At 45.7% G+C, this 128,981-nt stretch overlaps 5 protein-coding genes across 6 annotated transcripts; 2 read left to right on the plus strand and 3 right to left on the minus strand.

Moving 5' to 3' along the window:
- Window positions 1-9,122: 9,122 nt before the first annotated feature.
- On the minus strand, window positions 9,123-31,803 carry MRPL37 (mitochondrial ribosomal protein L37). Its single transcript, XM_029618491.1, has 7 exons — window positions 31,329-31,803; window positions 28,821-29,004; window positions 24,329-24,444; window positions 21,104-21,289; window positions 20,401-20,555; window positions 17,147-17,350; window positions 9,123-10,434 (listed from the first exon to the last, which is right to left on the minus strand). Exons 1-7 carry the CDS (start codon window positions 31,645-31,647, stop codon window positions 10,357-10,359), a joined length of 1,242 nt encoding a protein of 413 aa, XP_029474351.1. The 5' UTR covers window positions 31,648-31,803; the 3' UTR covers window positions 9,123-10,356.
- LOC115100186 (NADH-cytochrome b5 reductase-like) lies at window positions 31,802-49,935 on the plus strand. The gene is made up of 6 exons (XM_029618495.1): window positions 31,802-32,383; window positions 40,528-40,679; window positions 42,061-42,148; window positions 44,036-44,140; window positions 47,389-47,592; window positions 49,202-49,935. Exons 2-6 carry the CDS (start codon window positions 40,585-40,587, stop codon window positions 49,313-49,315), a joined length of 606 nt encoding a protein of 201 aa, XP_029474355.1. The 5' UTR covers window positions 31,802-32,383; window positions 40,528-40,584; the 3' UTR covers window positions 49,316-49,935.
- Window positions 49,936-49,959: 24 nt separating this feature from the next.
- LOC115100185 (tctex1 domain-containing protein 1-like) lies at window positions 49,960-70,412 on the minus strand. Of its 2 annotated transcripts, none has more exons than XM_029618494.1 (5): window positions 70,294-70,412; window positions 68,671-68,849; window positions 66,761-66,928; window positions 62,567-62,641; window positions 49,960-52,096 (listed from the first exon to the last, which is right to left on the minus strand). In XM_029618494.1, the coding sequence occupies exons 2-5, from the start codon at window positions 68,794-68,796 to the stop codon at window positions 51,749-51,751; spliced, it is 717 nt and encodes a 238-aa protein (XP_029474354.1). In that variant the 5' UTR covers window positions 68,797-68,849; window positions 70,294-70,412; the 3' UTR covers window positions 49,960-51,748. The 2 variants fall into 2 exon arrangements, with proteins under 2 accessions (XP_029474354.1, XP_029474352.1); XM_029618492.1 differs by having other exon boundaries at window positions 70,082-70,408.
- Window positions 70,413-89,826: 19,414 nt separating this feature from the next.
- Window positions 89,827-105,793, plus strand: CDCP2 (CUB domain containing protein 2). Its single transcript, XM_029617659.1, has 6 exons — window positions 89,827-89,926; window positions 90,536-90,883; window positions 100,188-100,529; window positions 101,227-101,580; window positions 102,582-102,760; window positions 103,761-105,793. The coding sequence occupies exons 1-6, from the start codon at window positions 89,827-89,829 to the stop codon at window positions 104,079-104,081; spliced, it is 1,644 nt and encodes a 547-aa protein (XP_029473519.1). The 3' UTR covers window positions 104,082-105,793.
- A 7,326-nt stretch (window positions 105,794-113,119) lies between these two features.
- On the minus strand, window positions 113,120-122,767 carry LOC115100332 (cytokine receptor-like factor 1). The gene is made up of 6 exons (XM_029618752.1): window positions 122,400-122,767; window positions 121,751-121,852; window positions 120,808-120,925; window positions 119,941-120,113; window positions 116,033-116,181; window positions 113,120-114,466 (listed from the first exon to the last, which is right to left on the minus strand). Exons 2-6 carry the CDS (start codon window positions 121,827-121,829, stop codon window positions 114,311-114,313), a joined length of 675 nt encoding a protein of 224 aa, XP_029474612.1. The 5' UTR covers window positions 121,830-121,852; window positions 122,400-122,767; the 3' UTR covers window positions 113,120-114,310.
- Window positions 122,768-128,981: the final 6,214 nt, after the last annotated feature.

A 128,981-nucleotide genomic window follows, 5' to 3' on the forward strand; every position in this document is an offset into this window, starting at 1 on the left:
AGGCTAGGGAACTAATTAAAAGAGAGGACAAAATGTTGGACCTACATGGTCTGTTTTTCCAGTGGAGAGGGGTAAATAGTGGAGTGCCTCAGGGATCTGTACTGGGACTGGAGCTTATAAATAACCTGGAAAAGAAAGCAATGAGTGAGGTGATCAGATGTAAAGATGCCGCAGAATTATTCACAATAGTTAAAACACAAGCAGGCTTTGAGGAGCTGCAGAAGGACCTTGCCAGACTTGAGAACTGGGTAGTTAAATGGCAAGTGAAATTTAATGTGGACAAATGTGAAGTGATGCAGATAGAGAAAAATAACCTTAATAATACAGAACTTAACATTGTGTACATATAAAGTCATCCCCCAGGAAAAGAATCTTGGTGTCACTGGGGATGACAGCAGTCAAAGAAAATAGGATGTTAAAAATTTTGGGGAAAAGAATGAAGAAAAAAAGATTTATAATGCCTCCATATATATAGATCTATGTGCTGACACATCTTGAGTATTGTGTTCAGGACTGGTCGCCCCATCTCAAAAATGATATAAAAGAACTAGAACAGTACAGAGAAGGGCAACAACAGTGGTAAAGGAGCTGGAGTAGCTCCTTTATAAAGGCAGGCTAAACAAGGTAGGGCTTGTCAGCTCGGAAATGAGATGACAGGGGATGTGAAAGAGATTAGAAAAGCATGAGTGAGGTGGAACACACATGGCCACATTTTTGTGCGGCCGGACCCTGCACGCGCCAGGCGCATTTTCAAAAGGGCCCGGCCCCATGCGGCCATTAGCCGCTGTCCTGGGAGAAGTGCCTGCCGGCAGCCGGCTGGTGCACGCAAACTACTTCTGCTCCAGGGGAGCAGCAAGTAGGAAAACAAAAAAAACGTAAGTTGCTGGGATGGGTTTAGGGGGTGGGAGTTTAGGTAGGGAATTTACCTCTCAGTTCGTTCCTTAATTGGAGTGGACGGGGCGGGAACTGGGGAAGGCCCATTTGCAGCACCATGTGTAATTTACTAAATCCCCCCTCCCCCCGCACATGCTGCCCTCTGCTTTTATAACATGCCCATGCCTGCGCATGCCGGAAATCTACCCCATCGAGAAGTTATTCCCTCTTTAAAATAGTTTCGGGGAGTTGTGCTGCTCATTGTTTGGACACTTACAAACTGGAGAAAGCTTCTTTTTCACTCAATGCACAATTAAGCTGTGGCATTTGTTGCTAGAAGATGTGGTCAAGGTCTCCAACCCAGCTGAGTTTAAGAAAGGGTTTGGACACATTCCTGGAAGAAAAGACCATGAGCCAGGATGGCTCCCTGGCAGTGGGCAATACGAAGAAGTTGGGCTCTGCTGCCTTCTTCCTGCAGAGCCAGTATGGCCACTATCAGACACAGGGTTGGGCTTGATAGACTCTTGGTCTGTTCTAGTATGGAACCCCTCATTCTACCCATCAAAATGAAACTTTATTTACCATAGGCTTAGCAGAGGTAATGCCTTTGCTCCATGGATAAGAGGATGAATCTGTTACAGATGTGGGCAATATGATCTGATGACACTAAAAGCAGAGCTAGAAAGGCCTAGCCAGCTCTTCTGTTCATGCAGGCCAGTGTGCACTCTGTGGCCTGCATGATTATGAGGCTCCTCATTCAGTCTCTTTCTGCAGCATGAGAATGGCCTATTCATTGGTGCCGATGCTTTTGAAACCTTCAGCATCAAAGTTTTCTGATGTCAAAGCCTTCCGCATTGCAAAGCCTTGATTTCCACTCAATGAGAAAATGATCCATTGACCTTTAAACTAGCCATCTCCTTTTTGGAGGAGAGTCATGAGGCAAAGCAAGGACCCTTCCAAATCCAGCTCCTATTTTCAAACTGCCCTTGCTGTAGAAGAGGGAGAGCTCTCAGAACTGAGAAACAAACTCCAGCCTAGAAACTTTGACATTTATTTAGTGCTGTGTCTTTAAGCAGAGGAAGGGAACGTGATGATGCTATGAGAATGTTGGGGAGGAAGGAACGGGAGGATGGCAGAGGGAAGAGGGGGGCGAGGCAATGGTGTGATCTGCGATGTAAAAGGCTGGGAACTGCTGCTTTAGATGAGGGTTTAATCAAGAGGAAGTCAGCCACAATCCAGAGCTCTAGAGCCATTCAGTTCTGCCCTTCAAATCCTGACCCAACTGCTGTTTATAATAAAGTACCCCAAAGCCCGTTTGACTCCTTATTTAGTTACTTCCTTTAATACATCACAATTCCCATGTGGCTTATATGATCAATGTAATTTAACACATCCCATTCACCAATCTGCAGTTGGAGCTCGATTTGATACACAGCAGGCTGAACAATTGTTTTCCCATCAACACAATAACAGCCTCATGTCTTTATGGAGGGAAATACTCCACAGCCACGTCACAATTCTCCGGATGCTGGGCTCCATGCCATCTTCCAGGTATCTTGTCTCTTCTGCCAGGTTTCATGTGATAGTCCCAATAACCCTTAAAATCCCAATGCAATACTATGCAATTTGTGGTTTTAAAACCTATAACAAAAGATATAACAAGTTAAAAAAAAAAAAGGCATCTTGAGTTCCCTGGTTTAACATCAGCAAAAAAACAGGAACTGGGCAATTAAATTCAAAGGTGGTGCAAGGTTCAAACAAACCAACTTCAGCTTGAATTTCCAGGCATGGGGCCAGATCTGAATTGGAGTGAGCAGGTAAGATTTTTCTGTGTCGTCTTCAGCCTTGGTTCAAGCAACTGCAGGAGTTATTTAAACAGATCAATGAACTCTTTGCCCAACCTTTTGTCAAGCATTCTGACGAGGAGGTTTTCAAACTTGTACCATAAAAAGGTTCATAAGTTACTGGCTTATGTGATGGTAGCATCTTTGGCTCAAGGGGAAATTGCAGGTGATTTGGGTCAAACGTCTGGAAGTAGCATCTGTAGTGCAGCAACAGCCATCAGCATTTTGTCCTTTTTGGGTTCTTTCTAGTTTGAGCCCTGGCTTTATAGAAGTAAGTGCAACGTTGGTAGATGCTTCACTGGTAGCAGGGCCTGCTCCTTTAAAGCAGACTGGTTTATGGTCCCTACTTAAGAAAAGATGGCTCTGTGCTGCTGCATGATATTGCCCATATATGACTGATTATTCTACTATCTACAGCCCATCCCAACTACAAGCATCCTTGTTAAACATATTGACCAGTGCACAGCAAGTAACTCATATCTTAACTATAGTGCTTAAGGCAGTGCAACACGAATGGGGTTTTTCACTGCTCTCAAGCTTCTTTTAGTTAACACTCCATGTTCTTCAGCTTTCAGCAGCCCCTCTGGCTCTTGGCACATCTCATCATCTCCCTACCTCTTTATTCTCACTTGTCCTCTCTCTTCCCTGTCTGCTCCTTTCCTCTGAGAATGGAAATAAGAGAAGCCATTGCTGTGGCTATGAGGATACTTAAAACACTTTTAGGTGTATTGTGCGAGGAGGCATTCTTGCTTTAAGTGGCTCCTGTCTCATAAAAGCACTGTTGACCTTCAGAGGAAGTCATTTCCTATTGCTAGTGAACTAGGAGCTTTCAGCTTGACCGTAATGCCTGTCACTCAGCTACAGCCCTGAAGATGTGTGATAGTTCTCTGTCCTACTTATTTTTAAGATGCATGGGAATGTGCCCTTATAAATCTCAGGCACTAATGCAATCGCACGTTACCTCACCCATTGCTTGGGCTATATCAGTGTGGCAGAGGCACGGAATGAACCAATTAGAAGCCACAGGAATTGTCATGCTGAGATGATGTTCTAAATAGGGCAGTTTCCCCATGCACTGCAGACCTCTGACCCATAGCCAGGCCATTTGGCACCTCTGGCCACATAAAACAGTGCTCCCTGCCCCTGCCACTACAACTGAGGAGCCTCTGCTAAATGTAGGGGGCTTTCATTTTTATTGTGACTCAGCCATTTCCTCCTGCTCCTTTGGGCTTCCACTTCAGGCAGAACCAAAACAGAGATCTTTTTCCCCATATTTTATATCCTCTCCCAACCTATTTACTCTAATCACTGCAGTGTCAGTCCTGGGTTGGGTGTCATGATCCAGGGATCCCTTCAGAGCCCTGCAGTCATGAGCCCCCAATCCAATCCAGGTATCAGCCTCCTCCCAGTCATGCCTTCCCCCTACACAATTAAAAATTATGCATTCTTAATACCAGATATGACATAAAAAAAAGGACATTATGAGGTAAAAATACCACTTACAACAACATCTATATTATATTTGTACACAGAAAACTTTGCAAAAAAATGTAAAATAAAAAAGGCATTTGGAACCCATATGGTATTAGGCCTATGGTAACTCGTGTTATGTGTAGGCTTGGCCGTCCGAAAGCCATGAATAAATATAGTAAACCTCCCATACCAAAACAGTACTACACGCCAGCACTCAAACAGTAACAATCCTACCTATGAAAAGGCAACACTGTAAATATTACACCAGTCTCTAAAACACCAATACACCTGCTATTAGTAAAACAGAACAAGCTAAGCTCCTACAGACCCTACACAAAATTACATGCCAGCAGAACCCCTCACCTTGTTCATACATGCAGAACACTGACAGATCCTCACCAAATAATGAACAAAGATCATAAAGTGTAAGTATAAACATTCAGATAAAAACTGAACTGGAAACCACAACAAGCCAGACTCTGTATGCAGAGCAACAATGGAAAATTAGAAACATCATGCAAAATCAAGAAATATAAATTATAATATTAACACAATGCTAATAAAAATTATAAATATTTAAACAATCCTGACAAACAGAACATCCAATAATTAAAAATTCATATAACATTTTCAAAATGCCAATAAAATATTTCAAAACAGATGATACATTAAATAACCCCCAATAATTAAAACTATAAGGATAAATTCCTTGCTTTCCATACCTGGGATTTTTTTTATTTCCAGATGCCCTGAGATTATTATGGATTAGCGGGTGGGGTGGGAAGTATGTGCACACACACGGGGGGGGGGGGGGGGGGGTTGTTCACACAAACTTTCTCCATACTGTCACATGATCAATCACAGACACACACACCATACTCTCACTCATGCTCAATCATCTATACACACACACACACACACTCTCTCACATGCTCAATTATATACACACAAGCCTGCTTGTTCGTCTTATGCTCAACTATATACATACACACATTCTCATTGTTTCACAGGCTGAACTACACCCACACACAAGCTGATACACTTTCTCTCTCTCCTGCTCAACTATACACAAACATGCTCATTCACTCTCTCACATGATCACTCATACACACAGGCTCATATGCTCTTGCTCTCTCTCTCTCTCTCTCAGGTGCTTAATGACACACACTCATATGTTCTCTCACATACTCAAACACATGCCTGTGCTCATACACTCACATGCTGCTCAGCTGCTCACTTTCAGATGCTCAATCACTCATTTTCTCACATGGCTCAATCAGACACAAACACACAATCTTTGTCTTCCCCCTCTGGAAGCACAAGGGGCATGAGCAGCCTCCTCCTTCAACCCCCAGGGACCATCAGATTCTTTAGCTTTCTTCTAGCCTTCATTGGTGCAGTTTTTATCCTGCTTTTGACTGGGGGGAGGGCTGGAGTATGCAAAGGGACCTGTTTTCAGCCCTAAGTCAGGACTGCTACAGCTCAGCTTTTGCTAGTGCTGATCTTGCCTGAAGTGATGTCATCACTACCACAAGGAAATTGCCGTTAGCAAATTGGCTTCTTGTATTTTATTTTATTTTTTTTGCTGTTAGGAGCTATTGCACCCAAGGTTCTAAAACATTAACTTTTTGCAATTTATTTTTCACATGGCTGTGGGGGGAGAAAGAGTCAGTGAGTTGTAGACCATGTTGTGCCTGGCTGTGGGATGCAGGCCAGATGCTTGATCAGAAGAGAATTTTTCCCTGCTACAGAGAAAAAGAATCCTATGGAAAGCTTGATTAGGACTAGGTTAGGGAATCCAGTGTTAGAAATTTCCTCCACAAACAAGAGTCAGTGTAGGCAAAACCTTTTTATTGGACTCATTCAATACAGCTGGGATGGCCTTTGGCGAGTTCTGCTCCCTTCAGTAGGTCAGCGACGAAGGTGCAGTTACACCGGATTTAAGCAGAAAGTGATTTAACCAGAAAAGAGTTATCTACACCTGAAGTGGTCATTAGAGCTAGGCCAGGAAATTGCAGATTACATTATAAAACACCGCTCAGTGATCGAAGCAATACAGTAAAACTGTACAGCTCAAAGAGGCAGCTATCGGAGCACTTATTAGAAAGCCATTGTCTTTATTATTTAGTTCTTTAATATGGGGAAGGACATTGAACATGAAAAGTTCACATTTATACTGTGCACGCTGGAGTACTCATGAGCCGCTGCAGCGACTGAAGAGAGATGCCACACTAGGAAAACAAGACAAACACTAAGGTCAAGAATAAACCTACACAGACATTACAGAAAAGCACACCGTACCACCTTAAATGGAATAAGTACCCCAATCACTCCAAGATGGTCCCACGAGTTCTGACTGCTAGCTCTGCCTTCCTTCTTTCTGGTTCTTCGTGATTAAAAAGTGAAAGGGTAGACCCAGACCACAGCCTGAGAGGCCAGCACTTTCTTCCCGTGCGGTCTGTGGCCATCCACGCAGCCCGGAGGAGGGTCAGCAAGAGGCTGGGGGAGGGGAGTTGGAGCTCTTGTCGTCCTCCTGTAACCCCCCACCAGTTTTGGATCCTGGCTCTGCTTACCCAGGAGCCAGTGGACAATGGTCACCAGAATAGCTGCGAAAGCCCAGGCTGAGGCAGGGGAAAGCATTTCCGCTCCAGTGCTCCCTGTAAGTGGGGGAAGAGGCACAAACTGCCCCTGATCTTTCCAGCAAAACATTTGGAGCATGTGCAGGTCCCTTTGACTTCCCCTGAGCCCCTGCGGAGAGGGCAGGTTTTCATCTTGAAAGACCTCCCGAGTTGACCCTAGAGACTATATGAAAAGTAAGCCCGAGCTTGGAAAAGCCCTTAAGGCTCACGGTTGATAAGATTGGTATTAGACAAAGTGACTACTGGAAAATTTCAAAACAGAGATGGCAGAAAGGGTAGGCAATGTCTTTCTTCTCTATATGTGATAACTGTTATCATCCTCTTACTATTTCATTATTGTACTTTCCTTGTTAAATGATTGTAAACCATTGTGAAGGTTCCCACTGTAACGACGGTATAGAAAAACAAATAAACCATAAACCATATGCACTTAGGGGCGGATTTTAAATGGAGCGCGAATAGGCCTACTTTTGTTTGCGCTCCAGGCGCAAACAAAAGTACGCTGGATTTTAGTAGATACACGCGGAGCCGCGCATATCTGCTAAAAACCTGGATCGGCGCGCGCAAGGCTATGAATTTTGTATAGCCGGCGCGCGCCGAGCCGCGCAGCCTACCCCCGTTCCCTCCGAGGCCGCTCCGAAATCGGAGCGGCCTTGGAGGGAATCCTCTAACGCCCTCCCCTCACCTTCCCCTCCCTTCCTCTACCTAACCCACCCGCCCAGCCCTGTCTACACCTCCCCCTTACCTTTGTCGGGGGATTTACGCCTCCCTCTGGGAGGCGTAAATCCCCGCGCGCGAGCGGGCCTCCTGCGCGCCGGGCCGCAACCTGGGGGCGGGTACGGAGGGCGCGGCCACGCCCCCGGACCGCCCCGGGCCGTAGCCACGCCCCCGAACCCACCCCCAAAACGCTGCCGACACGCCCCCGAAACGCCGCGACGACCGGGCCCCGCCCCCCTCGGAGAGCCCCGGGACTTACGCGAGTCCCGGGGCTCTGCACGCGCCGGTAGGCCTATGTAAAATAGGCTTCCCGGCGCGCAGGGCCCTGCTCGCCTAAATCCGCCCGGTTTTGGGCGGATTTAGGCGAGCAGGGCTCTTAAAATCCGCCCCTTAGTGCCTAAACTGGAGCATTCAGAACCTTTGATTCATACATTTTCCTAGAGTACTAAAGAGTCTCTGCTTTGGAGATGTTTAAAAGACATTTGCTGGAAATTCTCAAAGTGCCACTGCAATCTAATCCCACCTCTGGTCGAGGGTGTAGTACTTTCCCCATTTAAGACAAAAAGCTGAAGATAATAGTCTGGATGTGACAGCAATATTGGAAGCTTCCACTGAATCTAGGGCCAGGCTTTTGCTTGTGACCTTTCACCACAGATCCTCGCAGACTGGTTGCTGAAATTATTATTTATTTTTGTTTAGACCAGGAAGGCAATTCTTGTTGATGAGTCCCAGAGTAATTCATTTGAAATGTCCTTGTAAATGTTAAGCTGTACAACAGGGGCCAGTTATGGCTTTGCTATCTTGACTTCACCAAGAAGTCCATACTCTTTTTTTCCCTCTCATTCCTTGGATATTTTTACTTCTGTTTACTTTTTAGCATTACTTGTTGGATAGTGGACTTGACACTAGAGTTACTGTTAATATCTTCTTAATAATCTGTGCAAGAACCTTGGATGTTAGATATGGATTTTTTCTATTTATCTTCTAATTCTTATTTTGCTTCTCATTTTCTTGCAAGTGTTATTACAAAAGTTTATAAATCATTTAAAGAATGTAATTGATTTTCTCACCTCTCATCAGAGATAAGGCCCTTGGGCCTGTAAGGTTTTACTCTCTGTTACCGGTCCAGCCCCTCACTGAGCTGTAACTAAATGTAACCTGAAACCTCCTGGCAAATGCAGACAACCTCAAGCCAGGAGTCAAAGATGTGCGCTGGATTTCAGCAAACAGGTTTTATAATGTGCTTGCTAAGAAAATATTAACTCCTGCTCCAGTATGCAAATGCACTGAGAGATAAAAATCAAGCAACCCTAAATATATGCACAAAAGAAAAAGGAATGAATGCTTGTAAACCATGATTCAGGAGCACAACCATGGCCTTTATGAACATAAACGTCATCTGCACAAAATATGAGTAAGAGGCACAAGTTAAGCTCCTAAACGTATGCAGAAAACTCGATAAAACCTGCTTTAAGTGCATAAATCCCAAGCACAGGCCCCCCCCCCCCCCAGCACAAATTCCAGGTTCCGCTCCACAGGCTCACACTAGGCCCAGAAACTTTACTCCACTTCTGACCAGGAATTAACTTAAAATTTATTTTATTTTGCCAGATCCACTTCCAGCACTCTCCCAAGGATCGGGACGGGTTACAAGTTAAAACAGCCATAAAATTGGAACAAATAATTGACTGACAGCACAATCATAGAAAACTAATCTGCAATAGGAAAGCCAAATAACTTGAAAGACAAATATTGGGGGTACAACTAGTCCTAAGTGAAAGCTTCACAAAAGAAAAGCGTCTTCAACTCTTTTTTTTTTTTTTTTTTTAAACTGTTTCAAATCGGAGGTCTTCTGGCAGAGGATTCCACAGGGATGAGCCTGCCTCAGAGCAGGCCTGATCCCTTATCTCACTTTCATTGCCAGCATTATGGCTACGCGCCTCTCTGCAGTGGGGAGCGCTAGCCACTGCCTCGAGGCGTGCTAAGCTGTGCAAGCACGACCCCTGGGTCCTTCGGAGGTTCGGTGCAGAAGCAGGTGCTGACACGTGCACACAGCCCAGTGGACATTATTACAGCAGGGTCTCGGTACGGTCTTCAAGGACCTGATGGAGGCAGCAGAGCTCTTGAGTCACAGCTGCACCGAGTTCAATAAAAAAAGGAAGGTCTTTTCCACCACTTGCTCGCTAACTCCTTTCTACAGATGCGAGTGGATGACTGATGGCCACAATGCTTAGTTCATGGGAACTTAAAACGAGCATCTCTCGCCATCACACATTTGCATTGTCACTCCTCTCCAGCCCTGCTTTTGACAGACAAGGTACTCCTGCTGTAGTGTTGGTGGTTTCCTAAAACAAATGGGGGTAGATTCCCATGTCCCCATTAGTCAGGTGAGTGGTGTGGCAAACTGTCAGCATTCAGGCCCCTCAGCGCGCTTAGGATTCCCTTAACAGCAGTTTAACCCTTTCCGGCCTTTAGAAAGTCTTCTGCACAGTTCATACTAGGGCTGCTGCTTTAAACCCGGCTGTACTCCCAGCCTACAAAAATGCAGGCACCAAAAAGCCCCTCCGTGCATGAATGGCGCGGAGTCCGTGCCCTGGAAAAGCTGCCACTGCTCTGACGTGCCCCCTGGGAGCAGTGCCGCGAGTTTCTATGGTTTTTATTTTCAAAAATGGAGCAGTAGCATCTTTACAAAATTTTTTTTTTTTTTTTAAGTCAGGCTGCACCAACTCCCCCCTGTTCCCCCCCCTCCCCCTCCCATTTAGGGGTTAGATAATAAGGGAGAAGCATCACTTTCATAAAACGGACAGAGGTCACACAGCTCCATGCAAGTACAAAGCCAGAAACTTCCTGAAGGTCTCGGGCCGATACCCGGACAATCCGGCAGGGACCTGTGGAGGAAGCAGAGATTTCATTTCACACAAGGACTGGCTGGGCTAACATTCAACAGACAGTCAAACTTCTCAGTGACAGCTTTAACCCATTAACTGCCAGCAGATCTCGTGGCATGATTTTCTTCAGCTCCTGCTGGCTACCAGTGCCCACATCTACCACTGCTACGGTGTGATGCCATTAGGCAACCCGAGAATAATCGGAGAAAACCTATAAGCATGTATTCTTCCTACACAAATAACATTTTCTAACACTTTTTTTTTTTACACATATTCTAGGAAAAGTAAATGTATTCTCATGTCATTTTAATAAATTTTAGCAGCGGTCCTTCAAGTAAACATAGGAGTAGTGACTATGTTACAGTGTTAAAAGGTTTGTAATTCTGCAAACATCATGTGACCAAACTATAAATTATAGAAGGGAAGAGTATAAAAAAGTTTAAAGTCATTTTTACACTTCTGCAGTTTGATAATATCTGCAATCTGAAGCAAAAGTAGCTAAGACATTGCTGTAATGTCCCATTCACACAAAGATAAAATGGATGCTCCGTAAATTGCTAATCAGACAATGGATGCAACCTATACAGACTTACACTAGACACTGTGCTGAATGAGAAATTACTACTTACCTGATAATTTCCTTTTCTTTAGGACAGTCCGATGAATCCCAGTAATACGGATTCATACAGGAGGACCATACTATAAACCTTCGGTAGCTAGATTCATCTGACTGTCCTAAAGAAAAGGAAATTATCAGGTAAGTAGTAAATTTCTCCTTTCCTAATGTGTAGACAGATGGACTCAGGACCAGTGGGATATACCAAAGCTACTCCAGAATAGGGCAACAGGCTGCCTGCGGTCAGTCAAAACCTCACGTGCGAAGGCTGCGTCCTCCCGGGCCTGCACATCCAGACAATAAAACCTGGAAAAGGTGTGTAAGGAGGACCATGTCACCGCTTGGCAAATGTCAAGGGGAGACAGCAACCTGACTTCTGCCCATGACACTACCTGAGCCTTAGTGGAATGAGCCCTGTCCTAAATAGGCATGTTGCTGTGGCTAACAGGTTATTGTAGCCCGCGAGGTCAGTTCTCCTTGTTTAGTACCACCATGAGGAACAAATAGGCGATCTGTTTTCTGCAAAGTCTTAGTAACCTCCAGATACCGGATGATATGTCTCTTGACATATCCAAGGGTCACGACAGAATGTACTCTTCTACATCTCTCTCTCTGTCCAGAGATGGCAGAAAGATGGACTGATTCAAGTGAAATTCAGTGACCACCTTCGGTAAAAAGGAACAGTACACAGCTGTATCGCCCCTGGAGTCACCCGGAGGAAAGGATACCGGAAAGACAAGACCTGCAGCCTAGAAACTCTCCGTGCAGAACAAATTGCCATAAGAAACACCATTTTAAAGGTCAGTAACCACAAGGACAGGTTATGCAGTGGTCTAAATGAGGACCCGCTAAAAAATCAAAGACCAAATTTAGACTCCATAAGGGTCCTGGAAACCGCAAGGGAGGATGAAGATGTTTCACTCCTTTCAGGAAATGGGCCACATCAGGATGAGCCAACAAGGAACCTTTAGGGGCCAAACCTTTATTCAAGCCATCCTGCAAAAATTCCAAAATGAGTGGAATCTTGGCCGAATGAGGAAGAGAACCTCAAACCTCACACCAGGCCTCAAACACTCACAAAACTTGCACATAGGCTAAGGAAGTGGAGAACTTTCTAGCCCTAAGAAAAGTGGAAATCACTGCAGAGTATCCATGTTTCAGCAATCGAGTCCTCTCAACGGGCTATACCGTAAGACAAAACAGAGTCGGATCTTCATGATCCCTGTTGTGCTGGAAGTCAAAGGGGAGAGTCCCCTAGGAGCTGCCATAAATCCATATACCATGGCCTCCTGGGCCAATCCAGAGCACCATCCCTCTATGATGCTCAGTCCATCAGATCTGCCCAACATGGGCCATGGGGGAAAGGCATACAGCAACTTGCCTTCTGGCCACTCCTGCACTAGGGCATCAATCCCCAATGACTTCGAATCTCTCCTGTGACTGAAGAATCTGGGAACTTTTGCATTGTGAGAAGTCACCAGGAGGTCTAGGAATCTGGGCCCCCAGCAATCCAGAATCAGCTGAAATGCCTCATCTGACAAGGCCCATTCTCCTGGGTCCGGATTCTGCCTGCTCAGAAAATCTGCTCATACATTGTCTTTTCCTACTATGTATGAGGCTGAGATCATCTGAGATGCCCTTCTGCCCATTCCATAAGCTGATCTATTTCCTGCGACACTTGCTGGCTCTTGGTTCCTTCCTACTGATTAATGTAAGCCACAGTGGTTGCATTGTCCGACATTATCCAGACTGATTAACCCTGCAGCCTGTTGCTGAACTGTACACATGCCAACCGCACCGCCCTGGCTTCCAGACAATTGATGCTCCAAAGAGACTCGCTGTATTCTAGTGAGCTCCCCAACCAAGGAGGCTCGCATCTGTTGTCAGTACTAGCCAGTTCGGTGACACTAGGGAAACTCCCTTCCTTAGATGATCCACCTGCAGCCGCCACTGCAGTTGGAAGAAGACTTCCAATCGGCAGGAAGAGCCAAATCAAATAGCCCTGAGACTGCGAGTTCCACCGAGACAACAGAGCGCGCTGAAGAGGACACATATGCACCCTCGCCCATGGGACCACTTCCAGGGTCGCCGCCATTAAGCCAAGTACTTGCAGGCAGGATCATATGGTCGGGTGCAGAGTATTTAACAACAGACGGAGCTGTGTCATCAACTTCTGAATGCGCACTTCCAGCAGGAAATCTTTGCCCTGCCTCATGTCAAACCAAACCCAGAGGTATTCCAATGACCGAGCAGGCTGAAGACTGCTCTTTGTCAGCTTTACCACCCAACCAAGTTTCTGCAACAGGAAGATCGCCTTGTGGGTTACTCTGCGGCCCTCTTCCAGTGACTTGGCTTGAATCAGCCAGTCATCCAGATACGGGTGTACGAGGATCCCATCTTTTCTCAATTCTGCCGCCAGAACCACCATTACCTTGGAAAAGGTCCTTGGGGTGGTAGCCAGACCAAAGGGCAGGGCCCAAAACTGATGATGGCATCCCAGAACTGCGAACCGCAGAAAGCGTTGATGCTCTATTCAGATGGGAAAATGAAAGGATGTCTCAGACAAATCCAAGGAGGTCAGAAACTCCCCAACTGCACAGCCATTATTATCGAGCACAATGTTTCCATGTGGAAAAGCTTCACCCTCGGATGACAGTTGACACCTTTGAGATCCAAGATGGGACGAAAAGAGCCCTCCTCCTTGGGCACAATGAAATAAATGGAATGGCAACCCATATTTTCCTGAGATTTGGGCACTGGAACCACAGCCTTCAGTCTGAGGAGCTTTGCCAATGTAGTTTCTACTTACTGCTTCCTCTGTGCCAAGTGGCAGGGAGGCATCATGAACACGTCCTGAGGAACACTGCAAAACTTCAGCTTGTATCCTTCTCATATCATCTCCAGGACCCACTGATCTTATGTGGTCTTGACCCACTGCTGATAAAAGAGATAGGCATCCCCTATTTCCTGTTCCCGGGGGGTGGGTTGGAGGTTCCACTACCCCTTTTTGGCTCTGTGATGAAAGGACTGAGACTTGACCAAAAGGTCAAGTTCTCTAAAGGGTCGTTCCTCTACAGGGACGAAACACCTGGATCCTCTAGTACGAGCTCTTATGTTAGAGCGGAGCGTCTGCTTCTTATCCTCTGGCAAACAAGGAACCGGGGATTCGCCCCACTTACTGGCTAATTTTTCCAACTCGCTCCCAAATAAAAGCGAGCCTTTAAAGGGTAATTTGGTAAGGTCAGCCTTGGAGGTCGCATCAGCCAGTCAATTTCTCAGCCATAATCAATGCCTGGCAACTACAATGGAAGCCACTCCTCTGGCTAAAGAGGGAACTAAATCACAGCCCACATCTGCCAAGAAAGCAGCAGTTGACTCCAAAACTGCCCTGGAGTTCACCCCAGAGTCATTGACCTCCTGGGAGAGAAGTAAACAAGATCAAGCCACTAGGGAACAAGAAGTTATCGGCAAGGTCATTGCCATTGCATCGAATGCTTGCTTAAGGATAGTCTCAATCCTATCATGAGCATCCTTCAAGGCTGCTCCTCCCACAGGAATAGTGGTCCACTTGGAGACTGCACACACAAGTGCATCTAACTTTGGAAAACAAATGCTCTCTTGCCACTGGATCCAAAGGGTACAGGCCTTCCAAAACCCAACCCCCTTTGAAATTAGCCTCCGGGGCACCCCACAAGATCAATTAATTCTTGAATGACGTCCTTCACTGGGCAAAAACAGTAGGGCCTTACACAAGGAAACCAAAATGGGATTTTTCTGTGGCTCAGTCACAGCATCTGCTCCAGGAATTCCGAGCATTTTCAAGGTCTGAGAAATCAGAGCTGGCAGTTCATCTTTATGAAAGAGCCGTAGCATAGTTCTATATGGTTCTAATCCTGGAGGAATTTCACCATCCTCAAGGCGTCTGAATCGGGATCATCATTCGTGCCATCCGGACCTCCATCGAGAAGTACTCTGGCGCTTAACAGTAAGTCCCGGCAAGGTTCCTACTGATGACTCTCCTCTGGGAGTATCGGATAGGGCTGAAGATTGTGCCTGGAGAAAGGATTGCAATCCCTGGAAAAACTCTACCCACAAAAAGGTAGAAGCATCTAATCCAGGAGGTACTTGAGGCGTCCACACTGAGCTACCATCCCCTGCTGAGGAACCAGTTAGGGGAGTTCCAGAATCAGGCACCCCACCTGAGCCATCTGTACCCAGGCCTATATCTGGCTGGGCTTAGTGAAATCAGAAGAAAGCAATTCTCCCTGAGCCTCCAAACACCACTGGCACAAGTTAGCGGGCACTCCGACTGAGATGCCTGAATATGACAGGCAGTGCAAAGAGAAAGGCGCTTAGGTTTCCTAGGCATAGGCACCATTATGGCAGACAGTGCACTTCAGCGGCGGCCGGAGGCATGTGTCTAGTTGTTTTTTTGTATGTCCAAAAACACTAAGTGTCCAACCTAGATGTCCCAATGCCTAGGCATCGCAAAAACCAATTTAAGCACACAATAAAACTTGGGTGCACAGGTAAGCCTGCAGCCACTTAAGGCTCTGCTTAACATAGACGCACAGAATACAAGGCCCAACTAAGCATCCAAAAACTGGATGCACAACCTGGATGCACAGTTAGACGCACGCGCTGAACAGACAATCCTGCAGAGGGCAGCCTAAGAAAAGTGCACGAAATGGTGTTGCGGCCTACCATGCGGCGTGCAGCGAAAAAGCCTCAGAGCGGGGGCCTACAGAGGCTGCTCAACCTGCCAGGCTGCCTATGTCCCTCGACCTCCCACAGAGCGGGACGTACAGAGACAGTCTCCAGCTGCGAGGGGAGAGGGCATATGCAGTCACTGCTGTGTTCGGCTTGCCACACTCGCTGCCTTTCAGAAGCTTAAGCAGCTAAGTCCATGCCAGCTGAAAAACCAGCTACTGGACCAAAGCACTCATCTGAGAGACCACAGATATCACCTCAGGAATTCTCCACTGGGGGAGGGACCTTTTGGTATCACTGCAGAAGAGCGAGGCAATGTAATATCCTTAATTCTCCTTTTACAAAATGAAGCAATCCCAATTAGGGAGATGCACGTCCACAATCTGCTGAAGACAGAGAATACTGGCAGGCTGATGTCAGTTTGCTCTGTCTCCATCTGCTGGTAGAGGTGCATAACCCACTTGGTTCTGGATTCATCTGACTGGACACTGAGAAAGTACAGTGTGGGGCGGATTTTCAGAGCCCTGCTCGCGTAAATCCGCCCAAAACCGGGCGGATTTACGCGAGCAGGGCCCTGCGCGCCGGGAAGCCTATTTTACATAGGCCTCCCGGCGCGCGCAGAGCCCCGGGACTCGCGTACGTCCCGGGGTTCTCGGAGGGGGGCGTGTCGGGGGGCGGGGCCGGAGCGCGCCGCGTTGCGGGGGCGTGTCGGCAGCGTTTTGGGGGCGGGTACGGGGCGTGGCTACGCCCCGGGGGCGTGGCCGCGCCCTCCGTACCCGCCCCCAGGTCGCGGCCCGGCGCGCAGCAGGCCCGCTGGCGCGCGGGGATTTACGTCTCCCTCCGGGAGGCGTAAATCCCCCGACAAAGGTAAGGGGGGGGGTGTAGACAGGGCCGGGTGGGTGGGTTAGGTAGGGGAAGGGAGGGTAAGGTGAGGGGAGGGCAAAGGAAAGTTCCCTCCGAGGCCGCTCCGATTTCGGAGCGGCCTGGGAGGGAACGGGGGGAGGCAGCGCGGCTCGGCGCGCGCAGGCTATACAAAATCGATAGCCTTGCGCGCGCCGATCCAGGATTTTAGTGGATACGCGCGGCTCCGCGCGTATCTACTAAAATCCAGCGTACTTTTGCTTGAGTCTGATGCGCAAGCAAAAGTAGGCTGATCGCGCTTCTTTTAAAATCTACCCCTTAATGTTTATGAAATCTGCCAAACTAAAAGTGCTGGAGACACTGACGTCCTCACCACCACCAATTGTACAAGTCTCCCCAGGGATGGCCTGTCAACCAAAACTCTCAAGTCATTTATGCAGGCCACCAAACAGCTACAAACTCAGCAATGTATGGCTTGTGAGAATAAATGAACCTTCTCCTTCCCATGCAACCATCAGCACTTACCACAACTTCTCTTTTCCTGATTTTTGGGATACACTGGGCATTCTCGTACAGCAGCTGGTCAGAATCCATCCAGATTAAGTTTTTGACTCCATCACTAGAGTCCAAGTCCGTTGTGTTTAACTGAAACACCAGGAACTGGAAGAGCATGCCATCAGTGCCCACGCTCTGCACCACCACTGGATGCTCCAAAATCTTGCTGTCATCCTACCAAAAAATGACAAAAAATAGTGTGTTTACACAGATAAGAACATAAGAAATTGCCATGCTGGGTCAGACCAAGAGTCTATCAAGCCCACCATCCTGTTTCCAACAGAGGCCAAACCAGGCCACAAGAACCTGGCAATTACCCAAACACTAAGAAGATCCCATGCCACTGATGCAATTAATAGCAGTGGCTATTCCCTAAGTAAACTTGATTAATAGCAGATAATGGACTTCTCCTCCAAGAACTTATCCAAACCTTTTTTGAACCCAGCTACACTAACTGCACTAACCACATCCTCTGGCAACAAATTCCAGAGCTTTATTGTGCGTTGAGTGAAAAAGAATTTTCTCCGATTAGTCTTAAATGTGCTACTTGCTAACTTCATGGAGTGCCCCCTAGTCCAATCAAGACCATTCCAACCAGACGGGCTTACCTTCATCACCTACAGTATATGTTCCTCAAAGAGGAGCTCTGTCACCCTGCACTTACTTCAAATGGAGGGACCTTCATTTTCACTTATTTTATTTTATTCCCCCTGGGAGTTTATTAGAATGAAAAAAATGGGAGAAAAATCAGGGTGGAAAAAAGGAGTCTTTTCTCCATGGATTTTCTCCCATTTTTGTTTGTTATAATAAACGCTAATAAATTCCCAGGGAAAATAAAATAAAGGAAAATGAAGATCCTTGGGAATACTCGACCCCAATATTTTAGAAGATTTTTCCTCTTGGTGCACTGAAGGAACAGTTAGTCCTGTTGCTTCAATTTACATCTCTTTGCTGTGGCATTATGGAGGAAAGAGCAGTACAAAAGCTTACAAAGCAATTACAATCCCTGTAAATGGTGTGAATAACAAATTCTTACATGTGTTCAAAGTGACGGAAGTGTTTTGTGCCTCTGCTTTGCTTTGTTCCTCGGTGCTGCAGCAGTAAGGCCATGCAAACTGAAGCTACACGACTGGCCCAGCCTGCTAATGGGCTGAAGCTCAGTCTGGTACTCTAGGTGACGGCAAAAACAATTCCATTTCTACCAAGCCAGTCAGCAGAGCAGAGTGCACCGATCTGCCCTGTTACTTACAAGCAAAGAAAGTTTGAAATACAGCAAAAAGTGCTTTACCAGTAACAAGTATTCTCCAAAGACAGCCGACAGGTGAGTGATGTTACTCACCTAGGAGAGCTGCATCTCCCGCCAGGATTCTGAGAATCAGAATGTTGCAGGATGGTTTGAGATTAATAACTATAAATCACTGGCACTTTACATGAAATCTCTTAATGGGGATAACAGTAATGTAGGCTAAAACCATAAACACCCAACATCCATCTTGCACTCCCCAGAATCTCTTACTACAGCCATAAAACTGCCACTTAGCTCACACCAAGACTGATGAACTTCCTTAAGCCTGTCATTACCCTGACCAGTGATAATCACTAAAAGCATTTACACAATAGAAAAAGCACCCTTTAAATCATTAATAGATAGCCAGCAAAAGGAGATCAGAACACTCAAAAATTAGCTCTTGTACACTAATGAATATATGGTGCCAGCGGTCTCATGTCTACAGCTAGCAAAACAAGGCCATCTGAAATGGCTTCTACTTTCAAAATCCCAATCACAAATGCATTTGTAAGTACCGTTACTGGGGCATGTGCAAGGAGCCCAATTTTGGGAAGAGATCTACCCAGCTTCACTTATGCAGCACGGTTTGCTGGGACAAACAGTGGTCTGAGATTTCCAAGACTACAGCTAACCAGAAGAAACCCTATGATTTAATCTGGATTCACTAGCACAGCACAATAAATCTTACAGATAGGAGATACAGCCCATGTGTTTATTAGGAGGCACCAAGAAGAAAAACTTCAGCCCAATCAATTCAAAAGATGGCTAGCTAGTCTGAATGGTACCTGTGGACTTACAATGCTAAAGGCTAGTGCAACATCCCTGCATTAGAGGAGCAAACATGTTACCTTTGTGTCATGCACCCAATTGAGCCCATCAGGAAGCCTCAGAGGGGAGAAGGGAGGGAATGCAAATTTGGTGCATGCCAAGCCCTGCAGCTTGTTAAAAAAAAAATAAAAAAAAAAATAAAAAAAAAAAAATATATATATATATATATATATATATATATATATATATATATATATATATATATTTAGTGCATTTCTTCCTGGAGGTATAGGGTGCTATGGTTTACTGCTGTACACTTGGTAGCAGCACTGCAGCTTTGAAAACATCCTGCAGTAGTTGGGTTAGAAAGAGATTTGTAGCTTTACTGCACTTGTTTCTATTGTATACTGTATTAAAAAAAAAAAAGTCTTCCTGGGTGCTTATTCTACCCAGAACATAACAGCCATGTTGGGTCAGACCAAGGTCCATTGAGTCCAGAATCCTGGCTCTGACAATGCCCATTCAGGATATTGAAAACAGAACATTAAAATATGGCTAAATCATAAAGCAATAAACCCAAGAGGTTCCACCAAGCAGTAATCCAGCTTGCTTTCCGCGGTCCACACGAGTGTGTATCTGAAAAATCCCCCGTCCTGCCCTCCCCCAGCAAAGCAAAAGGTTATTAGAGAAGGAGGAGGGACATGTATGTCAATCTCATAAGCCTCCTTTCTCCTCGGAAAGTAGGCTAAAAAAAGGATTCTTGAGGACCTGCAACCTCAACCTAAAGTCTATGGTGCAGGGACAAGAATTACAGCTGCAGGGTTTGGCTTCCAGAACCATGGGACGGTTTCTTTCCTCAAGGATGCTGAATGCCAGTGGAAGTCAAGGCAGGCACCATCTCAACACGCAGTAATCTGAATTCCTATTCTATGTGCATAAGCAGAACTCCGCACAGGCTTTTCAAGCATCAATTAGCAGATAGGGCTGGGTACCACTACTAGATCGCCAGGAGCGGTAATAAACAAATCTGAACTATTTCCAATAACCTAGAAAAATCCCACTTTAAAAAAAAAAAAAAAAAAATGTTCTCCATATTTCAATTTACATATACCAGTCCCTTCAGAAAGTAACCCGTCAGCCCCTAGCGAATGAGAAACCTCGTACTTACTCCGTACACAGCCTTGGCCTTAACCAGAGCATTCGCAAAAGCAAACATAATCATCTTGGCCTGCAGGTGCTCAGATTTCCACTTCTTAAATTTTTTGGAGAAATTGGAGAAGTAAACCGTGTGCGGATGAGGGTAAGGGTAGTTGTTCTGAAAACCTGCACATTATAGACAACAATCGCGTACCGTCAGTTAATAAAAGCAGGGGAAAAAAACCAAAAACTATTTTTCATTTTCATGGGTTAGAACATTGTTCCACATCTGTTATCTCACAAGTCTTACTGTTCTGTTAAATCATTATGCAGCCTAAACCCCAAACTATGTACAGAGCTAGAGCCCGTTAAAGCAGAGTTCAAGCTTTCCACTTTCAGTTTTTTTTATACGATTTCCCAAGAATGAATGTATTAGAGATTTTTTTCAAATCAGGCAATCTGGAGGGAGAAATAAAAGTAGTTTTCCCAAACAGTTAATGTAAAATACATCACGCTATCGCCAGATACAAACAAATTATTCGGCCAGGTCCACCATGTGTTGCTAATTTTAATGGTCCGCTATAAACGTCACCTGCTGTACAATGCACTGGCAGATAAAGTAAAAAGCACTTACAGACTGGAAATGAATAAACTCGAGTGCCTGTAGGCATCCCCATTTAAAAAGGCAATCGATGTCTCTCTTTATTTTTAGCATGGTGCCAGAGGAGCTCTACCTGTACTATTCTTCTCTGCATAAATATGGGCTTCTTGAAGATCGATGGTGGGAGAGATGGGATAGAAGGTCTCTAGGACGTGATTTTCAGTGGCCAGTATTTCATCCCTGGAGGCCAGTGGTGCCAGCGGTCTGGTGGAACTCAGCAGTAAACCATTTGTGCCGCGAACTTGGAGGAGGTTTGATTCTGTAAAAGAAAAGGAGCAGGTAGATTCATTAGGAATAATCTAGTAAAGAGCCCATCCTGGGTAAATTCTACATGAAATTTAAGTAGGACACGCACTCCTGCCTGTGGGAGAGGACAAGTTTTTGCTTAGGGGCTGAGTTGAAAATATAGTGCAAGAGGCACAAAATCACACAGTTTTAAGTGTTGGGTACCCTTTATTTTAAAACATTTCTTAATACCTACTGTGCCTGAATGTAACTCACCTTGCGCTACCATGAGCTAAATATAAAAAATAAATTAAAAATTTAACAAATCTTCTTTTCAGTCCCAAAAAGCTGTCCAAGGAGGAATACAATTGCAAACATAAAAACATCTGTCCTAAACAAGCAATCATAATAAAACAAAGCACATTTAAAAACAAAACAAAACAAAAACAATAAAACAAGCACATTCAAAAACATAACATCACTTAACCACTCAGAAAACTGTAGGCAGGAAGCTATCTTATCAAGCCTTACCTACATCCACCTCTGACATAAAGGGAAGAGCCAAGTCTCGTAGGCAATTTATTTCACAGAGTGGGGGCTACTATTAAGAAAGCTCTAAATCTCAACCTGGATTTCCTCAAAGCTAGTAATCATAGGAATCACCTGCAGAACTTGTAACTAGATCGTAAATCCCTATAGTGTATACCAAGTGAACTTGTCTCTCAAATAGCCCAGGCCATTACCTCATAGCACCAGAAATACCAGGGATACAATTCTGAACAGGATCCGTGCTCTGACGAGGAGCCAAGGAAGCAAGAAGCTCCTCTAGGTTCTTTCTGTACTGTTTAGCTGCAGCCTTCACAGTAGCCAACTCTAAGAATGGCAGTACGGTTACATCAAGCTCCCCAGAATTTAAACCTGCTTCTGACAGATTATAAAGAGCAGAGACAGGAACAGGGATGAGAAGCTAAAGAAAAGCCATGGAGGGGAGCCTGAGCCCTAGCCAGGCCTTTTGGCACCTATGGCCAACTAAAACAGCGCTCCCTCACTCTGAACACCACATACAACACCAAGAGCTGGGAGCTTTGATTTTTATTTTGACCCAGCAGTTTCCTCCTGCTCCTCTGGGCTTCCACTTCAGAGGTCCTGGCGCCATGAGCCTTCGTTCACCAATACTTATTTACTCCAATCATTGCAGTGTCAGTCCTGAGGTAGGCACCAGAGCCCTGCAGTCAATGGCCCCTAATCCAACCACCAGGTATCAGCCCCCTCCCAGTCATGCCTTCCTCCCACACACAATCAAAAATTATGCATTCATATTACTAGATTTTACATGAAAAAGGACATTAAGGTAAACATACCACTTACAACAACATCTATATTATATTTGCAAGCAGAAAACCCTGCACAAAATGTAAAACAAAAAAGGCATTTAGAACCCATATGGCATTAGGCCTATGGTATCGCATGTTATGTGTAGGTAGGCCCTCAGAAAGCCATTGAATAAATATAGTAAACCTCCCATACCAAAACAGTACTACACGCCACCACTCAAACAGTAACAATCCTACCTATGAAAAGGCAACACTGTAAATATTACACCAGTCTCTAAAACACCAATACACCTGCTATTAGTAAAACAGAACAAGCCAAGCTCCTATAGACCCTACACAAAACTATATGCCAGCAGAACACCTCACCTTGTTCACACATGCAAAACACTGACAGATCCTCACCAAATAATGAACAAAGAGATCATAAAGTATAAGTATAAACATTCAGATAAAAACTGAACTGGAAACCACAACAAGCCAGACTCTGTATGCAGAGCAACAATGGAAAAACAGAAACATCATGTCTCATAAAACATCAAACAAAATCAAGAAATATAAGTTATAATATTAACAAAATGCTAATAAAAATTATAAATATTTAAACAATCCTGACAAACAGAACATCCAATAATTAAAAGTTCATATACAATTTTCAAATTGCCAATAAAATATTTCAAAACAGCTGATACATAAAATAACCCCTAATAATTAAAACTATAAGGATAAAAAAAATCAATGCCTCGCTTTCCATACCTGGGAACTTTTGATTTCCAGATGCCCTGAGATTATCATGGATTAGCAGGTAGGGTGGGGAGAGAGGCTTTCTCCATGCTCTCTCTATGATCAACGATACACATACACACTCACTCATGCGCTCTCTCTCCCATGCTTAACCATATACACACACATACATTCTTGTCTGCTCTCTTGTGCTCAGCTATATACATACACACATTCTCATTCACTCTGCACAAACACACATATGCGCGCTCTCTCATGCTCGGACACGTCCTCTCTCATGCTGAGCCCTACATACACATGCTCGTTCACTCTCTCACATGCGCAATCACACACAGGCTCATATGCTCTCTCTCACATACCCAAACACACACACACACACACCATTGCTCCTATATTCTCACATGCTCAATCATACACTCCTGCTCAATTAGATACAACACACACACACACACGATTTTTGTTTTCCGCCTCTGGAAGCACAAAGGGGAACAGCAGCCTCCTTCTTCAGCTTCATTTTGTCTGGAGTATGCAGAAGGAGCCGTGGGCCATGCTGCTTTTCATTACTGGGGGGAGTGGGTGCGAGGAGCCCAATGCGTCTCTCTCTCTCCCGATGGCCACACTGCTTCTCACTGCTGAAGAGGTGTGAGGGAGGCAGCAGCCCCAGGCCTCCTCATTACCAGACCTGCTTGGGGGGGGGGGGGGGGGGGAGGGAGGCGGCAGCCGATGCAGCTCGTAGGCTCGTGGGCCGGGCTGCTCCTGAGTGCCAGGGCGATGAGACTGAGGAGGCGGCTGATACTTTTCACAGCTCCGCAGGCTGGGCTGTTCCTCCCTGCCAGGGTAGGGGGCATGGAAAATGAATCTGCTTCTTGCGGCCCCGTGCTCCTCAATGCCAGGATGGGGAGTGGGAGGAGTTTGATACCTGTAACATAACATAACAGATACTCAAGCTTTCTGACCAGTGCTTTTGTGCAACATTTCTGCCGGACTAGATTACCAACCTCTATGCCATGTAGCTGCCGGCTGGTAGTTCTCTGCCAGCATCCTCTCGGACAGTGAGGGGTGGCTGCTAGTCAGGGTCCTGCACAGATGTAACAAGTCCTGCAAAAGGGTTGGGCTTCAAAGAGAAAAAAAAAAAAGGCACAAATTATTTGACTAGGTTTAAAGTTCTCTATTTTTACATTTAAGAACGCATTTAGCACAAATAGAATCCACAACAAAGACTCATCCCAATATCACCAGCCTGCCCAAACTCGGCCTTTGACCATGAGTTTGCCCACTGCTGGGCTGTTTCTACCTAACTGATTCTTAATATCTCTCTTGTACATCATGCTTAATTTACTTCTGAACTATATACATTGGTCTCTTAAGTTTACATACCCCTGGTAAAATTTGTAAGATGTGTAGCATTTTAAGAATAAACATAACAAAAAGACCCGTGATTTCTCGATACTGTGTCACCTATACACCTATATGGTTTGGATTTAGCATTTTAAGAAAACATGAGTAATCAGAAAAAATACATGTTATTTTTAATGTGTTTCAAATAAAACTATTATGCGTCACAGAATAGCACAATCATTAAACAAACCATAGCAATAAAGGAAATAAAATGGTCCTGGTCAAAAGTTTGCACACCCTTAGTTCTTAATATCGTGTATTGCCCTCTTTTGTATCAATGACAGCTTGCAGTCTTGTGATGGTTGTGAACGAGGCCCTTTATTTTCTCATGTGGTAAAGCCGCCCATTCCTCTCGGCTAAAAACCTCCAGATCCAGTAAATTCTTTGATGGTCCTAGCATGAACTGCATGTTTGAGTTCTCCCCACTGTGGCTCAATGATGGGCAGGAGGCTGTGATGGCCACTCCAGAGCCTTCACTTTCTTCTGCTGCAGCCGCTGAAGGGTCGGACTTGTTCTTATGTTTCATATCATTGTCATGTTGGAAAGTCCAAGTGTGCCTCATGCACAGCTTCCTGAATGATGAATGCAAATTCTCCTCCAATATTTTCTGATAAGATGCTGCATTCATTCCGCCATCAATTCTGATTAAATTCCCTCTGCCACTGAGGCTCCCCCCCTCCCCCCCCCAAATCAGCAGAGATCCAACTCCATGCATCACGGTAGGGATGGTGCGCCTCTCTTCATAGCATTTATGGTTGTGACCAAAAAGTTCAATTTTGCTCTCATCATTCCAAATGATTGTGTTACAGAAGTTTTTGGTCTGGACTGATCCGGGTACGTACAGGGAAATTATTTTGTTACAGAAGTTTTGAGGCTTCTCTGGGTGCAGTCTGGCGTATTGTAAGCGGGCTGTTTTCTGGCATTGGTGCAGTAATGGCTTTTTTTTCTGGCAACTCTACCATGCAGCCCATTTTTGTTCAAGTATCTCCTTATTGTGCATGCTGAAATGCTCATATCACTTTGTTTCAGAGACGCCTGTATTTCAGTAGAAGTGGCTTGGGGGTATTTCTTTGCATTCTGACAAATTTTCCTGGCAGTTGTGTCTGAAATCTTTCTTGGTCTACCTTGGTATTAACAGAACCCATAATTTTCCACTTCTTGATCAGAGTTGAACAGTACTGATTGACATTTCCAACTCTTTGGATATTTTTTATATCCTTTTCCTGATTTATAAAGTTGAACTACTTTTGTTCACAGATCCTTTGACAGTTCTTTTGCTTTCCCCATGCTTCAGTAACCAAAGTCAGTGCAGTCCTGGATGAAATGCACAAGGGTTTTTAAAAAGCTAAGAAACTATTTATACACAGACACTAATTACAATGAAACAAGGCACGGGTGTAAATACCTACCCTTCATCTCAACTTGTATGTGTCATCATGAGTGTACATTATCAGCCCAAACATTCAAGGGTATGTAAACTTTTGAACAGGATCATTTTATATATTTCCCTTATTGCTATGGTTTAAGGATAAACTATTTTATGCATCATAAAATAGCACTAATTTGAAACAAAAATAGACTTGTTTTGTCTGATCACTCATATTTTCTTAAAATGCTAACAAAAAAAAAAGGTGGGAGGAACCCAAAATGAAAGATTATTATATGGTCTGCAAAAGATACATTTTAAATTAAGGAAATGTCAGCAAGCCTGACGATGCGTCCTAAGCAAGGACCATCCACATAGTTCGATCAGCCATCTTGATGCAATGTCAAAATATATATTTTTAAATTATTTTTCTGTAACAAATAAAAATCCAACAGTCTCAAATGCTAGTCACAGAACCCAACACTGTCAGTGTTTTGCTGTACCCATCTTCTTCAGGGGAGCAATTACAGTCGGTCCGATACAAACATCGCTTGGCTCGCAGATAAGTACTTTTTCAATTCATTTCAGAACATGTTATTAACTTGGTTTATGGTTAAATTACAGACCACAGTCTTATAAATTGCCAATTGCTCCCCTGAAAGTGGACTACAGCAAGACCAGATTTTGCAAAACTGCCTATCCAAATTTACTGTCCGTCTTTGAGAGGTTATGAAGTCAGTAGTAAGATGTAAAGGTATGAACGGAAGACAAAGTTGCAGCTTTGCAGATGGATATCTTCAACAGGTACTTCTTGAAGACATGCAACAGAAGCAGCAATGGCTCTCACTTGATGAGCCTTCACCAAGCCTGTGATTTGAGGTCCTATTAAGGTAGAGCAGTGCTGAATGCACTCAGCCAGCCAGTTAGACAAGGTATGTTTGGCAACTACTACTTTTAGTCTGTTGGGATTGTGTGAGACGAATAGTTGGGAAGTCTTATGAAGTGGCGGAGTTCATTTCTTGTAATACGCCAAGGCCATTTTTCAGTCCAGAGCATGTAGGGCTTTTTTTTGCCATCATACACATGGGGCCTAGGAAATAAGTAGGAAATATAATAGATTAATTGAAATGAAAGATGAGGATTTTTGGGAGTATGGCGAGCCACCCTGTTGTGGAAGAATTGAACATATGGAGTTGGAGTTTGCTGGCTGTCCTAGCTGAAGTCACTGTGACGAGGACCACCACCTTTCCATGTCAAATACTTTACAGAACCTGACTCCAATGGCTCAAAAGGTGGCTTCATTAGTTGGGAAAGGGCTACATTCATGTCCCATGGAACAAGTGGCGTTTGTTCCAGGGGTTTGCCATGTCAAACGCCTTTCATGAAGCAAGATATCAGCAGACGGATAGAGATTGGTTTGCTATCTTCTTGAGTATGGTAAACCGCTATGGCGCTGAGGTGCACTCTTACAGAAGAGGTGGTGAGGCCCAAGTCAGAAAGATGGAGCAAGTGTTTCAGCAGATGCTTAGATTCACATGAAAACAGGTCCAAAGCATTTTGAGGACCCCCTTTGGAGTACCTATGCCATCTGAAGGCATCATTTCTTCTAGTGGAAGGTTTTCCAGATGAGGCCAGCATGTCTACAGACTCTATAGGTAAGTGGAGATCTTCAATCCCTGAGCACAACGTCTAAGCTGAGAGGCTGGGATAGTATGATGTCCACATGTATGGAAGGACTGCTGGAAAGCTGTACAAGATATGCATACCAGATTTGTTTGGGCCACACCGGAGCTATGAGGATCGGATAAGCAAGGTCCTGAAGAACCTTCTGCACTATTCTGGTAATAAGCAATAAACGGTGGAAAAGCATACACGAGGCTTTATACCCAATTGAGGAGCAGAGCATCTTGACCAAGCCTATGATTGCTTGGTAGAGCTGAGAAGAATTGTTTCGCATTCTGCAGTGATGCAAACAGGTTCACAGACGGTAGACCCCCATAAGCTGAAGAGTTTGTCACCTACTGATTGCTGTAGAGACCATTCGTGTGGTTGAAACTCTCTGCTGAGATGATTTGCCAGCATCCTGGAGATGTCAAGCAGATAGGTGGCCTACAGAACAGCTTGATTTCTTTCCATCCAATTCTTGATTTTTAAGGCTTCCTGGCAGAGAGACCATGATCCCGTTCCTCCTGCAGTTCTTCAATGTGAAGCATCCTGGACCTCTGTGAGTGCAGGGATATCCATCTGCAGGCACTGCAGTTTTTCTAGTTGTGTCCAGACTGAGGCATCAGTAACAATTCATGGCCATCAAATATAACATTTGAAATTGATCATAGTAGTTATTTCTTCTTCTGGACAGACATGGTAGAAGAGAAGGCGATGGTTTGTTGTTATGAAGTTTTTTTATAGCACCAAAAAGTGCTGTTGTGGGGCTGCAGAGGCAGCGAGGCAACTTTATAAGAAGAAACTGAAGATAAAATATCAAATTGAAAAAGGTTTTAAGAATTTTTACAGAAAAATATAGGAGAGCTACAATTCACATCTGTGCTCGGACAAAAAATGACTGAAGAGACTCACAAGGCAACTCCTGAACATGCTCAGTAGAGCTCAAAGCTCTACTAGCTTGGAAAGATGAGTCTGTTCAGTGCCTTCAGATGACGTCACCCACATGTAATGGTTAATTCAGCCTGCTTATAGACTGAAAACAGTAGGACCCTCAGACTTACCAAAATGTCTCTCTGGTTGGTTCTATTTCTGTGGTGCTCCAGAAGCGTGCATGGCAAATAATATTCTGTACTCTCTCATCCTGATTTTCTATTTGGTGGGCTGGATCTTCAGTCACACTAAGGATTTTCGGAGGCAGACCCTCTATTAACTTTGACTTGCTCAGCCAGAGTGCTTGCTTTACTCCTTCAAAGCAAAGTAAGTCATTAAAATTATTTAAAGAAAACTTACCAACTTCAACACATACATTAAATTTCTGCGCTGTAAATGCCCTGGCGATATGCACATGCTGTATAGGTGTAAAATCTGAGATTGCTACAGATAAATGACAAAAATGCAATGGTCAATCAAAATTTGCTTTAAATTACACAATGGTAGGTAAACTATGGATGAGCTACACTATAAACTTTATTAACAATATTGTGCCAATCAGAAGACATTTGATAAAGCTTCACACGAGACACTCCTAAGAGAATTAATGTGTCCTGGAATGGGAAACAATATTCATATCTTTTTGTGCTTACAAGATAATTACTCACATGCTTCCTATTTGCTATCAAAAATAAACCCACTGTAGGTTTAGTGTCTTGGTTTAGCAGGAGCAGCAGGAGTGCTGGGGTCTGTGGAGGCTTGTTGTGTCATGAAGACAGGAGAGCAATGGGCATTTTATCTCTGGATAGCCTTTTTGTGTCTGAGAGGTTACTAAAGAGATTAACATTGTGACCCTGTGATGCAGGACGGGCACCCGAACCTTTTCTCCATCACTACTCCATCCCAGTGTCAATTTTCTCACAACTACATGGCTGTGTGAAATGAGGTTTCAAAGCTATTGCTTATAAGGAACTATGCTTCTCTTGCAGCAAGTTTGGATAGTGGACAATATATGAAACATGGGAATAATGGCATATTGCAGGTTATGGGGACTGAGGACTTGTGTTTTTGTTAACAATCAATAGCAAACAAGTTAATTCTTTTATGCATCCCACCATGAACTTTAGAATTTGCAGGTAAGAGATTTTTAAATAAAAGGGCAGAGTGATACACTTGAATGGGAACACATTTCAAAGGCTGCTGTGAACTACCTACAGGTGCCCTTCACCCAGAAAGCCTTATGATCTTTCCTTGCTGTTGCCCTCAAGATTGTTAGAAAATGAAAGCAGACAAAAACCTATGTTAGCATTTTCATATTTTTCTAGTAAAAGTCTCTTAAAAATAGCTAAAGAAATAAATCTGGCTTTCAGCAGTAAACAGAGTACCCATAAATAACAGGAAGGCTAACTATGCAGATATCGGGGAAAACAGGACATCAGTAACCTGACCTCATCTATTGTTGCTGATGTGCTCAGCACTGACAGTGGGGCATCATCAAATGACAAGAACATAAGGTAGTAAGCCCAGAGAAGAAACCAGGACACAGATCAGAATAATTAACATAAAAAGACCAACTTCAGATAGACTGATTGTAATCAGAGAAAGAACAGATTAGTGGAGGAGCAGCGGGCTGAGAGAGAGAGAGACTAGCCATAGTGTCCTCTCCCTAGATAGGTATTTGTATCCCTATAGTAGGCCCACCTAGTAACTGGAGGTGAGGTTTAGGTATTAGTGTAGGGGGTTAGGGTCCACTTTGACATTCAATGTGAGATGTACGAACAGAACAGTGGTCTCTTGCGAAGATTTGATGGCCTTCGGAGTGAGAAAACTCACTCCAAGATGAGATTTGGGCAATGTTCTCTCCACCTAGCTTGATGTTACCCATGTAGAGAGTCCTGGGGGTTTTTCACATGCGATAAGCCCTTAATGCATGCGAAAACGCCTTAGCGCATTTTAATAAACGACCCCCTTATATTGTAAACCCTCTGGGGTTAATGTTCCAGATTTCCAAAAATATTTAAGACTCACACTGAAAACTGTGAGGGGGAAGTATCTTTGTATATTTTCTTAATGCAAAACCTAATCTTGTATGCTTTCAATGCTTATTCTTAGAATTATAAGTAAAACTTCTATACTTACAAATAAGTGTGTTGTGACTTCTATGACATAACAACCACCATTCAGCCCACCCATTACAGCCTAGGCAAGTCACTTCACACTTATTTAATTTATATTCTGCTTTTCATCACTTCAAAGCTGATTACATTCGGGTACTACAGCCTTAAATTGTGAGTCCTCCAGAACAGGAAAAGACCTACAGTACCTGAATGTAACTCACCTTGGACTACAATGAAAAGGAATGAGCTAAATATAATTAGAATAAATAGCTAATGCCTTGATTCATATGCGATTTGCACAGAGGAGCACTAATCTGTGGGCACGTTTTATGCATTAAAAAAAAAACTGCTCCACGGGGCGTAAAGTTTTATGCAGAAAAAATGTGCGCTGCCTAGTGCCCTTTATTATATCGGGGCCTTAAATTAGCCAAACAACAACTTGAAATAGCGACCACACGGGTGTCAGGGCGAAGGAGCGCAGCACATTGCCATCTTTCTCCGGTCGGACGTGCGCGGCCCTACCTTCCAGCAGCCTGGTCCCCTGGTGGAATATGTAGCAGGGTTTCTCCTTGAGCAGTGATGAGATGTCCATGGGGACGCCGTGGAAGGGGTCCCGCCACTCCCTCACCCAATGCTGGAACTTGGGTTTCGCCAGGCCGGGGACATAATGCATCCGGTCAGCATAGGTGATGGGCTCCAGCCCAGGGATGTCGTACTCCTTCCGCTGCGGCGGCGGCGGGTAAAAGCGGCCTGAAAGGGCCCCCGATACCGATAGAAGACGATGGCAGCCGGTGCCGCCCATCAGGGCACAGCGGCACCGCCAGAGCCCGGCTCCAGCCATTCACGGAGTTGCGACGGGGATAGCAGAACGCGCCCGGGTCAAGAGCCTCAGCACCACCGCACGCGCGCAGCCATACTGGAACCGCAAAGGCCTATGGGTGATCTCCATGGACACGGCCCATGCTCCGTCCCTCTGCTTCCCCAACCAATCCAGACCAAGGGACCGTCTACCAAGAGCTGCGCCTCCTCGGCCGTCTGACTGCTCTTCTTCTATGCTCGTCCTTCAGAAGCCTGAAAGAGAAGATATAGAGGCGCCCCGGCTGTTGGGTGGCCGGGTGAGAGGGGGCAGCGGTCTCCGCTCCAGGGGATATTGGCGCGTGGCTACCCTGGACCGTCCGCTCGCTGTGCACAGAGTTCTGGGGAGGGAGAGGGAAGGTGCTCGCGGACATTTAAGTTCCGGGCGTCCTGCAGGCTGCAAGGACCGGGGTTGCATAGCAGTTTTCCCGGGAGCAGCAGGAGCGGGCTGGTGCTTTTAGGTTAAGGGAGGCAGAGAGATCCAGAGTCAGGACTTCTCGCTTGCTAGATCACACTTCTACCATCTCAAGCAGAGTTTACGTTTTCCTGGGGTATCAGATTCATGCAGCCCCGACGAGATGGAAGAAAATAGTTCACCGAGCTTTGGTTCATCGCGAGTTCAGGCCAACCATCTCCAATGCCGCAGCAGGTCTCGAAGCAGCACTACTGGGCAGGTACGGGGGTAGTACTACTGATTGGAACCCCATATAGGCATCAGACTGGTAAGTGAAATTTAGTTTATTTAAATTCTTACTATACTGTAATCTCCAATTAAAATCAAAGCGCTTTTCAATTTAAAAATACACATTTTTATATGCAATTAACATATAATACACAAAATTGAATATCAATTATCTTTAAAAAACCTAATTATCATAATGAGCCTTAGTAAATAACCAAGTCTTTTTAAAAGCTTCCTGAATTTATTATAATTCTTTTCTTTATGTAAATCCAATGGAAGCGAACTCCAAAGAGCAGGCGCTAGGTAGCTGAATGCAGTTGATTTTGTTTGCACCAGTCTAATCAGCAGCAGCTCTTGATGAAGCGAACACAATGTTCATTGAAGCTGACAGGGAATCAGTAATTTTGTCTAATACTGTGGATACACTTTATGAACCGCTTTAAACACCAATGTTAGAATTTTAGATACTTTTTCTGATTTCTACAGGCAACCAGTGGAGTTCCACTAATAATGGTGTCACCTGATCCTTTCTTTTTACTCCATAGATAATTTGACTGCTATATTAATTGGCTTGCATTGTGTAACAGTTTGATCCATTTCATACACCTGGGACCATTTTGTTCTTAGTGCAGAATTTGCGCAGAATTCCCCTTCCCTTCAGACTCTACAGTTTTTGTGCAGAATTTCTGAGACAGGCCCTAGGGCCTATGAGCTGTGCCTATCCCACTCATGGTGAGGATCTGCTGGCCGTGAGCGGAGCTCATCCTGCTTGTGGTGAAGATCAGCAGGCCTAGTGTGAGAGGCCACAAAGCTTGTGAGCCTGTGTGAGAGAGAGAGGAAGTGTGCTTGTGAGGGTGCTGGTGAGACCGCACCTTGAATACTGTGTACAATTCTGGTCGCCGCATCTCAAAAAAGATATAATTGCGATGGAGAAGGTACAGAGAAGGGCTACCAAAATGATAAGGGGAATGGAACAACTCCCCTATGAGGAAAGACTAAAGAGGTTAGGACTTTTCAGCTTGGAGAAGAGACGACTGAGGGGGGGATATGATAGAGGTGTTTAAAATCATGAGAGGTCTAGAACGGGTAGATGTGAATCGGTTATTTACTCTTTCGGATAGTAGAAGGACTAGGGGACACTCCATGAAGTTAGCATGGGGCACATTTAAAACTAATCGGAGAAAGTTCTTTTTTACTCAACGCACAATTAAACTCTGGAATTTGTTGCCAGAGAATGTGGTTCGTGCAGTTAGTATAGCTGTGTTTAAAAAAGGATTGGATAAGTTCTTGGAGAAGTCCATTACCTGCTATTAAGTTCACTTAGAGAATAGCCACTGCCATTAGCAATGGTTACATGGAATAGACTTAGTTTTTGGGTACTTGCCAGGTTCTTATGGCCTGGATTGGCCACTGTTGGAAACAGGATGCTGGGCTTGATGGACCCTTGGTCTGACCCAGTATGGCATTTTCTTATGTTCTTATGTTCTTATGTATGTGAGAGAGAGAAGGATCCTGAGTTAGGGAATGTGTATGTGAGTGAGAGATTGGGATCCTTTATGTATGAGTTAGGGATTGTGTGTTTGCGTGTGTGAGAAAAGGAGCCTGAGTGAACAAAAGAGAGGGAGCCTGTATGAGTGTTTATGTTTATGAGAGGGCCAAACTGTAGGATGGAGGACTGGGGGGTGGAAATAGAGTGGAAGGATTTGAGGGGGAGGGGAGAGATAGTGGAGAGCAGAGGAGATGGGGGCCTAAGAGGATAGAGTGAAAGAGGTCTGGCGTAGGGAGAGAGGTGGAAGGGACACTTGCAGTGCACTTCTAGAGGAATTCTGCTCAAAATATTTAAAACTCTGCATCTGTGAGTAATAACTTTTCTGTATTACATTTTAAATTTCTTAAACACTGTGCTGTGTATTGTTATTTTAACCAATACAAAGTTTACAGAATTTTAAATTTTTGTGTGCAGAATTCACCCAGGAGTAATTTCAGCTTTTCCTGTAAGTTTAATTAGTTTATACCAGAACAAATGAGAAGCCCTTAGCTCAGTGGTTCTTCAGCTTTACCACATTGAGCTGTACCCCAGTAGCTTCAAATGATTCTGAGCACTTTCCAGTCCATGCTTTGTTTAGAAAAATGTATTTATTTATTTCACTTTAAACTAACTAATCTTATCCACTGAAAAGAGTACACAATGTATATACATGGCCCACCTCCCCTTAAGAATATAAGAAGTTGCCATGATGGGTCAGACCAAGGGTCACGACACACTCAGTATGTACTTTTCTGAAGGAACATGCCATGACACTAATTAGCATATTTCAGGAAGTATTTTGTCAGTCAATGCACATTTAAGTTGTGGAATTTGTTGCCGGTAATGTGGTTAAGGGTAGTTTTATAGCTGAGTTTCAAAAAGGTTTGGACATACTTCTGGAGAAAAGGTCTGTAGCAGTTCGTAACCAGATAGGCTTGGGTGGCTCCATCTCTTACATCTGGAAGTGACCAAGATGGACCAGACTTTCCTGTTGAGAATGCACAATAGGAATTTTACCTGGTTCTAAGTGATAGGGATTGGCCACTGTCAGAGTCTCAACATTTGTCATGTTGTAAAACACCTGGAAAATGTCCTTGGCTTCCAGCTCTTGTGGTTATGGCTGCTGTCCTTTTCAGTAATGGTAAGACAGATAACTGGGTTCCTCAGGGGTGGGGCAGGAGAGATCCTCTTCTGGGCAGTAATGGTAAGACAGATAACTGGGTTCCTCAGGGGTGGGGCAGGAGAGATCCTCTTCTGGGCAGTAATGGTAAGACAGATAACTGGGTTCCTCAGGGGTGGGGCAGGAGAGATCCTCTTCTGGGCAGTAATGGTAAGACAGATAACTGGGTTCCTCAGGGGTGGGGCAGGAGAGATCCTCTTCTGGGCAGCCTCGCTCCTTCCTGACTTCTAAACCTTTCATTGGGTGGGTGGGGAGGTGTCAGACTCAGTACTGGCTGCCTTGGGTCCCCCTTCCCTTCCTGTAATGTCATGCCCTCCATGTTGAGAGTTGCTGCCTTAGCAATCATTTTGCATGTTACAAGCTCAGCTGTTTAAAATTAAGTTCATTGTAAAAGCTGGATTGCCTCAACCTGGTACACAATAGGAGTCTTAAAATATTTCCTTGCATATCTGAACAATCACAATTAAAATTCTAAGCAATTAACCTCTCTGGTTCTTTGTAGAAGTAATATTTCCCAGTGTGCCAGTGACATCCTAAAGAGTAGTGCCATTCACCATACTACTGCAGAAAGACAAATTACACCACAGTTTGCAGACAATGATACTGAATTACAGCAGCTAGCTTGCCAACTATTGCCACCATGCAGAGACTGTAAGCTCCCAGGGGTAGGAAACTGAGTTACCTCTTAACACCTGTATAACTTGTGTTGGTCATTGAATCTGTGCACTTACTGTATGCCTCTGTGTTTGCTCTGCCTGCAGACGCAGTCGGCATTACATAAAGAAAACGCATTCTGCTTTCATAGTTAGATTGTAACACTGACCGCGATTGCAGCGTGCATCTTTAAAGGGAAACTGACTGATATTGTAATTAATATTATTGCCTCAGATAAAAACTTACAGACGGATTTTAAAAGCCCCGTGCATGCCAAAAAAATGTGAGATATGTGCAGAGGTTGGGCCGGCGCGCAAGGGGATTTTATAGGTCGCCCATGGACTCGCGTATCTCCCGCTGCGCGCACAAGTCAGAAGGTTTGAAAAAGGGGCGAAGCGTGGGCATGTCGGTGGGGGGAGGGGGCAAGAAATGCACAGGTGAGCGCCGGGTCCCCTGCCGCATGACGTTACTGCTGCTATGGATGGAGTGTAAGTAATGAAATAAAATAAAATAAAAATCTTGGCTAGGCAGCGGGGTTTTAAGGATTGGTGCTCGCAGGGAGACGATTAAACAAGGGGGAGGTGGGACATCCTGTCTCGTAACTGGGTGAATTGGGAACGAACTGGGAAACCTACCTATGGCATCGGCACGCGTACCTTATAAAATTCCCTCATTTACGCGGTAGAAGTGGCATTTGCATGCGTCCGTTTAAAATTGTACGCCAGTCCAGGCTTTTGTAACGCGCATATGTTATAAATTGGACGCGCGCATCTCTGGATGCCAGCTGGCAAACGTGCACGTATGCATCCGCGCGCCTGTTTAAAAGTTACCGTCTTACCCCTAGATTCATCAAAATGCTATAATAATGCCTGCGCTGAGAAAAAGGGCTGTGTTCATGGAAACTTTCAAATTACCGTGCCAGGCGATAACGTACCGCTTCACGTCGGCAGTAATGCATGGCGCAGTAAGCTTTTTGCACCCTGCGATAAGTCCTATTTCGCATCTTGCAGAGAGAGACCATCATCAAAGCCTTTATCTCTATAGGTCGAGGTGAGGTGTTTGTGGTGGTTTAGGAGCTGGTTTTTCATGCAGAGTGAGACGTACGAACAGCACAGTACGCCTCGGGGAAGATTTGGCGTCATTTGGAGTGAGGAAAGTCTCGCAGAGATGAAATTTCTACTATGTTCTCTCACCCTAGCTTGATGGACTCTAACAGGGTACTGTCAAGCTAGGGCGAGATAACATAGTACAAAATATATTCTGGAGTTGATAACAGACAAAAAAGAAACCATCTTCCATCCCAGGCCTGTGGTTTAAAATGGAATTGTGAAATTAGATGTTTACACTTGCAAAGCTTTTGAGTTAGTCTTATCTGGCATTATATAGGTAATGGCATTACCTAGGTAATGCGTGAAAGCGATGAAGACTGGTTGTGTCTCAAACCCGCTGCACCGTCCCCCAGCCAGTGCTGTGGCAGCGGCTGCAGACCTTGTGTGTTTGACTTGTACCAGAAGGAACTAACGCGATGGGAAGAGGCAAAAGCAAAGAATGACAAAAGCCTTCTGATCAAGGGGAAAAAAGACATGGCAAGTTCAGTGCATTTCTCTCTTTATAACCTGTCTGACTCAGGTCATCTGAGCAGGTTTTCAAGGAAGCCCAAATCAATGTGTGTAACACTTTTTTTAAATCTAGGTCCCAGAGTGCCACTGGCACATCTGGTATTCAGGGATATCCACAATGAGATTGCATGAGATTTGCATACAATGTAGGCAGTGCATGAAAATCTCTCGCAAGCACATTCGTCATGGATATCCTGAAAACCAGACCAGTTTCCAGCTCTCGGAGTGGAGTTGTCTACCCCCTGCACTAGAAATTGCAAGCGAACAGACCAGAACGTTTTTCTGATAAGCGCAGTGAATGCTGCTCCGAGGCACTTCCGGGTCCAGCTGGCTCCATGTGCGAAGCTGCCCTACTCTGTCTCAGAAGTCACCAGATCAGCCCTGTTTTGTTACAGAATCATAAGGTAGGATCCTTGCTAGAGGATCTGGAGGCCCAACTAAGCGACCTGGTTTCTGTGGGGGAACCATAGTCTAGTCTTGGCCCAAACATTGTGATACCTGTAGTCTCGCTGCTTCCTTTTGAGATCAGCAGCACAATTATTTATTTATTTTCAATAGTTCTAGACCGCCTATCAAAACGTCTAGGTGGCTTACAATAGAATACATCTATAAATTAATCTAATAAATAGTCAATAAAACAAAGCAAAAGAAATGTACATAATCAACATTCTAATGTACTGAAATACATAGAAGAGAGGTCAGAAAGCCAGCACTGCTTTAGGTCTCGGTCCAGATATTAACACTTGGCAGCTCTGCATTATGAGTTAGACCAAAATATTGTAAAATTACTTTTTATTTTTTATACAAGTCATTTTCTAGGGCTGGCCCAGCGACTGAGCAGCGGTGCTGCGTCCTACCTCGCGGAGGCCCGGGTCTGATTCCCAGGCTGATTGGGCATGCTCCTTAGGCAGTGTTAGCGTCAGATTCAGGGTCCACAAATGCAGGGTTTCAGAGGGAGCTGTGATTAGTGAACTTTGCCCAAGGACTCGTGGCGATGACTGGGCTGAGGGAGTTGGGATGAAATGCATAAAATGAAGGAAAAAAATCTCTAGGTAGCTGCAAATGAGAGCTCGTAGCACACGATCCCAGCCCTGGATCAGACGGAGCAGGAGGAAGCTGCTGGCCTGTGCCCAAAAAGGTAATTTTAGAATGGCAAGAAGGCACTCCTGGGAGCACATCTTAGTACTAATGGGGTCGTGGAGTCCAAAACGCACCTGAAGCATCCACCACCACCACAGCCTCGCTGTTCCCCTTTTTTTTACTTCTTCACGCATAAATTAGTTACAGGACTAGAGATGGGAAAGTATTTTTAGTACTTTTTTTTCCCTCAAAACAAATCAATTTTGACAGATCTATATCTGGGCAAATGCTTATTCATTTGGATATTCACACATTTTTGTTTTTAATTGTCTTAAAAATCAACAAGTACATTTTATTTATCTAAAAATTTCTATACTGCTTGAATCGACCTTGGCCACCAAATTTACAAATTAACATACACAATTAAAACATCTTCCTATCGCCCCCTTTTATATGCAGTTTTATCACTCGTGCTCTATCACCATTATCCGACCTCCTTGCCCTCATGACTCATCGATTCCTCCACCATCTGGAAATAAATAGGCTCTTACTAATTTTCTGTCAATTTGATTCAGCCCTGATTTGAATAGGCAGCTTGTTCCAGAAATCCAGTGCCATTATTGGGGAAAAAAAATCCCTTTTGCAATCCGCTGGATTTTTAATAGAATTTGACAGCCCCAATTGATGGCCTTGGGAGGAGCTAAGCAACCACTCTGGAACCGTACCATATCATTTAAGTATTTTGGTCGACTGCCATGCATACATTTAAATATCATTACTGATAGCTTAAATTGTATGTGCTCGGCTACTGGCAGCCAGGGTAGCAGTATCAGTAAAGATCTAACAGTTTCATATCTGCTCTTTCCAGCACGGTTTTGTAAAACATGCATTTTCTTTATCATCGCCTTTGATATTCCCAAAAATAATACATTGCAATAATCTAATGAACTCAAAAATATAGCTGATAATCACTATTTGCAATGCTGAAAAATATGACTGGTTTTAGTTGGTGAGCTGTTCTTAGTTGTAAATATGCTCGCCTCAGTATTTTGTTGCCCATAAACTTCTATCATAAAAGTGGAATCTTAACTTCTCGTTTTCTTAGAGATAAGGGGACAAGCATCGAATACCACTTGATCTTGTACCCCCCTTGTATTTGTTGAAATAAACTCCCCACTCCTAACACTTCCATCATCTTTTTATTCAATATAACCATCCACTGTGCATTTGTTTCTAGACAAAGTTTCAAACGCTTAACAGCTTCTCCCCAAGTGTCATCTAGTGGTACCCAGAACCGAATATCATCCGCAGATGCTTAGGGCACCACAAACAGATCTGCCAGTGGCCTAAAGAAGATGTTAAAAAGTAACTGAGAGAGGCAAGATTCCTGAGGAGCTCCAGTTAAAAAAGACATCGGCTGGGGAAAAAGCTACCTGCTGCTCGCACTGTTTGAGACTGTCCCATCTGGCAAATTGCCCACATTCATCCACCAATCAAATATCACGGAGGATGGTATGATACAGAGGGCTGAGTTAGTTGTTGCATGCTAGGGAAGAACCCTCTAGGAGTCTAGGAGAATTCACGGCATCCTGAATCTTTATTGAATAGTAATCCCTGTTAGCTGATGTAATGGTTAAGACATAAAATGTAGTTAGACTTACGCCAGCAGTGCCCAGCAACACGCACTATACGGTTTTTGGGGGTGGGTTTTTTTTTTCCCTTCGGCTGCTTTTTGAACCGAGGCCCGATCCTGGCTCTCGGACAAAATTTCACAGTAACCAGAGCAAACCTTAAGTCCGTTCTGGCAACTTGTTCTTGGGAGCAAGCCCAGAACTACCCAATGTTCAAGTTCAGTTTTGTAAACTCCTTTTTCTTTAAGTTCTCCTGCTCCTAGAATTCTGAGCTGTGGTTACTCCAGTAAAGCTCCAAGGGCTGTTGGCTTTCTTTTCCTTCCATCTCTTAAACTGCCACCAATGGTAAGACGCAGCCTTCTGTAATGGACCTAGGTTAAAAACCTGCCAAATAATTAAACTAACCGTGAGTTTGCTCTTTGTGGCACTAGATAAAGATTCCCTCAGGCCAGCCTTTCTTTTTTTACTCTTTCTTATTTCTTTTTGTTGCAGAAGACTGACTCGGTAGTTATTAGCGCCGAAACCTTCACGGCCTTCAAGTTAAGCTGCATGGAGAGGCTGACGGGCGACACCAACCTGTATCGGTTTGAAGTAGCGAGAGGAGGCAGCCTGCGGCTGAATTTGGGACAGCACGTTGTGCTAAGGTAGCGTTTCCTCGGGATGGGCATTGCTTGCGTGCAGTGGACGTGGCTGAATAAACTGCAAACCAGCTAGTGAATTTTGATTGTCGTTTTAAATTTGCTTTGAAGCTTTAGCACTAAGGGTTTATTTTCAAAATTGTGCCTGAGAGCTGCTTGGTGAAGAAGGCTTCATGTAGGCTATTTTCCAGCTAATCGCCAAACAGGTAGAAGGGAGCTATTTGTACCAGCCTAGTGGCATTATCCTTGAGCAGCAGCAGTGCATGTGTCCCAATGTGATCTCGCCCTCTTCACTACCTACAGCATCAGAACGTAATCCACTTTGAAGTACCTGAAAAAGTGGCAGATGTAATCAATCAGGTAATAAGCAATAGCAAGCGCCTCTCATGTCGCAGCCCGCAAGAACTGTTCTGTGTCACGGCATCCTCTGGAGCTGCTTGGGGCACCGTGCGATGCACTTCTGATTTTAGGGAGTAAGCCATGGAAAGCACAATCATGAAACATTTTCTTTAGAACAGAGAAAGTAATTTTGAAAGTTGGTTTTTTTTTTTTTTGTTTTTTTTTGTTTTTTTAAGATAATTGTAGTCAAAGCATTTCAGGAGGGTGGAATTGTAAGGCATGGAGGAAGCTGATTATAATGGTTATTCTCTGCACACCAGTATAGTCAGCCTGAGGCATAACTTGCTCTGGCCAGCACCGAGCGTCTGTGACGGAGCTGGGACTGGAACCTCAGCTTCTCGGTCCGTGCCCTAACCGTGTGGCCATCATTCCTTGATGAATTGAGAGCGAGCCGGCGTGGCGCTCTCACTATGTAACGTGTATGATTGGGATAACAGTATATGTAACAGTTGTCCTTGTTTGATTTATAAACCCGCTATATGAGAGCATCATAAGCCTATCCTGAGTAGCCTGAGCCATTCATGGTCCTTAGGAACTGAAGGTGAAAACCACAAGAATTAACTTTCACTGCTCAATAGGTCAGTGCTGGGTCTGCCTAGCAAATCCTGTTTTAAACAAGCAAGTGTGCACAAATAATTCTTCAGACTGCTCACTTCCTCCCCCCGGCTCTTCCCTTATGCGTTGCTTGTGTGCGTCCAGGGCAGGGAAAGTGTTTGTATGAAATTTCTGGCTATACCTGCTGTGCCTGCCACGGAGCGTGCGCATATCCTGCCCTAGGAGGGGCTCCTCACTCGGCCCTGTGGCCACGAGGGAGTGCACGTGTGTCCTGGTGAGAGAGAGCACGTGCCCATAACGTTGAGCAGAAGAGCGGCTGCTGTGCCCGTTACACAGGGCACGGTCCTTGTACTGCTGGAAGGTGACGAGGGTGGGGAGGGTCTGCGCTTGAAATAGCTTTGTTTGCTGTGCTCCTGTCTTTTTGTTTTTGTAGAGGGATGGTGAATGGGTTAGAAGTTCAGCGTGCATACACCCCAGTTAACCCCGTGAATGCTGAAAACTATTTTGAAGTTTTGATAAAGGTAAGCACGGCTATTTTACAGTTTCCATGTATGCAGCATTTATTTATTTATTTATTTTGTGTGTGTGTGGTTTTTATATACTGAAGTTTGGAACAAGCCTTCACTCCGGTTTACAAATATAACAACTTCTTACAATGAATGAATGATATAACAATTAAAACATATACATTGTGTTAACATTTAACTTTGCTGTCGGTAACATGGTGACATTTTAGCAGGAGAAGCAGACTGTGGTAGCTGTAACTTTTTGTTTTGTTCCAGCAATGTGGTATCTCAACTCCCCACTCAAAAGGAAAGACAGTTCTGTGTGTATTAATTGTAGCCTGACGGGAAAGCTCTGCATCCAGGGAGAGAGCTGAGACACCAAAGCGGTTATGCTGCTTTTCTCTCTCACTCTCTCACTCATTCACACACACACACACACATTTCCGTGTAGGAGAAATTAAAATACAGCAATAATTAGCAAAAGTGTTTTATGCATGCTCACTTAGGATAGCTGAGTCTGTGCAAAGCAGTATATGGGAGAGCAAGGCAGGAAAGTTACAGGTGGACGCCAAAGTTATGCACATTCTGTCAGGTGGGTGTGGGTATGGAATAATCAATGAGCTCTGTGCATTGCAGGGTAATCCGGATGGCGTGGCAGTTACTACCAGAAGCAAAATGCTGGGCAGACTGGATAGACTACTTATTTATTTTATTTATTTAGCATTTTTTATATACCGAGGTATAGCAGAGTTGCCTTCATTCCGGTTTACAATTATAACAACCTGTTACATTAAAAAGTTTTAAAACATTTACATTTAACAAGCTGAGAACTTATCTGCTGTCATTACTCTGTTACTGTTTCACTTTTTTTTTACTATCTAAAATTAATTGGGTCTCTAATAGGCCTGGCATGATGGCTCAGGGGCAGAGCTCTGTGCTGCCCTGTGGGAGATGAAGTTGAATTTTTGAGGCTGGCTTGTGGTCCTTGGGCCTGCTGGGGCTGGAGATACAGTGGAGGAAGTGATCACAGCCTTCAAGGGAAGGAAGGCCTACTCGTTACATAACAGCGACACCTACTGGCCGCTTGGGGTGCATTTGTACTACGTTCTGGAGGGAACTGAGGGCCCTGGCCCCTAACTGAGGACTTTGACAGCAGTGGTTGGGCTAGACAGAAGGGGTGTGAGGATTAAAAATGGGGAAAATCCCCCACATAGTTGTGAATGAAGGCTCATAGTGCTGTAGCTGTAGTAGGGAGCCAGTTCTGACTGAGCTGGAAGCTGAAAGGAGCAGGAGGAATCCACTGGGCAAAAATAAATTGGGACTTCTTTTTTTTTTTTTAAAGACCCTTTTTCTATAAAAGTAATTCAGCATATAAGGAGATTGTTCTCCCTGATCTTGGGCGGGTGCATAAGACAAGTTCCTGGTAAAACTGATGTATTACATGTGGGAGGCACATGCTCTCTCTTCACAGGTAACTTAAGAGGGATTAGGATCCTACTGTCCAAACAGCCGTAGCATTTCTGTACGCACCTTTATAGTAAGGGCGGGCTTCTGACAAGCGGCAAGTTAAATTGTTACCAGGAGTAGGAAGCAGTACTGCATAAAATGTAAAAAAAAAAAAAAGCATACACAGGAGTTTATAGCACTGAGATGCAATCAGTATTTTTGCCTTTTTAAGATTCACTTTTTCAATAGCTTATGATGTATCCATTGCAATAACCATGACCTGCCTAGTGATTCTTCACAATAGAGGGTGGTGACCCAGAGAAATGTCTGAGAAGCCGTTATGGCAGACTCCTTGTCCTTGGCTGAAAATTGGTAACTAAACGTTGAGGTAGCTGTGTTGGCGTTGACTCTGTGGCCTACCAGACACATGACTGCCGTTCTGCTTGACTTTTCCAGTGCTACAAGGATGGATTGATGTCGCAGTACATAAAATCCTGGAGAGAAGGCGACGTCCTCTTTTGGCGAGGACCATTTGGAGGCTTCCCTTATGGACCAAATCAAGTTAGTTATACAGAATAACTCACTAAAATGCAAGCAGTTTGATTGCTGTGCTAGTCCGTGTGAATGGCACACAAAAAAGGTTAGAATGTGAAAACAAAAAATTCATATGTATAAGGTGCTACCTTAATTTTTTTTTTTTTTCTATTGGATTACCAATATATTTCTGGACAAATGTCGAGACCATACTTTCTTCTTCAGGTCAGAATTCAAAAGAGCAAAAGATGACATTTTCCAGGAAATATAAAGTAGTGAGGCTTCTGTAAGAGACTCGTGAAAGCATTCCAGTGATGAGTGGGGGGTTGGGGGAGGTGATTTTGATGGGTGATCAGTTAAGTGAAGAGCAGTGGCTCATAATGTGATAGGAAACTTGAGTGACTGAGGTGTGAATGTGGAAAATGTGAATTAGTGAATAGTCCCCATTGAAGAACATGGGATGTGCAATAAATACCTCTTTCCACATTAAAACCTTACCAAACCTTCATGGATCGGCCTGCGAATGAATATTCAAGGCCACCTTTTATTTTGTACCGTTTATAGAGGTGGGCAGAAGAGTTGCAGTTTTGGATGGCAATTTGAAAACCTTCCCATTATCCATGGACCTTGGAGACTCGCTGACCAGAATGGCAGAAAAGCAATCTACTAAAATATCTGAGATGAGGGTGAAGGGGGTAGACTGAAGAGTAATCTTAGGAAATACCTCTTTACAGAGAGACTGCTGGATGTGTGGAACAGTCTTCGAGTTGAGGTGGTAGAGACAAAACCAGTAACTAAATTCAAGAAAGCATGGGATAAACACAGGGGATCTCTAAGGAAGTGATGAGAATTATAATGCTAAATTAATTGGACGGATGGGCCATGCGGTCCTTTTCTGCCGTCACGTTTCTGTATTCTAACTGGGGGAAGGGCAATAATAAAATAAAATAATGCAATGGGGGATTTTTTCCTCAATTTTTAGTAGATTATTTCTCCTGAGTTTAAATCATGATCCACTTAGCCCTTCCCAATTAGAAATGCTTGGATAGTGGGTGGGAACTACTTAGCTTGTAATCTGACATGGAGAGGGGGCGAATTAGTACAAGTTTGCAATTTGAGAGCAATAGTGGCAGTCATCAAAGCTTAAACCAGAGCTACTGTCCATTCATGCACCTTTCCTATTACATTAAAAACACAAATGCAATCTAACATTCATGCACCTCCTGCTTGGATCAGAAAGGTTTGGCCATTCTGGCTGCAATTCTTAGGAAATGGAAATATTAATGAGTAGTGAAGGGATGTGATAGTGAGGGGGGGGGGGCTGGGTGAGAAGCACACTCGGAGATTAACGTGTTTGCCCATCTCTAATGAAAAGACATTTTAGGTGGTCCTTTGATGGACCAGGAAGACGAGATTCGAGGTAGTCCTGGTGGTGTAGGATGAATCTCGCCTTTTGTCACTGTCATTCTGTGACCTTAAGAATATGCTTGCCCTGCTTTCTTCCCCCTCCCTCTGGCCTTCACTTGACTCTTTCCCCATGCTTAATTGTTTCCTCATCGCACTACGGAGGTAGCTGAGTTCCTATTAACGGTGAGGTGCCTCTTACATCTTAAGCTCAGCCTGGCATTCCAGTGGCCTTCTCTAAACGTTTTGAGGACTTGCAGTCCCATCAGCTGGAGGATGACTGTGTCACTATGTAATGCTATGGCTCTTGTGCCACATGTTCAGCAGCTAATGTAAAAAGAGCAAATAAGAAACCAGAGAGAATTACCCCAGCTAGAGGAGAGGCAGGAAGTCCTGCTCTGGGGTGCTTGTTGGATGTGTTTGCTCTGAAACCCTTCCATTTCCATTCAGTTTTCCTTTTAGTAACTAGAATTCTTAGTTCATCGCAATCTATCTCTTTCTGCTTAAGATAAAAGGATCCTGATTTTTCTCCCAAGCACTTCTGCCAATGGCAAGAGCCTGTCAGGCTGCGCTCTTTACAAGTGCTGATCCCTGCCCGGTTCCAAGAAATGCATCCCCCTGTCACCTCCTTACACACAGAACTGCTGTCAGACTCCAAGGCTAATGTACTGAGGCGTGTTGCACTTCTCAAAAGTCTGACCCATGAAAACATACCAAATAATGCATGCAATCCGTTATGGGAAATTGTGCACCTGCTATTTGCTTTTTATTTTTTGTTTTGTTTTTTATGCATTATTTAGCTTTTGCAAAGTGCAATGCAAAACATGTAATGTGCTGTCTAATTATGTAAAGTAGCTTATTACCTGTCTGGTCAACTTTAAGTCCTACGCGTGCCAACGTTGGGAGATACACATGTGACTCGGTCTGGTACGTGGATTTTAAAACCAACATAGCAACAGGTTTCGCGCACAAAAAGGGGCGGGGCATGGTTTGGGCCGGGACTGCACCATGAAGTTGGCGCATAAGTAGTTACGCGCATGGTCCCCTACCTCATACCTTTACTTCTGCTATGGACGGCGTGTGACCAAAAAAATAGGCGGGTCAGGGGTAATAGGGTAAAAGGGAGGCAAGTTAGCCAGGTGGATTAAGAAGTCCTCTCCTTTATTGGAGCGAACTGGGAAAAAGGGCTATTGCGTCTTGCGCATTCCTACTAAAATTCCCCCACTTAACAATACGAGGCGGTGTTTGTGTGCACAGGTGCACATCAATATAAAATCATGCGCACATGCTCGCATATACGTGCGTATGTTTTAAAATCGCTGTGTCCGTGTGCTCGCGCTGGCAGACGCACACAGGTCTTGATATCTACTTCTTAGTTTGCCTAGATAAATATTATACGCAAAATCACATTTTTGTGTAAAACTTAACTATATCTCGATAGGTATAGTTAAGGGAGTTGGGTTTGTTTGTTTTTTGGCAATAAAGTCGGTGATTTCATGCAGACTTTATTGCAAACAAAAGCCTGCAAGCATTATTTCCATAATTTACAAATGGCCTGGTATTGCAAGAAAATTATCTTGAATTACCCAGTCATTCCTAAAGAGCCCTTTGTAACTTAGTATGTCAGACCCTCTGAGTTTATTAAAATGCTTGTTTTCAAATCTACTTGAATACAGGTTTTTATTCCCCTTGTAATGCTCTAGTTTGGACAGAATTAAAGTAATCGCTGAATAACACAGATATTACATGGAACATATCAGCTTTACTCTTTTTTTATGTTGAATCTATGTGGGGTACCTCTCATGTTACTCCATGGTTGAGTACCCTGTAGCATAAAGCAGTGTGTGTATGAACTCCTCTGTTACTTCTAGTATGGCCAGCTTCTCATGCTAGCCTCGGGGACTGGCTTAGCACCAATGCTCCCCATCCTGCAATACATTACTGAGAACGAGGAAGACGAAACGTTTGTAACCTTGATTGGATGCTTCGTCACCTTTGAAAACATCTACATGAGATCTCTTCTCCAAGATCAGGCTCGATACTGGAACGTCAAAATATTTTATGTACTAAGCAAGGTAAGGTTCTCGTTTGAGACACACATTTATCATTGGCTGTGTTTAGTCTTTCACCTGAATTTGTGTGAGACTAGGAGCAAATATTTTGTTTATTAGGGGTGTCAGATTTGATAGCTGCTAACTATAGAGCAGACACACCGGGGCAACAACAGTGCAAGCTCCTCCAGGCACCAGTTCACCTCAGCCGTCTCTCAGAGAGACCAGCTTGAAGGGTGAATGGAGAGGTCGATCTTCTGTGCGCACTCTCTATTCTTGATCTGGGGCTGCCAAGACGTGTGGCAGGTGTTACCAGCTGTGCACCATAAAACTAAATTGTTGGTTATTGTGGGTGAGCTGTGAGGCAGGGACACCCAGTGCAGGCCCCATTCTGCAGCATGGGACCCTTGAAAACAGGAACCTAAAGCAACTGAAAGTGCTGCTCCAAGTTGCTTAAAAGCAATAGTCTTGTTTGTAGGAGTTGTTCTCAAGCCGAGTGATTCATTCATTCTGTTTGAGAAATGCATCTCTGCTTGAAAAACTGATGTTTGTCAGCCCAAAGGAAAGCATCCTCCTTACTATTGGTTGCAGGTACAGCGAGTCCTTTTTTTGGTGGAGATGGAGCCAGTTGTGATGGTGGTTTTCTGTAATGCACATACTAGTTCACTGGCAGCCAGAACCCAGGCCCTTTGATCTATCGTAGAGCAGTTGTAGCTGACATGATCTAAATTTGAACCTTTGATTCAGCCTGTTATTGGCAGGAATTTATTTATTGTATCTAATACTGCACTATAGACTGATCAGGGCTACTACTCTGGGGACCAACCACTGTATATGCTTTGCTTGGATAAAGTGTATCTCAGAGACCTGAAAAATGCTCCAACTTTATACAAGGAGCAACCAAACTAAAAGAAAACATTTAGATAATTTACTTGGCAGCTAAAGTTGAATGCATTTGAAAAGTGTGCTGGGGAACTGGTTTGTTTCACTGTAAAAGCACAATTGCATAAATTCAGTATAATTTAATTTGGGAGGGGGGAGTGAGGCTGCAGTGTGGCAAATCCACGTTTGATTCCTGAGCTCAGTTTCTGTCCCAGGGAGTCTGTGAAACCAGTGTTTTTATGGCCTCCCCCCCTTCCCCCAAGTTGTAGAGGAAGTTGGCACCCAGCAGTCAGACTCTGGATGCACATACGCTGGCCAAGGATTGGCACTGTAATGCCCGGGCTGCACAGGGGGGGGAAATACAGGCGTTTGCTCATGGCATTATAGGCCCAAGCAGAGACTGTGTCTCCAACTGAGCCGCAGGATTACTGCTGCGCGCCCCCCCCCCCCCCCAAAAAAAATAAAATAGAGCACTAGGACCAGAGTCAAATTAATAAATTTCTGTTTTTTTGGCTGGTGCATCTGATTCAGCAAAACATTTCTAACTAAAACCATTCTTTGTTTCCTTTCTAGCTCGCTTGATAACTTTTTTTTTTTTTTTTTTTGCTACGTTCTTACCGAAATATCAGCGTTCAAGCCCCACATCCAAGCAGATTTGCCCAGGAGTGCCATGGGCACAAAGTGCCTGTTGTAGACACTCCCTTGCCTTTACTTTATAGTTTGTATACAATTTTTATTTTTTGTTTTCTAGGAAGCATCGCTGGAAGAGCTGCCATGGAGTTATCGGGAAAGCAGCCACCTTGGACGCATAAACAGAGACTTTCTCCGCAGCGTGCTAGATTCGTGCTCGTGTGTGGCTCTGTAGCATTTAATGACGACAATGCTCAGCTGTCCTGAGAGCCTGGGCCTCCAGGGAGACTTGGGTTTATGATTCGGGAGCTGCAGGACATCGAGCCCATCTGCCTTTCAGGTCACCTCTGCAGCGTTTGATCAGGAATCTAAATTCATCACTGCGCCATTCTCCTTTACTCAGAATATTTGCATGAGGCGTACACTTTTTTTTTTTTTATTTTTTTGCTCACAACTCAATGCAGCTGATTCTATTTCCTTCTGAAGTCCTAATCCTACCTGGTCCTGCACTCTGGTGGGGGTGGTGGTGGCTTATGACTGCTGAGGCATGATGGGCCGTGAGTAGTTATGAATCGTCATGCCTGGTGCATTCATTGATTACCATCCGGAGCAGCTCTCTGGCAGGTAGAGCGAGGTGGTAACAAAGCAAGCTTAAAGGTGGAGATCAAATAGAGTCTGTGGTATTGCAGCAGGAAGGGAGAGTGGGCAGCCTGAATGGGCTGTATGCTGCTTATCTGCTAAACATGGGGCTCTTAAAAAGACTGCATATGGCTGGGAATCTGCATTCATCCACAATTTTCTTACAAAATATTCCTTTAACTTCAAACCAGTCTAAATAAAATATTAAAAGGCAAACCCCCCCTCCCCCCTCATATTGTCAAAACAGAGGAAGAAGTGTGCAGTGTGGTCGCCAGTGCCTGGGATCTCAACCAGAGTTTAGAGACAGCAGAAAAAAAAAAAAGGCCCTTTCCGTTCCACAGATGTCAAGTGAGATCCCATGATGAAAGCGGTCACATTTTATTTAAAAGATTTATTTTCTGCTTCACCACCAAAACCTGTATGTAAATGGGTTTTTTTAATAATAGGAAGGGGTGAATTCCAGTGCATGTCCCCACAGAAAGTAGACTTGCGGGCCGGGTAAAGCTGAATCGCAGCATCCAGTTGGCCGCTGTTAGCGCTCTGTAAATTGCTTCCATGCGGATGATGGTGCAGCGGGAGTAAGGGGGTCAGTGTGGCCCCCATGGCCGTACCAGCTTGGACGGGCCACTTTTGAGTCTGCAGGTAACTCTAATGCATTGGCTGCGATGCTGCAGGACTAATAAGACTTCCTGATGTCACATAGATGATAGCTGAGCAGGAAAATCCTCGCAGCCCTGTCTGAAAACATTATTGCAGCACTCGGCGGTGTCCCGAGGAAGCGCCAAAGAGTAACTTCTTATTCTGATCTGGGGCTGACAGGGTCGTCAGCATTGTACAGGGGTAAGCAAAAGTAAGGTGGGGCCAGGGCTACAAAGAATTAGCAGGCAGGAAAAGGCAACGGGGGTTCCCTACCTGTGACTGAAAATCCTAAGATTGGGAGCTGATCTACAACCCTGTATCTAGCAAAAACAGCTCCAGCCGCTCGGATTAGCAGATTCACTCTTTTCCAGTGAATAATGCCAAGGGATGTCGCATATATCAGTGGTTCTTACCCCAGTTTTGGAAGCCACCTGGCCAGGCTGTTCAAGAGATTCACAGTGAATATGCATGGGATACATTGGCCTGTCTGGCCTCCTTTACATGTAAATTTGTCTCATGCACACTTATCGTGGACATTCTGGAAGTCCAACTAGTTGGATGGTGCTTATGGACCAGGCTGAAGTACTGGTCTGCTTCACTGCATTTATTTGTTTGAGGCGGTCGTTTCTTTATCCAGAGGTGAGAAGCATGCACTCTGTCTACGCATCTGCAAATTCTTCATTAGAAGCTTAAGGGGTTGAATCGTCTTGCAGTGCATCATGTCGCTGAGATGCTGCTCTGGTGTGGGCTACCCTCTGTACCCCACACCAGAGCACATTAGCAAGAAGGGAGGCGGGCAGAGGCAATGGAAAACCCAGGATGAGAAAAAGAACAGCCTGGAAGCAGGCAGGAGAGGGAGGATCGGGGCTGTGACCCCATCCAAGGAACGGGGGGTAGCCAGCCTAAGCGGAAGTAAGAGGCTGGAAGCCCTCCAAGGTGAGGGAAGTTAATGGCGAGGACAGCACAGGGCCTGCAAGTCCATAGCTGGGACTGAGGAGGGATGCCAAGCTCGGGGTTCTCTTAGACAGTGGTTTGATCTGGAGCGAGAAGGGATCAAACTAACTGGCCTAGAAGTTAGAGGCAGATAGGACCCTGGTAGAGTTTGATTTTGGTTTCCTCTTATGTGTTGTGTTTCAGTTGCCCCAGCAGTAGCAGGGCAGGAATGAAAAGGGAACCCGCAGAACCCTGGAATTGAAAGTTTGTGGGGGGTTTTCCTAGAGGGACCGAGAGAGAGAGAGTTGCAGCAGGCCGTGACCTGATGACAGTATTTTGGCAGAGCACATGGTGGTCTTGCACGTGAACCCAGGCGCCTTGCTTTGACAGTGCAAGGGCTGCAGAAAAAGTGTCATTGCATTGGGGGAGACATTTTTTTTTTTCCTTTTTCCTGAGGTTACTCCAGGTAGACGGCATACACTGAGACTACGCAGAACAGGGTGCGATTAACATAGCTGCAAGACGTAAAGTTGTCAGAGTGGGGGTCCCACAGGCACTGGCTGGTCACCACAATGTCCTCCTGCTCGTTGCTGCCGATGGTGACCTGACAGATCAGCTTGTAGCGAGCAGGGGTGACTTTCTTGGTGAGGCTTTTTATTTCTTCACACACAGCTGTCGTCAAGCTGGCGCATCTGACGGGATCATAGGAAACTGGCGCAAGCTTGGCCTGCAAATATTCTTTGATCAGTTTTTCTGCTTTGGAGCAAGAGAACTTTACCTTTGGCTTTGCAGAACTGACAGGAACCTGAAACAGAGAAGAGGGAAAGAGAAACTCAAATGTGAGTTGATTTACAAATGGGGAATCAGTTTGAAGTGAAGATAAAGTAGGGGACTTTATGCAGGTTTGTTTCACAGGACCCATGCTCACATCGTAAATCTATTCAAGCCTGAACCTTTTTGCCGAGATTAATCTCTGTTGGCTGAGAGGGGACATGATAGAAGTTTACAAAATCACAAATGGGGTAGAATGAGAAAATAAAGAGTGATTATTTACCATTTCAGATAATATCAAAACAACGGGACACTCCTTGAAACTAACAACCAGCAGATTCAAAACAAATCATAGGCAGCACTTTTTCAGTCAGCTGTGGAATCTGTGGCCAGAGGACGTGGTAAAGATGATGAACATAGCGGGGTTTAAAAGAAGTTTGGACAAGTTCCTGAAGGGAAAGTTCAGGAAATAGTAAGCCAGGTGGGCTAAAGAAAGCTATTGCTATTCCTGGAACTGAGAAACAGGAATTAGATCTACTTGATAGGATATGAAAATTGGTTCTTACCTGCTAATTTTCAATCCTGGAGTACCAAGGATCAATCCAGACAAGTGGGTTTATGCATCCCTACCAGCAGATGGAGGCAGAGAACAAAACTTTGAGGCACTGCTACATAACCAAGAGTGCCACCTGCAGTCCCTCAGTATTGACCTGTACCCAATCCAAGATGTCTACCCTAACAAACCCCAATAAACCTTGAGCGAACAGAGGCATAAAGTTGGAGCCCCCTGCAAACTAGGCCCTCTTGATTCAACACAAAACATATACCCACATATACTTCTTACTCTGAGCATATCATAAACCAGCTCAACCATATCCAGAAGAGAGGAAGTCTTGTGAAAGATGGGGACGGGTCTCTGGACTGAACCGTCATACTCCAGGAAAGAAATTAGCAGGTAAGAACCAATTTTCCTTTCCTGTTTGTACCTCAGATCAGTCCAGACAAGTGGGATGTACGCAAGCCCCTCTACTCTGGGCAGGAACTCGATAGACCCGCATGCAATTCACCGTCTCCAAATATAGCATCTTCTGGGGCCCACACGTTTAAGTGATAATGTTTGGTAAAAGTGTGAAGAGAAGACCACATCGCCGCACGACAGATCTCCTGCAGAGAGAGCAACTGACACTTTGCCCATAGGGTTTCCTGCACCCTAGTGGAATGTGCTCTCAACCCCTCCGGCACTGACCAGCCCTTACAGCTGTAAGACAACGCTATCTTCTCTTTTTAACCCTCGAGCAATAGTGCCCTTGGAAGCCTTGCTTCCCTTCTTTGCTCCACTGAACAGGATAAAAAGATGATCTGATATCCGAAAGGCATACGTCACCTTTAGATATCGCAAAAGATTTTGACGCACATTCAAAAAGTGAAGCTCCCTAGCCATTGACACATCGGCCATAAAATTCAGAAAGGCAGGAAGCTCGACGACCTGCTTAAGGTGAAAGAACATCACCTTCGGCAAAAAGGAAGGATCCGTAAGTAAATAAACTCCATTCTCTGAAAAGCAGAGAAAAGGATCTCTGCTCGACAACTCTTGCAGCTCAGATATTCGCCTGGCCAAAACAGATGGCCACCAGGAAAACAGTCTTCAGGATTAAATCCTTCAACATGCACTCCACATTGGCTCAAAGGGAGGATTCCAAGTTGGACAGATGTTCCGCACTGGAGGACACACATGTTTTTGCTCCTTTTAGAAAATGAGCCACATCCGGATGAGACCCCGGCAGTCTACCCTGAATCCTGCCACGAAGGGAACCCAAGGGTATTATAGGCCAAGCCCTTCACAAGACCTGTGAACTGTCCAACTTTAAAGGCTGCACCATGTTCTGCAAACACCAAGATTCGAAGACTCTCCATTCTCTGACATAAACCAATGAAGAGGAAGGCCTCCTAGCCTGAAGCAAAGTTGTAATCACTGGCTCTGAATAACTCTTCAAATGGAGTCGCCACCATCCAAAAGCCAAGCCACTAGACAGAAGCGATCCTCCCGGTCTGAAAATATGGGTCCCTGCCACAGTAACCTGGAGAGGCGAGACAAGTGAATAGGACAGTCTACTGCCAGATGCAGAAGGTCCACAAACCACGGCCGAAGCGGCCACTCGGTTGCCACCAGAATCACCTTGCCCGCATGGACTTCGATTCGCCCCAGCACTCGACCTATGCGAGGCCATGGTGGAAACACATACAGCAACAGACATGTTGGCCACAATTGAACGAGAGTATTGATGCCCTCCCTTCTGTAACTGAAAAACTAATGTACTTTTGCATTCACTGGAGTCACCATGGGGTCCACCACTGGTCTGCCCCACCTTGCCTGCAGCAATGCCCACTCCCCCGGCTCCATATGTTATCTGCTGAGGAAGTCTGCCTGCACATTGTCTATTCTAGCCACATTAGAAGCAGCTATCTGCACCAGATGTTTCTCTGCCCATCTGAGCAATTCTTGCACCACCATGCAACTCTTCGTGCTGCCCTGCTAATTGATGTATGCCACTGTCATTGCATTGTCCGATAACACTTGCACAGACTTGTCCTAGACAAGCGGAAAAATCACTAACAAAGCCTTGTGCACTGCCCTGGTTTCCAGCCGATTGATAGACCAAGTCATCTCTGCCGGCGACCCCTGCCCTTGGGCCTATTTCCCATGACAAATCGCCCCCCAGCCAGAGAGGCTGACATCAGTGGTCACTAACACCCAGATGGGCATTTCCAGATTGCACCGAGACAGCCATCATGAAAGACTGGACCTGGCATCCTCCAGCAATGGTAAAGGAAGCTGAAATTCTTCCGATGGGATAACACAGCCTCCTGCAGAGGGCACATGTGAGCAAAGGCCCATGGTACTAAATCCAGCATAGATGCCATGGAGCCCAGGACCTGCAGGTAATCCCTGACCCTGGGCACCTACAGGTTCAGCAGCCAAAGAACTTGACTGCAGCTTGAGGACTCTCCATAGTGTTAAAAAAAACTTCCCTAGCCAGGTTTCAAAGCGAGCTCTGATATTCCAAGGATTGGGTTGGCCTCAAATGACTATGAGGTTCATCACCCATCCCAACGACTCTAGATGCTGTAGTACCTGCTGGACCAAATGAGCACACTCCACTTCCGACTTTGCCTGTGTCAGCCAATCGCCCAGGTACGGGTGCACCAGGATACCCTCCTTCCTGAAAGCCACTACCACCATCACCTTTGTGAATGTGCGTGGTGCTTTCGCCAATCCAAAGGGAAGAGCTCGAAACTGGAAATGTTCCCCCAATACCATGAACCTCAGAAACCTCTGGTGGTCGGTCTGAATGGGGATATGCAGGTAGGCTTCTGACAAGTCTCAACGATGCCAGAAACTCCCCTTAGCGGCGGTACACAATCACCGTGCACAACGTCTCCATCCAAAAATACAGCACCCAGAAGACAGCATTGACTTTCTGCAGATTGAGAATGGGTCAAAAAGTCTCTTCCCTTTTGAGCACCATGAAGTACATGGCGTATCAACCCTGTCCTCTCTCCAGGGGAGGCGCAAGAGCTGCAGATATTGCAATGTCTCCACACTGCCTCCCGCTTGCTCCAGAGACGCAGATTACAAAGGCGTTCCTAAGCAACCAAGAAAATTCTAAAGCGTAGCCTATCGCCACCACCAGGACCCACCGGTTCAACGTGAGCTAGGGCCAGCCTCCCTCCAATAGCCTCTGGAGAAAAGTGGACCAGCACACCTTCATTGCCCAATCTTATTCTTCTGACCCACTGCCCCTGGAGGACCTGCTGTGGGTCAGAAGTCTGCTTCAGCGCAGCCGGTGCCGGACTCCTGCCAGCCTGAAACCTCCTCGCCTCCTGAAATCGAGATCGCAGAGGTAAAAACTCCTGGGGTGGGGGGGGTTCTTGTCCTCAGGCAACTTGTTACCCTCCGACTCCCCCAATTGCTTCGTCAGCTGCTCCAGGTCCTCTCCAAACAGCAGGCTTCCTCTTTGAAGGGAAGGTTGGACAGCTGAGTCTTAGGCCACACATCCCCCAACCAGTTTTGCATGTTGGGGATGAAGATTGCTAGGGAGTTGGGAGGAGATAGTTTTGCCTAAGCTGAAATCTACTCTAGAATTATTTTAGGCTCATGAGTTACCTGAACCTAGGTTTTATGGCTAATTAAAGTCCTTTGACCCCTAGTGATCCCTCATTGGTTGGGAAATTGCATTTTAGCATGCTCGGGGGAACTGTGACTGATGCTAATGGCTGTCTCTGACAGTGTTAACTTGTAGTATAAGGCCCTGCCTTAGTTTTCAGTTTTTATTTTATTTTGCCTGGGAAAGTCAGTGTTTAGAAGAAAAAAGAAATCTGTGGAAAAATGAACTCTCTTCCACTCATTTTTCTCCTGGGTGTTTTTATATCAGTCACTTTTTCCATTGACCTTTCTTGTTTATAACATTGAAATTCCCAAGCAAAATAAAATAAAAGCTGAAAACGGTCTCTCAGTATAAGGTCCCAAAGATGGGCGGCTGGGGAGCTTGTAAGTGGTGGACTAAGATATTTAGAAAGTGGCTAACAACTGTTTAATGGGAGTAGTGAGCTGGGGTCAGAGCGGCGCCCTGGTCTCTGCTCTGCTTCCCAGTCCTACTTTAGTCTCAGCCCGCCGAATCTCTTCTCCTCTCTGCCGCGAGCAGGATAGGCTCTGTTCATGGCAAGCACCTAGTTTGCCTAATTGGTGGCGCTGGCCCTGGCTGAGGTATAGGTTGGTGGAGATGGGAGGGTAATCTCCTTTGGCTGGTTAGGTATGGTTTATGCCCAATGTGTGTTTGAAGAACCCTATGGGGCGGATTTTCATACTCCGCGAATAGGCCTACTTTTGTTTGCGCTCAGGCGCAAACAAAAGTACGCTGGATTTTAGTAGATACGTGCGGAGCCGCGCGTATCTGCTAAAAACCTGGATCGGCGCGCGCAAGGCTATCGATTTTGTATAGCCAGCGCGCGCCGAACCGCGCAGCCTACCCCCGTTCCCTCCGAGGCCGCTCCGAAATCGGAGCGGCCTCGGAGGGAACTTCCTTTTGCCCTCCCCTCACCTTCCCCTACCTAACCCACCCACCCGGCCTTGTCTAAGCCCCCACCTTACCTTTGTCGGGGGATTTACGCCTCCCGGAGGGAGGCATAAATCCCCGCGTGCCAGCGGGCCCCTTGCGCGCCGGGCCGCGACCTGGGGGCGGGTACGGAGGGCACGGCCACGCCCCCGGACTGCCCCGGGCCGTAGCCACGCCCCTGTACCCGCCCCCAAAACGCTGCCGACATGCCCCGAAAACGCCGTGACGACCGGGACCGCCCCCGACACGCCCCCCTCGGAGATCCCCGGGACTTACGCGAGTCCCGGGGCTCTGCACGCGCCGGTAGGCCTATGTAAAATAGGCTCACCGGCGAGCAGGGCTCTTAAAATCCGCCCCTATTTGTGTTTTGCATACTGCATTTTAATTGACTTGTTTGTTTTTGTGTACTATAGTAAAGTTTTGATTTGTTTTATGCAGTGCAATTTTGAAACTTTTGTTTACTAGTTTGAGTAGCCTATTTAGGGTGGGGAGGTGTTCTATAAATCCTCAGCATGGTACAGATAACATTAAATCCCGTGTTAATATTCATTTTTATTCTACCCCACTTAAGTGATTCCAGCTGTGTCGTTTTCTCTCTGACTTGCGGTTTGACCTGGGTATGCAGCCATCTAACCACTCCTTTTCTTTTTTTTTTTTTAACAAGAAGATTGAAATTGAGTACAAAAAAGGAAATCACATGCAGTGTGTTAGCAGCCATGGGCCCATTTGTGTGCTCCGTTCTGTTTCCCTTTCTGCGCACTGCGTGTTCCTGTCTACGCACCAAGGGGCCAGCTGCAATAAAGTGCGCTCACTGTGGTGCACAGGCATACGTCTGCTTGGATGTGTGTTTTGGACGCGCTAGACTAGCATCCAATGCAATGAGAATATTTAGTGCATCCAAAACGCATGCCCAAACATATTCATATCAAGGGCCACTTTGCTATGGGCATCTTCAGCACCGTAACGCAGAAATTGGACTGAAGCAGCGGGATAACAGACGCTCATAGTGAGCGCCCATGCGAGTCTGGGCACCCGATGCGTTGGAGCGCTATGGACGCACAGTTCTTCCCTACTGCGCCATTTTTTACGTACGCATCGTATTGCATCGGCGCCCCTGCATGGATGCGCGGCATCGAACAGTGCATAGACTCTGAGCTTCAGCCTCGCATAACGCAGGGAAGAAAGCGTTTCCCCTTCCTAAATTGCTTTGGAACGTGTCCTCTTGATGAACAGCTCGTTACCCCATCAGTCTGGGTGTTCCCTTTCGGGTTCTGTAAGGGAGCGAGTTCTTGGTCTGTTGAAGTTGCATTGGTGGTAATATATTGGGCCATACTTTTGCAATAAAAGTGTTTTTCTGGCTGGGGTCTAACAACAGACAACTTTTCATGTGCGTTTTGTTCAGCATCCAGCTTGTGTGCAGGTGCCACTTCTATAAAATCCAGGTTTCTCCATTGTTGCTGGTCTGCAGTCAGTGAGGGGAGAAGCAGACCCGTGCCACCTCCCATCCAGTCACGTGGCAGCCATGAGTTGGACGTTTTCTACTGCCCTAAACCGCTGGGTCAAAATGTGCTGCTTGCAGTTTCAGCCCAGGCCCCCCACTGCTGCCGTTTGCAGGGGCTGGGACAGACTGCTGGCACTCTTCAGAGCAGCTAATTGAGCCGGCAGACTAAACATTAACATCTGGCTCAGCAGAGGCCCAGACTGCCCTTACTCTGACTGTAAACAAACAAATTAAAAAAAACCAAAAAATCAGATTGCTGGCTATGCCAAAGGCTGCTGGAATGGGGCAACATTTCTCCCTATTGCCACCTCGGTGGGTATTTTTAGCGCCTGCCTCCACCATCCTCTAGCAGAAGAAGACCTGATTATTTTTCCTTCCCTTATGCTGCATGCAAGATGTGCAGCTCCTTGGTCATAAATATTATTCATTGAAACATTAGGGGGAGACTCCTGCAGTGGGGAGATGTATGTCCTGGGCACTCCCATGTTCTTCAGCCATAAGAGGGAACTACTACTCCTCCCCCCAGATTTCAGGAGTCTCCCCCCCCCCCCCACTACCAGCCAGCCAGTCCTCTTCAGTTTAGGAGGTTGAGGAATGCTAAGGGACATGATCCGCCCTGGTTATGTGAACAAGTGGTGCTTTCTGCTGAAGTTATCTTGTTTTCCTCCATTGGGGGGTTCGGTAGGTTCTTAGTTCTCTGCATTTTTGACCAAGTTATGTGATAAACCCTAAAGCTAAGCAGCTGAATTTCATTCAAAAAAATGGAAGATGGCGGCAGGAAAGGGCCATTTGGTCCACCCTTTACTCCTGGGGGAATTCTGCGCTACTGTGGAATGCAGAATTCCTCCTTCACGTAGATTTCCTCCCTCACCTCACAGATTTCATCGCTGCCGCACAGATTTCGTCGCAGTTTGTGCAGATTTCCTCCCTCACTGCCCTCTCGATTTCCTCCCGTGCCGCAAAAGTATTAAAAAAAAAACGGAAGCATGCCGCGCACGGACAGCAGCCAATCTGGGACAGCGACATCAGGTGGCGCACGGGGAGTGGGGGCATCACATCTCAGCACGGCACTGGCGGCTCGAGGAACAAGCAGCAAGGAGGAGAAGGGGGAGAAGAGGGGGAGGGGAACAGAGGGGAGTGGGAAAGAGGAGGGAGGGAACAGAGGGGAGTGGGAAAGAGGAGGGAGGGAGAGAAGGGAAGTCAGGTGGCGCATGGAGAGTGGGCGCATCGTAGCACGGCACCGGCAGCTTGAGGTAAGCAAGCAAGGAGGAGAAGAGGGGGAGAGAGAGAAGGGGAGGGGAACAGAGGGGAAGAGGGACAGAGAAAGAAGGGGGGAGGGGGAAAGAGAGGAGCTAAAGAAGAGGCCCTAGCCCTGAGAGTGTGGGTAGGTGTCTACCTGGGAGAGTGTGTGTGTGAGAGAGAGAGAGAGTGTTGTATGTGGGGATTCAGAACATGTGTGTCACAGATGGCATGTGAGAGAAAGCATATGTCTGATATGTAAGAGAGACAGTGAGCATGGATATTCAGGTGGAGATGTGAGCAACAACTGCAGCAGTCCCTGCCAGCTTGGCTCATCTGCCAGCAGCAGCAGCAATTGACACTGCTGGCAGATGAGCCAAGTTGCCAGGGACACTCATTGCACTGAATTCTAGAATAATTTGCAAAAAATATTGTGTTATTTTTATAAATAAATGTGCAGAATTTAGAAAATGTGTGCGCAGAATTTTCAATTTTTTGTTGCAGAATTTTTATTTTTTTTGCACAGAATTCCCCCAGGAGTAACCCTTGTCTGTCCACTTATAACTGTATAGGGAGCTGACACAGGTCTCCTTGCCTATGCAAGCTTGAATTCTGCCACTGTTTTAGCTCCTATAATCTCTGCTGGAAGTCTGGGGCGGGGTCCTCCAGCCTCTGGGGGGGGGGGGTGTCGGAGAATATGTTTGAGCTTCCCCCGCTGATCCCTTGACCTGGAGCTTTTCTGTCTATGGGAAATGCTTCCCTCTGGCACTGCACTGGAGCCTGCTCGATAGGGAGGAGGATAATTTTCCTATTCCCCCAAGGTGCTTGCACATTTCCCCCCCCCCCCCCCCCCAGTACTTTGTACCCCTGGCCGCCAGTTTTCACAGGGACACTCCCAGCGCCAGGTCACTGCTGCGGTGATACTTTACAGCGGCGACGTACGCGGGGGTAAAGCATGCGCAAGGAATTCACAATGAAATCCCTGCGTTCACTTTATCGGGTCCCTGCTAACCTCATCCTCTTTATCTCCCCCCCTAGCGAGGGGGGCAAACTCTGAACGCTGGCCTCTTTCCACCCCCACAGCGGTAAGCAGACTTGCTTGTGGAAGGCCCTTTGGAAACGTTAAAGTTTAGGACGTCAGAAGCACGTGGTTCTTTGGTAGTGGTAGGAGCCACCAGCTGCACACATCTGTATGCTCTGCAGATTAGCCTCTGTCCAAGACTGGTGGCTTGTTTCGTGGTTGCTGGCCAGCAGAAGCCCTTCTCCCCCCCCCCCCCTCCCTGCCTGGACACTGCTACAGCAGGCCGTGGCTGCCCCTGCCGTGGCGGGTGCTTCAGATGTCGCCTCTGGGGCCGGTCATTCATCCCAGGAGGGAAGGGGAATCGGAAATGAAAGGAAGAGCCAGGGCCTGAGGAGCAGCTCAGTGAGCATTAAGCCCTTATAAAGGTACCATCTCCACCCAAGGGCTTGCTTGATTGTTTTAATGGTTTATATTTTGAGAGGCTAACACAGGTGTTCCCATTCTCATTTATATTCAGTATTCATCTCTTTCTTTTTGCATTTGTTCTTCTTATGCTCTTTTCCCTTGATCCTGGCTTAAATGTTCAGAGCATATTCTCACCCCCACAGATGGAAGCACCAGAGCCTATTAAAGCAAGCACCCTCTTAACAGCAGCTCAATGGTGTGGGCCTTCCTTTAAAAGTTTAAGGTACTGAGTATGTAATAGATAAACCTTAAGAGTAGTTACCCCATAGCTTTTTATATAAGAAGAATAAATCAGCTCTGACACAGAGCTGGCAAACTCAGGAACAGTAGAGAAATTTTAAACAGTTGCTCTCCCCTCTCCTCGCCCACCATGACCTCCAGCTCGTGGCCGAGCAGTGGAAAACAGGGGACTCTGAAGTATGAGAATTTGTCTCTGTGCAATAGTGCCCTCTGCTGGCCAGTAGAGGACGTATAGAAACAGAGAGAACTTGCCAGGCCTCTGCAGAAACCATGCGGCACGACCTCTAAATTCTTACAAGCAGAGATCCTCTGTGCTGCTTGTCCCACGCTTTCTTGAATTCTCTTACTGGTTTGGCATCCACTGGGAAGCTGTTCCGTATATCTACAACCTTTCCATGTGTGACTCCCGAGTCTGCATCCTTTGAGCCTCATCTCGTGGTCCCTTGATCTACTAAAATTTCCATTTCCCCTCAAAAATACTTGCATCCGGTGCATTAGTCTGACTCCCGAGGTGTTTGAATGCCCCTTTCATATCCCCTCTCTTCTAGGGTACACATATTTAGGGTTTAAAGTCTCATTTCACAGAGCTTATGGTACAGCCTCTGGACTGTCTGTGTCTGGTGAGAATAATATCAGAGGCCATCAGAACAAATAAAACAGCTAAAAAGTCCGGTTTACTCTAGGAAAGACGTCACTTATCCCAGCGAACCTCCTCTTACCCTTCTAATACGTTCGTTAGTTCATTGTATTTCAATGGGGCACAGCCCATCAAATACACAACCCACTTCTGCTACCTTTGCAGGGGGGGATGCAAAGGAACCTTTTATTTATTATTGGAAGCCAAGAGCGTGGCAGATCTTCCGGCAGCACGTCAGGTGAGCGAGAACGCGAGACTTTGCTAAAAACCCTCTCGTTTCTGTTTACCTGGTCGTCGATGATGGTGACAGGTGGGCGGTGGCTGACGCGGAGCCTCGGCTGCTTTCTCCAGCTCGCTCGGTTCTACAAGGCAAGGGAACAGTAGGTGGAGAATTTTACAGCATCGGCGTAAAAAGCAGGTGCGCTGTTCTACTTCCCAATTACATTCACACGCCGCATTTCTGATTGCAACTTGGCATTACACAAACTGCCGATTTCTGTTTCTACTGTGTAAAAAAAAAAAAAAAAAGCTTTGCTTATTTTGGACCTGCGCAAAGGAAGAGGATTGATGGGCACGGCTTTGAAACTCGTGAGCAGTAATATTTATTGGATTGATTTCTCCCCTTTTTGAACATGAGCTCAAGCCTCCAGCATGGGAGAAATGCCAGAAACAAAAAAATAGCAGCGCGCATAATGTAGAAAAGCCGTGTTTTTGGTGCCGTCCTTGTTAAAGGGCCACTGCAGTCTTTCCTGTTATGATGCACAGCAATGTTTGACAAAAATAGTAGTGGGTCCCGTCCGTCCCCCAGTGTAAACCCCCCTTTTACTATGTCACCTCCTGTGCTGCATGGCTCAACAATTCTTTTTTTTTTTTACCCTTGTAAAATAATTCAACTTGCTGTGCAAAATCTGGCTGGTTCAGGTGCCAAGGAAGGTACTTTGCTTTCAGATGCTTGTGGAGCCACCTGCTGTCACCTGCCAGAACTTCTCAACATTCCTGAGCTCACTCCATTCCATGGAGACTCCCGTTTTAAATAAATGTACCAGAGCTTCTTATGTTTTGTGGTATTCCTTTCTTTGTTAATAGTTTCATCTGGACAGGACTGAGGTTTCCAGCTATGTTATTGATGATCTGATCCCAGGAGGCATTAGCTTGATTTAGTTCAAGGAGCTTATTTTCTATTGCTTCTGTGAGCACCTCTGTCTCTATCTTTTTCCTGAAGGTAAAGGTTGGATTATTATCTGTACTTTGGTGAGGGTTATTTCCTCCTTTATTAATTGATCAGACCAGGGTAATCTGGTGTGAGAAGTATTGATTAGAGAGTTATTGGTATTGGCAAATATTAGGTCTAGAATATGGCCGGCTTCATGAGTGGCTTTAGAAACAAACTTGGACCATCCCAGCGCTTCCATTGTCTCTAAAAACATTTCACAGGCTGCTGTTCTCAGTGTTTTATCTACACGTAGGTTAAGGTCACCTGAAATTATGTTTAGAATCTGGTGATGGAAATACTGTGGTCTACTGACCTCCCTGGAGGTCAGTAGACCACTTCTGTGTTTAATTGAGGAGATTTTAGAATTGATACCTCATAGGAAGGGTTAATCCCTCTTTTGTAAGGTACTAGCTTAAGTTTTGTTTTTTATTTTTTTTTTACTAATTATTAATAATCCCCCACCTTTTCATTTAGGGCTAGGAAAATGAAATACATCATAGTTAGGATGAGAAATTTGGTTTCAGAGCACATTATCTTTGCCATTCAGCCAGGTTTTAGCCATGCAAAAAAATAGCGGGATTTAAATCCTCTAGCAAGTCAGTAATCAGGGGGATTTTTTTTATTTTTTGACAGAGACTGAACATTTAATAGGAGCAGAGTAAACATTAAGCAGGAAGATATAGTGGCAGGATTGTTACTCATCGACGGGAAGGCCAGACTTGTGTTTCTTCTTTGCTTCATTCTTGGGACACTCCTTAGATCTTCATAAAGACACCGATTTATCATAGGCTCAATGAAGCACGACTGATCCATGATAGTCGTAATTACATCCAGAATGCAATGAGTACTAATTTCAAGGTTACACTTCGGGTCCGCACGAAGGGCCGCTCAAAGGGCAGGCTCCTTTGTTGTGTTCCTTCGTGCGCGCATCTCACAATGCAAGTATGAGGAAAGACTAAAGTGGTTAGGACTTTTCAGCTTGGAGAAGAGACGGCTGAGGGGGGATATGATAGAGGTGTTTAAAATTATGAGAGGTCTAGAACGGGTAGATGTGAATCGTTTATTTACTCTTTTGGATAATAGAAAGACTAGGGGGCACTCCATGAAGTTAGCATGGGGCACATTTAAAACTAATTGGAGAAAGTTCTTTTTTACTCAACGCACAATTAAACTCTGGAATTTGTTGCCAGAGGATGTGGTTAGTGCAGTTAGTGTAGCTGTGTTTAAAAAAGGATTGGATAAGTTCTTGGAGGAGAAGTCCATTACCTGCTATTAAGTTCACTTAGAGAATAGCCACTGCCATTAGCAATGGTTACATGGAATAGACTTAGGTTTTGGGTACTTGCCAGGTTCTTATGGTCTGGATTGGCCACTGTTGGAAACAGGATGCTGGGCTTGATGGACCCTTGGTCTGACCCAGTATGGCATTTTCTTATGTTCTTAAGTACCTGTGGCATCGCTGCTGCGGTGAAGGGCTTCCGTCGGTGGGCAGGCGGTGAGAGAATCCAGTCTTGTGGGCACCGGCTTCTCCCTCATCGCTTGGGGGAGGGAGGGGGCATCCTCATCTCTGTTCCCTGTCATCTGCTGGTTTGTTTTTTTTTCTACCGATGGTGCAGGCAGCCAGGCAAGTGCCATGGCAGCCACGCTGCTCCTAATCACTGCCGCAATGAAGGACTTCGATGGGTGGGCACCCACAGCACGGGTACTGCTGCAGTGTGCTTTCTGCAGCGGAGGTAATCCTCTGCAGTGCTGCGGTGTGCGTGCACTGCACTGGAACTTGTCCCTTAGAAGTATTGCTGTGTGTGTGTGTGTGCACTGCAGTGGAAGCTATCCCTTAGTGGCGATGCAGTGTGCATGCACTGCACTGGAGCTCATTCCGCGGCAGTGCTGCAGTGCGCATGCACCGCACTGGAACTCATCCGTCAGAGGTATTGCTGTGTGTGCGCGCTGCAGGGGAGGTCATCCCTCGGTGGTAATGCAGTGGGTGCTGTTTTGCCATAGATGCTCATTCGTGTAGTTAGGGAGCACTGACATTGCCGTATGTTAGCACTGACATAGAGCTCTAGCAATGAAGAATACGGCATCCTAAGGAGCGCATTTAGGCCTGTCATCACTCCAACAACTAGCCATCGATGATGGGGGGCCCTTCCCATCGGCTTGAAGTAAGGCAGTTAAGCTTTATCCTCAAGGGCTGTAATTATGCCTTCACTTAGTTTTTGTAAAAATGTAGCAAAAATGAAATTTTTCCATTAAATCTTCAGCTAAAGCCTACAAATTCTTCTTGAATTCTCCTAGGTTTGAACTATGCCTTCATTTCTTTGCACCCAGCGTTCTGGGTGGTGATTGTGTAGCTGTGCTTGCAAGACTTGTGTTTTCTTTCATTTTGAAGGCACTGCCTGGAGATACCTGGCCAGCTTTATTTTCACAGACATTTCTTGCAGTTATTATTTCTCAACCCAGACCCTAGGATACACCTGGCCAGGCAGGTGTTCAGATATCCACAATGAATATGCATAAGAGAATTTGCATGCACAGCCTCCATTGTATGCAAATCTTTCATGCTTATTCATTGTGGAGGAGTGGATCGAGAACCCCTGATCTGCTCTAATTTATTTATGTTTTTAATATATTTTTGGGGTCCCGGTGCAATTGTACCCTCTTTACCCTGTCTCACTGGGCTTGACTGCAATGCCACCCAGTTCCCTTATCTAGTGCGATTCCACGGGCTCAACCCTCACTTCGTTACTATGAAAAATGTTCCACCCTCATCTCTGGCCTTCTTGAATTCTCTGACCACTTTTGCCCCTGCTGCCTCTACTAGAAGACTGTTCCATGTATTCATTACCATCTGCAGTATTGCTTGATAACTCCACAGCCACGACACACAAACGGTTTGTTAAAAGAGAGTACACTCAGGCATTCAAACCTCTGGTCCTTCAGGACAACAACTGAGCTATACAACTGGGCCTTGTTCTTAGGCCAAATCCTTGCAGATACTTCTGATGACTATTCGGCGAGGATATCCTGACAGCCCTGCTCCAGGGGATTGATAATGCTGGAAAGGTTTGAATTCACTGCTTTATTCTGGCAGGTGCTGCAGCAGCTTCTTTTAGACAGAAACTCTTAGGGGGAGAGTTGTATTCTAAAGCAAGTACTCAGGCCCATGGCCGTGACCAGGCAGAGGGATGGAGATAACTGAGGAGCTGAGTCCCTGTTAATTTATCCACATCCCCGATTTCCCTGAAAGCAGAAGGGATTTTACTTTTACCTTAAGTTCTCTTGTGAGCCTCTGGGCTGCCAGGAGCCCCTTCAGGCTGAAGGCCGCAGGTGTATCTGGCACGGGGGCATTTCTGATTTCTGAGGCTTTGGCAGGTCCCTTCCTGCCCTGCAGCTTTACAGGGGAGCTGCCGTTAGTGCCAGCAGCCTCTGGAGATGTCTGTAAGATAAACATGATAATATACATTATCCATGGCAGCTTGGGTAAAGATTTCCTCCTGGGCTTCCAGAGGCAATGAGCTTGTAATAAGTCTTTTTGTAGCTCCTGCTGCCCCTAGCATGGAGTTCTTGAAGAATTTTCTGCAGGAGTGGCCGAGCAGCAGGGAAACCCAGGGTTCAAACCTGCTGCTGCTCCCTGTGCCGTTTGGGCAGATCGCTCCACTCTCCATTGCCTCTGGTACAAAGAGGGAGCCTAATTTACTAAGCATTTCTCCCAGATCGGAAACTCACCTTGAGCTAGCGGGGAAAAGGGAAAACATTTTTAAAAGCGTCTGCAGCACCACCGACCCTGATATGAGCGTGCAGAGCATGTGGGCCCAACCCAAGAGACTGAAATGGCTAGGAGCCCGGTGAAGGTGTTCACGTGTGTGACTGCTGACTGTCTCTGTGTACAGGATGGGAAAGAGAGGTGGTAGTGAAGGGAACAGAAATGGAGTTGCCAACTCGTGAAAATTTTCTTTTTTTGTGCTGAATATTCCATATATTTACTGTCAGTCCAACTATTTTTTCCCCCAGATCCTCCCCGTTTTACCGTCATCGGTTTGTGCACAGCTGTGCTTTCCGGGCGGAGATTCGCCCCTTTATGCCTCAACTCCTGACTATTGCAACCTCGCAGAGCCTGAGCCACAGCACTGGAGGCGCCCTGTTGCTCATGATGTTTTTTTTCCTGTAGGGCCATGGATTTTTTTGTTGTTGTTGGTTTTTTTTTTTACCTTTTTACTGACAGTCAGTAAATTTACAGACAGCAGGCAATCCTGACTGGGAGCTAGGAGAACTTCTGGGACTTAGGGCTTTCTCTGTAATCTCACCTGTCTGACTGGATAATGCTATTATTAGTAATGTAGTCCAAAATAGCAAACTCCTTGACAGAACCCAAACAAAAAAATGTTTTAATGGCATTAACTATAGGGGCTCAGTATGGCAAAAAAGGAACAGCTGTTTGTGATAGCAGAACCTTCATACCAGCAGCCTATATAAAAGTCCTGCTATCACAAGCCATATTAAGCCCCTATACTTGAATGGCAAGAAAATGTTTTTTTGTTTTAGTTTCATTAGGGAGTTTGCTGGTTTTTATTTTTTGGATTTCATTTAGCTCACTCTCTTTATTGGACAATATTAGTTATCAGTTATTAATACTGTCGCATCTCCCCTTCAGAAGCCTTGGGGTAGTGATCTGGGTCAAGACAATAATGCCAAGTCTGCATGGATATCTGCTTTTGAAACTGTAGCATTGTAGGGGGCTCTGCCATCCCATTTATTTGGTCCTATTTATATCCCATTGTTTCAAGGCAAGCTCAGAGCAGGTTCCAAACACACACAAATAAAAAAAACAAAAAAAAAACCAAATCTGGACAAGACAAACATAACTCCATTAAAATATCATCACTTAAAATCAAAGCGACATCAGTTCAGGCATATGCAGCGTTTGTAATGCATTAACATCTTGGTCCCTCCCCACCTACAGTCTCTCCTAACCTAAAGCCATCAAATTCTTTTCTAAAATCATAAAATACACAGGAGGCCGCTTTAACATCTCTCACAACAGTCTTCAAGCCTGCCAAAGCTAAAAAAAAACCCCATTCCACTGCTGGCTGATAAATGCCAGGACTTGTCCGAGGAATTCAAACCCCGTAACGAGAGAGAGTGCCCACAGGGGGTACGGGCTCGCTCGGCGCTTCTCACCTGCTTTAAAGCTTTGGCGTTGGCGCATCCCCCTCTGGCCGGCACGTTGAAGGTCACGCTCGCCTCCTTGGCTTTCGAAGCCCTTTCTCTCAAGGCCTTGGCCTCTTTCCCTTGTCTGCTGTTCATGCCTCGTGGGGTCGCCGCCCACCAGCGAAGAGGAGTTTCCGAGGCCGAGATCTCTGCAAAACAAGATCATAGAATAAGATACGAAGAAAATCGATAGAAACCTTGCACAGATTAAACCACTTTCTCGGCTGTGCTGTTACCTCTTTTGGCTTACTCCTAGGCCTGCTTCAAATACTATAGAAACTTTTCACCTCTAGACGTACAGTAAATCAAAAGTGAGCAAGACAGATTATATTTTTAATATAGAAACATAGAAACATAGAAATGACGGCAGAAGAAGACCAAATGGCCCATCTAGTCTGCCCAGCAAACTTCACACATATTTTCTCTCATACTTATCTGTTTCTCTTAGCTCTTGGTTCTATTTCCCTTCCACCCCCACCTTTAATGTAGAGAGCAGTGATGGAGCTGCATCCAAGTGAAATATCGAGCTTGATTAGTTTGGGGTAGTAGCCGCCGCAATAAGCAAGCTGCACCCATGCTTATTTGTTTTACCCAGACTATGTTATTAGCCCTTATTGGTTGTAATACTTCCCTTACTGAGCCCTATCCGTACATAGTCCTACCCTCTCCAGTGATTCTATACATTCTGTGCTGGGCGGGATCCAGATTTCTGAAATCAACCCAATCAGGATGATGAAAAGGCCAGGCCAACCCATGGAGAATGTCCGTCTGGGCAGATTGAATTTCTTGCTTTATCTGGTAGATTTTCAATTTAAAAAAAAAATGAATTCCTAAGTGTCAAAAAGAAATCGAGGCTATGGGTTGGATCATTTTGTGAGTAGAATGAGATTTTGTCTACTTCTCTAGCTTGCCCCAAACGCATTTCCTGGCAGCCAGCAAGACCAAGGCCTCAGCTCTGCCACCATTTAGATTTTTGTTTCTTTTCCACGGATGCTAGAATATTATCCAGAGATCTCTGGAGAATCTAAAGCATCACACCTGATAATTTTACCCATGTATTCAAACACCTCTTCCCCCAAAAAACAACTATGACCCGACAGTGCTAGAAGCCGTGATCTCCGATGCCTTGCTCTCCCACACATCCCGGGCCACGTTCAATCTGGTCCCATTCAAAAGATCATGGCCTGCAAGGAATCCAACTTTCCCCAGGACCACCAGACTTCTGAGCCACTCCAATGACTCTCAATTAGTAAGAAAAAAAAAAACCCCAAGCTGCAGTGGGAGGCGTATTTTCAAATTCTAGATGAATTGCCTCCAGTCCGGTGTGACACATGAATACAATTCCACGTTACTTTGCAATGTGATTTCAGTGATGACTCACCAACAATTCCCACTGTGCAGGTGAAAATCTGAGCTATTAAAGTATCGCATTAAGCCCATCCAGCCCAGGCACTCGTGGCACGTTAAGGAAGGCCTGCCAGCTTGCATGCTATTTCATGCTAATAAAGTGAATCTCCATCTCCAAATGGTGTTTCAGCCTCCTGAGTTTAGGCACCATGTCTGCTCGGAAGTTAGAGGAGTTGCTTTTCATACCTAATGTGGGTTGTTGTAGTAGCTTCCACCTAAGGTGTTCCCTGGTTTTTGTGGCAGAGGGTTAAATATTAGCCCATGTAAGTCTTCGCGGTAAAGGAAGATGCAGCCTCTTACTTCTCCATGGTATTTTACTGTGTCCTGTGTAGCAAAGGGTTGCCAACACTCCCTCTATTTATTTTGACTGTTTTGTTGACTTTTCAAGGGCCAGCCTCTCTAAACACTATGGACAAATGCCATATCCCTGACCAATGTTTTCCCCAGCAGAAGTTATTTAAATTACACAGACGTCTTGTCTTTACAGAAGATAAATTATTAGAATGTACTTTGGCTTATCTCAGTGGGAAGTTTGGTGGCAACGGTGGATTATCAGTAGAAGCAGTGTGCAAATGATAGGAGGATGCGCTTGAGAGGAAGAGAAAAGGGACATCAGAACGCCACCCTGGCTTCCGTTACCTGCCAATCGTGCCTTGGCTTTTTATATCTAAGGCGCACCAACAGAATTGTTAGCCGTGCTTTCATCTTTTCGTCTGCGCCCTTCACATGTCCCCTGGCAGTGGCTCTTACAGGCTGGCAGTGTGGAGCAATGTGGCTCGGTATCAGGGACGGGGGGGCTCTAGTTGGAAAATCTCCTGGGATCACAGAGTAAAGGCCTTCTCGAAATCCCAAACTTAAGAGCCTCTCATCTAACGCTAACCTGAAATAGAATGATTTCAATTGCTGGCCCTAAACTTTGCAATTCCATGCCAGAAGAACTTCGAACATTAACAGATGCAAAGAAATTCAAAAGTGTCTTTAAAAAGTGGCTTTTCCAAAATGCCTTCCACTTGACAGAAACACCCATTTCCCCATGAATCAGATAACTATATATATATATATATATATATATATATATATATATATATATATATATATATATATATATATATATATATATAGTACAATAACCCCACCTTGCAAAGCCCAATAATCCAGCTCTGTCTTCATGTCTGATATCTACCATTGTATTACCTCTCTCTATGAATGTTTATCCTCTTTGTAACACTCATTATATTTTGTAAATTTTAACTGTAACTGTTCTCATCTAGTGATTCTCTCATGGAACGATGGTATATAAAACATTTAAATAAATGGTTAAAATTGCTTTTTGTGCAGAATGAATGCTCAAAGAAAACAAGACATACAGGCAGATCTGGTTATAATGCCACCAGATATTTGCTGCTGTTGCCCTTTTATAATATTGTTTGGTGATCCTAGCCACAGAAATGATGCAGTGCAAGCTTCACAATCTGTTTTCTCTGTGCAGTGGCCAAGCCTTTAGAAATTGTCATTTTAAACCACAGCTGAGCAGACAGAAGCTGGAAGTCACATTCACCTGAGGCTTCTGGCGTCTCTATTATCAAAATAAATTTTATTCTGCATCAGAATAAAGTGCTTGTAGCAGGACTTCATTTGTAAAGACAATTAGGAAGTGGAGCGGAGGTGCGAAGAGCAGAGCCATGGCCTGGTGTCATCTGTGTGAGGGGGTGGGGCCTGGAGCTCTCTCCCAAACACTGCCCCCCTCCTCACCCCACTGAGCCTCCAGCCCCCTCCAGCTGCTCTTTGCCCAGCAGAACTGATCTACCCCATTGGCTCTGCTCCACTGCCTCGGGACTGAGAGCAAAAGTGGCAGAACACTATTCTGGGTCACTCCACCAGAAATTAAGTCCTAAGCAACAGCCACAGAAAGGAGCTGAATTAGCACAAGTTTGAAACTTGTGAGAAGAAGCCTAGCACCCTTGACAACTGGCATTACTGCTGACAAGTTTCCTGTGCTAGTTCAACCCCTTTTTGTAGATGTTCTGTGTGCTGCAGTGTCTGCTTCAGGATCTCACCCTCCCCTCCTGTTCCCTGAAGAACAGGAGGGGAGGGGGCAGAACAGGAGGGGAGAGTGACTGTTGTGTCTGCTCTTTTTGTATATCCCCCCTCTGCCCTGCAGTCTGCAGAGAGGGGAGGGGGCAGAACAGGAGGGGAGGGGGCTCTGTTTGTATATCCCCCTCTGCGTGCAGAGAGGGGAGGGGGCAGAACAGGAGGGGAGGGGGCTCTGTTTGTATATCCCCCTCTGCGTGCAGAGAGGGGAGGGGGCAGAACAGGAGGGAAGGGGGAGAGGAGGGAGCAGAACAGGAGGGGAGAGTGACTGTTGTGTCTGCTCTGTTTGTATATCCCCCTCTGCGTGCAGAGAGGGGAGGGGGCAGAACATGCCTGCTTGACTTCATTTGAAATGAAGTGGTTGAACTGTGTTCTAGACCTTCCCCCCACCCGCAACAAATTAAGCGCTGGCTTTTACAGAATTTCGGTTCCATTTCTTGTCCCCGTGGCTCGCTGGCAGTGCTGTGCACCTCCATAGGGAGGACCTGGGTTCATTCCTAGTGACTGGGCTTAGGGCTCATGATCGATCGTAGGGGTGCAGAAGGAGCCCTGTGCAAGGACGGTTACTCAGTACGATGGGAGGGGAAGTTGTAATTATTTTTATTGTCTCATGTTTTGTTACTTGTTCGTCATTAATGTTTTACAATTGTTTCTAATGTTCTTTTGTTGCCCTCTGAGCATAACAATGTTACTATCAGCACGTTAGAAATGTTATACATTATATATTAGAAATAAAATAAGGGGGGAAATTCCTGGTAGGTGCGATTGAAGGTTTGCGGCACTGGATCCCAGCCCTGGTTCCAGCTGAGCGCGTAAGGAGCCCAAAGGAGCAGGAGGAAACTGCTTGGTCAGAATCAATTTCAGTTGCATCACTGGAAACTAAACAATTTTTAGAAATGGTCGCATAATCTGATGCATTGTAGCCTGGCGGTTAGGGCTGTGAATGGAAAACTCCTTTAGTATATCAGCCCTCTGAGGACAGAGAAATACCGGTCACCAAAGGCGGAATAGACATTTTTAAAAAATGTCCAGTTAGAGAACTATTGGAGAAAGCTTTTATGTTTTGTTAATAGAGACGACTTTATACAGAGCGGTACTATTATATGACTCTCGGGCCGATGCAATGAAGTGCGCTCAGGCCGAGCGCACTGTTGGCCCCCGTTTGGACGCGCGTTTTCCACACGCTATTTTTACCCCTTATACAGTAAGGGGTAATAGCGCGTGGAAAATGCACATCCAACCCCCCCAAAACTAATAGCGCCCGCAACATGCATGTTGATAGCCCTATTAGTTATTCCCGCGCGATACAGAAAGTAAAATGTGCAGCCAAGCCGCACATTTTTATTTTCAGAAATTAACGCCTGCCAAAGGCCAAAGGCAGGCGTTAATTTTGGCCAGCACTGGGAAAGCGAACAAAAAAGCAGTAAAAACCGCTTTTCTGTACACCCTCTGACTTAATATCATAGCGATATTAAGTCGGAGGCCACTAAAATAAAAAAAAAAAATTTAATTAAAAATTTTTTTTAAAATCTGCCCGCTCAATTTTGCCGGCGTCCGTTTTCCGAACCCGTGGCTGTCAGCGGGTTCAAGACCGATGCGGGTAAAATTGAGCGTCTGCTGTCAAACCCGCTGACAGCCGCCGCTTCTGTCAAAAAGGAGGCGCTAGGGACGCGCTAGTGTCCCTAGCGCCTCCTTATACCGAGGGCCCTCATTTGCATAACTTTCCTTCCTGAATCGCGCGCCCGCTCTCCCGCGCCGCGTGCTGTATCGGCCCCTCTGTGAGTGGATGCTTTTCCGTGTGCTGTGCTCTCCCATAAATTCTGTCTTGTAGTTAAAGGTGTGAGTTTTCCTGTGAGCAGAAAACAACAGAGAGAAAGAAAAGACGCGCCACGGCGATCTCCGGGACCCATCACGTTGCTCCCTTAGCACCACAAACGTTTTCAATGCCAGGTATCTTTTTTAAGAACATTTAGTCTTTCTGTGCTAAAGTTGGTCTGATTTCTGTTGGCAGGGGGCGGCTCAGGGCAACCTGCTGCCTGAGGCGTGGGATGAAATGGTGTCGTCCCCCCCCCCATGGTGCGGCAAAGGTGACATCACCAAGATGGTGGGTGGTGGGGGTCCCCCTTGGAGTCTGGCCCTTTTGGTGATTTGTAATGCTGGGAAGTCAGGCGTCCCAAAAGAGTGGCAGATATCACTGACCCTCTTTCTAAGAAGCTGGCAACCCTGCCATCCTCTTGGGAGCCCTGTTTTATTTATGTGACTTATGTTCCACCTTTTGGCCATTTCAAAGCCGATTACATTCAGGCACTGCAGACGTTTCCCTTTCTCCAGGACGTTCACAATCTGCTCCTGAGGCACTGGAGCGAGATGTCACTTGCCCAAGGTCACAAGGAGCAGCAGTGGGATTGGAACCCTGACTTCGCTGGTCCGCAGCCCCCTGCTCTAACTACTGGGCTCCTCCTCCATGCCCTGCCGTCTGCCCCTGGGGGTGTGAGAGGTGGGTGAATGGTGGGAGTCTCTAGGCTGCTCCTCCATGCCCTGCCGTCTGCCCCTGGGGGTGTGAGAGGTGGGTGAATGGTGGGAGTCTCTAGGCTGCTCCTCCATGCCCTGCCGTCTGCCCCTGGGGGTGTGAGAGGTGGGTGAATGGTGGGAGTCTCTAGGCTGCTCCTCCATGCCCTGCCGTCTGCCCCTGGGGGTGTGAGAGGTGGGTGAATGGTGGGAGTCTCTAGGCTGCTCCTCCATGCCCTGCCGTCTGCCCCTGGGGGTGTGAGAGGTGGGTGAATGGTGGGAGTCTCTAGGCTGCTCCTCCATGCCCTGCCGTCTGCCCCTGGGGGTGTGAGAGGTGAGTGAATGGTGGGAGTCTCTAGGCTGCTCCTCCATGCCCTGCCGTCTGCCCCTGGGGGTGTGAGAGGTGGGTGAATGGTGGGAGTCTCTAGGCTGCTCCTCCATGCCCTGCCGTCTGCCCCTGGGGGTGTGAGAGGTGGGTGAATGGTGGGAGTCTCTAGGCTGCTCCTCCATGCCCTGCCGTCTGCCCCTGGGGGTGTGAGAGGTGGGTGAATGGTGGGAGTCTCTAGGCTGCTCCTCCATGCCCTGCCGTCTGCCCCTGGGGGTGTGAGAGGTGGGTGAATGGTGGGAGTCTCTAGGCTGCTCCTCCATGCCCTGCCGTCTGCCCCTGGGGGTGTGAGAGGTGGGTGAATGGTGGGAGTCTCTAGGCTGCTCCTCCATGCCCTGCCGTCTGCCCTGGGGGTGTGAGAGGTGGGTGAATGGTGGGAGTCTCTAGGCTGCTCCTCCATGCCCTGCCGTCTGCCCCTGGGGGTGTGAGAGGTGGGTGAATGGTGGGAGTCTCTAGGCTGCTCCTCCATGCCCTGCCGTCTGCCCCTGGGGGTGTGAGAGGTGGGTGAATGGTGGGAGTCTCTAGGCTCCTCCTCCATGCCCTGCCGTCTGTCCCTGGGGGTGTGAGAGGTGGGTGAATGGTGGGAGTCTCTAGGCTGCTCCTCCATGCCCTGCCGTCTGTCCCTGGGGGTGTGAGAGGTGGGTGAATGGTGGGAGTCTCTAGGCTGCTCCTCCATGCCCTACCGTCTGCCCCTGGGGGTGTGAGAGGTGGGTGAATGGTGGGAGTCTCTAGGCTGCTCCTCCATGCCCTACCGTCTGCCCCTGGGGGTGTGAGAGGTGGGTGAATGGTGGGAGTCTCTAGGCTCCTCCTCCATGCCCTGCCGTCTGTCCCTGGGGGTGTGAGAGGTGGGTGAATGGTGGGAGTCTCTAGGCTCCTCCTCCATGCCCTGCCGTCTGTCCCTGGGGGTGTGAGAGGTGGGTGAATGGTGGGAGTCTCTAGGCTCCTCCTCCATGCCCTGCCGTCTGTCCCTGGGGGTGTGAGAGGTGGGTGAATGGTGGGAGTCTCTAGGCTGCTCCTCCATGCCCTGCCGCCTGTCCCTGGGGGTGTGAGAGGTGGGTGAATGGTGGGAGTCTCTAGGCTGCTCCTCCATGCCCTGCCGTCTGTCCCTGGGGGTGTGAGAGGTGGGTGAATGGTGGGAGTCTCTAGGCTACTCCTGCATGCCCTACCGTCTGCCCCTGGGGGTGTGAGAGGTGGGTGAATGGTGGGAGTCTCTAGGCTACTCCTGCATGCCCTGCCGCCTGTCCCTGGGGGTGTGAGAGGTGGGTGAATGGTGGGAGTCTCTAGGCTGCTCCTCCATGCCCTGCCGTCTGTCCCTGGGGTGTGAGAGGTGGGTGAATGGTGGGAGTCTCTAGGCTGCTCCTCCATGCCCTGCCGTCTGTCCCTGGGGGTGTGAGAGGTGGGTGAATGGTGGGAGTCTCTAGGCTACTCCTGCATGCCCTACCGTCTGTCCCTGGGGGTGTGAGAGGTGGGTGAATGGTGGGAGTCTCTAGGCTACTCCTGCATGCCCTGCCGTCTGTCCCTGGGGGTGTGAGAGGTGGGTGAATGGTGGGAGTCTCTAGGCTGCTCCTCCATGCCCTGCCGTCTGTCCCTGGGGGTGTGAGAGGTGGGTGAATGGTGGGAGTCTCTAGGCTGCTCCTCCATGCCCTGCCGTCTGTCCCTGGGGGTGTGAGAGGTGGGTGAATGGTGGGAGTCTCTAGGCTGCTCCTCCATGCCCTGCCGTCTGTCCCTGGGGGTGTGAGAGGTGGGTGAATGGTGGGAGTCTCTAGGCTACTCCTGCATGCCCTACCGTCTGCCCCTGGGGGTGTGAGAGGTGGGTGAATGGTGGGAGTCTCTGTGTGGCGGGGTTCACTCTCTTAGGGGTGGTGCCAGGGTGTTAGATGCCCTGGATGAACCTTACATCCTTTCATTCCCCCTTCCCTCCCCTCCCCACACAATTAAGAATTATGCATTTTGTTTCTTATTTAAAATTTATTAACCACATCCCCAACCTAAAAAGGGAGATTATATAAGGAAAAGGAACATTCAAATTACAATCTTCTGAAGTAAAACTATCACAACACCATGTATATTATATTTACATGCATGGAAAAAAGACTCTTTCAATAATAGTAGTTTAATAGACTTAATAAACTGCCTTTCTCATAGTAATCAAAGCAGTTTACTGGATCCCATATGGTATTAGGCCTATGGTAAAGTGCAGTGGGTGTGGACTTGGTCCACAGAAAGCCAGGAATAAACAGAACTACAATTCCAATATAGTAAGCCTTCCATACCATAACTGCCAGCACTCAACCTATGAAAAAGCCATACTGCAAATATTACATCAGGCCCTAAACACCAATACACCTCCTGTTAGGAAAACAGATTAAAGCCAGGTTATTGTAAATCCCTACACATAAACTACATGCTAACAGAATACCTAAAGCCTCAGTCACACATGCAGAACACAAATAGACTCTCATCAAATACAGAATAAAGAGATCATAAAGTACAAACAGAAACGCGCAGACAAAAACTGAACTGGAAATCACAAGAAGCCAAACTCTGTAAGCAATGCAAACACAGTCAAGAAATATAAAACATTAAACATACCAATAAAAAGAATGTCAAATCAGCTGATGAATAGAAATGCAATAATTAAAAATGTTTTAAAAATGACCAAACATTAATAAAATATTTCAAAATAGACACATCACATCCAATAATTAAAACTAACAAGAATTTAAAAAAACTCCTGCTCTCCAAACCTGGGAACTTTAGACTTCCAGTCCTCCTGAGATTGTCATGGATTGGAGGAGAGTGCACAAAATGTAACCCCTTTCACACAGATATGTGCAGGCACAGGTCCTCTTTCATACATGCACCGGCATGGGCACACTCTCAGACACCTGCCAGGCACAGGAGCTCAAAGGCATACGCACACATAGAGGCCCACTTATACACATACATAGGTACCCTCTCATATACGCTCACACACACACACACACATGCACCCTCTCATACACACCCTCTCATAAACATACAGACAACCTCTTACACATGCACACACACATATAGAGGCCCACTTGTACACACACACACACCCTCTCTCATATACAACACCCGTCCCACTTATACACACACACACACCCATGCCCATAAGAACATAAGAACATGCCTATACTGGGTCAGACCAAGGGTCCATCAAGCCCAGCATCCTGTTTCCAACAGTGGCCAATCCAGGCCATAAGAACCTGGCAAGTACCCAAAAACTAAGTCTATTCCATGTTACCATTGCTAGTAATAGCAGTGGCTATTTTCTAAGTCAACTTAATTTATAGCATGTAATGGACTTCACCTCCAAGAGCTTATCCAATCCTTTTTTAAACACAGCTATACTAACTGCACTAACCACATCCTCTGGCAACAAATTCCAGAGTTTAATTGTACGTTGAGTGAAAAAGAACTTTCTCCGATTAGTTTTAAATGTGCCCCATGCTAACTTCATGGAGTGCCCCCTAGTCTTTCTATTATCCGAAAGAGTAAATAACAGATTCACATCTACCCGTTCTAGACCTCTCATGATTTTAAACACCTCTATCATATCCCCCCTCAGCCATCTCTTCTCTAAGCTGAAAAGTCCTAACCTCTTTAGTCTTTCCTCATAGGGGAGCTGTTCCATTCCCTTTATCATTTTGGTCGCCCAGACACCCTCTCATACATAGTGAGTGCCTGTATGTGAGAGACTATCACTGGACCATTTTCTCGCTCTCTTACATACATTTTGGACCTTTTGCTGCCAGCTCTGGGGAAACAGCAGCACTGCAGGGCCTCTTCATCTGCTGTTGGCTCAGAGGAAATGCGAGTGCCACCACACAGCCTTTTCTCCGCGCCACCATGGGACCTTCCTATATGCTGGCGGGGAGTGGGAACCTCGCCAGCATGTCACCTCTCCACGCTGCCAGCACTAGTATGTTGGCCTGAATGCAGGGTGAGGTTTTGGGTCACTTTTACCACCTCAAAATCTTGCCATCTGAGGCAGCCACCTCACCCTGCCTCATTATAGAACCACCCCTGAGCCACTGCTATTACTGGTATCAGTAGCATGGGATCTACTTAGTGTTTGGGTACTTGCCAGGTACTTGTAGCCTGGATTGGCCACTGCTGGAAACAGGATGCTGGGCTTGATGGACCCTTGGTCTGACCCAGTATGGCAATTTCTTATGTTCTTATTTTCTTATGTTCTTCCTCATCCAGCCTTGCCTCGTCATTCCAGTATCTTCTGTGTGTCTTCATCCTTCTCTGACATGAACTTCTGGTATTGAACTCTCGCCTTGGACCTGACCATGCTTGCCTGGCATGGTCAGGTCCAGGGTCAGGACAGTCTGCTGCCTGTCCTGACCCTGGTGGGCCCTCAGACTCTTGCTCTCCTGACCACCCTAAGGACCCACTTAAGCCCTGCCAGCCACCAGAACCCAAGGGCTCAACCTGTGGGGGAGGTAGCTGGTATAGGGGAAGCTCCAGCCTGTCCTACTACAGGGCACATTCGCCAGCTGTTGGTGTAGGCCTCATAGATTCATGCCATACCACCAAGGGCTCACTTCCCCGTCACTTATCACACATAGAATGCCATTGTGTGTTTGGCATTGATGTTGATGCCGCTATAGCACATAGCCCTGATGAGCTGTTCATATGCAAAGGTCTACTAGTAGCCAAAAAGTGTATAATGTTGCAATGGGCATAACCTCAGTCACTGTGTGGAGGAACCAGGACCATAGAATGAGGATGATGGAGTGGCAGACAAGGAAAAGTGACAAGTGAGTTTGAACAAGATGCAATCTTTTCAGAGAATATGAAATCCTATTCTATTCCTCTGTGCATTATTGTGTCAATGCTAGCTTTGCAAAGATAATAGACTGAAATCAGTGGAATTGTGTGTGTGTGTGTGTGTGTGTGTGTGTGTGTTGGGGGGCTTGGTTATGGTTAGTTTCCATCCTTAGTACAAATATGCTCAAAATGTTCATGATTTTATCATTAATTTATGTATTATAACAGTGAGCAATACTAAGATTGTAATTTTATTTTGCAAAATTTTAATAAAATATAATTAAATAAAACACCAAAGTGATACCTTTCTCTTTTGGATTCTGACTTTATAACATTTTAGACTGAAAAACAGATTGTTTTCAAACATCCTAGAATACATTTGAATGGTTTTGAAATAGTTTGTAGACATTCATTGAGTGGATAATAACATCTCATCGCCTGTAATATGAATTTTGTTTTCCACCTACTAAAAATATAAATTTTTGGGATACAGTTATATTGCTTACTTGTTAAATTCACTAGAAATTTCTAGAACAAATTCACATGACTAACAACTAATAATATACAAGTTTTCAATAGATCAGGTGGCATATCTTCTTTGCAAATGGAGGATTTGATTCCCTGAATGTTCATTTGAATAAACATATCTAGGGGTATCTTTATCGAACTGCATCAATGCATGTTTTTTATTACAGTTACCACTGTTTGCGATGGGGCCTATTTACTGTTAATGTACAACACTGTTTGAGAAATATACCCCCTGGAGCTTGTTATTGGCTAACAGGTTCAATCAATAACTGTTTCAGTAAAGTCTACTTAAAGCTTTACAAAAAGCATCTTCTCAAAGAGTCTCCGACAAGTCTGTTTTTCCATGTTCTTCCTGCAAGTTGTTTCTGACAGTGATATGCTGGAGGAAGTCCCTGCTTACATTCTTTTATGATAACACGTTTTTGCGGTTGCTTTTAAATCTTTAAACCCTGCTTTTCCCAATCATAGCCTTATTGATTTTAGCCATGTTTACTAAAGTAGTGTGGTTGCTGTGTTAGTCCAATTCAGTGTGCCAAATAAAGATCAATAAACAAAAACAAATATATAAGAAAATAACTTTTTATTGGGCTAACAATACATTTCTGACTAAATTTTGGGAGCTATAATCCCTTCATCAAGTTCTGATAACCCTTATTTGCACCAATGTATGAATTTCCCAAATATGATATTGTAAATGAGCTTGGGTCACATAGAGCCCTTGCTCAAATGTTCTGTATGAGCTCCAAAACTCATGCAGCTCCAATATCTATGGATAATTGTTAGGTTGGTCCAATAAAAGCCATCACAGCCTGCAAAGAATCACGTTTTCTCCAACACCAACAATGGCTACTAAAGCACCACTGAACAAATTGAAACGATTCGTTATGCACCGACCTCAATGGGTGTGATTGCTTACTTCTCTGACTAAGCCCTGCAGTGTAAACCTAAGGCACACAGGGGCAATGCAGTAAATTTGTGCAGAAAACAGGTGCTTTCCTAATGCACACCAGGCCACTTCCCCAGGACACGTGATCGAATATTTAAATGAGAGGTCACGCTAAAAATGAGGCACTAGGGACAAATGTGTACTCCTAGCACCTCCTCGGCAGTGGGTGCTAAGAAGAGGTGGCTGTCAGCAGGTTAGGAAAATGGACGCTCAATTTTACGTGCGTCCGTTATCCTAACTTGTGCACAGCCATGGGTTAGGAAAATGGACGCTTGTTAATTGAGCGTCCCTTTTCCTAACCTGACCCATGGTACACTTTTTTTAACATTCTGGTCCTTTTGGTTCTTCTGACTTAATATTGCCACAATATTAAGTCAGAGGAAGTACAGAAAAGTAGTATTTTCTGCTTTTTTGTATACTTTTTGGGCTGCTCAGAAATTAATGCCTGTTCATGTGATGAGTTTTGGACGCGCGTCCAAACCCTGCGTCCAACCACAAGTTAAACAGTGCGCCCGGCTGAGTGTACTGTATTGCGTCGGCCTGACAGTGCATGGAAGGAGAAAGGAGCAATTTTTGAAAATTCTGATCAAAATGGACTTAAATGCTGTTATTTGCAAATCTCCAAGGAGAGGTTTTCACCGGATAAAAATCAGAACCAAAGTCCTGGGGAGTGCCATTCTCTGGCAAAAGTATTTTGCATTGTCCTGTTGATTTGCACATCCTGAAGGCTTGTAAAAGTGGTATGAATGCCATTATCCAATGCTTTCAGCAAGACGGGAAATTCGATGCTATCACCTGTAATGGTTGCTTTGTGGTGTAGCAATGGTGCATGAATTTAGCTGCGCTTGCAGTTTTTCAAGCTAATGCAATTTTTTTTTTTTTTGTAAGTGTAGAGTCAGCAGCAGAAATGGGTGCAGCATTTAGTAAAAACAAACACAGTATATGGTTACAACAGCACTACTAGAAATTTAAAAAAAAAATGGAATGAGAACAATCCAATGGAAACAGATATTTATAAAAGTACTTCTCATATGGAAAGCAGACACTCCCAGGACAAAGGTGTTATCCGTATTCAGCCACTGAAGAAGATGGAAACCTTTAAAAATATATGGATTCTCCTATCCAGGTGAAGGGTATTCAAACAGCTGTCATTCTGCAGGAAAACTGCATCGGAATCAATTGCATATGTTTGTGCAGCTGAGGAGTCATTATTGTGGAAAAGGCACAAAAACGAAGCAGAGGATCCAGGGTAGGCAAAGAAGGGGTGAGAAAGTACTAGAAGAAGCAGTGTTTTTCCAGCCTTTGCCTAATAAACACATTGAGGGTGTTTAATCAAGGTTTATTGGTTAAGCCCTCATTATAACGCTTCTCTATTGGGAGGAGCAGCCTAGTAGTTAGAGCAGCAGGCTACAAACCAGGGAAGCTCAAGATTCAAATCCTACTGCCACTCCTTGTGCCCTTGAGTATGTCCATGGACCCGCCACTGCCCCAGGTGCAAGGAAACACGTGCGGTACCTGAATGTAATTTGAAGTGCTGAAAAGCAGAATATAAATCTAATTAATAACTGATCCATGGAGCAACCACAGCTTGAGAATTGCATGCCATTCTGGTCACCCCAGTTCAAAAAAGAGATCTAGTAGAAGCAGAGAAGTGCAAGCAAAATGATAAAGGGGATGCAATGGCTCCCCTATGAGGAAAGGTTAAACTGGTGAGGGCTCCTCGTCCTGGTGAAGAGATAGCTGCGAGGAGACAGAATCGAGATCTATAATATCATGAGTGCGGTGGAATGGGTACATAGGGAATGGTTGTTTCCAATAGTACTAGAACCAGAGGGCACATTTAAAATAAATTGGAGAACATTTTTTCGTTCAGTGCACAATTAAACTGCGGAATTTGTTGCCAGAGGTTGTGGTAAAAGCAGTTAGTGTAACTGGATTTAAAAAGAGTTTAGAAGAGTCTCTGGAGGAAAAGTCCATGAACCATTATTAGTCAGGTAGATTTAAGAAAGTCACTGCTTATCTCTGGTTATGAGAAAGAAGGATTTGGATCTATTCTTTGGATCCTGTATTTGTGATCTGGATTGACCCCTGTTGGAGACAGGATGCTGGCTTGGATGGAGTTTTGGTCTCACCCAGTATGATAGCTCTTATTTTCTTATCATTTTTGTCAAGGGATTTTCAGAGTATTAGGGAAATGTGTGTAGGGAAGTGCCCACATACACAGACAACTTTTGAGGGAAAAATATTTTGTCACCTAAATGGAGAATAAGGGGATGTTTGTATAAGTGGGAAAAAAAAAATCATTCTCTGCCCGAGGAATTCAAATCCTGTTGAGAACTATTCATTTGTGGCTGCACAGTTTTACTCAACCAGTGTAGTATGAGGGGGCTATCAAGGAAAATCCATTTACACCCCCAGCTTCACCTTTGGGTTACCATGAGAATAGCCATTCTGTTAACGGTTCTCTCCCTACCAAGGTCCCAATCAAGAGTGTAATGTTCAGATAACTTTAATCTGGCCTGAGGCAGGAAACAACAGAAACAGTGCTGACGGAAGCCAAGTCCATGGCAGCTTACTGACCCCGGGCTACCAACTGCCTCCTCGTTTGCCCATATTTCCCTCCCATCCTCTCTAACCTTAACTACTTCCAACTTGGGCTATTGGGTTTCAGGCGTGCTGTTAGGACTCTGTTTCTCTCTTGCTCAGTGACAATCAGGGCTGGTGCTTCCATTAAGCAGATTCCTAGAGCGCTACCCCATGGGAAGTGTGAAAATCGTGGGAGGAGGCCTGGAGCTACCAGCGGATCCCATCCCACCAGCAGCTGAACAGCACAGAAGCTGCTGCCGATAGGTACATCTTGGGGGTGGTTGGGGGGAAGGGATAATGGCTGTGTAGGGGGGCTTAATACCCTTGCGCTGGCCCTGATGACAATGACTGTCCCATAGAAGCTTGCCTCCTTCCACAACTGCTGAGAAAATCCGATCTAGGACGATGGCTGAAGAAAAGTACAATGCTGGCCATATAGTGAATTGCTCAATTGACGAGAGAACCATGGGAGATTGTTCAAAATGAGATTCCAGTGCACTCTGCCCCTAATTTTAGAAGAGGTGCAGCACGCTCCAGAATTTTGTCCTGAGAAAGCTTCCCTACACCAGAAAGGCCCGGGGATCTCTCTGTGAGGCAGAATCCCTGGCTGGAATAGGAATCCACAGAAGACAGCAACTTGTTCCAGAGTTATTTCACTTGAGTGAGGATTAAAATGAAAAGATGATTCATCATTAATAAATTAAAGTGCAGGTATTTATGCACTATTGGAAATATGCAACATCTGTATAGCCTTACTTTCCAAATCCAAATGGAATTTTTTTTGTACCTATAACTGAATATCCAGATTAATAGATTTATGCAACCATCCTGCTGTTGAAGAATAAAAGAGACTATGAATAGAATGTGGTTAGCTTTTTTTTTTTTTTCTGAAATCAAATAAGCCAAAATATTTTGTCTCTTCCTTCTGTTAGCTTTTGTGAGTGGTTTCTGGTGTTATGCAGACTGTTCGTTTATGTCCAGTCCACATCTACCCCTTGCTTTGTGAACAAAATAATTTCCATGGTCTCCTCCGGCAGCCCAGACATATCTCCAGTTTCCGAAATATTGACAGGTCCTCTGAGTCTGCCGCATCGATCAGACGTCTGGACTAGTATAAATCAAGGGACATTTGATACAGGTCATTAAAACATAAGGAAGGCAGCAAAGAAACAGCTCCGGTTGCTAATTTCGACAAGGGATGAATTATTCATCTGGTTCTTGCTGCTCCAGTCTGTCTGCTTGCTCTTTGCAAAGAAGCCGCTTCTGGAATTACTCCCTTCGCCTGGGATGGTTGCGTTATCACTGCTGTGCCCGGGGATGTTCAGTGCAACAGTCAAATGTGTCCTGGCGCTAACTCTTCTGCATGCCACCATCCGGATCAGCGGAAAGAAAGGTAGGAGAGCGGCCACCGCCGGGTCCCAGGTGCGTGTTGCATGGCAGACAGAGGGAGCCAGGGCTCTAAGCCTCTTCCAAACCCATCCCGGCCCTGAAATAGTTGCACATCCTCAGCTTATCTGGAATTGCAAATCTAAAGATGAGTTATCTCTGGTTATGAGAAAGAAGGATTTGGATCTGTATTTGTGATCTGGATTGACCACAGTTGGAGACAGGATGCTGGGTTGGATGGAGTTTTGCTCTCAATCATTTTTGTCAAGGGATTTGCAGAGTATTAGGAAAATGTGTGTAGGGAAGTGCCCAAAGGGGAGGGTCTGAGCTCTCCTCAGCTTTTGAGTGATCCTGAGAGCCCATCTAGCGCTGGAGATGAATGGCCTGCCACCATTCTAATGCGCATAAATGTGCATTAGGTGCACATTTATGCGTTTAAGGTAGGAAAGGCGGTCTTGATCGTTCGCGTTCAGACTTGTCTCAGTATCAGTGGAACCAGTGACGTGCCTGAGTTTGGCCTCAGAGGGACACGGGACTGAAGGGTTCATGATACTCTTTATTTTAAAAAAATGATTATTTAATTTGGGGTTAGAAAGCAAGTGGCGATTTTGAAATCTTTGAATCATTTACAGGATGCTTCTGAATTGCAGACTTTGTCAGTATTTGCTGAAATGTTGGATGCGCTGGAGGTAAAATTAGGAGTTGGATAATGTGGACGACCAAGGAGATCATTTTATTTATTTATTTATTTATTTGTTATTTTTATTATACCGAGTTTCATGATAGGAATCACATCAACCCGGTTTACAATTAACAATGTGAGTAAAGGCAGAGAGTAACAAAGTAAAGAACATTTCCCAATACAAGAACAAATATAGTATGAAACTTAACAAATATTATAACAATATTTTGGATGTGAGAAAGTTACAAAAAAACATGAAAAAAAACATGGAAAAATAATTTTGTCACCCCGCCTGCCCTGTTGCAGAGTTTGCAGTTTCTCTGTACCCCATGGACCTTGTAACTGCACGTCCTAGTGGTACAAAGGACGCCTGCAGATTTCTAGTCTTTGATTCGTTCCACTTTTTGTATTTCAGCAAGTCTTTCCCACAGCACTAGAATTGTTTGGCTGATTACCACAATTAGATGACAAGTGTTATGAAGAGCTCAGAAACTGGATGGAGCTCTGGGATGCTTTCCGGAACTGAAATGGAAAGCTCGAACCTAACCAGGGACTGGGAAAAGCCGAGGGCGGGGTGGACGGGAGGTTCGGTGGCTCAGGATAGCATAAGATTCCGTCTTTCATATTTCTCCCTGCCCTCGTGTGCAGGGCCTGGGACCAAGCAGCCAACGTGGGGCTACAGGACAGGGTGGGGCCCGGAACAGTCGCCTCTATTGCCCCCCTCAAGGAACACCCCCCCCCCCTAAATAGTAAGAAAACGCGGCTGAGTATGGGCTGTATAGGGATTTATCTGCAGGCGTTGTAGGTTGCTGGAAGCAGTGATTTCTCCCTCCCCATACTGCATGTCTGTGAAGCACATAGGGATCAGGGGACTCGGTTACTTCAGCAACATTTGTGAATATCAGTGTTCTAAAGTTGAAATAAACTATTTTGGGATATTAAAAGCATTTTCTGCCTTCTGTATCTGATTATTATTGCAACATTTGCCTATAATGGATCTTTAACTATGACTGCTGCTGATGCCCATGTGGTGCAGTCCTTCTTCACTTGTTTCATTGGCTATTCCTACATCTGACAGAAAGCACAAGCAGAGAAAGAAAGTTTGCTTACCTGTAACAGGGCTCTCTACAGACATAATGTGGGGGTGAGAAATTGTACATATGCCTCGGATGCAAAGAGCTCCTGTCTCTCAGAGAACGAGTCCGATCTCTGGAGGCTAGAGTGGCAGACCTGAGGCAGACTGAGCGGTATACAGATGAGACCTTCAGGGACATAGTAGCCAAGTCCCAACACTAGTCTGGCATCCCTGGTGCTGCCTTGGAGGAGGAAGGTCTCGTGAGTGGAGAGCATCAACCTGGTGCAGCAGGAAATGATCCTGTAGCAAGGACCTGCTCTCCAGGTGATGTGTTGTCCTCTAGCACTGAGGATGTGTCTCCCAGGGCTACTGCCCAGGAGGGAAGGGTTAGGTCGGCCATCATAGTTGGTGATTCGATTATTAGGAATGTAGATAGCTGGGTGGCTGGTGGGCGTGAGGATCGTCTGGTAACTTGCCTACCTGGTGCGAAGGTGGCGGACCTCACGCGTCACCTAGATAGGATTTTAGACAGTGCTGGGGAGGAGCCGGCTGTCATGGTACATGTGGGCACCAACGGCATAGGAAAATGTGGGAGGGAGGTTCTAGAAGCCAAATGTAGGCTCTTAGGTAGAAAGCTTAAATCCAGAACCTCCAGGGTAGCATTCTCTGAAATGCTCCCTGTTCCACGCGCAGGTCACCAGAGGCAGGCAGAGCTCCGGAGTCTCAATGTGTGGATGAGACGATGATGCAAGGAAGAGGGATTCAGTTTTGTTAGGAACTGGGGAACCTTTTGGAGAAGGGGGAGTCTCTTCCGAAGGGATGGGCTCCACCTTAACCAGAGTGGAACCAGGCTGCTGGCGCTAACCTTTAAAAAGGAGATAGCACAGCTTTTAATTTAAACTAAATCCAAGGGGAAAGCTGACGGTCGCTCAGCAGCACATGGTTCAGAGGGAGGTATCTTCGAAGGATACTAATGATGCATTAGAGTTAGGACATCCCAACAGAGAGGTTCCAATAATAAGAAAAGTAGTCCAAGTGCCTATAATTAAAACTCACCTGAGCTAAAAAGATTCCATTTTATTCCTATCAACTGAAAAGCAGAATGTTATTATAAACAAAAAACAGTGAATGATGACATAGACTTAATTGGCATCTCAGAGACATAGTGGAAAGAGGATAACCAATAGTGGCATACCAGGGTACAAATTATATCAAAATGACAGAATAGCACCCGGGAGGCGGTGTGGCACTTTATGTCCAGGATGGCATAGAGTCCAACAGGATAAAGATCCTGCATGAGACTAACAGGCCGATACAGAAAGAAACGCAGGAGAGCGGGCGAGTGCCTGCTCTCCCAGCACGCGCACAGGCCAGTGTATTAGGATACACGCGCGATACAGTAAATAAAAATATTCAAATTAGGGCCCGCGGTAAAAGGAGGCGGAAACCGGACGCCGGCAAAATTGAACATCCAATTTTCAACCCGCGAGCCGCGGGCTGATTTTAAATTTTTAAACTTAATATCGCCATGATATTAAGTTGGAGGGTGTACAGAAAAGCAGTTTTTACTGCTTTTCTTTACACTTTCCCGGTGCTGAGAGAAATTAACACTAATTTCTGAAAGTAAAATGTGCGGCTTGGCTGCATGGCCATCAACATGCATTTGCATGTTGCGGGTGCTATTAGTTTCGGGGGGGGTTGGACGCGCGATTTCGACGCGCTATTACCCCTTACTGAATAGGTGCTTTGCCTACTCACTCTCTCAGTTTCTCTACAGCTCAGCCACCTTGGGATCGCTGTTCCAGTACCTGAGGGTCTATAGCCCAGCCGGGCGCTTCCAGCTCACTACTGCCACCTCTGGTGGTTTACTATATTGTCTAATGAAAGAACTAGTGTGTGTCTGTCTCTACACTAAGCCTGACCGGTGGTCCCTCTCGGGATTTCCGCCGGGGGCATGGTCACCTGCCACTGGTCCAAGGATCCACCCACAACTATTCTAAATAACAACAGCTTGCTAATTACCAGCTTTATCAACAGAGCTTTCTGACAGATTGCCAACTCCCAGCCTTCACCATAGAACAGCTTTCTAACAGATTCACAACAGATTGCTAAACTCCTAGCAGACTTGACAACAGATTGCTAACTCCTAGCAGAGCATACACCAGTCTCACGTTTATTACTAGAAGTTCCTTCTTTTAGATCCACAAGACTTGATGAATCACATGATCGGTTGTTTATGGATCCAGGTACCTCACTAGAGAACACTTTTCCTGTTGAAGTTAAGAGGTAGACCTCTCTTCTAAAGTTTAGGAAATTGGTAAAAACCTTTTTATTTAACCAGGCATATGACCTAACATGATCGTATTCTTGTTTTTTTTATGAGGGGGCCATATGGTTTACTGCATGTGATATTTTTGTCAGTGTTTAGGGATGGGGCTGGCATTTGGATTAATTTGCAGTACAATTTTAATTAAAGAAATGGTGCCATATTTGGATTAATAAAGCAGGTAAATGGTAATCAAAGGTTTCCCTTTGAAATTGTTTTGTTTTTTTTAAATTCATTTTATGTTTTATGCTATTTTGTCATGTTATGCTTTATTTTTTTTATTGTGTGCCAATTGTCATGGATATATGTCTTATTTATTATGATTGTTTATTGTAAACCACCTAGCAATTAGATAGGTGTTATATCATTTTTCTAAATAAATACATTTACAAGGCTGGAAATGAGACAAGGAAAGGAAGATAAGGAAAAGGCAAAAGGGGACTGGGAGGAGAGAGTGAAAGTGAGGAAGGGGGAAGCTAGCAAAGAGGATGAAAGCAAAAGTGAGAAGGAAGGATGGAGGAGGGAGAGGAAAGAAAGGAAGAGGAAGAGAGAGTAATGGCAGGAAGGAAGTGGCCAGCAGCAGCAAACAGCACTGTTGCAAGAAGGAGAAGCTCTGGCCCTTCACAGAAGGGGGTGGGAAGAGCAACATATGCAGGCCTATGGGAGGCTAGAGAAGCTGTGGAGGGGAGAAGCACACGGTGAGTAGTCTTGGGGGAGCACCCTGGCTCTAGAGGGTGAGTAATGAAGCAGCTGACTGTATGACCTGCAACGCTTGGAGGCTGAAATACTGGAGCAAGCAGATGCAGATGCTGTAACCAAGAATATAACCGTATTCAGCACCGTGTCTACATATAGGGCCGAATTTAGGATGATGGTGCTCATAGGCAGAGGATTGGGGATGAAGGCTTTTGCCCCATAGAAATCAGAAAGCAGCAGGGGTAGTCCTAGTTTTTGGGTGCCTTCAGAATTTGGTAACCTAGGCCCGTGTCTATGTTGCTTATGCCTAAATCCGGCCATGACTTCATACTCTTGGTTTAATAAAGCAGTAATTTATATTGCTAAGAACTGTGGAGATTAATGATTATTTTAATTGTTTTTGCCTTCTGCAGGTGTTAAGTGTGGCGGAGTTCTCTCAGCACTATCAGGCAACTTCTCCAGCCCTAATTTCCCAGGCTTATACCCCTACAACACGGACTGCAGGTGGCTCCTAGTTGTTGCCGAGGGATCATCGGTGTTACTTACCTTCCACCACTTTGACCTGGAGTATCACGGCGCCTGCGACTTTGACTACATCAAAATCTACAACGGGGTTTCCGAGGATGAGGGAAATCTCCTGGGGAAATTTTGTGGCACAGCTTTACCCCCACAATTCACGTCCTCCTGGCACGTCATGGCCATTATCTTCCACTCAGATAGGCACGTGGCAAGCAAAGGCTTCTTCGCTGTATACCGAAAAGGTTAGGCATGCTCTGTGCTACAGGGATTCAAAGTCTTAGCAGTAGGGGTTATGTAAAGGGCTCTAGATCACATTCTCGACTTAGGGAAGTAACTGGTGGAACTGGTGCACTGTTAGGGATACCAACTAGGAGAGCTAAAGGGAGTATGAATGGTTTTCCTGAAGACCCATTGTTCTGGACTCTCTTTCAGAACTATTGTACCAACACTGCTTCATCTCAGGACAACGGGTTTTGGAACTAGGGGTGCAGGTTTCTGTTTCAGATGGCATTTTCCCATACCACCACTATAAAATCCGTCCCGTCTCAGGGCATGTGCTTACACTTTAAAGCCAAACATCTGATGCCTCATTCATTTGGAATTCTTTGTAGCGCATAATAACTTTATATGGACTAAGATGTTGCAGTACGAAAGCTTTCAAGAGCACACTGGTCCCGTCTTGCTTCAGATTTGACCTCAGTAGACTTTCAATCTAAAGTGATTAGCTTTGGAGTCCTCTTTGTCACTGACTCCAACAAAGGCTTAAAGATCTCCTGAGGATAAATGATGCTGAAACATAGCTCTCTTCATCCTTAGAAGGAAACGCTACATTACTAGTTGATAAAACATTAATAACAAAAGTTATTTTCTCTGTGGTTCAAGGCTTGGCGTGCATGACGAGGACATTCCCTTCTTGGTATAGCTCCAAGTTCCTGTTGAGCAGTCCAAGCAGAACCGACAGCCCACAGTGAATCCCCGATAGACTGACAAGAGAAAGTTAGAGGACACCTGGTAGTTAATCCTGAAGCACTGGGAAAATACTATTTTTATTAGAAAGGGATTTTATCTTTCCGGGCATACATAGGACTACACACCAGAGGGAACATGACCACTTACATCATTTTTTTTAGTCCTTTAAAGCAGGGATAATCCATCAGAACAACGATACTTAACATTTGATTTTTTAAAGAATGGCAGAAATAGCCATCGTTCATGAATGACTAGACTGGAAAGCTTGCATGGCTATGTGAACCTGTTGGAAGATGCAGCCATTATCCCTGTAAAATTTAATTCATCTACGGAAGGAAAAAGGATTTATTTCAAGTTACACGGTTCTGTCTCACGGGAGATGAATCCTTTATTCTTGGTGATTCTAGGCCAAAGTCAGAAAGGAGGAACAGACCACTCGTTAATAGCGAGCTTTCTTCAAAAATCGGATGAGGAAGCCAGGCAGGAGCACCTAACCTTCAGGCCAATGTAGTGAGGCGTGCCCAGCAGAAGGCACAGTTTTATCCTCAACTGTGCGTACACTTTTTTGTGTGCAAATGTTACTCCTGAAGCAGCAAGGAGTTCTGAGCACAAAAAAATGTGCGTGCAAAACTGTGCATCTTCCTTAACGCCTCGCATGGAAACTCCATGCTAATAAAGGCATTAACTCAGTGGAGTACTGAGGAAGGGCGGGGGCCAATGGCCCCCAGGTGCAGGAGGACGCTGATGGATGACATATGGAAGTCCATGTGGCCGCCGGTGGTCCCATCCCACCGGCGGCCAAGCAGAGGAGTGTGCTCTTCTCATCAGCTATGCTGGCCCCAAGGATTTAAAAACTCAGGGGGGTAGCACTTTCTCTATGCTGATTTTGCAATGCACGAGATTAGTATGGAGTCAGTGCTATCCCCCTGACGTTTTGATACCGCGGGGCCTGCACAGAGGAGGCAGCAATCAGCTCAGCTCCTCCCCAACAGGCACACTGCAGCAGTGACAGTGGCAGCAAGGAACTGACAGAAGCTCTGAGGCTGCCAGAAAAAGAAAGAGGGTGGGCCTGCCTTTAGTGTGTGCATGCCTGTGAATGAATGGAAGCCTGCCTGGGTGTGTGTGTGTGTGAGAGAGAGAGAGAGAGAGAGAGAGTGTGGATGCCTGCCTGGGGTCTATTTGTGGGTGTGAGCATGAATGGAAGCCTGCCTGGGGGTCTGTGTGTGTGTGAGAGAGAGAGAGAGAGTGTGTGGATGCCTGCCTGGGGTCTATTTGTGGGTGTGAGCATGAATGGAAGCCTGCCTAGGGGTCTGTGTGTGTGTGAGAGAGAGAGAGAGAATGTGGATGCCTGCCTGGGGTCTATTTGTGGGTGTGAGCATAAATGGAAGCCTGCCTAGGGGTCTGTGTGTATGTGTGTGTGTGTGTGTGTGTGTGTGTGTGTGTGTGTGTGTGTGTGTGTGAGAGAGAGAGAGAGAGAGAAAGAGAATGTGGATGCCTGCCTGGGGTCTATTTGTGGGTGTGAGCATGAATGGAAGCCTGCCTAGGGGTCTGTGTGTGTGTGAGAGAGAGCGAGAGAATGTGGATGCCTGCCTGGGGTCTATTTGTGGGTGTGAGCATAAATAGAAGCCTGCCTAGGGGTCTGTGTGTGTGTGTGTGAGAGAGAGAGAGAATGTGGATGCCTGCCTGGGGTCTATTTGTGGGTGTAAGCATGAATGGGAGCCTGCCTGGGGGTCTGTGTGTGTGTGTGTGTGTGTGTGTGTGTGAGAGAGAGAGAGAGAGAATATGGATGCCTGCCTGGGGTCTACTTGTGGGTGTGAGCATGAATGGAAGCCTGCCTAGGAGTCTGTGTGTGTGTGAGAGAGAGAGAGAGAATGTGGATGCCTGCCTGGGGTCTATTTGTGGGTGTGAGCATGAATGGAAGCTTGTTCTGGGTGTAGAGGAGCAGTGGGAGAATGAATGGGATTGAGTGTGTGTGTTTCTCCCTCTCACTGGCTCCCTCTCACACACACACATACAGCCTCACTGGCTCCCTCTCACACATACAGACACACACACCTTCACTCCCACTGGCTCCCACACATATACATACACACATGCACTCACTCTCACTGGCTCCCTCACACACACAGTCTCACTGGCTCCCCCCTAGCCTTCCTAGCTTCTTAATCCTCGACAATCTCAGGGTGACAGGAAATCAAGAGTTCCCAGGTACAGACAGTAGGGGCTTTTTTTTATCCTTATTATTTAATTATTGGGTGTTATTTGACGTGTCTTTTGTTTTGAAATATTTTATTGGTGTTTGGGAAATTAAAAAAAAATGTATATGACTTTAATTACTAGATATTCTATTTGTCAGTAGTTTTGAAATATGTATTATTTTACTAGTATGGTTTTATTATTATAATTAATGCTTTTATGTTTCTTGATTTTATTATTTGTTTTATGAGTAATGCTGATTCTTTTTTTTACATTGTTACACTGTAGACAGAAATAGTCTTCTTGGAGCTTTCCATCCCACTTTTTGCCTGCATATTGATGGTTTTAATTTGTGGTGCTTTATTCTGTAATTGGTGAGGGTCTGCCTCTGTTCTGCACTTTTGCTTGATGTACATTTAAGCATGTCCCACTGATCTTATTTGTTCTTACTAAGAACTTATTTATGAAATTTTAGTTCTGAACTGAATTTTATCTGATTTTTATTTCGTTTTATTATTTTAGTTCATATCTTGCTTGTTTGTATGATTAGATATATTATATTTACTTTTTTTTTTACTTTTGGTGCATATTGACTGTTATTTTAATAATGCGTTTTATTGTGTATGTTCATCTTGTGAGCTGCTGCAGGCTTTAGTAGCAGTGGCACATAAATGCAAATAAATAACTAAATGTAACCAAGGTGATAGATTCTGCTAGTACGAGGTGTGGGCCGGATTTTAAAAGGGTTATGCATGCCGGGACTATTTTTAAAAGGCCAGGCGACGCGCGTAAAGCCCCGGGACGCGTGTATGTCCTGGGGCTTGCAAAAAGGGGCAGGGAAGGGGCAGGGGAGGGGCGGGGTCAGGCTCCCGGCACAGCGGCCATATTTGCTGCTGTGCCAGGGATTGCACGCCGACAGTCGGCGCAACTTACTTCAGCCCCAGGGCTGAAGTAAGTTTTGAAACAAAAAGAAAACATCAAAAAAGGTAGGGGGGAAAGGGTGGGGGAGGTAGGGGAAGGGAAGGTGGGGTGGGGGGTAAGGGAACGGGGGAAGGCTGTACGGCTAGGCGCGGGCTCGGCATGCGCAAGGTGCACAATTGTGCACCCCCTTGTGCGCGCCGACCCTGGATTTTATAACACGCGTGCGCCTCGCAGCCAACGGGACGTTCTGTTTCGCGCGTCCAAGCGCACCTGCAGAGGCAGAGGCCGGCTCCGATTCCGCTTAGCACGGGACAGTGGCCATTTTGGATTCAGAGCCAGCTGCACCGCCGCTCTCAGGAGAGGGTTCGGAAGATGGTTCTGCACTTTTACCGCCGGTTTTAACACCCGTTCCGCCTCTGGGGACCTGCTTTGCCCCCCCTGGGCCCGCCTCCGTTTTCCACAGACTTTGTGCTCCACATGCACAATGCATATCTGGCCAGAATGTCCCAGCCCCCAGATTCCGCAACAGGGCCGCCGCTTCCCAAAATATTCAGGGCAGCTGATCCTCCTCCTGTGGGAGTCCCCCAGAGAGTAGAGTTCCCAGTTGGGGGGGCACCGGGGGCCCCTCAGGGGCCCTCCCGGGTGCATCTGGCTCTCCCCTCTACGGGAGGGGTAGACTTGGTGCCAGACCCTGCATTGAATGATCAGAAAGACGAGTTGGTCACCCTTATCCCACATATCCTACAAGAACTGGACATTGAGGCCCCCAAGGATCCGCCTGGCCCCACTACTTCGGGGAAGAAGGGAGACCCAGTGCTGGCGGGTCTCCACCCTCCGACCAGGGCTTTTCCTACCCATCCTACCTTCCTTCAGTTGTTGGCTAGGGAATGAGATTCGCCCGAAGCCTCACTGAAGGTCAGCAGGGCAATGGACAAACTATACCCTCTCCCTGAGGACTTCATAGAACTACTTAAGGTCCCAAAGGTCGACTCCGCAGTTTCGGCTGTCACGAAGCGTACGACCATTCCGGTGACGGGAGACACGGCTCTGCGAGATCTGCAGGACAGGAAGCTAGAAGTCTATCTCAAAAGGGTGTTTGAGGTTTCCGCGCTGGGAGTCCGGGCGACCATCTGTAGCTCACTTGTGCAAATTGCGGGACTTCGCTGGGTACAGCAGCTCCTTACCTCACAGGAGCTACCGCTGGAGGAAGCAAGACAGGCAGACTGTCTGTAGACCGTAATAGCCTATGGATCAGATGCCCTGTATGACCTCCTCAGAGTTCTAGCCAGATCAATGGTCTCGGCAGTCTCAGCCCGCCGTCTCCTCTGGCTCCGAAACTGGTCGGCAGATTCCTCATCCAAGATGCAGTTGGGATCTCTTCTGTTTAAAGGGAAAGTCCTTTTTGGTGATGATTTGGACCAGATTATCAAGTCCCTCAGAGAGAATACAGTACATCGACATCCAGAAGATCGGCCTCGAGATCGTTCAGTGACTCCAGAAGCCGGTTCCGTGGTCAACACTGTTTCCGCACCACTAGACAGACGATGCCTCGGACGCCCTCTTCCCAATCTCAGTCTTGGTCCCGTTCCTTTCGAGGCCGAGACCGGCAAGGGATGGGGTGGCTCAAGGGGCTCCCTCCAAGTCCTCGCAATGATGCCAGACTGACCCACTCCCCGACCCCCAGGATCGGGGGACGGATTTCTCTTTTCTAGGAGTAGGGGTTCCGGATTATGTCGGATCAGTGGGTCCTAGACATTCTAAGACACGGCTACGCATTGGATTTTGCTCGACCCCCAAGAGACAGATTTCTCTTCTCTCCCTGCGGACCACCCCAAAAGCAGCTCATTATACGACAGAATCTCAACAGACTTCTAGCTCTCGGAGCAATCCTTCCAGTACCGCCCATGGAAGTGGGCTCAGGCCATTATTCGGTCTACTTTGTGGACCCCAAAAAGGAGGGATCCTTCCACCCAATCTTGGACCTCAAGGTGGTCAACAAGTCACTCAAGGTCCCTTATTTCAGGATGGAGACTTTATGCTTGGTGATCGCTGCAGTGCATCAGAGAGAATTCCTTGCCTCCCTGGATCTGACGGAGGCTTATCTTCACATTCCCATCTCAGAGTGCACCAGCGTTTCCTCCGCTTCAAGATTCTAGGTCAGCATTTTCAGTTTCAAGCTCTACCTTTTGGCTTGGCTACCGCCTCCCGTACATTCACGAAAGTAATGGTGGTGGTGGCGGCAGCTCTCCAACGAGAGGGAATTCTGGTTCACCCATATCTGGATGACTGGCTCATCCGAGCAAAGACCTTGAATCAGGGTCACAGGGCGGTTGACAGAGTTGTACATCTCCTACAATACCTCGGTTGGGTTGTCAACTTCGCCAAGAGCAGTCTTATTCCGTCACAGTCTCTGGATTTCCTGGGAGCGCGGTTCGATACGGCGATGGGCAAAGTCTTCCTGCAACCAGATCGGGCCCAGTCGCTCTTGGTGCAGGCTCAGCGCTTCTCTTACCTCTCCTCTCCCACAGCCTGGGATTATCTACAGGTTCTGGGATCCATGACATCCACTATCGATCTAGTACCCTGGGCATTTGCGCATATTCGTCCACTGCAGAGAGCGTTACTCTTTCGGTGTCGCAGGAGTATCAGACCATCCTCCCACTCCCCCAGCAGGCCAGAGACAGCCTGCTTTGGTGGCTCGACCCACTCCACTTGGCTCAGGGAATGCCCTTGGAAATTCCAGACTGGGTGGTAGTCACCACGGATGTCAGTCTATCCAACTGGGGGGGCAGTGTGCCAGAAGAGTTCAGTTCAGGGGCAGTGGACAAAGTCTCAAGCCGCTTGGCCGATCAATCACTTGGAAACAAGAGCAGTCCGTCTGGCACTGAGAAACTTCCTTCCCCTCGTTCATCATCGGGTGGTCAGGATTCTCTCGGACAATGCGACCACTGTAGCGTATATCAACCACCAGGGGGGCACGAGAAGTTGTCATGTCTCGTTGGAAACGGACAAGTTGATGGCATGGGCGGAGGTCCATTTCTTTCGACTGGCGACCTCCCACATTGCGAGAGTAGACAACATTCAGGCAGACTTCTTAAGTCGACAACGTTTAGATCCTGGGGAGTGGGAACTCTCTGAGGAGGCGATGCACCTTCTCAATCATCATTGGGGGACCCCTCGTCTGGATCTCATGGCCACCTTACACAATACAAAGGCACCGCGGTTCTTCAGTCACAGAAGGGAGCACAGCGCAGAGGGCGTGGATGCGCTAGTCCTCCCATGGCCACGTCACCTCCTCCTCTACGTGTTCCCACCTTGGCCCCTAGTGGGAAAGGTCCTCCGGAGAATAGAGACCTACCAAGGTCCGGTGATTCTGGTGGCACCGGAATGGCACCGACGCCCTTGGTTCGCGAACTTGATCAACTTCGCGGTGCATGGTCCTCTCCGTCTGGGACACCTGTCGCGCCTACTTCATCAAGGTCCAGTATTTTTCAACTAGGCAGATCGCTTTTGTCTTGTGGCCTGGCTTTTGAGAGGCATAGACTGAGACACCATGGATACCCGGAGGCCGTCGTTTCGACTCTTCTCAAGGCTAGGAAGACTTCAACATCCATCGCTTATATACGAGTTTGCAAGGTCTTCGAAACCTGGTGCACTTCCCAGGCAGCACGACCATGGACGGCTTCAGTGCCTCAGATCCTCGCATTCCTCCAGGCAGGTCTGGAGAAGGGCCTCGCTTACAACTCTCTGAGGGTCCAGGTTTCTGCCCTTGGATCCCTGGTTCATCTCCAGGAGGGACTCCCGCTTTCCTCTCACCCGGATATCGTCCGGTTCCTCAAGGGAGTGAAACACCTGAGGCCCCCGGTTCAGGCTCCTTGTCCTTCCTGGAACCTCAACTTAGTCCTCCGGATTTTGGGTGGCCCTCCCTTCGAGCCTTTGCGCGCTGCTACGCTCAAGGACCTCACCCTAAAGACTGTTTTGCTCGGGGCCATTTGTTCTGCCCGCTGGGTTTCCAAACTCCAGGCACTGTCCTGCAGAGAGCCTTACCTCCGTTTCACAGACTCTGGTGACTCCTTGCGCACAGTGCCCTCGTTCCTGCTCAAGGTGGTTTCTGCATTTCATCTGAATCAGACTGTGGAACTCCCATCTTTCTCCGCCGACGATCCACGAGATCTCCGTAAACTTGATGTCAAGCGCATCCTGATTCGTTACCTGGAGGTCACTAATGATTTTCGTCTGTCGTACCATTTGTTTGTCCTTTGGTTTGGCCCAAAGAAAGGATCCAAGGCTACGAAGACAACGATCGCTCGCTGGCTTAAAGAGGCCATTGTGACAGCATATATAGGTGCGGGTCGACAGCCCCTCTTGGGCAACAGGGCGCATTCTCTTCAGTCTCAGGCTGCATCCTGGGCGGAGAACCAGTCCGTCTCATCTCAGGAGATCTGTTGTGCGGCGACCTGGAAATTGTTGCATACCTTTGCTAGGCACTACAGTTTGCATCTCCAGTCTCTGACTTTCGGCTACTTTGGCGCTGACATCATTCGAGCAGGGCTATCAAGGGCCCAGCCTACGTAGGGAAGCTTTGGTACATCCCACCGTCTGCACTAATCCTGGTACGTACAGGGAAAAGAAAATTATTCCTTACTTGCTAATTTTCGTTCCTGTAGTCCCATGGATCAGTCAGACGCCCTCCTTAAGGATTCTGGGGATTTTTTTTGGGGTCTACTGCTCAACTTTCCTCTCTATTATGGGGTTGTTTCAATAGTTCTTTTTGCAAGTTTGCTATGTGGCACCAGTTGGTGTTTTTGTTACATACGCACTATTTTTCGTAGTTACACGTGTTTGGTTTTCTTGATCCATCCGCTTCTGTGTCTTCTGCTCTGATATTCTCTATACTGAAGAGTGTTAGAGGGTGCACTGGTTTATAAGGCAGCACCCTCCAAAGCTTTGTGTGACTCCATCTGCTGGACGGGGGACATAACCCACCGTCTGGACTGATCCATGGTACTCCAGGAACGAAAATTAGCAGGTAAGGAATAATTTTCTTATATTACTTGTTAAATATTTGCAAATTAGGCTGCCATAGGGAACAGGCTTAGCCCCCTTTTTGCAGTCAAAAGGGATGGAGGAACAAAATATGTAAACCATGCCTATGGTGCTCGGCGACTTCAGTTCTTTCAACCAAAAAAATATTTACAGCTGCTTAAGAATTGCTGTTGTAGGAGGCATTTAGGAGAAAGAAGATGAATATTTATCATTCTGAACTCCATGTGTATAAAACACAGCATATCTTAGCTTTCCAAGCAGGAATACATTTCGAAGTTGAATGCTGTGTTTCTGCCGAGGAGCAGATGTTCACCACTGTCGGGACAGCAAACATTCGAACCTGAAATGTCTTATATTTCTAGCTCTCTTTCCTGCATGTTTCACGCTGTATGTTGTGGATGCGTTCTTTTGCAGATGTGTGCGGAGGAGTGCTCACAGGCCTCTCTGGAGTGATTACAAGCCCCGATTACCCTGAAAACTACCCTAACAACGCCGACTGCCGCTGGATTATTAGGGTGGCCTCTCCTTCCGTGGTCAAACTGGTTTTCACCGACTTTCAGATGGAGAACAATGAAGAATGTAATTTTGATTACGTAGCCATCTTTGATGGCTCTGGTGTGAATGACAGACATATCAGTCACTACTGCGGCAGTTCCAAACCCCCGGACGTTGTTTCTGCTACCAATGAGCTGCTACTGGTATTCAAGTCAGACTTCAACATAGGCGGCAGGGGCTTTAAAGCTTATTTCTACTCAGGTATGAAAAGGTTTGCATTCCGATTTTCCAAGTAAAATTCACAGCGCTATGAGTATTTGGAAGTGCACAGCCAGCAAAATGGTTCCTTCTGCTGCCAAGCAGAAGACCATTGTTTGATTCATAGAAACACAGGATATGACAGCAAGATAAGGAGCGTAAAGCTCATAGTCTGCCTAATTTGCTTCCTACACAAAGCTATATCCAGTCCTCAAGGTCTGGTTTTCAGGATTTCTTCAATGAACATGCATAGAATATATTTCCATGCATTCACCCATTGTATGCAAATGTATGTCGTGCATATTCATTGTGGAAATTCTGAAAATCAGACTGGTTTCTGATCTTTAAGGACCAGATTCGGGAACCCTTGCCTTAGATACCAGTTAATCTCTGACTTTCCCGGCAGAAAGGTCCTGGGAATATCCCAAGAATTGCTAGAGTCATAATAGAGTTTTAATAGCGGTTCAGTAGATGAATATGCTGGAGACTCCAGTACATAGGATAAAATTAGATTTGCCAATAAAATGTAGAACTGCTGGGACAAAACTAGCGGAGTCTCCAACCAATTTCAGAAGCAGAAGACGCAATGCCCTGAGCAAATATTCTGCTTTAAATAGATGCTGTATTCTCTTTGCCAGTAAATGAATTAAAATGGAAAGTATGTTACTGAATATTTGTACACATGCGTTCTTCAAACTAGGTGAATGCCAGGAGGTGTACACTGCTGTCAAGGGAAATTTCTCCAGTCCTCAGTATCCAAACACTTACCCCAATAACATCAATTGCCACTGGACTGTGGAGCTTCCTGTGGGATTTCGGATCCAAATGGTCTTCCTAGATCTGGATTTGGAAGACAGGAGTAGCCTGACAAACGCATGTGATTATGACCATGTCTCGCTCTACGATGGAGGCCAGGAGAATGCGCCTTTACTGGGACGCTGGTGCGGCAGAGAGGACCTTCCCCCCATCACATCCAGGGGAAACAAGCTGTTGCTGGTCCTGAGTGCAGACAGGAACACAGCCAGCAAGGGCTTCTCGGTGGCATACATTGGAGGTGAGCCAGGTTACAGTCGTTCTCAGCTTCATTTTACTCTTTCGCCTTTGCTTTCCTATCCGCACGATTTACTTTTAACATTGCCTCTAAGGATTCGAAATGTAAAAGGTGCTCATAATTTGAGGAGGGTTTGGGCCTATCTTTTTTTTTTTTTTGGGGGGGGGGACCTGCCGGGTTCTTTCTTGTTTGGACTTTAAGGTCGGCCTGAACCAGCTTCTGCGGTTTCCATTCGCATATCCCCGGGATTCTCCCCACATTTTTATCCTGCCCTCCTGTCCAGCCCACGTTGCAGCAGCCGTCCTTGGCCAGGATGGGGGAGGGGGTGCGCAGCCCATGACTGCCTCTGGAACTGAGTGCCCTTGCACCTGGAACCTGGGCCACTTGATGGACTCTCTCTCCTTGCTCCTGAGCCAGCTCTGGGAGCAGAAGCTTAGGCCAGGCGCATGGCTGCAGAGTCATCAGGGCGGCCCTACAAGACGTTTGATGTCTCTCACCTCATGAGGATGATTGCCTTTGAGAGTTAATCAGGTGATTTAATCCATTGTTCCTCTTTCAAAGGGAGACACCCTCGCATGTGGTCCTCATCTTCTACTTCTTTTTTTTAAATCAACTGACAAACTGCTCCAAAGTCACAGAATAGTTACTGAAAAAGTTCTCTTCCTTCTGTGCTCTAAGCGAATCTCGCCCTTCCCCAGAAGACATAATAGTTCCCTCTGGAAAGATCCCAAACAGATGAAGATGATGACTGGCGGGTCACTTGGCGTCCCCCTCTCTAGTGGTTGGAGAAAGCTGCTGGTAATGAGACCCAATAGTGGGGTCCTGCGTTAGTCCCAGCACATCCTGAGCTGCACCAGGAAACTTCCATCAGAGGGGACAAGGCTCTCCTCGTTCATTTATGTATTTATTTATTTAAACGTGCTTATTTTCCCCCGATAGCAGACCAGCCGTGCTAGGTGGATAACAATAAATATACTGAGCCTCTTCTCCTTCTCTTCCCACAGTGGTTCCGATGAACGTGAGTTGCACACGGACGGACTTTCACATCCAGATCCCAGTATCCGCCCTCCACCAGCTGCAGAGGCACAACATATACCTGGGGAACCCCAGCTGCGCTGCGCAGCTGGCCGGGCTGAACTACAAAATCTATGCAAGGTTCGATACCTGCGGTATGGAACCCCAGGTAACCGGTCAGCGTAATGAGGTCTTACTCCAGAAATGCAATGTGCATGTTCATAGAGTCGCACCGGCATTTATATGGTGCCTTGAAGTAGGGCCGTACAGCAATCAATTGCAGAAAATGCCGTCTTTGGGTTAGCAGGCGCGCACCTCCCACGTAACACTAACACCCAGCTGCTCCCTGCAATCTGGCACTGGCGATGGATGGCAGAGAGCCAGGCTCATGGAGATGCAAGCTCAGCAAGGGCCCGTTAGGTTCTCAGGGAGGGGTCATTAGAGGTCTCCAAGTCATCAGGAGAAGGCTGAGCCACTCCTGGTTTCCCCCCAGTTGTACTTCTCGAGGGAAGCTGTAATTGTAAATCCATGGATGCCAGGGTACAAAATCAAGACTGGCTCTTTGCAACGTTTAAGTTGTGGGCAGAAAAAGACGCTTTGGCCCACCCAGTCTATGAACAGCGTCACCACAGACCCCCTACGTGAAGTCCTCTTGTTTCCCTCCTGTGTTTACTTGTAGCCAGTAATGTGCGTAACATCCATACCACTGCTCACCAGCTCTTAGATATATTATCCTCCGGATGCCAAAGCTTATTAAGAAGGTGAGCATACACGTCCTTAAATATCCCAAAATTAGCGTACCCAGGGCTCAAGCAAGAAGCTGAAACGCATCACTATGTGATTTTAATCCTGGACCCCTTGCAGTGTGTCCCTTCATGTAAACATTGTATTTAGCTGCTTCAGGCCGGAGGGATACAAACATCAGAACAGAATCATTTTTAAGTCGCTGCATGACAGGAATACTTTCTTCCATCTATCCTTTCGCTCAGCAGTTTCAGGAAACCCATTTCACTGTCTTTTTTTTTTCCCTTTTACATCTTTTTTCTTCTCTTGCTTATTCACCAGGATGACTGTCTGGGCAGTAGAGGTCCGCCTTGCTGGTCAAGGATGGCAGAGGGACATCTCCTCTCAGATGAAAGCGATAATGTACCTGTCTGTCTGTCTTGCAGAAAAGGAATAACACGACGGTAATTGTCAGCATCCTGTATATTGATTTTTCGGCGGAAGGCCGGCAGGATATTCACGAGTATGAAGTACAGTGCGAACCCAAAAAGAAAGAAGCAGCTGTCAACATCCTCTCAAGCGCCCATCCCGCCCGGCTGAACCGGGCTGCGGAGAACCTGGTGGAACCCCAGCACCAAGATGCAGAATCAAGGGAGGGCGCGGAGGGTGACCAGGGACAGGACAGCAGCGACCTGGTGTTTATTAGCATCTGCATCCTGGCCGGCATACTCATGCTGATCGCGGTGGTCGGGCTGGTACTACTCTAGCCGCCGGTGGATATTTTTGGACAATGAAGAGTCTGAGGCTTATAGGGCAGGGAGCAAGGAGAGTGCTGGGGTCAGGGAGAGACGAAGGGGAAGTGAGGGGGGACGACAGGTGATGGTGATGGGTGGGAGAAAAAGAAAGTGTGGATTACTTGGGGGAGGGGGCGGTGGAAGAGAGAAAGCTGATACATAATTATTCCATTCCTTCCCCCTCCTACCCCCGCCCTCTGCTAATCAATAGCAATCTCAGGGTGACCACAACTCAAAAGCTCTCAGGTATGCAAATCTCTCATTGTGGATGTCCTGAAAGCCTGACGGGACTAGGTGTGTCCCCAGGACTGGGTTAGGAAGCACCGCTCTGTTCCATCAACCAACCGGATTCCCCTCCCACTGCTGAGCATTTTTTAAGGACTAAACTCTGACCCTGAAATTCAAGAATCTGCGCCTCTTCCCGGGTTCCACCCCAGCTTGAACTCTCACCTTTACCTGACTGCATCTCTCCCCAGTCCATCGCTGGATCTCCTCAGTACTGTGATTTTGAATATTGTATACCTGTTGCACGCTGCGCCCTGGTTAGGGCAGCAGATTAAAAAAAAACCTGAAATGCATTTATGCCTGCATTATATGGTACGCAGTAAGGAGTGAACTTTCAAAAGCTTAGTCAGGATTTAAACACATAAAATACGGAGTTACAGCCCTAGGCACTCAGTGTGGATTTAGAGTTTCCTAAAAGTATGTGTGAAATTTCAGGACAGGCATAAATTTACCTGCACAAAAGAAAAGCCTCCCACATGCCACTTCCAGGCTGTGTTGAGGATGTAAGGGCGTAACCTGAATCTTTAGGAAGCTGTGCATGGAAACAGCACACCATGCACATGAATAGCTTTGCGCCCAGTGTAGCAATAGGTAAAGTTACGGGCAAATATTTAGTCTCATAGTAACCCAGTCTGCAACGTCATCTTGAGTTTTTATCTTATATTTGAAAATCTGGCGGCTTTTGTGTGCGCACTACTGAAAACGTATCCTTGAGAGCCCGCGAGCGTACAATAATGAGTTCAGAAGCCTAAAACCCGACAGTGGGGGAACTTTTTCTCAATATGGAGCGTCCAGTAAGAGGTCAGTCTGAATCGGGGCTCCCCAAACCTGTCCTGGGGTTTCAGGATACCCACGATGAATATGCAGGAGAAAAATCTACGTGCACTGAGTCTCCACGATATGCAAGTTTATCTCCTGCATATGCGTTGTGGATATTGTGAAAACCCGACAGGCTGTGAAGAGGTTTCGGAAGCCCTGGTCTGAATGAGAGTGTGAGAAAACTACATCCAGAGAAACTTGTCGAGGTCTCTGCAGAAAGAGATGGGGCTGGGAAGTCTTTATACAGCATCTCATCTCAGCACTATCAGCCTGGGCTGATATGAACCGTGCCAGTTGCTTATTATGCGGACATTACTCATAAAATTTCACTTCCCTCATTGCTCTCTGGGAAGTGTTTCATCAGCGCCGTTAGTGGTTTCCTCTGATTTTTATCCTGTTCATTATATCAAAGTCAGTTTTCTACTGGTTTTTTGTTCTAACATTGAAATTCCCAGGCAAAATAAAAGAACTTTAAATTGAGCATTTGCCTGTGTATTTTTAGTCATTATGTAATTTGTTTTATCTGTTATTTATGTTGAATTTGTATATATGTACAATTGTAATCTGCTCAGCTATTTGGATCCGCGGCATATACATTTTGTAAATAAATAAATAAAAACTGACAACAAAGCTTCCTATGCCTGCTCTTATTTAGATTTTACCATTACAAGTAGGTTGTAGGGGGGTTTTTTGGACCACGGGAAGGTCTGTTCTTGCCCTATGAAACAAAATCCATTTGTTGTGAATCAGTGCTTCTTGGTGGAGGTGGAGACCTGTGACAAAATGTTAAGTTCTATTACAGAAACATTTGCAGGATGGAAAATATGATGTAACTAGGGTAAGCAAATCTCTTATTTGTTGCACAGAAAGGTGGCTTTGAATTAGTGCAAGTTTGAAACAGGAGAGCAGACACCTCTGTTGTCAAGGCTTCAAACCACATCACTGCCGCAGTCATTCCCTTCTCCTAAATGTTCAGATTCACAAGCAGAGGAAGGTGTGACAGATATGCCACACAAAACTGGGTCTGAAGAAGGAACGGCGATGCCGGGGGAAACTCTTGTAACGCTACATCCTTGCACTATTCTCCTGCTGGCTCAATAGAAAGCATTAAGCAATAGCAAAGGAGCTTGGGTAACTACAGTGCCAATGGGTGGTAGAGCTGTCCCTTGAAGTAAACGCAAACACAAACTATTAAACAATCTAATAAAATAAAGAAAAAACTGTTTCATTTGATTTTTTAATAGGGTTTGAGGTTTTTTTAGGTTTGTTATAAGGGAAAGCCACACCCTGGATTGCACCTGTATTTACCCAGGCTCCTTTGTACTGCTTAATCTACGAAAAGGTGTGGAGTTTGTGCTTTCCAACCGGCGGTACCACAACCTACAGAGAACCCAATTTCCTCCAGGCCCAGCAGGGCTGCCAGAACCCTGCATTAGGCAATCCGGAGGCTGCTGAAGGTGAGGGTCTCTTTGTTGCAAGGGGTAGAAGAGGAATTAACAGTCAAGGCAGTGCACAAAACTGGCCACGGTAAACAAATCACACAGCATAGAAGAAAACATCACATAAGAACAGCTCACGATAAAACACATGAACTTCTACAGTAGCAGGCTCGTTTTAAAACCAGCGCGCTCACACATGCGCGTACAGGCGCATGAGCGGACATGTGCTAGAGTTTCAGAACATGATTTAAAATACGCTTAGCATGAGTAGTAGAGCCAGATAAATTTGTGTCTATTTTCTTTTCAGGAACTTAGGGAGGATTGGGAATTATTTCCTCATAGTTTTTATGGATATTTACAGGTGCGCTAGGTTATGCCCTTCCAACCTTGCCTTTTTAGCATTTACAGATGCAGAGGACTCTGCCCGTGATACTATTCCCAAACTTGCCGTATGGCACACTTCGATTCACGACAATTTAAGTTCACCACAACTTGACAAATTGGCTATTGCTGGGAGTGCGGATCTAGGTGAGCCTTCAATATCATCAAAGCACATAAAGTGGTTTATCGCACTCTTTTTTCTGCGTCTATGAGAGAAATGCAATTCAAACTCATTCACCGTGTGTATATCACCAGAGAGAAGGGGGTTAAATGAAGTTATGGGATTCTGATTTGTGTCTTAAATGTAATACATCGGTGGGAAACCTTTGTTAAATGTTTGTTGCAGGCCATAAATTGGGATCTTACTGGCGACAAATCTTTTCCAGAAAAGGAAAGATTTTGAAATGTACTGTGTAGAGTGGTCCTTATGTTTTGCTGCTTTTGCATCTCTTTCCGTCTTCTTGCATACGTTCTTCTGGGGATCAGAAATTTTTTTGCATGCCTTTATTACTTGCTAAGAAGATGATCCTTTTAAACTGGAAAGGGGGCGAGCTGCCCACTTTCCAACAATGGAAGATGGAACTGTAAAACTTAGCTACACTGGAGCTATCGAGAAAAGAGGATCTTCTCAAAAATCAGAAAACAAGACTCTTAATTATCATTATTTTCGCTGGAGGAGACTCAAAAAGTCCTTGTATGTTTTTTATCTGATAAAACCAATTAGTTGTATCTTATTTTTCTTTCATGTATAATGTTCACAAAGTGTGGGAACCTTATTGGTGTGAATGTGGTGTGTGTTGGGGGGGGGGGGGATTTTATACCCTTGGAAAACAAAATGGGCACACTGTATTATTATTATTATTTTATTTTTTATATACCGAAGTTTCATGAGAACATATCACATCAGTTTACAGTAGTTAACAAATATTCTTTAAAAATATTTGTGTTTCCAAAATTAAAAGGAGAGAAGAAAATACAGAGTTTCATAATAAACTAGTAAAACAAATAAAATACTAAAATAATTAAACAAAATGTAAACATTTAAAGAGGCAGAACAGTAAGAGCAGAGATAAATTAATTAACTAAGTGCTTATATTAAAAGGGAATATAATCCTCAGGTTAAAGCTCTGGGAAGGCTTGAGTGAATAGCCATGTTTTAATACCCTTTTTAAATATTTTAATGTCCGATTCCATCCTTAGTTCCTGAGGCAGAGAGTTCCACGGCTGGGGCCCTGCAATGGAAATAGCCCTTTCTCTGGCATTATTTAAATGAGCAATTTTTGGAGAAGGTATGGGTAGCATCTTGTAATTCTTGAAGGGATATGAAAATGTAATGTTGAGGTTAACCGTTCTATCTTTTCATTGTAGAGGGTTTTATGAATTAGTGATAGAACTTTCTGCTGGTATATTGGTTGTATGTGCAAGTATATCAGTTGTCATATTTTCAAAGTTCAGCTTTATTTACATAACTATTCATTCTGTTGCTGACTTGATAGATACACATTTAAAAAACCCAGATCCATGTTAACTTTATAACGTGTTATTTTTTATGCACTAATAGATAATGAGCTGTTTTACAAGGTTTTGCATCTCATTACCTTGTTAGCATAGGTTGTGCTGAAAGTATATAGCCCATCTCGATAACTAAGATCTGCCCAGCATTTAAAAAAATTTACTGGATGTGCCGTCACTAAAGGATGCCCGTTTGGGAGAAACATGGGAGCAATCATTTTCTATTGCCGCGCATGAACTGTGGAACACCCTGACTAAAAATATGCGTCTAACTGAATGCTCTCGGATTTTTAAAGCCCTTCTAAAAATATTTTTATTTAAACAGGGCTTTACTGGTAGATATCTTAATTTTCATTTGCACTGTTGTTGCCTACATGCAATTGTTTAATTTCACCAGATTTTTATGTGCTTTTAATTTACTTATCTCTTTTTATATGTTTTTAATTATTTTAATTGCTATTGAGATCAATGAGATAAGGGTTTTGCTATATTAGAAAGGATGTTATTGTTGTGGTCCTTGCTTTATTGTACTAACTTGATTCTGTATGTAGAAATTGTAAATTGCCTAGAGCCTTGGCAAGTAGGCAATTAATAGGAATACATAAATAAATACATTTGCATTAAACCTTTTGCAACCTAAATTGCTAGCACTGACAGCCCTTATAATGTGTGTTAGCTTAATATGGAACTTCTATTCCATCTTTACAAGCTGGAGCCATTTCAAAGTGGATTACAATAATGCTTGCAAACGTGTTAGCGCACTTTACTACATCGGCCCCTTGGTTTTTGTGGGCTGAGAGGAGGGTATTCATGGGGCACCTATGCCGGCTTCTCTTTCTGTGTGCTCTAAATAATGTTTTTTCAAGTCACGACAAATAATTTTATTTTTTTTGGCTCAATACTTTCCATCCAGAAGTCAAAAAGAGTTTTGGGTGAATCGCACCCAGAATGAATAGCCTTCCTTTGTGTAGACGATGGTCCGTTCAAGGTCACCGTGTTTCGCTGACACATGAACAGTGACTGGGAGCTGATAAATACGTTTGGTGCAGCAGAGAGTGACTCATGTCACTGCACAGGACAAACCCCTCGTGTGTTATAACCAAGCTTTGGCATAAAGGGAGACCCCCCTTCCCCTATGAAATAATACAAACACAGCATATGTAATGCGATCTGCCAGAGTCTTACTTTAAGGAGAGGACGGGACCGTCATAAATCGCCTGTAGTACTTGTAAGAAAAAAAAACACTTTTACAGCAACAAAAAAGAGATTTGCATGTGATATTAGTTTTTATGGGGTTTTTTATGCAAGTAAGTCAGCGACTCTGAATTTATGATTATTTTAGTGTGGATGCCATGCGTCCTCATTCGTAACTACTTAATGGTAAATGTATCAGGAGGAGAGGCGGGCGGTGACATTGCCCTATTATTTTAACCACACCCCAATCACTAGGGGTCACCATTGTATAATGGCTGAGACTCCCCCAGTCACACCCAGGGGCCTGCTGAACACTCGGCAGCATCCCCAGCCCCGGCCGGCCTGAGAAACAGGAAGCAGAGATCTCCCGCATGGCAGTGCCACCTCCGAGTCTTTGGATCAGCCCGTCGTGAACTTATTCGGATTCTGCGTGGTTAGCGTGATGGTGTAAAGTCCGAGGGTGGTGGATTTGCTCTCACCCTACCCAGCGCCAAGATAAGCGCCCAGCTCCCCTCTTACATGTATTAACATGTCCTTGGCACATGAAAAAAAGGCTTCCCAATCAAGTTTGATAAGCTGGCATTAAGTTGATGAATGATCGTCTGTTTGCCAGGCGATACTGTGTGCATTAGGCAGTCTGCACTGTAGTGCTTCTGTCTGTCTTCCTGCTACGTCTCTTTATTCCTTCAAATGTTTGTCACCATTCATAGTTCATTAAGTAGGAATAAAAGAGCAGCGACTTGTAGCTTTAACAAGCGGCAGCTTGCCCTGCAAAAGAACCACAGCAAAGGAGCACAGAGAATTATTTACTCCTTTTTATTTCCCATCTCATTCAGTGACATAGAAATAAATCATGTCTTACAGGTGTGAATAATATTTGTCAATTAATCATGACAGAAAGGTAAAAGCTTCTCTTGTAGCATTTACACAAATTCTCTTTTTTTTTTTTCAGGAGATGTAATCCTCTTGCTTTGACAATAGTCTTTATATTAATGGTGTCCCCACTGGGGTCAAGTGGTGAGGTGTTAAGGTCCCTGTGTTTTACAGACTCATAATCACAGCCAAAAGGTCAAGAAGGGACCATCGATGGCTCATAGCCATGACTCTGTACGTGGAACTTAGCTCAAAAAGCTGAGACACAAACACAGGTCAATCATAAATCTACTAAGAGACCAAATGCATGTTATTTTCAAAGCTAATGCTTCTACAAATATTTCTATGTAGAGGAGTAGTAGTAGTAGGTGCTAGAGAAAACTGGGATCCTTGTAGGTTTTCAAGGAACAACAAGAAAGCTTTCAAGACCTCAAAGGCCTGTTTTTCTCATCATTCCTGTCTCATAGCAAAATAGCCCAACAAACAAGGGACAGTGTCAAAAATACAATATAGATATTCGGCACCACGATACTAACAATAGAGTGTCAGCAAGCCAATCTATATGTGTCTCTCTAGAGACTAACCGGTCTTCTCAATCATTCACCCTTTTTTCTTTTGTGTGTATGCATCTAAAATCCTTGACTTTAGCTTCAGAAACCCCCTGCACGCCCTTGAATTCTGATACTGTCCTTGTTTCCGTTACCTGCAAAGAGAGGCAATTCCATACATCCACCATTCATTCAGTAAAGAAATATTTCCTTGGATTACTCCTGAATCTACCCCCTTTCACCCTCATCCCATGACCCCTCATTCCAGAGCCTCTTTTCTGTTGAAAAAGGCTCACCTCCTGTGCATTTATTGCTCGAAGGTATTGAAATGTCTCCCTCATATTTCTCCTTTCGTTCAGGGTTTACATATTTACATCTTTAAGTCTGTCCCCCATATGCTTTATTAGAAGAATGGCGACAATTTTAATAACTGGCCTCCGGACCAGCATGGTTAAAAGGTGAAGTGAGAGAGGGTATTCTAGCCAAAAAAATGGAAAAGGGATCCGAATGATAAAAAGGGAAAGCGGCATAAGCACTGGCAAGTCAGATGCAAAGCAGTGATAAGGACGGCAAAGAGAGAATTTGAAAAGAAGCTTACCTTGGAAGCAAAAGCTCATTTTAAGAACTTTTTCAGGTACATTAGAAGCCAAAAGCCTGTGAGGAGCATTAGATGATCAAGAGGAGAAAGGGTCACTAAGGGAGGACAAGACCATAGCAGAGAGACTATAAATGAGTTATTTTCTTCAGTCTTTACTGAGGAAGATGTAAGGTAGATACTCAGGCCAGAAGTGATATATAAAAGGTGATGATTCAGAGGAACTGAAACAAGTCACAGTGAACCTGTTACCAAAAGCAAATCGCTGTAATAACACTTCATGATTGACAGAATCAGAGGCGGCAGATATATCTAATGGGAACAAAATAACAGCATGCTTAAGGATCCACAATATCGAATCAAAGAGACCAACAAGCTCTCCATAGAACGGCCCTTGCAGAACCCATGGTGGTATGGGTGCACTATCTTGTTGTCTTCCAAAAAGTCCTGTAACTGCATAAGAACAGCCTTTTCCAATTCTTTTGCAATTGTTGATAAATTGGAAATGTTCTGTAGCTAGCGGAATCTGCAGATGGAAGCGTTGATGATTTTTTTTTAAACTGTTCTCACCACTGCTTCTTTATATACCTCAGGCACAGCATCCTCCATCATGGCAGGTTAACAATATTGCATTTTAAATCAACAAAATGTGTTTCGAGTGCCTGCAATATCCAAACTGAGCATGCATCCAACAGGCAGGTATCGGACATGAGAATACCCATTATCTTCTCTACTTCAATAAGTGACACTTGACTAAATTTACCCCGGACAGTGGAGAAAGTACAAATTGTTACCAAATCACAAGTATTCTGATCAACAACTGTAATTAATTTTTGTAAAGCATCTAATTTGTTAAAGCAGTAATTTGCACAGACCTGATAACTCAGGCTACTATCGTTCTGCCTGGGGGTTCTGTCAGTGCAGCCTGCAGCCGGGAAGAAAAATTGACCTTTTTAGAAACAACCAAGGCCTCTCTATAAGCAAGCTGAGCATCTTTTCATAGCAATGCTTCTTGATCTAAGCACCACCCTTTATGCCAGCCGCTTGGCGGACACTTCCTTTATAATAGGGTAAGAGAAAAAGGAAACCAGGGCACACACTTTGCCCCCTTCATGTCGCGTCGGGCTTTTAAGGGTACAACAACATCCAAGGCACTTCCCAACTAAAGCAAAGACATATCCACCGCTGAGCTGAAATGCTCTGCCTGCTCCTGTTTTCAAAGTGGTGGGGCTGAGGCCAGCATTTTTTTTATTTATTTATCATTTTTATATACTGACATTCAATCTGAGATATCACATCAGTTTACATTCAGGTACTGTAGGTATTTCCCTATCCCCAGAGGGCTTACAATCTAAGTTTTTTTGTACCTGAGGCAATGGAGGGTAAAGTGACTTGCCCAAGGTCACAAGGAGCAACAGCGGGACTTGAACGCTGGTCTCCTGGTTCATAGCCCACTGCTCTAACCACTAGGCTATTTGCCCTACAGCCACTAGACTATTTGCCCACTAGGCTATTTGCCCACTGCTCTAACCACTAGGCTATTTGCCCTACAGCCACCTGCAGGGTGGCTGTAGGGCAAACAGAATGGCTCCGGCCCTTGTGGGGCCAGAGCGGCAGGGGACCACTCCCGCCCTATTTAAACTTCTACAACCCCCACGGATGGGGTAAGACGAGTATGACCTGGGGTGGGAGCAGTGCTGAGGAGCTTTTGGCAAGGAGAAGGGGAAATCTGGCTCCTTCCTTTCCTTATTTTTAATTTGTTTTTTATTTTTGTTTTCCTGTTTATTTTGTTTCAATTAAATGAACGTCAGTGAAATCAACATCAAACAAAATGAAAAACAAATAGTTAAAAAAAAACCCAAAACAAAACATGAACCAAACTATAAATGAAATAATTTTTTTTTTTTGCTCACACCCCAAACCGGAACAGGAGAGGACCTGTTGTGACCTGTGCTACAATAAAGAGAGGCGAACGCAGTCCAAACTTAGCCAGATGGGTTTACACTAATATGACCAGGGAAGGAAAAAAAAAAGGATGGAGCTCCACTAGGGGCATGGGCGGATTTAGGGACAGGCAACCTAGGCAAGTGCCTAAGGTGCCAAATTCAGAAGGTGCTCAAAACCTGGGACTCTCCCTTGCTACTTCTTAATTTCTGGGGACAAACCCCCCTCACCCCCAGTCTTTGGCCTCTCGGTGCCATAACCTTAAATCCCACCCTGATTCCAGGTGGGTGACAGTGGGATTGTCCAAAGATCATTTCCTGCGTACTGTCCCTTTGACCCTTCACATTTGTACTTATGTGCGCTGCACCTGCTACCTCTGGGGATGGGGTTAGGCGGGGCAGATTAGGCATGTCCAGATGAAACTGCAATACATGTGCACAGTTTTCTCCCCTGACCACACTGTATCCCCAGAAATGACCTCATTTAGAGAAGCCAAAAATAGTGGCATGGGATCTGGCCACCTGGTCAGGGATATTACACTGAAAAGACCTTCTCCGTCTCGCAGGCGTCGTTGAGCTCCTGTTGCGGGCTTCCGTGGGAGCGCTCTCAGATTCAGTGCTGGGTGGTATTTACAGTGAATGCTCTGCTCCAGTCACTCCAGAAACCCCTCTCACTGGCGCTCTTGCAGCGAACTTGCAGGACGTACGTTCTGTTTGGGGTCACATCGTAAATGCTGTAATTCGTTTGCTCACCCACATCTGGCTCTTGCTAGAGGAAGAAGCAGAGAGAGTCTTCATGTACTCGGCTTCTTTCCACGGCACATGGCACACTAAAATGCTGTACACAGAGGAGCCGTAATGGCTAGCCAAGAGTATCTTCACAATTTCTAAGTGGTGCAAATATCAAGTGACATAAAACACCTCTTCTTACTAGTGGGTAGTGAGAATAAACCATACATCTAAAGCAACTCCTGTCCTCGAGGGCCAGCAACTGGTTTGGTTTTCATGATATCCCTAATGAATATGCATGAGACAATCTGCATGCAAGTGAGGCAGTGTGCATGCAAATCTCTCATTCATATTCATTAGGAATATTCTGAAAACCTGACTGGTTGGTGGTCCTTGAGGACTGGAATTGCCCACTCTTGATCTAAAGAGCAATCATTAAGCAAAATAATCCAAACAGGAGTTCAGTATCTGTTACAATTTGGTAATTCAGAAACATAATGTAGTGACCTCTTGTGTGACAAGTCTGGCTACCAGTTTTGATACCTGATGATCACAACTTTTTCAGGAGAAGAGGAATGCCTGCTGCTGTTATTACTCGGAGAACTAAAGCAATTCTCCTGTGAGTCACACAGAGATCGAGTGAGAGAATAGGAATTGAGCCCTTGAGTCCCAGGAGTTCTCCTGACTCCCAGCTCTAACTTATCCCACCTCCATCCTAACTGTAGACATGTAACCGGACAGCTGAAGACGATCTTAACACGTTGCAATGCAGGGAGAGAGAAGGGGGGGATGGGGGAGAGACAAAAAATGTCATGCTGGTACAGAATTGTTCCTGACATATCGATGAAACCATCCTGGTGTTTTCAACAGGATAAGGATAACCTGAAAAAATGCTGCAATTGCTTTTCTGGTGCAAAAATGCATTGTTAAAAGACCCCATTGTGCGATGTACCTCATATTCCAGCCAACATGGGAAGGACAGCCTTCAAAATGATCTACATGGGCATTCATTGGTCAGCTGAACATTGCCCTTTCTCAACATGGTTGATGCTTTGTATGTCTTTTTGCCTCACTGAGAAGAAGCGTTCCCAGGCTGGGGGGGGCACATTACATATGCAGACTGCATTTTCAAGGCTTTGCATGGACTTTTCCAGTTAAAATCTACCCACAGAAAAAGCAAGAGCACGTGACCACACAAGTTTTAAAACTGTAGCACATTTCAAGGAAAAAGTAAGTGTGCATTTTTGCTTTGGAAATTGGTGCAAAGCCCACGGATAAAAGGTACGGGCGGTCTCTGTCCCAAAAAGAACAGTATGAAAATTGGCCCCCTATCAGGGCTAGTGCTTCTATTAGACACACTAGGTAGTCACCTAGAGTGTGACTCCTCTGTGTGTGTGGGGGGGGGGGGGTCAAAATTGTGGGAGAAGGTCAACAAAGCACAGGAGTTGCCAGCAGTAGGTAAGTCTCATGTGGAGGGGAGTGGAAAACCGATGGTTGTCTGGGACCACCTAATACCCCTTGCACCGGCCCTGCCTCTGTGTAAATAGGAGTCAGTGAGGGAATTGACGGTAACAGATTTAATGTGAAGATGAACAAAGTGACTTACTATCCAGGCATCACTTCCGTCTTCCTGGTACCGAAGTTCAAAGATCAATGGGAAAAATGAAGCCTCCAGCCCGGAGGGATATGCCCATTCCACATACACCTGCCAGGCACGACCGGCGCCGTTTAGGATCCCTGGTGGCTCTGTTTTGGCTGAAAGGACAAAGAAGCCGTATTCAAAGCCGGCTGGGGCTACAAAGTGTAAGTCGGCAGAGAGCGGGCAGAGGGGGCCGACCTCAGGGCACCAAAGAGAAATGAGAGCGCCCCCTTCAATAGAAAGCTGTTCTTTTTCAGGATTTGAGACAATGCTGGGCAGCGGGCTGGGAGTCGTCAAACTTCCGAGCACTAACCAGGCATCGGCTTGTGGGTATTCAGCTGGTGCCCTGGATCAGGATGGACCCAGCACCTAAACTGACCGACTGGCTGGAATTACAGTTTGTTCAGCAGATGCACTGAACATCTTACTCCTCAAATTATGCCTTAGATTCGGAGAGTAAAGAAGCAAATCATTTTAGCACAGTGTTGCTTCAAAGCGAAAGGCTGCTGGAGTCTCAGGTCGACATTTATTTTATTTTATTTTTACCATTAGAACGGCTGGCACATTTCATTTACACATAGGAAGTGGCTTTTGCTTGGAGTAAAACTGAAGCAACACTTTGCTAAGCTCTTCCGAAGTCTCTTAGGGAAGATCCATAGCTGTTCAAATCTGCTGCATGGCACATAATACAATAGGATTCTCTTTTATTCTCTAAAGATATATTTTTTTTTTATAAGCAGGCAGAAAACACACACATGCACCTGTTGGAGACACAGGGGTAGATTTTCAAAAAACGCGAATAGGCGTACTTTTGCTGGCGCATCAGGCGCAAGCAAAAGTACGCTGGATTTTAGTAGATACGCGCGGAGCCGCGCGTATCTACTAAAATCCTGGATCGGCGCGCACAAGGCTATGAATTCTGTATAGCCCGTGCGCGCCGAGCCGCGCAGCCTACCCCCGTTCCCTCCAAGGCCGCTCCGAAATCGGAGCGGCCTTGGAGGGAATCCTCTAACGCCCTCCCCTCATCTTCCCCTCCCTTCCTCTACCTAACCCACCCGCCCGGCCCTGTCTACACCCCCCCCTTACCTTTCTCCGGGGATTTACGCCTCCCGGAGGGAGAAGTAAATCCCCGCGCGCCAGCGGGCCTCTTGCACGCCGGGACGCGACCTGGGGGCGGGTACGGAGGGCGCGGCCACGCCCCCGGACTGCTCCGGGCCGTAGCCACGCCCCCGTACCCGCCCCCAAAATGCTGCCGACACGCCCCCGAAACGCCACGACGACCGGGCCCGCCCCCGACACGCCCCCCTCGGAGAACCCCGGGACTTACGCGAGTCCCGGGGCTTTGCGCGCGCCAGTAGGCCTATGTAAAATAGGCTCACCGGCGAGCACAAGCTTGAAACTGGTGAGCATTAGCGCCAATTGTCAAGGTTTAAAATTCTCCACAACCAGATTTAACTCTTAAAGGCTCAGGAGCGGGGGAGGAGACCCCCCTCCCCCCCCCTGAAATTGACTCAGAGCTCTGCAGTGAAAGGGCATCTTCTCCTCTGTCAGGTGATCCTCTCTCCTAAGTGCGGTACCATCCCTTCAGACCCACTGCCTTGAAGGAGCAGGGGCTGCTCTGTTTCACATTGCTCTGAGTGTCACCAGCCCACCAGCTTTAAGGGGACAGGTGTCCGACAGGATGCTGCCACGCAGGCTGAGCCGTACTGGGGAGAGACAATCACCTGGATGGAGCAAGGGGGCCCCCCCGTTCGTTGTGGCACCTTTATGCATGTTATCTCCTCTGCCTAACCGGATCTGCCCAGCTACTGTCCATTCACTCATCTTTCATAAGCATTCACAATTCAGTTACCTTAAAAAAAAAAATACAAAATCTTTCATTCACTCAGCTCATTCTTGGATCGCTCAGAAAAAACTGGACCCAGTGACTCTGACAGCCCCAAGGGCTCCCATTTGAAAACAATAAGTATCAACAGGAAAAGAAGGTTTGGGAAGGAATAGGGGGTAGGGGAGAGTTTTCTTTAAGTATTTAGAAAGCTGATTTGGGAAGTGAAACTAAAGTCAGAATATTATAAGAAGAGTCACATATCCTGCCACAATCTGCAGCAGCAGTGCTGGCACGACTACTCTCAAGTTTCAAATGACTGCTAATTCAAAGCACAGAATGAGAAAAAGGCATTAAAAAAGAAAACCTAATATCAGTATGGGATCAAACTTTTAATTGAAGTTGCTTCTGTTTTACACAGCTTTATAAGTTAAGATGTGAAACACAAATGTTTCCTTTACTGCAGTAAAACTGTATTTAAGTCCCTGATTATAAATACAGTCAATAAGAAAAAATAAAAGTACTAGCAAAAAAATGTAAAAATTAGTTGTAATTCCAATCACCCACAATTATCCTCTGTTTCCTTTTGTTATAGTTTCTGGCTGTGACAGTGAAATGTATCTCAATTTAACAGAGAGCTCTCAATCGCAGTGATAAATTCAAAATACGACTTGCAACATCGTCATTGTATTTAGCTTTCCTTCTTAAAATTATATAAATATATAGCATCGTAATTTTTTCAATTTACAATGCAGAGTCTCTTCATTCATTTTTTCTTAGCCTTACCAAACTTTGCTTTTAGCTTTCTAATACAATCAGTATTGTTTTGGAAGCAATGTTTAATGCGGTAAGAAAAAATTATCATTTTGCACGTGGCAAAACTTTAACACTGAAGTAACTGCATAATTAGGGACCTTTGTTTTCAGTTTATAGTGGGATTTTCTCCAAGAATTTATCAGTTTGTTTAAACCAAGAAAAAAACAGAAGAAAACCACTGGGGGAAAAAAGAAAGTTTATTTTTTCCAACTGATTTTCCGTTGCTTAGTCGGTTACAATCAACAGTGATAAAATTCTCAGAGACAAAATAAAAACTAAAAACTGAACGAAGGACCCTGTGCAAAATCTAAAAGGCTTCAACACATAAGATCAATAAGAGATCTTGGGCCGGGGTTCACTCTAAGTCTTTCATAAACCCCCGATTCCAGATGCAACTGCGCAATACAACACTGAAAAGCAGTAACATAAATAGCTTAACACTCACAAAGATTGGTGATTCCAGTTCCCCCATATTTAAACCTCTACTTAACGCTTGCTCAGCTGTGCTGCTAAAGGAACTTCTCATAGAGCGAATGGACACACAAAAAAAGGAATCACACTTTATCCTTTTCACAGCCTCTGGTACAGTAAATATTTCAAGCTGGCCAGACAGGGTACCTTCACAGCAAGCCTAAATTAGAAAGCTCAGAGCCCATCTGACAGAACAATCCCAGAATAACTGGGGGCGTGGGAAACCGGACGCGCTCCCATTTCTGCAGGTAAAACAGTGCTTTGCCCACCCGATAGGTGGGTAAACTTATGCTTGGGTAGCCTGTAAGTACGAAAGTGAGCACAGGGGTTCCCGAAGGCAGACTTGGGGGGGGAGGGGTTTGCACTTATGCACATTCATTTGCATTTCCAAAAGGATGCACATAAATCTTGAAAACAATTCTGCCACAAATTAGTGGTGCAGAGTGTGTGGGCAGTTTCGGTGGGGCCATTTTCAAAGGGAAAGCACGGACCGGCTTTCCCTTTTGAAAATTAGTGTAACATGCACACATAAATAAATACAAATATATTTTAAAAATGTGCAGTCCACGTGTATCCTACGCTCCCCGGTGGATAACAAAAAAGGAAAACATACATGATTAATAAAAACCAATATAAAACAAATAGAGATACCACGTGCAGCTAAAGGACTGCACAATGTAAGCCATCCATACCTGTGAGTAACCATTGACTAGAAATGTATGACCCCCACAGAGCCCCTGCATTTAAAATGAATTACACTCACCTATGTCTTCTGTGTTAAAGAGCAGCTTCTCTGACATCTGGGATCCATGGTGGCCAAGAGTTTTCAGCCAAATCTCATAGGTGAAATAAAGATAGAGATTGGCTCGGCTGAAATAGCAGGAGTTGGGGCCAGCAGTCGTGTAGTCTTTGCATTCTTCAAATTCCTCCCCTCCGCTAAATCCAGTTAAAGTGTGAAAGGGGAGAGAGTCAATATCGTGGCAATGGAACAGGAGGTAAGAATAATTTCATCCTTACTATTTGACCAACAGGATCAAATCTTCCAGAAGTAGGAGAGGGCCAGGGTTTGATTCCTGGGTCAGGTCTTCCAGTGCCCGGGCTGCTTGGCAACTGGAAATGCTGCAGAGGTAGCGCCCATGGCTCCAGGAGAGGAGGACTCTCGGCCATCGCTCAGTGGTGACACCTAGTGACCGAGCTCAGTGTACGCATATGCTGGGTGCCAGTGAGCCTACATCTGTGGTCCCTAGTCAAGGACCTATCACTACAAAGACTGGGCTGAAAGGGTGAAACATTAGGTGGTTGCAAATGAAGGCCTGTGGCATCAAACCCCAAGAGAGACCACTTCCAACTGGCAGAAACTCGTGGGTCAGAAAAAGGGATCATTTAAAAAAGAAATGGGAAAAGCTCAGATTTTTTTTAGTTGTGTTACCCAATAACCAATATTAAACTTTGCTGTAACTTGATAAATTGCACTGTGCAGTAGGTGCATTGATCCTAGGAGAAATTAGACTTATTGGAGTCTGCCATACCTTCAGCCGAGTCAGCATAAAGCTTGTACTTAGAAGCTATGATTGTGCACAGCTGCTGGCACATCCATGGAGAACCAAAACCACTTCTGTTTGTGACTCACCCTGTTTTATACAGGAAGATGTACATTGTGTGGGACTCGGCGCCCTCCACTGGAGTCCAGTGACATGACATGCTGTGTGGATAAAGCACGGAGCAGTGCAGACCTGAAGCCGAGGCTGCTGCAGAATGCAAGAGAGACGATGGGCCAGCGTTAGCACCCGCGTAATCACCCTGGGCACTCCTTGTTTTACATTCATGACTAAATCCTCATTCTGTCCCCTTATAAGGCAAATAAGTGGTAGCTAAGGTGCCTTATTTGAACAAATAATAAGGGAGAGCAAAGAGAGAAAAAGAACAAAACGCAAAAGTAATAGGAAAACCTAAGGTTTATAAGCAAAGAGAAAAGGAAACTAGTATGAAATTTCTGGAGATCTGAGCTGTGAGAGTTTAACCAATCCTGCTTTAATTAAGAATATACATAAGAACATAAGACTTGCCATGCTGGATCAGACCAATGGTCCATCAAGCCCGGTATCCTGTTTCAATAGGGGCCAATCCAGGTCACAAGTACCTGGCAGGATTCCAAAAGGTCAATAGATTGTATGCTGAAGGACTTGGGGAAAGCAGTGGCTTTCCCCAAGTCCTTCTGGTTACTAATAGTTTATGGACTTCTCCTCCAGGAACTTGTTCAAACCTTTTTTAAACTCAGCTATACTAACTGCCTTTACCACATCCTCTAGCAATGAATTCTATAGCTTGATTGTGCAATGAGTGAAAAACAATTTTATCTGATTTGTTTTAAATGTGCTACTTACTATCTTCATGGACTGTCCCCTAATTTTTACTATACCAGGAGATGATTCATGCTGGGATATTCTCTTTAAACTATGGGGAGATGAAGGCATTTACTGTACTTGCAGTGCCTTGGATAGCAGGGTATTTACACTTCAAAGACTGACGTATGGGTTGTGCTATGGAACTCTGTTCTTGTTCTTCAGCTTTACCTGTTGGTTGCAAGTACCTTCCTGGGATCCTTGCTATAAAAGCACAGAAGAGCAGCAGATGGATTAGCAAATCAGCCATTCAGGTCATGAGATTACCGTTTACTACAAAGAAAATTAAAAAGAGAAGAATAGAAAGAGTAGTGAGCACAACCAAGTCGTGTATGAATGCTTCCCCGTTTTAAGTAAGTATATTTAGCTGATGGTGTGGGATGCAGTTAATCTGCGCATGTAGTAATTAACATTTTCATGACATGGTTTTAGCCCCATCCACAAACCACTGAAATCATGGGCAGGGAACCAAACTCCATTCATAATGTTAGTGGTTCCAAACGAGCCACTGAGGTCTCAGTTGAACCCCTGACCTCTTCCAAAAACCTGCTCCTTAAGGCAGTGAAAAACAATTTACCCAGAAACGGGCCGATGCAATACTCTGCACGTTAAGAAACTATGCACTGAATATATACATTATATATATATATATATACATACATACATATATTATGTTGCAATCCGCCTTGAACCGCCTTCAGGTTTGGATTTGGCGGGATAAATACATGCATAGGATGCAAAAGTAAAACATTTAGAAAGCTTTCTTGCAGCGCTGAGTACATTGAGTAGCGCTAAAGGAAAGCAAAGTAACTTTACTTACATCAAGAGAAAGGTTTTCCTTGCTGGTGGAGCAAACGCTGTTTCTCGTGCAGTGAAAAACCTGCCAGCCGCGATTTATATAGTCTCCTCCGGCATGGATGGAGAAGGATTTAGGGGAAATGACCTTTGAATAAAAGAAGCCTCTTTCCTATGAGTGGCATCAGTAACTTCCTTCTAAGGGGGGGAACTCGAATGCCTGCTCCAAGAAAACCCGCATGGCAAAACTTACAAGCAGGGCCAACATCCGGAACAGCAGCTCTCCCCCCTCCTCGGTTTCCTGATGCGTCAAGGCCTTCCCTAATCAGATAAGGGTGGGAGAGTCCCGGTCTTTCTCTGAGCATCTCACTTTGGCAGTCGGCTCCCAGGGTGGGGGCTCTACGCTGTCACCAGATGGCGATTGCAGCGTCTGATTTACTGGAAGTGACCCCCCCCCCCCCCCCTGGATTTCTACAGAAGAGAAAAGCCACTTTTTTTTTGTTGCCAGAGGAAAAAAAAAAAAAAGTGCAGGCTGAACAAAAAAAGAGTCAGGGACAGGTGTAGAATCTGGGAAGTAAGGGGCTGTGCCTAAGGACTGATGAGGAAGCTGAAAATCTGAGTGAGCAGCATGAAAGGTGATGATGGCAGAGGACCTTTCATGAGCCTTCGCCCCAGCTGCTGGACCACCTTACCAGGCCCCAGGCTCCTTTCAGTCCCACTCTGACTCTCTCTCCTCCCGTTCCCACCTCCTTCTAGGCCTTACGGAAGCACTGCCTTAGTTCTGCCCAAAGGCAGTCACAATTTCATTGCCTTTTCGTGCGATAATTCTGCCCTTTTCCTGGATAAAGCGCAAGGCCGATTACGTGAAATGATACAGGGGAGGGCGTCACAGAGAGAGAAGCAGAAACAGGGCACAAGCAGGAGAGGCCCAGTTATCAGTAAATCACAAATGAGGGCCCCCCCCCGGTCACAGAGGTGCAGGCAGGGGATTTGGGGGTGTGGAAGGAGAAGGAAGGCTCCATTAATACAAGGCCAGGGGGAGTCTGAGAAATTAGTAACGCAGTAAATGAAGGCAGAGAAAGACCAGAATGGTCCATCAGGTTTTTTAGGAAAGTAACTGCTGCTCTGTCAGGCCGATTCAGTAAAAGTCACGGGAGAGCGGCCGCTCTCCTGTGCGCACGATTCAGGCGGGAAGAAGATGCAAATGAGGGCCCACGGTAAAAAGAGGCGCTAGGGACACTACCGCGTCCCTAGCGCCTCCTTCTTGACAGGAGCGGCGGCTGTCGGTGGGTTTGACAGCCCACGCTGAATTTTTCCGGCGTCGGTTCTCGAGCCCGCTGACAGCCACGGGTTCGGAAAACAGACGCTGGCTAAATTGACAGATTTTTTATTTTTTTTTTACTTTTGGGGCCTCCGACTTAATATCGCCATGATATTAAGTCAGAGGGTGTACAGAGGGAGCACTGTATAGTGTACAGTCGGAGGGTGTACAGAGGGAGCACTGTATAGTGTACAGTCGGAGGGTGTACAGAGGGAGCACTGACTTACCCAAGGTTACAAGGAGCAGCAGTAACAGCAGGATAACAAGCACTGACTTTTTTTTTTTTGCCATATTAAACTGCAATCTTTATTTAGAGTGTAAAAGTGCTTAGTCCTGGTGTGAGGTGCAGTTGGGGGAATTAAATCAGGTATAGTGAGTGTCCAGTTTGAGCTAGACTTTTTGTTTTATGAGTTTGATTTTTGGGGCTGCAGTGAGAGGAAAGACCTCGGCAGGTGTGAGCACTATCCCAGCTGTTAGGCTGCAGCTGTCTGCTTGAGCAGCGCACCTCACCCCCCCCCCCCCCCCATGCCTGTAATCTGTGCACTTCCAAAATGCTGCATTGAATCTGGTTTCCAAATCATATTTCCTGCACCCTACCATGCTTATTTGTCAGAGTAGTATTTCCTCATCTGGACTCAAGAATCTGGCGTATGGGAGCTCTGTTTCTGAACTACAGTTGATTGACTGTTCTTGTTTTAGTGAAAAGAAAGCCTCTTGTGATAGTATCCCCTCATGGCAACAACAGACCCATGAACTAAAGAGGTGGATTGTTGTCCAGTCAGAGTAACTAAAGAGGTCAGCAGAGGAGAATCAGAAATACTGGGCATCCTGAAGAAATAGGAGGCTTTCAATCATGCTGTGGCCATTTGGGCCTAGCAGAACTCTATAATCAGCAGATCTCTCCAAGTTTACGCCTGTAAGAGGAGCTCATACTGCAAATATAGTTACACCCATAGGACGCAGTGCTTAGAAAAAAAGCTGAACCCTGTTCCTGCTGCACCGAGGGAGGTGCTCCACCTGAAGCTGTGCCAGACCCTGTTTAAACTGTGTCCTGGCCTAAGCTGGAAAAGGGTGCACCTGTTGTGTGTATGAATTGCATCTCTGATGTGCTTGCAGGAGGAGCTCTTCAGTCCTTGCTTCCATTTGAAAGTGTACCAGACCCTCCTGGAGAGGAGCGAGGAAGGGAAAGGAATGCTCCCGATGAAGGGGACTCTTTGCAGCTCCTGTCACATGAAAATCCAACTAAAGACCTGAAGCTACCCTCAAGCCCCTGCATGTGTCTTCAGAGAGCGCGTTGATAGCCAGTGTTGAGGTTTTCTGGGGTATGCCTGGCTCTGCACCTAAATGACGTGCTCCTTTGTCTACCAGGTTGGATCCTGATCCAAACTCCATGTCTGCTATGCCAGGTTCTGACTCCATGCTGACTGTGGACTATTTGCTGGATCCAGACCTGATTCCTGTAATCTTGGACCCTGTTTTTGAGACACTAGGACTAATCTTTGCCCATAGAAGTTCTTAACTAATCAATCTGTTTTTGTTCTAGTGACACCAATTCAGATCCTGCTCCTGTGATTTGTAGTTTTAGATATGTCTGTATCCACAGGGACCATTTTTGTACATGAATCTAAAACTAATTAATACGTTTTCCCAGCAGTAAGTGTAGCTCCAGATTCTGCTCCTGAAGAAGTGGGTATCCACTGGAACCTGCATGGATAGGTAGGACTATGGTTCAGCACTAGGGGATGGTTAAAATCCATGTTTGCCAATTCTGATCTTGAATCCACATTTGTCACAATTGATCCTGAAGTCTTGGCCAAATCTGTGCCCATAGGGTTGCTTTCTTATAGCTTCCCTGCTAAGAGAGGTTTTTCTTTGTTAAAGACTTTGGTTGCAGACTCTGATTCTATCATGTTCTACCTGGTTATTGTGACTCCAGGTAAAGCCAGGACCGCAGCACAGGGGGTCCCTAAACTCTAGGCCTTGGCCTCTCGAGCTTGTTTGCCATATTTTTTATTTGATTATAAATGAATGGCAAAAAAATATATTATCCAACAAGAACAGTCAAAATAAAAAAATGACATATAACATACAAAAATATATAATCATAAAAATAACTATCTTTAATAAAAAAACAAAATGTAAAATCAATATTCAGTACATAAACAAGTACATCACCCATTTACCACAAATTAATAGCACACAAAAAACAGAGAAAAAAAAACTAACACTAGACCACAAATACAACAGATAAAACACCAAAGGGGAATCCACTGAATGTGTTTCATAGTTAAGCTTGTTCAGGGAAGAAAAGCCCAACCAACGCAGTCACTGAACAATATAAAATTCTGGGCGATAGAGTGGAACCAAAAAATCCTTCTCACTGTAGCTGGAAATCATCCGGAGCCAGTGAAACATAACATAGTAGACAATGGCAGGTAAGGACCAGCTAGCCCAGTTGCCTTCTCAGTTCTGTACTAATACGGGTACACGTGCAAATAAATCCTCACACTTAAACCAAGACAGGCTTCCTCCCACAGGTCTTCTACCCAGCCCCCAAACTGGTTCCCACCGCTGCCCTCTTTCTATCCCAGGCGTGCTTACATTTCATTAACAGATTTTTCCAGAAGTTCCCAGTCCTAGGCCCCCCTCCCACCTCTCATCGCCAAACTTGCGCTGGCCGTTTGGATGACCACAGACCAATGCGGCTGTTGCCCGTGCGTCCGACCACCCCGTGCTCGTTGCCGTTAGGGTTATAAACTAAGGCTGCTCGGCGGTGGTCACCTCGGCCAGAAAGGGAAACATTTTGCCAAAAATAGGCAATCAGGCTATAATTCTAAATAATTTCAAACAGTGAATTTAAAGATTTTAGAGGAAAAAGATATCTGGAAGTGTGAGTGATGCACTTAAGCCCTGGAGAAAAGTGTCGGAGTTTAAGAAAGAATATATTTTTTTTCGTTGCTGCAGAATTTGTTGAAGACGCACAGTGAGGGGGTTTTCACCTCCCCTCTTCCCTGCTTTACCCTCTAGAGCAGGGATGGCGAACTCCAGTCCTGGAGGGCGGCAAACAGGCCAGGTTTTCGGGATATCCGCCATGAATATGCACGAGAGAGATCCGCAAGCACCGCCTCCACTGGATGCAGATCTCACTCCTGCGTGGATATCCTGAAAACCTGGCCTGGGTGCGGCCCTCCAGGACTGGAGTTCGCCATCCCTGCCCTAGAGAGAGAGAGAGCTGTTAGGAAGTCAGGAGAAGGCCTGAAGTAGCAGGCTCTCTTTTCTTTCAACCTTAACCGCCTATAAAATCTTTAATAAACGTGACGTGCCTATTTTGGGAAGATAAAAGGGGAAGCGGGTTCTTACATGAAATGAAGCTGTATTTCCTTTTCCTTCTGAAGCAGGGTCCCCTCTTTCTGCTTTTCCATTTTTAGTGCTTTTCAAACGTATCTTCACGAGGTGGTTAAATCCATCTAGCAGTAGGACTCGCCTGTCGGTGGACCAGTGGAAGTGATTTTGGGGTGAGGAAGGGAAGGAGGAAGGTTGACCATGGACCTGCTGTCTACCCTTATTGAAAATAACCTTGGGCTGACGAGGGTCATTTTTAATAGGGCTAAAAGTTGAAAAGCTCTCCAAATGCAGGCATACGCCTGGTTCGTTCCCTCGAGCAGTAGCAGAATATTACCATTTCTTTCAGTGTTCAGAGGAAATCGGTGGTGACATTTGAGAACTATTTTAAAACCACTTGCAACAGTATATCCGGCCCACTTCAAAATTCCTCAGGAAACAGACAAATAAGACAAATACCCCCAGATTTCATCACGCTGGATGTCAATGCCTGGTATTCTGACTCCCCCCCCCCTCAGGAAGATGAAATAGATGCTTACAATGTCTTCTTACTGCATTGTTTCTCTGTGTGAGGGAGTATATAAGAAGGGACTGGCCACAGCCATCTTTGCCAGGTCCTCCTTGAGATCCAACCCAGCAAGGGATTCTGGGCCTAGCATAAGAAAACAGGGCCCAGAAGGATGGGAGAAGGCAGGGAGCCAACCCAAGCTACTTGTATTTGACGGATTTGTTAACACAAGGGACGGCTGATGTAAGCAGCCTACACTGCGTTTTGTTTTTCCTGTAAATAAAGCCTTTGTTTCTTTAGAACCAGCCAGAGTTTGGCCTCACTTTGTACTCCTGGCGATTTCTCAGCCGATGGCTGCTCCCGAGCAACCACATATGGTGGCAGCAGTGGGGTCTCCTGATCTAAAGCACAGACAGGAGCCCACTGCACAGAAGAAAAAATACCAATGCAAAACCCAAAAGTACAGAAGTTATTTTTTTTCTCCTGGGGCCTGGCGGCAGCGACAGCACAGGACTCCAGTAGAGCAGGCCAACAGGGCCAGCCCCAGCTGCAGCAGATAGAGAACTAAACAGTTAGTAAGGGCCGGACAGGGCAGAAAGGTTTTTTTTTGTTTTCTTGTCCTTCCCCTGGAGGGTCACCCAGCTTCACTGCTTGCACAAAGTGAGAAGTGGGGAAGATGGCGCAGGTACTACAGCTCCTCACAGCAGGGCAGCAAAAACTGCAGACTGCCGTACAAAAATCAAAGTGGCCGGCGGCAGGCGCTGCGAGAGCAAGCTCTGCAACAAAACATGGCGCTAAGTGACACAGCACAGGCCACCTCCCTCGTTGCCAGCAGTACTTAAGGTGGCCCCCCCCCCCGGGAGAAGACTCCGAGTGTTTCCTGCAGAACGGACCGCTCGATTGACAGACTGGTCAAAAGATAGATGGGCTAGCTAGCTGGGGAACCTACTTACAGGGAGTAGTCGAGCGGCTTTTCAAAGCACAAATCCAGAAAGAAGGCCTACATAGGCCAAAGTCAAAACAGCCATCTTAGAGAGGGTGAGACTTTCCCCAGAAGCCTATCAACAGCAATTTCAGCGAAAGGAAAACCCATGGAACCTTTTCCAGAGGCTGAAAGATGCAGCTTGGAAGTGGTTTTGCTGGAACAATTCCTAGGTGAACCGACACCCGAACCTTATACTAGAAATAGCATTGGAAGTGGCGGAGGCCTATTACCAAGCGCCACAGTCTCGGGGGAATCCACTCAACCCGGGCAGAGGACACCGGAGCCTTAAGGGCTGAAAGCTCCACCAGTTGGGGAAGCCAGACCAGCTCGATTTTTCTGCCTCAACACAATGGCCCCCCTTCTCCATGGTTCAGCTGTGGAGAAAGCAGCCATTTTGCACAATACTACCCCTGCAAGGAATGAGGAGCCAATGGACATCACTTTTGTAATT

The sequence above is a fragment of the Rhinatrema bivittatum genome, chromosome 10, assembly GCF_901001135.1.
Source record: "Rhinatrema bivittatum chromosome 10, aRhiBiv1.1, whole genome shotgun sequence".
In the NCBI taxonomy this organism is placed as follows: domain Eukaryota; kingdom Metazoa; phylum Chordata; class Amphibia; order Gymnophiona; family Rhinatrematidae; genus Rhinatrema; species Rhinatrema bivittatum.

Bases quoted from the DNA above. Each gene is read 5' to 3' on its own strand.
- MRPL37 (XM_029618491.1), bottom strand. From the start codon at position 31,647: ATGGCTGGAGCCGGGCTCTGGCGGTGCCGCTGTGCCCTGATGGGCGGC. The intron at 29,005-31,328 runs GTAGGGCCGCGC...TTTGCTTTGAAG, and splicing joins GGGGACCAGGCTGCTGGAAG to GAGTAAAGCAAGCACTCTGG. The intron at 20,556-21,103 runs GTAGAGCTCCTC...TATAATGTGCAG, and splicing joins TGCAGAGAAGAATAGTACAG to GTTTTCAGAACAACTACCCT.
- LOC115100186 (XM_029618495.1), top strand. From the start codon at position 40,585: ATGGAGAGGCTGACGGGCGACACCAACCTGTATCGGTTTGAAGTAGCG. The intron at 40,680-42,060 runs GTAGCGTTTCCT...TTGTTTTTGTAG, and splicing joins GGACAGCACGTTGTGCTAAG to AGGGATGGTGAATGGGTTAG. The intron at 47,593-49,201 runs GTAAGGTTCTCG...TTTGTTTTCTAG, and splicing joins TATTTTATGTACTAAGCAAG to GAAGCATCGCTGGAAGAGCT.
- LOC115100185 (XM_029618494.1), bottom strand. From the start codon at position 68,796: ATGAACAGCAGACAAGGGAAAGAGGCCAAGGCCTTGAGAGAAAGGGCT. The intron at 66,929-68,670 runs GTGAGAAGCGCC...TTTATCTTACAG, and splicing joins ACGCCAAAGCTTTAAAGCAG to ACATCTCCAGAGGCTGCTGG. The intron at 62,642-66,760 runs GTAAAAGTAAAA...CTTGCCTTGTAG, and splicing joins GGCTCACAAGAGAACTTAAG to AACCGAGCGAGCTGGAGAAA.
- CDCP2 (XM_029617659.1), top strand. From the start codon at position 89,827: ATGAGACAAGGAAAGGAAGATAAGGAAAAGGCAAAAGGGGACTGGGAG. The intron at 100,530-101,226 runs GTATGAAAAGGT...TCTTCAAACTAG, and splicing joins TAAAGCTTATTTCTACTCAG to GTGAATGCCAGGAGGTGTAC. The intron at 101,581-102,581 runs GTGAGCCAGGTT...CTCTTCCCACAG, and splicing joins CTCGGTGGCATACATTGGAG to TGGTTCCGATGAACGTGAGT.
- LOC115100332 (XM_029618752.1), bottom strand. From the start codon at position 121,829: ATGGCTGATTTGCTAATCCATCTGCTGCTCTTCTGTGCTTTTATAGCA. The intron at 120,114-120,807 runs GTGAGTCACAAA...AACTGGATTTAG, and splicing joins ATCTTCCTGTATAAAACAGG to CGGAGGGGAGGAATTTGAAG. The intron at 114,467-116,032 runs GTAAGTCACTTT...TTCTTCCTCTAG, and splicing joins ACGGAAGTGATGCCTGGATA to CAAGAGCCAGATGTGGGTGA.